The 144,179-nt window shown below is 40.3% G+C and overlaps 1 protein-coding gene across 4 annotated transcripts; it reads right to left on the reverse strand.

The window, feature by feature from the left end:
* Window positions 1-17,819: 17,819 nt before the first annotated feature.
* epha3 (eph receptor A3) lies at window positions 17,820-96,588 on the reverse strand. 4 transcript variants are annotated; one of them, XM_088314254.1, is made up of 18 exons: window positions 96,405-96,588; window positions 89,993-90,057; window positions 81,922-82,582; window positions 55,665-55,820; window positions 53,493-53,852; window positions 46,889-47,013; window positions 41,820-41,982; window positions 41,574-41,679; window positions 40,765-40,829; window positions 38,990-39,115; window positions 36,909-37,094; window positions 34,541-34,602; window positions 31,123-31,332; window positions 29,482-29,631; window positions 29,196-29,389; window positions 25,476-25,631; window positions 22,485-22,606; window positions 17,820-20,966 (listed from the first exon to the last, which is right to left on the reverse strand). In XM_088314254.1, the coding sequence occupies exons 1-17, from the start codon at window positions 96,496-96,498 to the stop codon at window positions 22,525-22,527; spliced, it is 2,961 nt and encodes a 986-aa protein (XP_088170380.1). In that variant the 5' UTR covers window positions 96,499-96,588; the 3' UTR covers window positions 17,820-20,966; window positions 22,485-22,524. The 4 variants fall into 4 exon arrangements, with proteins under 4 accessions (XP_088170380.1, XP_088170379.1, XP_088170377.1 ...); XM_088314253.1 differs by lacking the exon at window positions 22,485-22,606 and having other exon boundaries at window positions 41,574-41,676; XM_088314251.1 differs by lacking the exon at window positions 22,485-22,606.
* Between the last annotated feature and the right edge of the window lie 47,591 nt (window positions 96,589-144,179).

Genomic DNA, 144,179 nt, shown 5'->3' on the forward strand with positions numbered 1-144,179 from the left:
TCATTACGGTTCATTTAAAAAAATATTTGTTCATCTTTACGCCAAGCGTGGATGTACCCGAGCTCTTGGCCAACAAGTCAGCTTGGCTAGACTCCACTTACTTATGACTTTATATTAAAAAAAATAATAACAAAAAAAAAACTTTGTGTCTTTCCTGACTGTTATAGCATCTCTTGTTTCAACAATGATCACTGTCAATATGCAGATCAAGAACAAAATTAATTTCTGAAATACTAAGAATAATCCGTTGACATGCATGTAAATGGCAATTGAGATCAATTGGAATATCCGCTTCTAAGCGGTGAGGAACGGACAACGTTATGACGTAAATAGACCATTTACACATCATGCCAAACAAATATTTGCAATCCATATTCCCACAGCCATTTGACCCAATCAGAGGCAAGAGGTAATTTCTAGATAAGGAACAATCTGTCAGAGATGCCTGTTTGCATGACAGAGTCTTTGGAGGACTCATGCGCAGCGAAGCAGGGTGGAAAGGCAGAAGAGCAGAAGCACTCAAAGGATTTATTGCAAAAAAAAAAAAAAAAACTAAACCAAAAGCACAACATCCGAAATAAAGAAGAAAATCATCAAATAAAATAAATGGGTAAAAAATTTTTAAATAAATAAATGCATGCAAACTGACAAGACAACGAGGCACACCTGACACGAGTAGCTGTCGGGAGCTAGGACAGCATCATGTCATGAAAATGATACAAGCCACCCCCCCCCCCAAAAAAAAAAATAATTCTAACCAATTTCAATTTGTTGACCTACAACCCAGTTTACATGAGAACAATTGACCAAAAGACATCTGTGTTGGTGTAGACATGGCCTGTGGGTTGTAAAATGATGAAAACCTAAATCCCCTTCCATTTTCCCGTGTGTTGACATCCCAAACCCACAGTCGGATGTCTTTTTTTTTTTTTTTCACAAGTTCATTCATGTGTCTCGCACTCATCTTCGTCCTTGGCTCATGTGTCAGTCGTCATATCGCTTTCTTGTATTCGTCTCCCTCTCTCTCTCTGTCTCTGGCAGTCTCCCTCCCTCAGCGGGATTCTGGACCCTAAACTACTTTCCCTGTGGCCTGCACAACCTCTTAGGTCACATCCTCCCGTTCCTGACCTTCAGAGTCACGGCAGCCTTGGGAAAGCGTTGGCGGACTGATTTACAGATACGCGGGACAGTGGAGCTCCAAGGAGGTCAGCAGAGGCTCACGTTGCTTCGGTATCCCACCAACGAGCCCTGTACTTTGGATTAGTCATGATTTAGTGATGGTGTGTTCAGGATCTGAGGAGCAACGTTAGAGGACATTGTGGGAGGCATGTGAGCGGGGGGGGGGGAAGTGTTTCCGTGCACCTATGTCACTGACATCATCAAAGATCATGTTCTTTATGTGTCTTTTAAATTTGAGATTCACAGTGTTGGGATTATATCTGTCTTTTTTTTTTACTAAACAACCACTATTAAGGCCAAGGGTCAGCACCACTGGAGGTGGAAGATGTGGGCAAGTTTGACATTTTGTTGCACAAAATCTTAGTATTTTCTGGACTATAAGGTGCACCTGCTCATAAGCAAAAATAAATAATTAAATAAAAATAAAATAAATAAAAATAAATAAATTATATACAAGCCACACCAGGCTACAAGCAGCAGTTTTCTATTTTGAAAAAATGAGTTTACTGCATTACAGAACAATTTTGTGCTGTGAATGCACATAAAGGTATATAAACAGATTGTTAAAACAGTGCCTTTTAACACGGCAACGACTTTGCGAATTAAAACAGAACAAAACCAAGAGTAAAAAAACATTTAAAAAAAACAACAACATTTTAAAAAAAAAAATCAAGATTAATTTGGCGTATTTTTTTAACTATAGAGCGCCCCCTACCGGTGAAAGAAAAATCCACAGAAAAGTATTAGCCGCATGGTTCAAAATCAAGGAAAAAATTCGGTAAGTGGTTTGTTTACAAAAATAAAATTAAATAAAACCGGCCAAATACATTTAACAACTCTGTGTTTTCCCATTTATCATGCTCTTATCCTTAAGACTTAAGGGTACGTTAATAGAATACCTATTTAGAAATACTTTAAGGCTTAAGGCATTTACGTGCAAATGATTTATGTATGACAGGATAGGTCAGTACATGTCACGTTTATGTGAAGGAAGAAAGTTTTGTCGAAAAAAGTGGAGGCGAGGGTGATATGAGCCAGCAACGACAATGAAAACTTGGCTTGAGCCTGAAGAAGCCTCATGGACATTAATACAAAATTGAACAGACAGCAGCGTTGTTGGATTTACAGTCCGACCTAAAAGGATTATTTTGACATTCAGCATACCTATTGTACGTTATCAAACAGCAGTTGTTTGATTGAAGGTTTATCGTGTTTATCTGACCAACAGGATTAAACGGTGATTTGTGTTGCACTGTTCTGGGTTTGCTTTCTTCTTTTGTTTCTGCTTTGGATTTTGCGACATGCATTCCTTGTGCTGCACGCTGGTTGTCTGTTTTACCTGCCGTTGTTTGATGGGCTGCATTCATCGGCCAATCAGCTCCTTTTCAGCTGTCTTTTGTCTGGTGATTAGTTTTTCTATTTTGGTTCCTTTTCTTTCTCTACCATTTGAGGTTTGTTAAGCTTCATGCTAGATTGGTTCCCACTCAGTGTAGCCACTGAATAAGGCAGAGGTGGAAAGAGGACCAAAAAAATCATGACTCAAGTACTGTAGTTGTTGAAATAGATCCTAACTAATACGTATATGGATTACAACGAAAATCAATAGAAAAATGGCAATGGATGGTACGTAGAGATGGCGGCGCTTGCATTGGTAATATGGGATGAGAGAAGGTTGGGTGTCTTTAAATCTCTAAAGAAACAATAAAATCTTAAAATGAGTTCTGAAATGTACAAGAAACCAGTGACGAGAGGATTGAATTGCAGTTATGTGCTCCATCCTCTAGATAGCAGGTGAGCAGCAGTATTTTGGAGCGACTGGAAATGCTTGATGGAGTGCTGGCTGACTCCAAAATAAAGTGCATTGCTGTAATCCATCCATGGTGTAACAAAGACAATTTCTAAATGGACAGGCTTTACTTTACCTACCAAATACCTACCTTTTCCGGATAAAGTGGTTGATTGGTAAACGGGCAACGTATACATTATGTAGCTGAAATGTGGGCTTATGGCATTTTAATGTAATGCAACAAAGTGCTTGCAAAATTAATAACCAGGAGATTGTTAAGGTATCCTGCCTTAACAATGTCACAATGTATAAAGCAACTTGCACAAACTCCCTTCAAAAAAATCTTTATGTGCTAATATATCTTTCTATAATATATATTTACAATTAACAAAAATAATAATTGGAAGTACTTTGTTTTTATTACAATAAAACTATAAAAAAATACTCAAATATAGCCACTAGCAATTGTAATTTGTTAGTTTTTTAATTGAACATCGGGACCTTGTCTCTAGTTTCTATCCTGGTGGTCCTTCCTTTATTACCCCAATTAATCATACGGCAGTCATTTATTGAGCCAAAGTTTTGTCCCATAACAAACACGAGCCATTTCAGACATATTTGCAAACAATGTCACGTCACCTAATGGCAGTTTGCTAAACATACAGCTCAGTGGATGGAATGTTTTCAATTGTGTTCATGTTCTGGGCTTTGCCGAAGCAAACATCATTAATATCATTCGACTAATGCACTCGAGAATAGTTTCATGAATGCATACTTGAAAAGGTCTGGGTAATTGCTATTAAAAATCTCAAGTTTGAAAATAAATATCCTCTGTGTGTATTCATTCTTCAAATCAAAGTGTCACAAATCCACAACGTCGCATACTTTAACATCAAACACATATCAAGCAATCCTCTAAATGCCCATAGCAGGCCGGCTCTTCACGCTTGAGACATCACGCTAGCCGCCTCAGACACCACAGCGTGGAAAAGTCGTCTAGCCTTACATCTATAAGTACAGTACGACACCCGTTCAAGCGCCACGCCTTCTGAAGCACAACAGTTGCTTTGGCCCATCTGTAATAAGCATAGTCAGCCCTGTGGCATGCATTAAACATTAACACCGACTCTATAGAGCCCTTTAATCCAACGCGCCATCCCTTCATGTGAGCCATGGGGACAATTCATCCAGCTTTAACGCAGTCCTTAACAATACAAAAGTTGAGTTTCTTCCTAATAAAAACGCATCTTATACAGTTTCCCTGACGAGGCCATCTGTTCGCTTGCGACGCTCGCTATAGACAATATTTTGTGTTGTTGTTAAAAAGCAAGTGGCATCCTTACGCTCGGCTTTCGGAGGGGTTTTGTTGGTTTGATTTTCCAACTTTGACAGCACAGTTTTGATGTTCATGCAAGAGACTTACTTTGAATCTCACGCAAGGTACTTGCTAACAGCACTCCACAAGGAATACTATTTAACTATTATTATTTTTGAAATGACGTATTTTCTCATGTCATGTGTTTTTCTATATATCATTAATTTCGGAGTTAGTAAAATAGGATTGAGGAGGCAAACCAATTGTTTCAGCGTTGTTAGCGAGGAAAGCTTTTATGCTAGCACTCTACTAGCGCATATGTCCTCCAATTTTCTTTACAATATCAATGATCACAGGATAGATTACACACCGTCAAAGTACTGCGGAAGAAATACAATCTTTGTCTGGATAAAGATGAAGCCTCTCTGAATATTTTCTGCTTCTCCACAAATCGTTTCCTGCAACTAGCAACTGCTCAAATGTGTGAAATCACATTAAAATAACAGAGCTGGGCACTTGATTCTTTTCACCCTTCCGGCCTCGCCCCTCAGGTCTTATTCATAAAAATTGTTGTCAAATTTGCCTCCCGGAAGAGTGGGTTCAGTTTTCCTCAGTGGTAGTGTGTATGTGAATGTTTGACTGTCGCAATATGTATGCTGTCTCTTGCTTCCTATGACTCAGAGCAGCTAAGCAAAATGGATGACATTTTATGCATTTAAAAAAAATCCACATAATCAAGTAATTCCCTGTTTTTCCTTTTTTTTTTTTTTTTTATAGGCAATAATTCCAGGAGTTTAGTGCTGATAATTTCCTTGTAACGTAATACATTTTATACTGTTCGAATGGAAGTGCACATGCACATCGCAGGCCCGGACTGGTTCGAACGAGGAATTACAGTGCGGTGTTTAGTGGTTTGTAGTTCAACTCTGGTATTAATAAAAAGCTGGTTAATCTTCTTTTATCGGGAGCAGATGACAGAGTTCATGTGTTTTAAGTTTTAAAAGCTTCCAAGAAGTTTTTTTTTTTGTATGGTGGTAAAAGGCAGATGAAGATGTCCAAATTTACAATTTTTTTTTTCGTGGACAGCTTGACCATTACACCCCACATACGGAATGTAATTATTGTTTTCTTCGACGTCCGACTTTTGTCTTGCCAGTCTGACTACAAACTCAGTTAGATATGCTCTATGTATATTTAGTAAATTAAGTCCATCTGTCAGTCAGCCAAATCGGGTGGACATTTTGGAAGCAACATTTGGAGCTGCCCGGAAATTCAAAGTTAAATAAGAGACATGAAAGAGATTCAAATTGAACACTTAGCAATATAAATAAAGTCCACTCGGCGCTTTCATTTATCTTCCGCAAAATGTGCCGATACACACTCAAGTGACACATGCTTGCATTTGCCCACGCACAGCACAAACATTGGTGCAGGTGCAGCTCTGTTTGACTGATGAGTCTGTTTCCAAAGTACAAGCTGCTCCATGACAGCTGTCTCTACACTGACTCTCAAACACCAAACTCAACATCCACACTCTCTCTCCACTTTCTTCTTTCCCTCCCTCTCCTCTGAATCCACTTGCTTGGATTCTCCTCTCTTTTTCTCTCCGTACAAGGCATGCCGAAGTCAATTTTTCATCTCGACGAGAGAACTGCCAACTCTCGAGGTACGGTAACAAGAATAAAATTCTATGTCATCTAAAAGAACTTAACTCTCCTCTATATTCCACTCCGGGGCTGAGTGAAAAGCAATCTGTAGTGGTTTGGGGGTGGCGGGAGGGGTGGGTGGGTGGGTGGGGAGGTAGGGAGGGGTGGGTGGGTGGGTGGGGAGGTAGGGGGGGGGGGGGTTTCGTCACACCGGAGAAGGGGAAGCAGCTGCAGCCACGGTAGTGCCAGGATTGCATCTCCACATATTGACCAGAAAGTTCAACAATTACCCGTTAGCCCAGCTTCGCAATATGATTAGCATGGACTCTGATGATAATGGATTTTACATGCAATTACGCCTAGAGGGGAATTAACTGCGTTTTGGGAATAATGCAGTAAGGGAATGAGACAACTGCCTGCTTAATGTCTGCTGTATTTGGCTTACACGCTGGAAATCAGACTTTATATTCAGACAGGCTCTGGTAAATCTTGATTATTCATAGAAAGGCAATAATTCCATTTGCCATATGGAGTCTTGTGATTTTTGGGGGGAGGAATAGTTTGACTGCCTGGCATGTGTCATAATGATTCTACTTATAGTCGGGAATGTATTTAAAAAAAAAAAAAAAAAAAAAAGAATGATATGCAAGCCGCACCAGGCTATAAGTTGCAGTTTTCAATGTTGAATAAAAATGTTGTTTACTGCATGTACAGAATGATATTGTACCGTGAATGCACATTAAGGTACATAAAAAAAAAAAAAATTTTTTTTTTTTAGATTTATTTTGCGTATTTTCTGAACTAAAGAGCGCCCCTACTGGCGAAATAAAAATCCACAGAAAAGCCGTACCCTTGTATTAGCCGCAAGGTTAAAAATCTGGGAAAGAAATAGCGACTTATAGTCCTTAAAATATTTGTTGCTTCTGCTTATATACTAATACGGATCACTGTTGATACTTCAAAACTCCAAATCACGTTATCAGAAGATTTCATCTGCAGTTAAGTTGTCATGAACAAAAAACATGTGGAAAAGTAGTAATTGTTATTGGAAACAGAGAACAAGAATACCGTCGACGACATTCTTTTTGGGGAATACCCGCACGGAACATCTTTCTTTATAACGTTCACTCCATTTGCAGAATATCCCACAGCACCGATGGTTGCGACCCAACGAAAAAGAGAACAATAATTCTTTCGATGTGACACACTGAGCTAAGCAACACATGCAAAGCCATTCGTGCTTATATGCCACTCTTCACACACATCAACACTACAATTGATTACTTTACTGATTAAATCGCAATTAATTCATCGCATCGTGACACCTCCGACAGTTTCCAAAACAGTGATTTCAGATCTGACTACGATAGGACTCCTTCTGACCGGTTGCCGGTGTTGGGTGACCCTGACTCGGAGCAACGCGGCCCGCCTCGGTGTAAACAGATGGTCTTGGCTCTAATGAGAACTTGCTGATCTCAACCAGATTGCGATTTTGACTGTCAGTTGAGATTTTCATACACGACAGAAATGAAATGACCGAAACGGTTTGAAATATGAGATGCTTTAATTTAAGCCCAAATCAGACATCCTGCGAGGAGTTGTATTTAGATGTCGGCATCTGAACAGTGTTAATGCACTTGTGTGCAATTCTTTCCGAGTCAAATATGTTATTTTTGTGCCAGTACCTTTACAATATAGATTATAGAACCAGAAACAAACATGAACACAAAAAACATTATATATTTTTGTTTTAAGAAAAAAAAAGATTTTTTTTTTTAATTAAATAAAATGACTAACTTAGAATGTTGATATACAATATAAACAATTTTTTTTTAGCAATAATTAAATTGCAACATGATCAAAAGTATCTGAAATTGGGCTTTTTCGTTTTAAGTATTATTGGCGATAGTTTCGGAAAATTATTTGCTTTGACGTAAGACCGTGACGCATGACTATAACTAATTCCCATGATCAGAAGGTCTGATTATAGACATACTATACGGCAGAGGAAAAAAAAAAATCTTCCCCAACTTGCAATTTCTCCATGTTTCCACAGACTTGTGTCCAGATGTATACGCCGCATTCACGCACACAAATCGAAAATTGTGCGTACACGTCTCGATTTTCCCTCCCATGATAGTCAACAATGGATTAGTGGGAATGAAACGGGGGAGACTAGAACAGCGTCTCACCATCGGCAAATGACACCTGAAGGTCATTTTTAAAATAATAAATTCAATAAAAGTAATTTAACAAAAAAAAACATGCTTGATTGACACTGAAATTAAAACAGACGTCTTTATTTATTTATTTTATTTTTTTGAACAAGATTCATATTTTTCTTTTTTTTTTTGTCCGACCGCAATGCAGGATTAACAACCAGCAGCTCCATTGACCTTCACACCACCTACTATCCATTCCTCATACGCTGACAACTTTTGCTCCAATTTATGATGTCAGTTGGAAGAGGTTACGCATTCTCTCAACACGTGACAAAGACTTTCCGAGTAGGATGAAATGCTCGTCTCGTTTGGTATTCACTTCCTATAACTTATACGTTTGAAAATAACCAAGGGATCCAAATGAAGCTGTTAAGCCTAAAAAAAAAAAAAAAAAAAGGAAAAAAAATCCTCCTGATCTTTCCACCTTCTGCGGACGGAAGGGGAAAGAGGAGGATTTGGAGTATTTTGGAGGATTGCGTTTGATCACACTGAACCTTTCCTCTGATCTCTCCTCACATTTTCCATCCATCGACGCTGAAGCGCAAGCAGACCATCACATCATTATCAGGCCTTTGATAGCTATACCTCTCTAGTCCGAGAAAGTGGGCGACGCGCCATGTGAGTGTGCCAAGATTTGCTCCGAGCTGGAATGTAACGTCAACATTTAACGTATGGCCCCTCTGTTCCCTCTTCCCCCCTGAACACTTGTCTTTTGTTCAGTCGACCGTAAGATGCAAAGCCTTTTATCCCGGAGGCTTTATGGGTTGTAATTTTGTAAATTCAAAATTGATTTACATACGTGACGTGTTTAGGCTTTGCACTGTTGCACTTTTATTTGATACTTAAAATGCGATGCTTAATTATTGGAAAATTATCCATCCGTCCTTTTTTTTTCCTATCGGCCTAGCGTTTATCCCCTCTCGAGTAAGCAAGAGCCGATCCAAGCTGACTTTGGGCGAGAGGCGGCGTACAGAAATGTGAGGCGGCTGTGCAACCACACATCGGAAGATTCAGCATTCTTAAATCTTTACTTCTGGTGGGTTTTTTTTTTTTTCTTCGTCTCTTGCATTGACCTTGATTACATGACTGATTTTTAATAAAGTGATATATACCAACAACAGAAATTTGGGAGATTTAAAAAAATCAAGAAGACAGCAATGAACTGGATTAGAGCAAAGCAGTACTTAGAAGTGAGGCTTAAATCAAACGGATATGAATAATCAGCTTCAATTTTTAATGTTAATAATATTTTTGATGATGCACCTCAATACAGTAGTAAATTTGTACTAATTGTGGCATTGGTTCTCCTGGGAATGCCTTTCATACAAAAGTAAAATTGGCATGGCGTGAAATCCTTGACTGAATTGAAAAAAAAAAAAAATCAGTTAATCGAAAATCAAATTGTATCTATGATCAAACGTTTAGGATAGAATTTTTATTTTTTTTAAATTAAAGGACGAAATGTGATGTTTTGGCATGGTGAAGGATTTAGACGGAGTACCCAAATGCAGGGAAGCAAGACAACAGTAACTTAAAGGGTATTTAATTGAAGGAAACTAAAAGGCAAACCCGGAACTCAGAAAAACTAAAACAGCAAAGCATAAAAGAAATAAACTACGACTACAAAAACTGAAACAATCTGAGGCGCAACAACAGACACGTGACAGGAGACATTGCCAACAACACTGAACAAACAAGAGGGAAAGAAACCAGGGAGTTAAATGCATACAAATTGACGAGGCAACAAGGAACACCTGGACAAGACACCAAGGGTTGGAGGGAGCTGATTGGTCAACACTCGGGCGTGAGCAACAAGCACGGGTGGATAGAATAAGCTTTAACGAGAGACACACCAAAGCAACACGAGGATGAATTCATACATCAGCTTTGATGCTTTTATTAAAGTTTAGTTTCACATCAAACTCTCCCTTAAAAATCAGTGAAACAAACATTTATATTGACAGCATTTGATTCCATTTACATTCATCCTCCTATCCTCTATATACGCAATCGGGAAGGCAAAAATGCACTTCATACTCATAAATGTTAGCTTTCATCATACAAGGTCCCGCGAGAATTCACAATTAACAACATAAGGCCTCCATTAGGAACTGGTGTCATCTTACAGAATCGATAGCGACGTCTCTGACAGTCCTCATGACTTTATCTGTCTGTCTATAGAGTGTGTCCCCTGCATACTCTTCATGCCATTAGTGAATTTCAGCAGCCGCCGCTTCCCTGAACCGTTTGGCTGGCTGTAATTGGAGAGCATGCGGGATTCCGAATGCATAAAAAGCCAGATGATATTGCTTGGCTTGTTAATGTCATTTTCCCCCTTTATGATAATATCTGAGGGGGAATAACTCAACCGTTTGTGTCTGTAGCAAAGCATGACCCATCCTGTTCCTGCAAGGCCCACCCGGCCCGTGAATTGCGGAAAACGGTAAACGCAGACATATTGTTTTTGAATATTGGTGCCGGACCTCATGTGAGGGAGTGACAAAGAACCGATTGGTCATTTAAGAGACAGAAATTACAGCCGTGTTTATTGGTTCAATGGCGGTACGCACATCATTTGAAGGAAGAGTGCATTGAAAGAACATTTACGTATAAAAAGTGAGCTTGACGTTTTCATCAGGGGAAAGTCATAAATGTGATTTTTAGGTTCAAATGACAGACACTCTCAGGTTTTGACTCATAAATCAATTTAGACCAACAAATGTAGGGGAGGTTGTTTGGTCACATCACTCTGAGCCAAAAGTTTGAACGTTTATGTTGTCGTAACTCTGACCGGTGTCACAATGTTCTCTAACCTTATCAAATTGACGACTTTATGATCTTCTCATGCTCGTCATAACCCGATTTTTACATTGCTTTTTTTCAAGCCTTAACCCTAAAGTCAACTTTCATCCAAAAACAACCATTATTTAAGTTATGTTGACACAAGTATCCTATTTCAATTGCCATATTCATGTTCGAGCCATTTCGTAATGCCGCATCCCAACATACATCATTATGTTCACTCCAGAATGTTGTCATGTTTTCTCTTAAAACATGGAGCGGAACGAGAAATTCGCCATCCGCTGCTTTTTTGTGGTCATCTCGTTTTTGGTAACTGACAAACACACAACAGAACTTCCCACATTTCTTGAGCTCATTAGAACCATGTGGGCGGGCGTGATGGGGTCGTCGTTAGCATCTCAGCCGCGCAGTCGAGAGATTCAGGTTCCAAATCTCAGCTCAGGACCGCCTGTGTTGAGTATACGGCATGTTAGCTTAATTGACACCTCCGGTCGATAAGTTTGAATGTAACTTTGAATGATTGTATGTACCATGCTATTTAAAACTAAAGTACGCGGAGTAAGCTAGCTCCCCAATTAATGCCGTGCTAAGTAAGTAAGAAACTGGTACAGAAAATAGATAAATGATAGAACTCTGTGCCTTCTCCCAACTAATTAGCAAATTAAATTCTTCATTTAAATGAATCACAAGATCATTACTGCTACACAATGATTCTTTGTTACAACTAATAAACTCACATCACTCAAATGTTAATGGAGATGTTCCTTCTAAACACACACGCTCACACGCACGTACACACGCATGTGCACAAAAATAACCAAACAATATGGTTCCCATGAAAAGGAAAGCTGAGGCTTAAAAAAAGACTTAACCAAATTTGACAGTCAACAGGACCGTAAAAGCTGGCCTTGCTGTAACCAAACACAGTGGTAATTGTACATGTCAGGCAGAATTAGCATGAAAGTAAATAGCTTTATTTTTCCTTGTGTACATATACAGCGCACTAGAGGTAAGCCAACAAACACACACACACACACACACACATATATATATATATATATATATATATATATATATATACATATATATATATATATATATACACCGAAAAATATATAAAAGGGCTGTCAAATGTATCTTTTACAAGCTTCACAAAAAATATTAGTTGAAAAATTTGATTAATCGCAAGTAATTACCGTATTTTTTTTTTTGCCATTAATTAGTTTAAAAACGTGATCACTTGACAGCACTGATATATATACATACAACAATCTTGACTAGTTAGCTATCTATCAGTTTTGTATTGAAGGTAAGACGACACGTAAAAAGTAATTCATTCATTTGCAATGGAGGTGAATTCTGCGCACATACATCTTGAATCTTAAGGATAAATTTGCTCAAACAAACAAACTCTGCTCCTGACATACTTGTATGTCCTCCCCCGATTCATCGGCATTCTCCGTCCAAGCGGGATTGCCTTGCAAATGAAAGGAGTGAGGTTCTTACTGGGGGCTGGACTCATCCTCTGCATTCCTGTAGGACTCGTGCGGTACAGCTGATTGACTGATTGGCTGGCTGACAGAGGGACTGTGGTAAATGAACTGGCTCACTTTGGGGAAAGGCCGGAAAGCGCTTGTCATGTCTCCTTTGCAGACATGAAAACACATGAGGGAGGAGAGATGAAGGGTTGGGGTGTGTGGAAGGAAAAGAAGAGATCGAAATCTTGCTTCATGCACTATGTGCAGGCATTCATGCATGCGGACCTTGAAGCCTCAGCCGCACGCGAGATTGTGTCATTTGTTGTTTTCCCCGTCGTTTTAGTTGCCCGGTGCTCTGATCCGGTTTTGTGTTTATTGTTGGGGTTGGATCATGGTTCCTGGCCTGAGTTCTGTTAACATGGGATGTGGATTAGTTCATGGTTCTTCTGAGAAAAGCAACTTACACAACAGTTCCGTGACTAGTATTTGGAAAGATAGCGTGTTTAAACTCACAATGCTTTTGTCTTCAAAATAAAGGGCACTTTCAAAATAAAATTGAAAACCACACACTAGGACCAAAATTGAGACTGGAATCTGACGGCGAGGAAATACACCGGCCGTTCAGGAAAATCCCAAAATTCCCAATGGCCGCCCTACTGCCAGATTTTCCACTGCCTGTAATCTACTTTCCAAGTATTACAGAGAGTACAATACTTTTCGCGGTTGGTGTTTTCTTTGATGCCTATTCCAAACACAATCCAGACTATTCCTTGAGCATCTGGCCAGCTTTTTACAGGACAATGTACAACTCAGCCGTTTCAGTCAAATTAACAAGTGGCCTTGCAATTCTCAGAGGTCAAGCTGACGGAGGCGACAAAAAGGTGCTTGAGCCACCGGTGGCCACCGACAAGCCTTGTCACAAGTGAGTCCGCATCCCTGGCACTTGACCCTAATCAAAAAAAGCGAGAGACACCGAGGAAACCCAGCAGTAAATCAGCCTGTCACAGGTTCTCACATGTGGGGTTTGATCCTGGTGATGTACGACTTTAATATGTGCGTGAAAGAATGGAGAGACTGAGGAATGAGAAAGAAATATGGAGTGAGAGGAATGGAGGCAAGTGATGGAAAACGAGAAGAAGACGTCGCATGTAGCATGCAATTAAAACCTAATTGACTGTGAATGAAGGACTGCATTTATGCTCAACTCAGCCATTCAACATGAACGGATGCAACGTGTGCTGATATTTAAGATCATCACCTTGGAATTAATCATCATGCTAATGCAAAAGAGGACAGAGATAAGACGAGCAACGCAACCGATAGACAGCAAAAATGAGTTGGATGTTTTAGCCGTCAATTAAGGATGGACCGTCAGGAAGAGGCGAGGTGAGGTAAGATGGGAAGGAAAGAAATGCGAAAACATCAGGGGTGGCAAAGTGCTGACGTCAAAGCGACGCATCATTCAGCTTTCACTGAAAATCGATTCTCTCTGAAAAGCACACCGATGTTAACAGCTGTGTGCCCGGATCTCAATTTTTCTCCCATCGCCATTAACATTAGCAGACAGAGCGGTAATATCGGGCGCAAAGACAGATATTCACCTTGAGCTTCAACTCATGAATCAAAGGTCACGGATGTTGCACCAGAGGCCCAGGCCCACGTTCAGTTTTCTATTTCATCCCTTTAAACTGGTCCAGCAAAGTTGGAAAAATACAAATGCCCAACATGTATTTTATTAATCAATAAATGAATAATAAATTAATCAAGACATTTCGGGCTCTAAAGCAAATCTGTCATGAAATGGGCAGGGGCGGGCTGCACCAAATTTTGATGTTTTTGTAGACTCACACAGCTCGTCGGTTTGCGCCGTAGTGGGCGTGACTCGATTTGCAGCAGCTCTTCTAATTAAAATCAGCGCACGACACATGCACAATCCTTGACATGATGGAAGCAGAAACTAATTTGCAGGAGTCCATGCAGGAGGTTGAAGTGTGCAAAGTATGTTAAAACTCATTCAATCCCAGCCGTTTTCGCGAGAAGAAACAGCTAAATCACAGCGTTTTTTTCAGAATTTTGACTGATTTTGCAAAGCCTACAGCATATTGTGTTCTAAAGATAAAAACCTGGAGCTATGATGCAAAAAAAAACGCTAAGACGTGTAAATACGTCTTTGGGAGGCAGGGACTACAATTTTGAAAATGTATATATATACACGTCTTATGGATTGAATGAGTTAAGGAACTGCAAGCAGACGTCTGGACAATGTAAAATTGGCCCGGGCGATCACAGATCACTGCTTTGAAGTGGACACCTGGAGACCGCCTTCCACACCGATGGTTCTGTCATCCTTCACCTCGATCAAATTCACCAAAATCGGATTACTATTAAAGTTTAGCTCAGTTTAGTTGGTTGGCTGTCTTGGAATATAGAACCCCCTCGTGTCGATCACCGTTAAGTTGATGACCTTCCGCTTTACATTTCAAGAACAAACATATCTCCCCTCCTTGTACCTCCAAGGATTCAGAGGAATTCGTTGTGATTATATTTCCACTTATTTTTGCGCTAGCATCATTTGTTACGTTGACAGAAGGTGGCGTGAGCACGGCAGTCCTGGGACCTCTGTAAGCGTGTGAGCTGTAAGGGCAGCACTTCATGTTACTTTAGTGATAAAATGATCGAGGAGCCAGCGTGTGCTTAGGTTCCTTTGAGAGCACCGACAGTACAAAGCTAACATTCATCTTTGTGTGTGTTTGTGTGTGCTTGACACAGACGTTTGACAGCATCGGGGACCGCTGCACCGCGGGGAGCATCCGTACAGCATGCTCGACATGAGAACATGGAAGATTCTCCTCGTGTGAGTATTCACGTTCTGTCCGGCAATGCCAATAAACAAGTTGTGTCAATAAGATCATTAAAATATGACGTCGCTGTTGTGCACTTTAAAAACCCCTCGGAGTGGACTTCCAAAGTTTGAGCCACACGGCGGCCTGGCAGGGAGCTCGGTGGATTGTTATGAGTTTTTAACGTGATGTCAGGCAGCTGCACGCAGCTGGAGACTCAAAGTTCAATAGGAACTGAAAGGAAGACCGCAGGGATCCAGCTCGAGCCCACATAAAGTCTTTTGTGACCTCACGTAAAAACCAACTTCATTCACTTCAGAACTCTATCAAATCCACCAAGTTGGCTAAAGGTGGGGCATTTCTTTAGAGAGCAGTTTGTAGTTTTAAAAGTGCTACCAAGGTGCGAACGTAATCGTACTTAACTAAATGCCCTCAAGTCTCCGATCAGAGCCTCACAAAATGTGCTCTGGGTTATTTGAGGGTCAGAGATTTAGGAGTGCTGAGTTCCCGGCCAGGCAAGGGAAATGTCACTGTTTTGTACATTTTAACACAAATGTACCCATCTCTCTCTCTCTCTCTCTGTGTCCTAAAAGGAGTTTTAAAGCGTTTAGGTAGCACCTTGGCTTTAAATGAAAACAAGCACATGACACTACAGCGAGCGTCTCTCATTCCATTTCAAACACAGACCACCTGAATCATTTCCTAAACAACTTAAACAGAAATTTACAATCAAATGTAGCAAAAAAGGAACGGTATGGCTTACCTATTTTTTGACGCAAAACAGGAGGTGCTGTAATTCTTTCCGGGACTGCAAGCTCAAGGGAGGAAGTGGAAATGTAGAGGAAACTACGGTGGCTGAGATACACCAAAATTAAAAATCTAAAGTACCGATTTGAAAGTTATTAAAATGGTTTTATCCAGAAAATTCGGTTACGGTTCAAAATCGCTTCATCGAGCAGCCCGACTACACTAACCGTTATTTTTTGCTCCTGTTAGCCACTTGCATGCTTAATAGCTAGGAGCGATGAGCATTTTTTGAGGGATATTCTGCTGTAGTTTCATTTAAAGTCCCGTGTTGAATCTGGAAAAGGCCTTCTAACAGACCTGACATATTACCTCTATTCAGTTAATGATGATGAATTCTCCTCTTTATGATGTTTTTGTTGTCGTTAGCATGTAGCTTATGTGCGGCCGCGGAGGTTAGATAATTGTGGTGCGATGCTGCAATATTGTTCAAAACGTTTCACTTCCACCATTCCTCTGTTTTTTTTCCCATCACCCTGATGGTTTAAGCGCCAGTGAGGCTTTCTAGATAAAAAAAAAAGGATGACATTGGTTCAATGTTTCTTGACATAGAGAGCGCAGGATCCTGTTTTCTCTCCTAGCGCATCTGCCGAGAGACATCTGGACAGAGTCAAACTTACAACGCTGAGCAGAGCAGCCATTACTCTTTCTCCGCCCGTCCTTTAAGCAGTCATAAAAAAAGAAGAAGCACAAATCATGTTTATTAACATATTTCACCACCGAGGAACCTGGATGATAGGAGACCGAATGCTTCGTTCTTCGTGATTGGGTTATCGCACATGGCAGCGGGGTTGTTGGGATTAGCGAGAGGTGCTCAATTGGGAGCTCTAGAACAAAAAAGGAAATTTCTGCGGACTATTGTCGGCTCTCCGGTGCACGGCAGACACATGACTAATGATTCTGCAATCTAATCGGGTGGAATGCTTTAATCAAAATTCTGATGTTGGACCCGGGAGAAGGCCTGGTTCACAATCTTTGAGCTGGCTCATCACAAAGGTGTTTGATGATCATGCTTTTGTAGAGCTTACCTGGGTCACTGGGAAAATGTCTTTGGCCTCCCATAGAGTGGAATTTTTGGCATGCGTAGGACAAATACTGTAAGTGTTCACAGTAGGTGGTGAGGTGCAGTACAAATATTTTCCGGACTATAAGGCGCATCTGTATATATGCCTCACCAAGTTTTTTTTTAAATTAATTTAATTAAAACAGAACAGACCCAAGAGGAATTTTTTTTTATTAATTTAGCGTATTTTCTGAACTATAGAGCGCACCCTACTGGTGAAAGAAAAATCCATAGAAAAGCCGCAACTTTGTATTGTATCAAAATCTAGGAAAAAAGTAGCGGCTTATAGTCCGGAAAATACGGTAATCGTGTGTGACTTATATATATTAATAATATTGTGTCTTTACTTGAGTATGACACAGTATTTTACCTCTGAATATGTGTTGTTTAGGCTTATATTTTTTGAGGTTTCCTTGTAATTTTTTTAATGCCTCTTTAGTTAGTAAATAGGAGTTAAATTCATATTTAAAGATTTTAATAAAATATTAAATATTTTTAGCAAACATAAATGCAATTCAATATAATTTCCACATATAGCGCAAAATACAGCTTTCAAATTTGTATTTTCACACTGAATACTTAACTCACTAAAGCCTCTGGCACACTAATTTGAGATAGCAGTTATTGACCACAAACAAAATCCCCCAAAAAACAAATGTTCAAAATAAAACACAGAACCAGGTCTATCAGCATTACTTTTTTGGAAAATATTTTGAGAATATTTATTATAAAAATATAAATGTTTCCACTACAAATCCTTTTACATTAGTTGACAAGGCCATCTACGTTTGAACACGTAAACTCTCACACAAACACACGGGTCAGTCTTGAGACAGGAAAAAAAAAAGAAATTCTGGATTTGGGGTGCATAACAGTATTGCTCTCTCAGATGTCCCAGGTTTGATAAAATAAGTCCAAATACAAAACACAGGAAACACTGCCACATAATTTACTGAGAAAAAAAAAACATGTGCTGTGTAAATGTTAACAAATAAATATCACAATTGCGTTTTTATTGTAGAAAATAAAAACAGGCTGACAAATAGAATTCAAAACAAGATAAAGTATAATACAGATGCTTTTTGTCTTTTTTTTTTTTTCATTAAAACTGTTGCACAATTTGTAATCTTTTTATACATAGAAAAAAAAATTTGTACAAAGAAGGATGGCATGTACATATTGCAGGATCTGTCGGGCTCGTTGCTATATCGTTATGACGGTTTACATTATGTACATGCTAATCAGATCACATAGCAGCGACGGCAGCATCCACAGGTAGAACACTGGCTATACCGATACCACGAACAGAGCTGGGCGCTCCCAAAAGCACCGTCGTCTCCGTCCATTGGTTACATTTAATCTCCAGCCAAGCCGATAAAATTCCCACGTAAAGGAAAGTGCTCACACATTGTGTACTAAGTGCATTTCGAGTGCACCCTCGTAGTTGAATGTTTCTCATCCAAAAGTATCGAGCGGTAGCAGTCCGTAATCCCGGTCGCCATTCACTGACCCAGAATCCATGCAGATGTAGCTCTAATACTGTGGAAGAGCATCCAAATGTAAAGGTGCATTCAGGGAATCCCTTTCTGGACATATGTATTTGGATCTCATCTTAGCAGTTTGAAGGAAAACGTCCGACTTTGTGTGTTTGCAAGGCCATCCCAACATGATCGCACCCAACCACGAGGCACTCGACATTTTGCGTGATCCCCGTCGACAGCTCATTCAAGAAATGAGAGGACCTGTATTGCCTTGGCTTCTGTTAAACATCTCAGACGAACGAGAGGTGAGGATTATTCTTATAAAATGGATATATTCCGTTGGATTTATCGTTGGCGCTGAGTTTTGGAAAAATGAGCACATTGCCGGTGACTGAAAGGCCTCAACTTGTGTATTTGGGGGGTTTTGTTGTTCCGCTTAAGTCCTGTAGGTGTCAGTAGAGTGCATATTAAAGTGTTGCAGTCTGTCAAAACAAACCAAGAGAAAGTGTTGTCTTTCCGTCACCGTAAATATGAAGGTTAAAAAGAAAGCTAACAATATTGTCATTTGTATTTTGAAGACATGGTTTGGAGATACTGGACATCTTTTTTTTTTTTTTTCAGAAATCTAATTGGAATAGTTTAGGGTAGAAAAACTGTTAGGACAGGCGTGGGTAAACTACGGCCCGCGGGCCACATGCGGCCCGTTAAACGTTTTAATCCGGCCCGCCGAACTAGAAAAAAATTAAATGAATAAACCTTGTTTATGTTTTATTTTTTAGATACTGTGGTGTTTCAAAAACATATATTTTGTTCAAATGCTTTTGTTCACTTTCATTTAAAATTAAATGTATTTTTTTTTCCTCAGCTGAGGTGAGGTTACCAAAAAGCTCCATCTATCTGCTCCTGGTCCGGCCCCTCGATCAAATTTTAGAACCCATTGTGGCCCACCAATCAAAAAGTTTGCCCAATCCTGTGTTAGGACATTGCAAATTTCGGAAAACTCAAAATTCATCCGTACCAGAGCTGAAATTGCGTCATAATAGTAAGAACGTTGCCTGACTCAGAATCGGGTTAAAAAAAAAAAAATGCCTGTTTTCAGTGTTTGTCCAGCTTCCGTCACTAAAGAATATGAGCTTCTGAATGAAACTTTTCTTTCCAAGGAAAATAAACTCAAGAACAATTACAACTGGAGTTCAAAACCACTGTTGCGCAATAATCTTATCTGAAGGAGAGGTTTTGAAAAACACAACTTCATCTTTTACGTATCGTTCCCAACTTAACAATTTCTCACTCTGGTCTCTCTTACCCGTGCACTCTCAATTCCATGCTCCGGTTCGCTCTTTTCACTTCACCTCTTTCCGCTTGTTAGAGAAAATATAGATCAAATAACGTGTGCATCCTGAGAATTCACACAAAAGGTTGCCGGGCCGCGGGAACGGCGCTATAACGTTGCGATATCTGCTTGGATCACATTTAACTTCCATTTGTCATCTCGAGTGTGACGAGTGTTATTGCTCCTGTACCTTGAAAGCTTACCGTTCTGTCGAGCGTTGCATGGTCATGGCTTTCGAACCACGCAAGCTCAAATCTGATTATCTTCATTATTGCTCTTACGTGACGGGTCTACAAAAAGCTAAAGATCAGAACAGATTGAGCTGCAAAAGAATCTCAAGACTTCACCAGTCCAGGAAGGGTCCACACTGGATCAGCTGCTGCTGCTGTCTTCCATGAAGCACTTCAGCCACGCCGCCGTCGTGCTCTGCACAGATCGTCGGCCAGGTCTCGTGGGAGGAGCCACCAAGCGCCCCCCAATCTGGCAGTATATGGATGGCAAACGTGGTCCATCCAGACCGGTAGCGAGAGCCACACTTTGTCTTTTGTTCGCCGTCGCATCCCAGTCCAGCCAACTCGTCTGACCAGTTCTTGTTTGGCTCTGTTAGTTCTCATAAGCATCTTTAAAACCCAACCCTGCGCCACTCCTTATGTGTCTGTAAGGCATCTCAACTTGAGCATGGAACAACGGAGTGTTTCGATAGTCAGCCAGTGAACTGGTTCGCTATTCCGGGCTCTCCCCGTTTCCCCGTCAAGGCTTTACGTGTCGACCCAAAGCCCGTACTTCTTGAATTCCCTATCAGTCATCTGCCATCGTCACTATGTACACACAGTGTGTAACAGCAAGCAATTAGCGCCAACCATCTTGCTGACGCGCCAACGTGGTGGTTTTCCTCTGTTGGGCCTCATCTTTTAAACAGGTACTGGACCGTTCTTGGTGTGAGATTCTAGGGCTTTGAGGCTGCTCACGATCTTCTTCTGAGGTCCTGCAATTGTCACTCCAACCTTTTTCAAATCCCTAGTGAGAAGGAAACGCAGTACAAAGAAAGAGAGACAAACGAAGGATGGAAGGGGGGTGGAGGGGAGGTCATTTACCAGACACGGACATGACAGAGGGAAAGATTGGGAGGAAAAAGAGATAGAAAGTGTGCATTAGTGATGAAGGATGTGACATCCTGGTGACATTTAATGACATGCTCCCAGCACGGCTCCCTTCACTTTCCCATGCAGCTGCCATTCACACCGGACTGCATTTCCCAGAAGGCCAGTGAGCCGCCACTGATCCGAATGAGGACACGTCGCTACTCTCCATCGCTAATAATCAACAATACAGGCCTGTGGCCATACACTGACAGTCGCAGTTATGACCTGTCAGTGGGAGAAACAATTACATGCAATGGTCTGGTTCCCTCGACTGAATTGAATTGGATTTGAGCTAACAGGCAGGTCGGGATATGGGGGGGAGCACAACTGGTACATGAATTGTAATTAATCATGCAATTAAACAAAATATTCATTTCGGAAGAATTGCTCATTAAGAGCGAGCGCTTCACTTCAACCGTCGGTATGGATCAGCAACTGAAACACAGTCCGTGTATATGAGTACATTTATATATTAGTAGAAGCAGATAAGTCGCAGTCCAAGTGATGGCATTACGAGAACCTTTTTTTTTTTAATTTTTTTTTTAAATTAGTTAAGTGTAATGAGATATATTTTGTTACAGAAGCAGGACATTGGTTTTGCAAAGCAGCAGACTCTAAGAAAGACATTGTTTCAATTCGTGCTTGAACACAAAAGGACAGGTTGTAACGGGGATGTACCAGGTTGGCAGTAAAAACAAACAAACAAACAATACAAATAAAAGGAGTTGCAGGAACAAGCAGCATTAGTTTGCAAAAAAAAATAAAAAAGAGGAGATGATAGCTTGGTTTCCATCCACACTTATAGAAATGCAATTTCTTTTTCTATGGCGAGTTTTACGATTAATATTCATTCAGTTGCTCTCCAACGGTTTTGCGTGGAGTGCTCACTTTTTGAGATCTTAATTGAGTCTGACCAACAAAAACATGCATGTCCACACACCCTTACTTCAATGATGGTTACTACACAGTTATTATCACTGGTATGTGTCAGTAATCGTTTAAAATCGAGTTGAAATTTGGACTAACGATATAACGGGCATTAACGAATTAACTGATTTGTGACCAAAATCTGCGCATCAGTCGGACAATTCAGAAAAACAAAAATACCCGCACCTGGCGTGTTCAGACTAATAGAAAACGTATCAGGTGCTCAGGTGGTATATATATATATTTTATAAAGCGGACATGCATGCTGTTTTTTTTTTAAATGTATTTAATTTTTAATTATTTTTTTTTTATGGAATTATAATCTGCATGTATTTGTGGGATGGAAACATCGCCATCACGTAATCACTAACTATCCCCTTCAAAACCCAGACGTGAAGGCCAATCAGACGTTGAACAGATCACGTTCTGCTCCCGAGGACGACCTCGGCTGCGCTGCACCACCCACCATCCGGAGTCCGAGGAATCGAAAGGAGAGGAACTGCGTGTTAGAGAGTGGTGATCCCCATGGACGGCTCCCATTCTGGGCAAGTTGCTGGTGTGACGTGGACCTCTGTCAGAATCACTCTACTGAGACACAGCCATGCCCAGCAATGTTAACAAACGGAATCCCAAAACTATTTGTCATGTCCTGCTTGGCGTTTTTCTTCTGAAGAGTAATCTATCACATTTAGAATAAGTCACATTTGCATGTTAACTCATTGACTGCCATTGATGGCTAAAGACGTCAATTTTTTTTTTTTTTTTTTTACTTGGCTGGTAGTGAATGAGTTAAGTACAAAACAGACACATTCACGCAAGTAATACAAAGAAAATATTCAGAATAACACAAAAAACAGTAAAGCTCATCTGTTGCCTTGCGAGTTCATGTTTGTGTTGTCATTTATTTTTCCTTTAAATTCGAATGATCTCATGAGCCTCGTGTTACCCCCCACCCCACCCTTCACCATCACCTCATCTTAATTAACCCGGCCTGTTTGTTATTTTCTCATCAGTACGGCCAAATGGAATGAGCTCCAAAAAAACAGGCAGCCATGCCAAAACAATACGATGATTTTCTATAGTTTATGTATAAACCTGAGGGGTTGGATTACACCACAGCCTGAGATAGGTATCTCTAAAAAAAAATAGCTGTCAAATGTTCCATTCGGCCGTGTTTACGCAGACATTCCCATGACCCCGGTATAATACCTCTGTAGGGTATTTATATTTAGAATAATTAAATGTGACAAGAGCGCAATGTGTACTCTATGGACTGCTGTCTATTAGCCTCGATTGCACCTTCCAGATATGAAAGCTAAAGACGACACGAGAGGGCCGGATTTTTTAACACAAGCGGAAAGAAGACCGTCCCGGAGCAGATTTCAGGATGTGATCTAAAGTGGATGTTGGGTAAGAACGATGATCACTTGCAATGTCCTTGGAGGGTTTGAAGGCTTTTCCAGATTTGTGAAAGAGCACAAAGCATGTGTGGCAGGAAACTTTGAGATAAGACGACGTCCACATGTACGCATGATATTTTTTTCCCACTCTGTTATCCAAAAAGATGTCCGTCCACATGCATGGGATTGAAGAAATGAGAAATGTGATCCATTCTCGGGCTGTCAACAATTTCCAGGACAGTTCTAAGAATTTGGACAACGCGGTAAAAACAGCGATGAAGGCCAAAAAAAAATCTATCTATTTTCCAAAATATCTATTTTGATGTGAAAGCGGCGGTAAGATAAAATTTCTTTCCCTGTTCACTTTCCACCACAGACAAAAAAAAAAAGGGAATATTGATGGAGAAGTGCCCTTGAGGAAGGCACCAAACTAAGTAAAATATCTGCATGATCTGCTCGCGCACCAATTTTCCCACAGGTGATAGCCGTGCTTTTAAAAATAAACTCTTCTTAATTTTTCAAGATTTATTATGAATTATGCGTCCAAAATAATCCAACCACCAATCCCCCAAACTGGATTTAAATGACTCAAACTGATGAGTCAGCACGTTGCAAGCAAGTACGATTCCCGTTGGTCGGAGGTCAGAGCACTGCCAACACTTGTGCTGACTATCAAGGACTAGATTAAGTCGGTACGAATCAATCGAGTAATCTATAAAAAGCGACGCATCGTCCCAGTCAAGGCTGCTAGTCTGCGGCGGCGCCGGTGGTGTTGGCCTTGGTCGCTATAGCCTCATCTTTCAGACGATTAATACAGAAATGATCCAATTTAGCATCTAGCCACGGGATGGAAGGCAATGGGATTTCTTTCATACGAGATTAGTCTTGTGTGGTGTGTTTTGTCATCCGCTGGATTGCAGAGTCAGCTGTTTTGCGGGTTGTTGACTGGAGATAACTTTTCATTGATTAAACTTAGCGATTGAGAGAAAAGGCATGATACGTATCAGGGTGGTACAGGAACAGAATACCGTATTTTCCGGACTATAAACTGCTACTTTTTAAAAAGAAATTTTAACCATGTGGCTAATACAATGGTGCGGCTTTTTTGCAGATTTTTCTTTCACCACTAGGGGCGCTCTATAGTTCAGAAAATACACTAAATAAATCTCGATTTTTTATTTCTTTTGGGTCGGTTCTGTTTTAATTAGCAAAGTTGTTGCCGTGTTAAAAGGCACAGTATTATTTATTTATTTAGCGTATTTTCTGAACTATTGAGTGCCCCTAGTGGTGAAAGAAAAATCCACATAAAATCCGCACCGTTGTAATAACCGCATGGTTCATAATCCGGGAAAGTTTTTTTTTGTTTTTTGTTTTTTGTGTGTGTGTGTGTGTGTGGAATCTATCAGATAATAACGGAAATGAGGATTGCCTTTCAACCAAACCTTTCAGTTTATTTACTTGTCGGACAGTATTTGACCATAGAACAGAAACTGTGAATTCCACAAAACCTCTGGACAATATTGCTTCATGTTTAACTCGCATTATTCGCATAATCCACATTATCGAGAATGCGGCAGCCTCGCATGCTGATCTGACAACCATGTCTGCATTTTCTCTCGCAAAACGCCTCCCTCGCTGCTCTTTTCACGTCAAATGTAGCCTCTCATTCCACCCATGAATATGTTCTCTTTTTTTTTTTTTTTTTCAAAATCCCCCTGCTGAAGCTCACAGTTCCCTTCGACTGTATCTCCGTCCATCTGGATTTGTGTTTCTCTATTTATCTCCTCTTTTCACACCCTCACCTTCTACCTTCATCGTCATACTCGAGACATCGAGAGCATAGCGAAACGCCTGTCGGGATGAGTTACCATGAGACCTTTAGTAATGGCTCCATAGCTGTTTTTTTTTTTAATCTTCTGATGAACAAGAAAGAAGGATTGTGAGTCCTTTTATCAAAGGGCTCTCTAAATTCCCAGTAACGCTTGCCTGGCAATTTGGGCCCTTGTAAAGGCTTTTGACATGAATAGGCAGAGTAGCCCAGTGTGTTTGTGTCTTACTCGGTGGAAGTCTTGGCCAGGGTATCGCAGGAGCTGTAGCTGACCCCAGAGAAGGCCTCATTGCAGGGCAAGGTCCTCATTCCGTCCATCCAGTCACCCATCGTCCCCACAGAGGGAACCTCGGAACTACTTCGATCCAGCAACAAGTTGGCCGGCCTATGAGGGAGAGCCGAAGAAAAATGTACTTGAGGGACTTGATATGCACAAATAAATAGATACAACAGATGTGCATTTTTTTTTTTTTTTTTTTTAATTCCAGGTTATGCCATGCATCTTGACGGAGTTCAGAGAGAAGGACGGGGAGGTTATTTCCACTTTCACCGACCATCACCGATCAAATTGGCAGATCTCCAAGCACATATTGGTGCTCTTACTATTAATCATGATCATAAATAAATGGCACAAGCAAAAATCTTTACTTGGATCAGAATCAACGTTTTCATGGCCATTAAGGCCAATCTCATGGAAAAGGTTGATTTTTTTTTTTTTTTTAATTTATTTATTTTTTTAATGCAATATTACTGAGGGATGCTATCTGTTGTATATTGGCACATTTTGTCAGATAAGATATTCATTTTTGGGTTCAGTACCAAACTGATTCCAGCTATGTAGCGTCGCCCCGTAAAAATATATTAACGTATTTTCAGCCTGGTTTGCACCCTGTTTTTGTTTTATTTATTTATATATATATATATACACAAAAGGCCGATAAACTTAGAGGACGAAGAAAATGACATCTGAAAGGGCGAAAGGAAAAGAGGAAGATGTGTTTAAGTCTGCGGGTGGGTGGCACATTGACAGAATCGTTCCGTACCAGATCTGAGGCATGCGAAAATAGCGAGCGGCCCACAGGAGCAACTAAGCAAGACTGATTTGTGAAAAACAAGCAACTCGGGCCGTGCAGAAACACATAGGGTCATCTTTAAACCAGATCCTACTTAAAAGAAACGTCAAACAATTAAAACCTCTGCCCCGACATGTTGGTTTTAAAAGCGTCTTGATCATCTCTGTGTATTTGCTCCGTTTCATTCGTTCTCCTCTGATCTCGTCTCCCCTTTTTTCATCTGCTTTCTCCTTGACTTTCCTCTGAGGTGTAAACTGCAAACGACCTTGTTTTCCTCGCCTTATCATTCTCTTTGTTTGCGCCGTTCTTGCATTTTCAGCTGCATCGCCCAGAAACCCAAGGCGGGATCACTAGTAAAGAAGCAAGGAGATCTGAGCAAGACGGCAAAGGGAATTTGAAAAACCCCTCGCCGATCTTAACACCGTCAGAGTAAAGAAAACACAAGAGAGAACGTAAAAGTACCGTTGTCAAACAATAAACATTATACCCCCCCCCGTTCACTTTTTATTCCCCTCCCTTCCACACGATTTGTCATTCTTTTGACCTCCGGATAACCGCAGCTGCGTAACTCTTGTTTTTAGTGATCTTAAGGGAGGAGAGGAGGCAAGGAGAAGAACTTGAGCAGGACAGCGGGAGAGCAATTCATCTCTGGCTGTGCGACCGGGACAATTCCCATGGAGTCCCTCAGAGAGGAGAGGCTGATACAAAGAGCCAGCGTCGGCCCTTTAAATTGAATTTCTGATCCGCCTCTGTTGGATATGATGGATGCGCTGTAGCGTTAATCAGGAGCACTCAGGTGGTCTGAGGGAAGCTATTAACCTGAAATACTTCAGGTGTGACGTTATGATTTTATCTCACCCGTCCGTGCATGCAAGATTGCAACTCGGGATATTTGATGAATATGATGTGCCGTAATTGAAACGGATGTATGGAATATTTTTACTTAAGAATATTGATTTATTTAATGACGGGCTGATGAGTCGCACTCTAAATGGTATTTATCGCTCATGTAATGGTTGTGCAGATGACAGCCTTATTTGGAATGCATGTGCAAATCTGATCATAACAAGAGATAAATTCACATTGCCACGTGATCACTTTTTTTTTTTGGCGTGGCGTCAATTAGTGAGCAAAATTTAGCATATAGTGATTTTCAATCAATTTCTATTTATTTAATTATTTGGAATTTTCTGTGCTTAGGCATCGATCAGTGTTTGGGATATTACAAGCCTTCCTATTTAGTTTGAATATTTTTAATCTTTACATCCACCAGCCGAGTCAAAAAGAATGAATCTTTGACGTCTTTATCCGTCAATGGTAGTAAACAAGTATAAAATAAAAACAATGAAACAAACTCAACCGGATTTTTCATTCACAATTTGGCTTGAATTCCAAATACATGTGTAACCGTACAAAGTCTTGACAAAGTCGTTTTGTTTGACAAATTAACATAATTTGTAGAGCACACACATGCATTATTCAGTGATGCCATTCTGGAATTTCTGCTTTGCGACCACTGTACAGCCGGCATGATAGACAGTGCCCTCCAGCCCTGTTTGGACTGTTGTTGGCCTATAATTAGTCTCTGACAGCCAACCTTGACCCACTGACCCCAGAACCTTCCCATGCAGAGACAGTAAACTCTGACTGGGTCCCACCCCTGAACCCTGCAGATGCTATACTCTGGTCCCAGAATCTTGTCTGGGTGTGGGGAAGAGGGGGTGCTCCATTAGCCGGCTAGGACAGCTCTGTGACAAACGAGGTGTGCAGAGTTGAGCGCAGCTGCTCCCACTGCGCAACTGCCGCCACGCACGCACACACACACACACACACACACCCCCACACCCCCACACGCACGCACACACACACATGCAAACTTCCCATAAATCAGCATGCGAGACTGTGTCGGCCAGCCGGTGCTCACCCAGTGTTAAAAGCCAATCAGGAAAATTACATGCAAACTCCAAGGGACCTATTTTCACTTTCTTAAGAAATCATTAGTCAATGTTATGAGCTTTGACGTCTCCATAATACCACATGCGGCCGCTGCAGAGCCTTTTGCCTGTCCTTTGCTTGCTTCCTGCCTAAACTGACAATTGTGCAAGTACTGCCCTCTGTTTCTCCAGGACAGAATGGCGGACTCAGGAAAGGAGCAATACAGAAATACAGTAACCGACATTTTTGATGGCGATAAGTAATGTACGGCAAAATATCAAGTAAAGGTCGGACAGTGGGCGAATGGTTAGCACGTCCGCCTCACAGTTCTCAGGTGCAGGCTTCGATTCCTGCTCAGGCCTGTGTGGAGTTTGCATGTTCTCCCCGTGCCTGTGTGGGTTTTTTACAGGATTCCTCTTACATTCCCAAAAAACTATGCTAGCTTTATTGGGACACTAAATTGGAATTGCTCATCATAAACTACATTAGTCATTTCCTAGGGGAGTGAAATAATTAACGAGCAAAAATCACGAGACGTCGCATTCATTTCTAGACTTTTTTTTTTTTTTTAAGAATGTGGTTTCTAAAATAAATTAAAGGTTGTAAAATTATAATACCGTACTTTTCGGACCATAAGGCGCAGTCGCAATGACCAAGTTTTTTTCTCTCCAATTTCCATATCTAGGACGCACCAGGTTATAAGGTGCATTACAGCACATTAAGCGAAACAAAATCATACAAAAAAAGTACAAAATGGTTTTGTACATGCAGTAAGCAGCTCTTTTTTTTCCAACATGGAAAAATGCTGCTTATAGAATGGTGTGGCTTGTATATCTTTTTTTTTTTCTCAAAATAAGTTGTGGCTTATATGTCCTTATAGTCCAAAAAATACGGTAAATTAAAAACATGTGACGTTGTCAACATCCCAAGACTATCCATACCTTGATGTGGTGTTTGCTGTAATCTTCAGACTCCCCGGGTTGCGTATAAGTTTATCCAGGATGCTGACTATCTGTTCAAACTTGGGCCGGTTGTTCCTTTCTTTCTGCCAGCAGTCTAGCATCAACTGATAAAGTGTAGCCGGGCAGTCCATGGGTGGTGGAAGGCGGTATCCCTCATCTACAGCTTTTATTACCTTGGATCGGGAAAGGAAAATAAAAGCATGGATTAAAGCTTGACATTACTATTGCGGATGTTTGCCTTCCAATAGGCCATTTGTGTACTCACGTCTTGATTGGACATCTCCCAGTAAGGCCGTTCCCCATACGACATGACTTCCCAGAGCACGATGCCGTAACTCCAAGCGTCGCTTGATGATGTAAACTTCCTGTACGCAATCGCTTCCGGAGCTGTCCACCGGATTGGGATCTTACCTCCCTGTGAGACGAGCAGTCAGGGAAAAATAAACGAGACGGACGGAGGTTTAAGCCAAAATGTGTGAAATATCAAAGTCAACTCAACTTAAAATGGGACGATATTACAATGAAGCTGTAAAATGATGTTATAGTTGAATTGCGTCCAAAAAGTTGGCACGTCCAAAATGGGATTCTGTATGGGGCAGTCAAGCGGTTCCGCGAACTCACCGAGGTGTCCAAATGTCTTGATAAAATGATTAATACATTTTGTTGAACCGAACGAGTCCCGAGCCAACGCTGATTGTCTTGTTAAGTGACGTGTCAAACCAATTCACACCATGGTCCTTATAGACGTCCCGTATCGGTCCGACCGCTGCGGGACCCCCAAGAAGCCGCTGAGTCACACGTGTTCAACTTTAAAAGGCCATTATAGATTGATTGGGTTTCCCACACTGGCATGTATTCATTCCAAACATTCATGAAATATGTTCCCTAAAAAATAACACATCTTTCAAAGCTAATCCAAAATTTCCTGCAACATTTCTTCCCGTAGCGGCTGCTTCATTTGTCATTTTAGCCGAGCGACGGGACAAAATGAGGGACACGGAGCGGAGGGAGGGAGGGAGGCGGACGGCAGCCAAAACTAACAAAAGTCATTGGCCAAGAGTATTCTGTTCATGCATGGTGGTGTGCAGTCATATGCGCTCCTCTACAACAACACACATGCTCGCCGCTCAGAGGAAACACAGTGAGATGTATATGACAGAGAGAGAGAAAAAAAAAAAAAAAACTAAATTGCACACACGTGTGGATTATAATATTTGATGTATGACTGGGGTGAAGACAGAATTGCAACACAAACAGACTTGGAACACACACATCATAACTACTCATATGTGACAATCCGCTTCCCTGGTCAAAATACTTGATGAATTATATCAAAACAACCAAATATGGACTGCTCTTTATTTTATCGAATTTATCGAGTAAGATAAAATTCCCACGTGAAGCTTGGTCAGTTACTGTAACATTATTATTATTATTATTATCGTGTTATATCATTCCATTTCACGTCGTATTTCGAGGAAGGCAAATGGCACCCGGGCTGTTTATTTGACCAGCAATCATTGGTCGGCAAATTGCCGCATGCTCGAAGGGGCTGCGTGTATAGTCTAGACCATATTACCCCTGTGATGAAAATGACCACACACATGCTGCAAAATAACACAGCTGTAAGTCGGGCGCATGCCAGGCCTGCTGGTACTGTAAGTGGGATGCCAGTCAAATGTTGGCAGAGAATTTGTTTCGGGTTCCAGTATAAATATTAGCAAACCACTGCCAATCTCAGAGTATGGTCATATTAAAGAGGAGAACAACAACGACGTGGCTCTCTAATATAGTTAATTTCTCATTGTATATTATTAAAAGCGAAAAACACACTCTTAATTCAGTTGCTACCCCCCCAGAAAGTCTTAGTTGATTTCTGCCGAGTCGGGTTTGTGTTTGAGCTCACCCTCGTGGTGTAAGCAGCCTCGGGGTCATCCTCCAGGACTCTTGACAAGCCGAAGTCTGACACTTTACAAACCAGGTTGCTGTTGACTAAGATGTTTCGTGCAGCGAGGTCTCTGTGAACGTAGCCCATGTCGGACAGATACTTCATGCCGGAGGCGATGCCACGCAACATGCCAACCAATTGAATTCCAGTGAACTGGGCGTCGTGTTTCTGGAAGAAAAGAAAAATGCAAGGTGAGCACAAGTTAATGTCACTCTTGAAATTTGTTCTGACAGGGATCACAGGTTTGACCTTGGAGGTTATTTGCAGGAAACATAACAAAACATAACCAATGATTTGTAATCAGAGATGGACATTTCAGCCCAGGCGGATGCCCATTTTGGAGATGGAAGATAAGAAGTTTTTAAAAAATAGGACAGGAAAGGACGGATGTGGGTTTTTTTTGTCCATCTCTCCAGAGAGAGAGAGAGAGAGAGACCAAAGTCGGCAAAACACGGAAGTTATAGTGCGGCTATGTGAAGAAGCACCTGAGAGCCAAAATATAAAATATAAATATAAATATTTATTCTGAGCAACGGGATGAAGTGTAATAAATACAGCCATCTTTATAGTGCAACCCTGGTCCAAGCTCATCGGTGCCTCGTGTGACAACAAGAGTTTGAGAAATGTTCCAGTAAGCTTTGTAATGATAGCTACGTTCGGCATTGTTCGGGAGGAAAAGAAATTGTGGCTTTTAATCAGGTGTGTTTAACAGTCTGGAAATTACGGTAAGTGGATGTGAATAGGAAATTAGCCTGCTAATAAACTTTAAATGTTTATGAATTATGACCCTTAGCTTCTCATTTTTTTAAATTTTTTGGCTTTGTTTTTTGGCAGGCGGGACGGACTGATGAAGTGGAAGGATGAGGACGAACATGTACAATGGTCGATCATTTTTCGAATACGGACGGAGGCACGATGACGGAAGGGTGCCCAGGCCAGGAGGACGGACGGGCAAAAACAGGGTAAAGTACCCATCTCTGTTTGTAATTAAACTTTGAAGAATCACCTTTGATATTTTGTCTGACATTTAAAGCCAGAGCTGACATCCATAGTATCATATTTACTGATATCAATTTGAAAAATCCCTTAATGTAGTTCGTCCATGTGACTCCTCTTTGTGTATAAAATTTTTAAAAAATTCAATTAATTTGCTAGGCACACCAAAATATTAATACCATTTTCTATAATAAGTCAAATATAAGAATGATTGCATTTTTCAGGTCAGCGGTCACTCACGCTGGCTTGGCTCTGTTTGAGTTCACCCCAAGTGCATTTGAAGGGATTCATCCCATTCTTCACAAGATGAATTGATGGAGTGCGCCAATGCATTTATTAGGCTGCACGTTTGCAAGAGAGAGTAGCACAAATAAATAGACACAATAAATACACTTTCAGCCATTTATCATGGCAGTCGGGAAGTGTGCAAAATGTTTTACGAGCTGCTTTAAACTTCTTTGTCATTTGCTACTGATAGATGAATACAAAAGCCTATGAGTCAATTCTACCGCGAGTGACTCAAGAGAGATAATGTCCGCGGAAATGCGGTGTCTTCACATCACATCATTTTCACGACAAGAATAAAATGAGTCTTTTTTTTTTCTTTTTTGTTTGTTTATGAACCCGACTTGACCATCTCATTTGGACAGCAGCAGACCACCTGGAATTGTCACTTCAAAGGCTTCCCCCAAATCCGACATATGCTATAATGCATAAGCTATGAGTTTGTGTGCGTGTTTGTGTGTGCGTGCGCATATGACACATCTACAGAGATGAAGTGCAGGCCTCGGGCAACACGCCAGCAAACAGCGACTCCTCCAGGATGAACTATGATGCAGTGCAGACGTGGTAAAGGGCTAAAACATGAGTCGGCAAAGCTTTGATGTCAGTGTTATGACTTGGCGCTCATGCTTTGACTAATTTCAGTGAGGCGGGTCACTCCTTTTTAAGAAGCAGAGACATGGTTAAAAATAAAAATAAAATAAATAAAAAAAAAGTCCCTCCCTGAATGACGAATGTGCGAATGAAATGGAGAACTGAAGAAACTCATCGACAATTATGCTGATTACACTTTACTTTTATGAATGAGGACGCTGACTAGTTGGAGCTCGACGGCAACGGAAAGACATTCAAAATAATATTTGTTAGCTCTCTTTACGTGACTGTGGGAACCCAAGCTGGGAAAAGTCTAAAAAGAGCGTTCGATATTTTTGTCTTGTTTTTAGCAACAAGGTCACAAAGGGTATTTTCCAGTTTTTTTTTTTTTCTGGAAAAGGCATAATAATGTCAGCCTCGCCGTTGGTGCGTGCTTACTGAATTCGAAAAGGTAGCTGGCTAATGAGCCGTGCCGTAAGCAAAGTCACCGCTGTCTGGAGAGGCTGTGATTGCCATGCGGTTATTGTCGTTATGCTTTGCTATGACGCCATGACTGCAATTCTTCTTCATCCCACACGGACCATTTCACGTTGACTAAAAAAAGATATCGCGTCGTCTGACTCACAGTTGGAATTAACAGATGTGAAGTATGATCGCATAACCTTGTTTAATTTGTTTTCTCTTTTTGTCCCAGGGCCTCTTGCGAGGGATAATTTTAGTTGTAAATGCTACGCTAAATGCAAATAAATGGACGCAATAAACAAACACTTGTTAAAAAATAAGTTTTGAGGTTAAAGAAGCCAATGAAAGTCAGTTATGTGCTTACGTTTTTGGATTTGTCACTTACTTATGATGCCACATAACTGCATTAAAGTTGAGCTAATTTAATGCTTAAGTTGTTAAGTAGTAATAGACTGATTATCAGCCGGGCTAATTATCGGAGCGTATGTTTGGCATTTTGCCATTTCTCGGCATTGACACTTTTCTATTTTTTAATTTTAAAACAAAGATGCGTGAAATAAAAACATTTCAGTTAAAGTGGCTTTTTAGAAAATTATTTACCGGAGTAAATTTAAAGGAGATGTTTGTTCATGGGAGTTCCCTGCAATTTTTGTTAGCCTTTAAAAAATAAATAAATAAATACAAATAAAAAAAACAAAAAATCAGATTTTACAAGATCTTAAAAAAAAAAAAAAAAAAAAAAAGCTGAGTTTTTCAATGTAAAAATTTGGACACAATTATACAGCTTTTTTCTACAAATGAATATCGACTTCATTTATCGGTTATCGGCCTCCATGACTACTAAAAATCAGCATCGTTATCGGCTATCACATATATTGTTAAGTGGCACAATATTTCCCTTTTTTTGGGGGGAAGAATTAGGATATTAACCTTTGGTATGAAGTAGGGTGTAATATTCCCATCATTGCTCAAAAATATTTGACTATTGGCGACAAATAATTTTGTGATTTTTTTTTTTGCATATTGTCATGAGAGTACTCACCCTTAAAAAGCTGTCCAGCGAACCGTTCTCCATGTACTCGGTGACAATCATGACAGGTTTACCTGCAAAGAGGATGACGTCAATGACTTATTCGATGTTATCGGTGCAGCTACAATATGAATCCAATTGCAATCAATTGAAGAAGTTTTCACATCTCAGAATTTATATTAGTGGCTCGAGAAGGTCAGCAATCAAGAGTGACATCTTTGTATCAAAACGACCATCCAGCATGCGGTTTAGAAAAGGGAGGAAGAAAAAAAAAAATCGCTTTATGCATTTTCTAAACCAGCCATTGTTAAATCAACAGGCCCGGCGTCAAGACTTGTTGTGTCCCAGATGGCTTTGTTGTCACTGCTTCACTCTCGACTTGCCACTAGCCATATGCTCCATCTCCATTTTATCCTGATGAATTTGCCCCTCGTCTCCTTTCCGCATCATGTGTGAACTGTCTTCACATCTGGATCAGATGTGCCACAAGTGATGGAACTGCGTGTTAAATGGAACAAATCTATCACCCTCGATGAAAGAAATAACATTGCCATCCCCGGTCGTGATTGATCACTTTAATTAAATAAAAGCAGGCTGTGACCGAATAGATCATATCAATTACGTTTTGATCGGGCAAAAATAAAAAAAACAATGATGAGCTTATTTTTGTCTATACTATTCTATTCCATCAGACATTGAAAAAAAACTGCTAAGAGGGGAAGTCAACAACAAATGTTTCATTTCATTTCGATTGATTCATTTGACGTTGAACTCAAAATAATCCAATGTAACATAATTTGTCTCAATAAACTCACAAAGCTTACTTTTACAATCATAGTTTATAAACCCGTGCTTAAACTCCTGCCTGCATTTATTTGAGGATGATTTCATAATAATTGACTGGAACACACACACATGGGTTCCTCCCTCATGTCATCAAGCCGCTTCACTTGCATCCCTTTTTCTCCCTTCGCAATACAAGTAAAGATGAAGGCCTTGCAGCCCCTTTGTTGTGTTCATTTGGATTACTGAGGGTGTGCATGTGTGTGTGCGTGAGCATCAAACATTCCCGTGTGTGTGTCTCTGAAAAAACGTAGCCTTTGGATCACCCAAAAGCAGCAAGGTAAATGGGGTGTGAAAGTCCCAGGATTAAGAATTAACAGGAGCATCTTAATAAATCACCCATGTGTGTGTGCGTGTGTGTGGGGGTGCGTGCGTGGGGGTGTGTTGTATGAGTGCAGGGCAAATGAACCTAAAATCATGCCCTGCTTTTGGGCTGCTCCAACTCATGCACATATGTTCAGGGTACCCCCTCCAAATGTTCACTCACTTTCTCAAACACCAATACACACATGAGCGTGCATATACACGCGCACACAACAATATGCAGAAGAAAGGACCAATTAATTCTTTTGCAGCAAACAATTGGGGTTTTATAGTGCTGTGTTGGACATGTTAATCTAATCAAATAAATAAATAATTTCTGAATGTGTGTGTGTGGGTTTTTTTTTTTAGCAAAAAAAAAAATGGATCTTTAAGCCGTCAATGGTATTAAATGAGTTAATCTAATCAAATAAATAAAGAATTTCTGAGTGTATTTTTTTTTTAGGTTTGAGCCTGGCATTGACTTTTTTGGAAGGGAAAAAAAAAAAACTGTGCTGGTACTTTCTGCAAAGTCTAACCATCCAGCTGAACTGAATTAAAAAAAGGGGGCATGGAGCAATTTAGACAGTGAGATCACACAAGAGAATAAGAGAATTAGACTGAGGGAGATTAAACAAGGGAAAGCAAAAAAATTGAGGACAATTAAGTGAGCAGAGGCTCTTGGTGTTTTAGTCGCAGTGCTTCGTAACAAGGCTGGTGCCTCGGGGAAAGATAGAGGCCAAGCATGTTTCTCAGCGACAAAGTTCAGACTCATTATTTTGTTTTTTTCCCCCACTCATTCCCTTTTAAAGACTCCTTCTGTGCGCTGATGATAGTCCTATAAAGAGACCCGGAGGGGAGCGAGCGAGAGATATGGATTTATACCCACTAAGGACACAGCTTTGATCAGGCTACATTGATCTGCAGAGATTTACACCACGGCAACTCGATAAAACGCCGGCCATTTTTCCCTAAAGTGTCGGCCACTTTAGGGCCATTCGTCAAAGACGTTTTCAGATCAGAATCGGTTAAAAAGACTTCGGAGAGTATGGATGTGTCACGGGATGTGGATACAAAACATATATCGAAGCGGTCCTCGTGTGTTCAATGAAATTCTGAACATTTCAACAAAGAGTTAAACATGACTTTGGAAAGGAAATCAATTCGCACACACACACACACACACACACGTTACATTTCTACACTAGTTTCTTTGTGAAGAATTCCTTTTACTTACTTCGTGTGACGACACCCTCCAGCCTGATGATGTTGGGGTGATCAAACTGTCCCATGATTGACGCTTCAGCAAGGAAGTCCCGCCTCTGCTTGTCCGTGTAGCCTCCTTTTAGAGTCTTGATGGCCACACAGATCTCCTTCTTGCTGGGCAGCTTCAGACGACCGCTGCACACCTCACCAAACTCACCTAAATATCGAACAATTTAGGAAAAGAGTTGCCAAGATGGAAATTGTGACTTTCCGTCTCAAAGTCTCAACTTACGTGATAAGTGCATTTCTTGATTAAAATAAATAAAAAATGCCTAATGGGTAAAATTCCGCTGGTGTTGACTCAGCCTTATTGTGTGTTAGCACAACTGGACGCAAGGTGACTCAATACGCTCTGATTAGAATTCCTCGCTGGTGAGAGGATGTGTGCGTGTTTACTTCATCCCGTGCCAGTGTGTGTGTTTTGCACAATGTACAGTAAGTGGTGCAGGGAGACCGCATGCTTCAAATGCAAGCATCAATGCGGCAGCTGGCGACGGGGATTTTGGCCCAGCTTTAGACAAGTGGATCAAGAATGCGGACTTGACAACGTATATGCATATGGAGCGCGAGGTGATGTCAGAGCTAAGACATTTGGAGATCTCGCGCTTCCTCTGGCCTACACTATAATTTCCCGGAGCAACTCTGGAACAGAGAGCACGGGTCAAAATCTGGACGTGAGGCAACGGGGTCTGGAAGAATTTAAGCCAGAATAATTACAACCTGTCTAAATACCAACATCATGCCTGTTCTTTCCTGCTCTGCTGCGTCCAGCGGTGAGCAGACGAGACAGGGTAAAGGAGCTTTTTTTTTTTTTTTTTTTGTGGTCACCCCCAGAGAGTAGAGATCTCATTTTAATAAGGCTTGATTAGGGACACTCATTCACTTCCTGTTCTAAGTGGAGCCGGGTATCTCACTTTGATGGGAGAGTCCGATTTAAAAAAAAAAAAAATGTGTTCCGCCATCACCAATTTGCAAAAAAGATCAAAGTCTGGTTAAGCTAAATGAGACAGATGCGAACTTAAAAGGCCACACTGCATAAAAATTAATGGATTGCACATAGTGTACAATAAGGTTATCTGTTTAAATGGCATATGAATTGCAAACTAAATTGTTTTAAATGACCTACAGCAGTTGAATATAAAATAAAATATCATTAAAGAGGTACTGGCATTAATGGAAACAAGGCAAAGTGACTGTTTTATTATTTGGAGTGCGCTATTAATTCATAAAGTAATGTAATAATGTAATGGTTCATCAAGACTTAACAAATTATTAACAAGCTAAAAGGTTGACCGTATTTTCTGGACTATAAGGTGCACATGCGTATGAGCCGCAGCTACTCTAAAGAATAAAAAAATAAATAAAATAAAAAAATAAATAATAAAAAAAAAAGATATGCAAGCCGCACCAGGCTATAAGCCGCAGTTTTCTATGTTGAAAAAAAAACGAGTTGTTTACTGCATGTACAGAACCATTTTGTACCGTGAATCCACATAAAGGTACATAAACAGATTGTTAAAACAGTGCCTTTTAACACGGCAACAACTTTGCCAATTAAAAAAACATTTCAGACTCATTTAGCGTATTTCATGAACTATAGAGCGCCCCTAGTGGTGAAAGAAAAATCCACAGTAAAGCCGCATACACATTTTAATTCTCCATATGCAGAGTAAGACATGATGCTTGAAGGGAAAATTAAGTAAAAGGAAAACAAAACAAAAACAAACTTACTTCCCTTTATCATTCGTGTTCCTCCATCTAAGTGTTGTAAAGTCGCCCGGGCATTCAAATTAATTTTCATTCCCCGCAGTACACTTAACATAACCTGCCACTGCACTTAAACCCAGGAGCCTTGCATGTGCTCCATTTTCTTTTTTTCTTTGCACTTTGTGCGACTGATTTGAATAAAGCTAGAGTGAAAAAAAAGTGAATGTCAGGAAGGATTTTGGGTTGACCTGTTTTTTTTGTTTTTTTTATATATATATGCACTTGGATGTCAATGTATTTTTTCTTTTTCTTTTTTTGGACATTCTCAGTATAATTAATTCTTACCTGCTCCCACCACTTTATCAATGGCTATGCAGGAGGCATCCAGCTCCTTTGCAAACTCATGCACAGCCTGGCTTGGATCCTCATACGTGTGCGGGTCAACGTAGGTCTTAATACCTGGCAGACGCACTGGAGCAGGAAAGAGGAGATCACATGGTCATTCGACAACTGTCACTTCTTAAACAAATTCTCAAAACGTTTCAACATGAAATCCTTGGAGTGCCGTGATTTAATCAAATCAAAACAAAGCAAAAGATTTGTTGCTTCCAAATTTTAAAATGATGTAATCTCCTTTGTCTCGCTGAGTTTTTAACATGTCAGCATACACGAGGATACTCTGCAGACGCCAGTTAATATCGCTCGAACACATGTTACAACAGCTTTACAGATGTTCCTAAATGATGATAAGAGTGGAATATAGCCAAGTAAAAAAAAAAAAATAAAAAATGAAGTTGATCAATTTAGGGGAAAAAAATCCAGCCCAATCATGACCAGATGTAAATTATACTTTGCTGCTGTTCATTTGTGTTACATTGTGTCATCTTGCCATCAGTGAGGAGAAAGAGGAAAGAGATGACAGGAAATTGCATGGTTTTCACATTGCAAAAATCTTCTTATTAGATTCAGTGTTACCTCAGCGTGCAGTTATTCCCAGTCAGATGAGAATTCATATTCACTCAAGTTTAGAAGGGTTAGGGCTAGTCATTGACTGAAAAAAAAAAAAAAACACTTTTTTTTTTTAAATGGTCACAATCTTGACCCGTCTAAATTTTTCATGAGCAGGATTGTGCTTCTGTCTTGAGGGGGTTTGTGGTTTATACTTAACATCTATAGTAAATAAAGAAAAAAGTTACAAAAGACGCGCTGTATCAAAGGGGCGCAGCACAAGTTGAGGGTGCTATTTCTGTATTTAATACTGAATAATACGCACCACACTACGAGGCGCATGCTAGCTGGCGCATGCTAGCTGGCGCATGCTAGCTGGCGCATGCTAGCTGGCGCATGCTAGCTGGCGCATGCTAGCTCACGCATGCCAGCACTCATGTGGAGAGAAAACATTCAAATCAAAATATTCTGCAATAATTAAACATTCCTAATTCTGAATGAATATCATCGTGGTCCTGTGAAAAACACGTGTTTTTAATTTTCACGTTAATCTGAACGCAGGAACCACATTCACGTAAAAATAAAAAACGTTAAAAAAAATTGCGTTTTTCACAGGACAACAACAATATGTCTTATACATACCCGTCCTTTCTGTTCGGACGTACGTATTTTATTTTCATCTACTTTAGCTATTAAAATCTTTACTCTCTTTGTTTGCCTTGAACAAGTAATCCCTAAATCCATCCACTGAATTAACTTGAAGTACTTCTTATTACCGACGCAGCCACTGTACTACGGCATATTATTCTGTTGTAAAAGTAAGAAATTATCCAATTTCAATGAGTTGGTCTGAAAATATTTATTTTTACATTTATTTACCATAAATAATGTACATTTATGATGACGGGCCTCCACTTATTTCACCATACGTATCTATATAAAATAAACTCCTTGGTTCAGTAATAGTCAAGAATACAACATTGTCAAGCTTTGGGAACGTTTCCCATCAAACCGTTGTTTGTTTAGAAGTGTGAAAAAAAAAACGGTGAGAAAGAAACAGCGACGAGAATGAAACATTCAAGCAATTTATAATGCAAGCAGCTAATTGGAGTTCAGTGAACTGTAAAGTGGAGACAGGAAAGATTGAAGAAGAAAAACAGTCCAGTACTTACGGTGGCCGTTGCCAAAGTGCAGTCTTTTCTCATCAGGATGTTTGGATTTGCTGTGGCAACAAAACCTGCCAATCCAAATAGAGGAGGTCAGAAGCTGCGCCACATCGAATAAGGCTTCACCCATTGGTCCAGTTTAGTAAGTGTGTGTGTAGGTTGTGTTAAGAGTACAAAATCGTAACTCTTACGGACCGCGGGAGAATCTGTAATCTTTTTACCAGAGTGCCAAAACCATACTAATAACGTCTTCCAATAAACACACAGACAAATTGTTCATGCAGTTATTGTTGGGATCGCATCATACGTCATTAAATACGTTGATTATATTTAAGTTGATCTAAAGTTTGTTTTCTGTTTGGAACCATTATGAACCAAAATAGAGAAATAACACAATGTTAAAATTCTACATGCAAAAAAATATTGCGATCATTAGAATAACAATACTGGAAGCTGCAGCAAATCACCCCTTGAGGCGTGCTCAACGAGCTTTCATGGGACACAGTTTTGTTTTATCGTTTTTTTATAAGGCAGTTATTGTAAACTTGATGAGAGAATGCTGAGTTGGATTGTAATTTAATTTCAAAGTGGAATCCTGATCATTTGAATCAAGTGTGTTGCAGCAGCGGAAAACCAGCAGGACCCCGGCCCACGAGGAACAGGATTGAAGACCCCATCTTTGGAAAATCTATTAAGCATTCTTTCAATTAAGTGAATTATTCGCGATATTTCTTGTGATGCCCATGCCTAATCCATGCAATGTAATTGAGAGCGAGAGCATTGTGCCGAATAACGGCGCGGTGCCGTGGACAGACCTCCCAATCAAGACGTAGAGCAGCACGGTGAGCAGGATGATGGCCACGGCTGAGGAAATGGCGATGAGAACAACCTGACTACTCTCACTGGAGATGGAGAAGGCTGCTGAAACACACAGAGCAACATCGTCGTGAGCTGCCGGCGATACGTGCAATTATTACATCCAAAAAACGGACACGACGTCTGCTGGAATACTTTGCTTCGAAACCGCACTTGATATTTTGTGCATGGTAGCCACCACTTACAGTCAGGACTGGTCTCAAATTGGAAACTGGGGCTGCTGGCTCCGTATCCAGCTGCTGTGCGGGCTCGGATCTGCAGCAGGTAGGCAGTGTTGGGCTTAAGACCATTCAGAGTCACGTTACAACCCCGGGCCCGAAGGATTGTGTAGCTGGTCTCCTGCTCCTCCTAGCAGACGAGGCAGAAATACAGACAGAGAAATTAAATACATAGCCTCGGGCTGGAAATATTAATGAATCCAACATGCGCGGCGTGTCATCTGAGAGTGTGTCGCGTCCTAAGCGCACACACCCAAACAATGCCGACAGTTTGACAGCTTTCCCTTTATCTGATGAATTATGGCCTCCCTATTTTACGAATTCTCTCCTGCTGATCTGTGCTGATAAAGCAAAGCAAGAGCGAGCGGGTCTTCACCTTGCAACCAGATGTGGAATCTTGTACGAGAGATGAAAATCGCACTTTAGTTTCAGGTCTGTTGCGTGACATTTTCAGATGAGAGGATTGATTGACGGCGAATCAGTTTGCTAAGTTGAAGGGAGAGGCTTTCTATGTTGGGAATTTTGGCGTGGACCATTAAAAGGGGGGGGGGGTTGTTATTTTTTAACTGAAATAATTAATCAAAAATATTGTTACTCAAGTTACTTTATGATGTTGCTCTACAAGCCCAAAAGTAGCTTGGGAGTGTGGCTCTCAAACTTTTTACAGTAAATGCCACTTACACAAATGTTAGCTCGTCAAGAACCAATTTTAAGATACAGTAGCATGCAACAGTTTATTAAAAATGAGACAGATTATTATGAGCCACTGTGAACACTAATATTTAAATATGGGGTGATACAAAAAAACTTAAAAATTAACAGAACATTAAAGTTAAATGTACATACTGGAATTTTTAAAGGCAAATAGTTCTTAAAGGCAAATGTATTTCATTTAAAATGTTAAATATAACTGAACTCTACTTAGTGATTTTTTTTTTGCTTATCACGAGAGTATACTCACTACCCTCTGCACATATACAGTTATATCATGATTAGGACAGCCAGTAAAAATATTTGAGATTTGCAGTTGGAATGCAAACATCCTATCCAGTTTGTCCCTGCACCCAACTATCAGGAATGGGCAAACTTTTTGATTGGTGGGCCACAATGGGTTTTAAAATTGGACAGAGGGGCCGGACCAGGTGCAGATGGATGGAGTGTTTTGGTAACCTCACCTCATCGGAGAAAAAGAATACATTTAATTTTAAATGAAAATGAACAAAAGCATTACAAAAAAATATGTCTTTGACACGCCGCAGTGTTTAGAAAATAAAACATTCACAAGGTTTATCCATTTAATTTTTTTCAAGTTTGGCGGGCCGGATTAAAACGTTTCACGGGCCACATGTGGCCCCCGGGCCGTAGTTTGCCCACACCTGATTTAGAGTAATGACCACTAAGCCATTACACTAATCCCATATAAAATTTCTCCAATCTTCCCTTCCGCCACTGTCTCATCTTGAAACTGTCTTACGAGCCGTATTCCACCGATTCACAACAACAAAATAAATTGTTGAACAGTTAGCGGGACATAAAAAAAAAAAAAAAAAAAAAAGGTTCAACAACCTGAACTTGATTCATTGAACAATCCCGTGTTTCTCAACGACGGCAAGTATATAAAAGTCTAAACCAGGTCAAGACTGTTGAATCCTCATTCTCTGATTTATTTACAGTCCCTTATTGTAAAAGGCAACACACGCAACCCACAGGGCAATATGAAAGGACTTCACGCCCGGTAATGGGGGGATTAGAGTTTTATAGTGCACAAAGCTTTTTAAACTGGTATGTGTGTGAGGAGGTAACTGATACAGCAGGCCTGCATCAGGATAACTCTTCATCGCGACTATAAATCCACTCGCGGCTTGTCACCATTCAATGGTCAGGACAGCATGGGATCCCCTTTTAAAATCACACACAGGTGCGGTAAGACGACCAGTGTGAGCGAGGGAAGCAAAGCGTAGCGATGGCGCTCGGTGATTATGGGCTGCCCATGTGTGTCTCAGCACAGCGCTGTAGATCCGCCGTAATGCCGCTTTGGCAATCTAAACAAAGCTGAAGAAAATTATTGCTTGTATAAACATACACACAAAAATGCTCAACAGGATTCCTTCCATGTAAGACCAAATAAACACCAAACTTCGGCATGTGAAGGTCTCGGCGCTCCTGAGATTTGCGTTGGTAAACATGCGCGCGAACCAAAGTGGTTGTTCGCAACCGCAAATCATTTGGAGATTTTTCACGCCCGTTCGAGGCCGTCTTTGGTTAAAACGATAATTAAATCACGTGGAATATATCATTATGTATTTTATATTTAAAGCCACTTGGATCAAACCACAAAGAGAAAGTAAGGCAAATAAAGACAAAGTCATCATATTCCGCTTTGGGACAGCTGGCGTTAAGCGACACCAATTTAGTTCGATTTATGTTTTTAATTCTTCGAATGTTGTTTCGACAGACCAGTAGCTAAAAAAATCTGAAAATCAAACAATGATTTGGCCAGATATGAATGCCTGTCCCACATGATAAATGTTCTGTTTCAAGGCTCTTGCACGTCATACAAGTTACATCTTTTGGGATTATTCCAAATCGACAAAAAGCTTTATCTCCGATAAAGCGCATCTGCTTAAACGATAACGATGAAACCATTTCGAGAGCGATCCGCCAAAAGTGGTCGAAACGATCATTAAATGTGCTGATGTGTAATGAGTCCTCATTCCACGCGGCCTTTGAACATCATGGACAATCGTGTCCTCCAGGCGAAGAGGAAAAGGACATCCAGATTTTGACCAGCTTGAAGCGGAAAATCTTTGATGATGCAGTGAGTGTCTTAGTGCTTGTGGCATCTTGGGAAACTCGCACATCTGCGAAAGTACCATTAATGCTGAAAAGCACTTCCAGGTTTCCCAGCAACACGTGCTGCCACCCAGAAAACGCCTTTTTATGGCTACCCCTGCTGATGCTAGCAGGACGACACGCATTCTGCTGCCGTTTAGTTTACGATGGAATTTGGAGTAAAAAAAAAATGCTTGAAAAAAACGACGTGTAATGTAGCTCGCTTTTTCTCGGACAGGAAATTGTATTTATGAATTAAAATTTGATGTCCATATAGAGTGGCTTACAAAAGTATTCAACCCCTGCCACATTTGACACTTCAAACAAAGATATAAAATCTGATTTTTTTTTTTTTTGTGAAATGATAATGGAAATAAAAACCTGAAAAGTGGTACATTTGATATTATTTGGCAACTCACTCCAGAAGTTTCCTGAGGATTTGCAATGGATCCAATGTTGACCTAAAGCTCCTATCCAACGTCAAACAATTCTGAGAAAAAATGTCAGAACACCCAAAACCCCAAAAGAGGAACCAATGTTTTCCACGGCAAAGCCTTTTCATCAAAAGAAATCTGCACACGTGTCCATCTGTGTCACAATCCTCTTCTCAATATATGCCTTTGTGCTTGTTTCTTTCAACACCTTGTGTGTTCCAACATGGCCTTTACCTCAACCAGCCATCCAGAATACGCCGTTTTTAAGACTATCTCCCACCGGTGTCCTTGTTCACCCATCTGCATGGAAGAACCCTTTGTCTGACGTTTAAAATCACTAGCCGCTGTGGAGAACCCGCTGGAAAGTGTGTTAGAGTTTGTGTGCATGTCCTTATGTGTCCCTGGATGTGACTAACAAGAATTTATGCAAAAGGACCCGGTGCTTTACGCCACTTTAAAAACCCACCTTCTCATTTCTTCATCGTTTTGTAATGAATTAGCATCTTGCGGTTCGGTGCTATGTGTGTGTGTGTGAATGAAAAAGCACGGTATCAGTCATTAACTTTTCCCCTTGCCGTGTATTAGCATCTTAGGTAAGGGTGGCTGAGCAGGGAACGGAGTTTCGAGAGGCGACTGCTTCTGTCTGCCTACTAATCAAGAGATTAGGGGCCAGGTTTGGCACTGAGGCAAACTGTGATCTGGGGACACACATGTACTTTCTTCTCGCTCTGTCTCTGCGGCTGTCACATGCACAAATGCGCACACTCGCTTTCTCACGCACACACATCGTGAATCTGCTAAACTCGCATCATCGGCTAATTTCGCCATCAAATGTCAGCTATGGGGTAGCGTTGGTGCTGAAAGCCAGTGTAATTCGGCCGGTGTTAATTTCCCTCACAGAAGGAATGAACGACCCCCGTTTTGCGTCTGCCATAAAACATAAAACTCCATTAAGGAGAGGGGAGGACAAGATGAGAGGCAGAACATGAAACATGGCGGGGGGAGGTGAGAATAAGAGAAACGGCAAAGGAAAACATGATAAAGATGACAAGGCGAGGAATGAGAAGTGGATTGGAAGGGAAAGCAGGTGGGGTCGTTGAGGAAGTTTGGGGCTGATTTTAATTGGATATCCTTGATAACATCATGCAATTTGCCGAAACACAAGAATCGTTTAAATTTGTATTCATGGTTTACATTGATATAATGGTGCTTTGCTATATTTCTATATCACATTTAACCTTCATTCTACTGTCGAGGATACATTATTAGGAATTAAAACTGTTTGTTATGGATCAGAATCCGGAGAGGGTTCTGTCAAACACAATTTCGCTTTGGAACATTTTAAATCATTCACTACCAAAACAAAAAATGGAGCTTTGACGTCTTTAGCCGTCAATGGTAGTTGATAAGTTAATAGATGAAACACTATTGTGCAGTATTGTGAGTAAAAACCAAAATTCTTAAACAACTAACCTATCTTCTCCTGTAGCTACAGATGTAAAAATAAATATATTTAAAATTTGTATCGAGTTTTATAAAGTTAGTTTTAGTTAGTTTTCTCTTTCTTAAAAGCATTTTCATTGTTATTATATTTCTTTTTTTTTTTTTATTTATTATAGTCTTAGTTTCATTATTAGCTTTTCTCAACTATAACAACCTTGCATCAGTTACACTCCTGGTCAAATTTTTTTTTCATACCCCATATTAAAATAAGTACAGCTCATATTGCTAATAAGAAAAAAAATATCATGTGATCCAGTAGGTACCAACCTTTTCATAGTATTTGATCTCATAGTCGAGAATAATGCCGTTCGGTCTCTCCGGCTCCAGCCAAGACAAGGAGACACTATTCCGTGATGTCTTCTCCTTTTTGATCACGATTACAGGAGAGGGAGCTGGGTGGGAAAAAAAAAACAAAGAGAAAAATAGAGCATGTGAGACAGTGATTTTTCTATAGAGAGGTTCAGTGGAAGTTCAGTTGCCTGTGTTGCATCCTGGCAATTGTCTATGGTTCCTGTTCGGCTAATTCAGTTTTCTGCCCAGTGGGGCCACATTAAAGGATATAGCCCTAGATTGGGGGCTGTATATGGATGATTTACACAAAGTAGCAAATGTAAACAACACACACGCAGTTCTCATGCAAAGGCAGAGATGTAGGCACTGGAGGAGAGTGTTTAGATATCGTAATTCAGTCGAACTCGTCTATATAACTAACCCCCCCCCCCTTCCTAAACAAATACATGATGTCCCTCCCAATCCCCAAAGCGTAGTTCCTGTGTGCCGGAACACACTTTAGGAGGTAGAGGAGAAAACTTTTGTGTCTTCAAAATGGCATTGGTTATTTGGAAAGTCCAAAGTATAAGACCATATTGGAAAAAAATATACTCTTTGCACTAAGGCATAGGCAAATATATTTGGTGTTGAAGGTCTTCCTGTCAAGAAATATTTGTGGCTGAGTACACATGGAAAAATGTATTGGGGGCACCTGGACATGACATCAAGAGAACCGGATAATGTCAAGCCGCTACTTATTTCGCCCCCACGCTTTGAACTGTGCGGCTTTTAATACGACGTGAATTTTTACTGACGAGCTTCAAGCTGTCAATAGATTTACGTAAATTCTCGTCACGTCAGACCTGTGAAATTACCGACCAGTGGACCAATGAAACTCATTCACTGCCAGCCTTGGTAAAATAAATGGACTTTTTGACGTCTATATCCGTCAATGGGAGTGAATGAGTTTTAATGTAAATCCTGAAAAGGTATACAGCATTCATCCAGATATAACTTAAGGCTACCACACCTGTAGTGGCAGATTATTGACGATGTGATGTCTTGGCATGAATTTTGAAAGACAATGCGTCAGCTAACTTTCTGGTTCATTGGCCCCTGAATTTATTTTGCTTTGGTCCTTATGCTCCAGTTTCCCTCGACAATCGTTCACCTCAGGATGGTCGCATAGTCCCACTATAGTCAATTTTCTGTGGCCCACATGTCCTATATGGTCTTTCTACACTCACATTCTCATTTCCCATTTTTTTTTTTAAACTGCTCTCTAATTGCCAGGCAGCTCCAGGGTTAGATCTCCATCTGAGGCAATGACTTTTAATTTTATTAGACCACAGGAAAAAACATGTTTGTCTTTGAAATGTTCGAGCTTTGGTTGATTGGTATTGCAAAGCCACAAAGTGTGCCTTTGTGGGCATGGGTGTGTTTTTTTGTCTTCCCATGCATAGACCCAAGTGTATTTCTGCTGGAGTTTTTTTTTCTTCTTTTTTTTATAACGAATCCAGATGGGAAGAATCTGTTTCCATACCGCCCACTCCTCCTTTCCCCCTTGCTTCTGATAGTGAGGTGAAGCTGTGTCTTTTATTGGCACTGTGGTTTATGGTGGTAATGATTTTGTGTGTCGAAGTCGCTTGAGGGCGACTTCAAGTTCCGTGTATTTTCGTTTTGGATCGCCTTTCTTGATCCCCCACTCGCTTTTCCGTTTGACTACTGCAAAATGCTTGATTTGTTGTCTCTTCTTTTTGTGTCTTTTTATGACTTAGGTGTCACACCAGGTCAATAATTTGTATAAAAACCGGCCTGTGGTGCCATTAATAAGTCTTTTAAGTAGCACTTGTCATACGTAAGGACCACTGGCCAGGAAGTGCCCTATAACTCATATATACTTAATGCGCTCAAAGTCATTACTAAAAGTAAATTAAAGCCTCGTAAAAAACAGAAATAATAATTAAAAAGTGCCTGCCTCTCTAATTACCCCTGTAATTATCAAACCATAATATGGAAAAGAATGTTCAATTTGATTTCCTCAAATTACACACTTCACTAGACCTTAGACTAAACTCTCCCAAAGCTCTCAAATCCAAAATTTCTCCATCTGATTTTTTGGGATTGAAAAAAAAAAAATCACAATGTGATAGGTTTTACTGTTCCAATCAAGCACCACATGTATTTCTCTCTCGCGTGGATATGAAAATACGCTAAATAATTTTTTTTTTCTTTCTCTCGGGTTTGTTCTGTTTTAATTAGCAAAATTGTTGCCGTGATAAAAGGCACTGTTGATATACCTTTATGTGCATTCACAGTACAAAATCGTTCTGTACATTTAGTAAAAAACGGATTTTTCTCTACATAGAAAACTGCAGCTTATATGCCAGTGTGGCTTGTAGATCATGTTTTATATTATTTAATTTTATTTTTCATTTTTTTTTCATTTTATTTATTTTTTATTTATTTATTTATTCATTTATTTATTGCAGCTTTTACACGTGTGCGCTTTATAGCCCGCAAAATATGGTAATCCTATGAGCCAACAAATTGGAATTGCCTCTCATCCTCACACTTTAGCACTAAATGGAAGGAATTTTCATTTAAAGACAAAACTCTTCCCCTTTTTCAGAGTGGTTTACTTCTACATATGCCTGCCTGCATTCTATGTTCAGATTAAATGGGTGAAAATGGCTAGGGGCAACTATATTTATGGCCAGGAAAGTATGTGCCAGCATTTCCCCCCCTCTATCAGACTCAGGAGCAGTTCAGAAGGTCACTATTGGCGTAAACTGCTTTAAATGTAGATCACAGACTCAGTCGGCATCACGATGACCATGAGTTGAAGGGCAAATAGATGAGAGGAGGAAATCTATCTGACAACACTGGCCGGACACACTGCTACTACCCAGGGAAACACTTAATCCATCTTTTAACTGCTTTGGCATCTCTATGTGTGAGTAGATCAGGTGGGGCTGGCGCACCGACATACTTAATCCTTGTAAACTCCCAGGGCCAACCGAGAGTGTACAGCTGCAGGCGGAGATATTCTTCAGACTGAGACATGCGCGTACAGAAAGTCAGGTGGAGTGCATCGTGTCTTTCAGCTTCAAAGCGTGTGTCTCTGCCTGCATCTTTGTGTAGTGATCAACAACGTACAACGCGCCGTCTTTTCGGACCGGCACTCAGACAAAGAGAGTTGTGAGTATTCGGCGCGCACGTTGCCCTGAGACACTTCAAGTCAAACATATACCCATAAAAAAATAATAAATAGATAAATAATAATAATAATATAATAATATAGTAATAATATAGTAATAATATAGTAATAATATAATAATAACTGTGCTCAACCACACAGTTGAAAATGTGTTGTTGCAAATTCCAGCGGCCTGCTCCTCTTCAGTCAAGTCACCCATACATAAACAAACAATGTGCCACTAATCCATGCCCTGTCATTTAAATTAGGTCTGGCTCTTCACGTCTATAATATAACCCAGCTGTGAGCATGCAATGTAATTATAGCAAACATTTATAATAAGTGCTTTGTAACTTTACGAGTTCACACGATCCGACTGCTGCCACGCCATTGAATAAACCGCAATCATCGCATGTGTTTGCCTCATGCGGGTTGCCAAAAAGGTTGACTCCTCCAACAATGTGTTGTGAGAGAGTAGACAATTAAATGATTACTCAAAAATTTTCCCGAAAAACATGCATGTTTAGTTAAGACTCTGAATTGTTTATTTGTGCCACAAACATTCCCATGGATATATTCTAAAATTGTGGGTTGAGCATTGAAAAAAAAAAGAAATTTCCTGTCAGCGAAATCAAATTGACCAAATGTCCCAATAATTTGTCCGGCTATCGCGCGTAGGAAAAATATTCAGAGCAGTCACTCTCTCGTATCGGTAAACAGCCTTTCGACGCGACGAGAATGATTCATAAATAAGACACAATAGCTTTGACAGATAAAATGAATGATAAAAAATCTTGACGGCTATCAGCAAAATAAAGTGGAAAACAAATCTCAAGCCACCACATCAAAACAAGGACTTCGGATTCTCCCGAGAGCTGCCGTAGATCTTTTCGTTTGATGTCTTTTAAAGCGCAATGGCAGTTTAAGGAGCCCATTGTTATTCTCACGCCGCCTGTAAAACGGGTGACATTTTCATTTCTGAGATGTCAGCCTCCAGTCGTTGAACATGATTACGCTGTAGCCAGGGCTTGACTTGGAAAGATCAAGTATTTATGATTAGCGTGAGTATATTTGAACATGAACATTAAATTGAAGGCTAACGCGTTTTAAAAAAAAAAAAAAAGGGGAGGGTTATACTATCTTGCGGGAGGAGTGATGATTATATGTTTAGGTGTTTTTCCTTGCGCCTCTGCCACAAGTTATTCCTTTAAATGTCATCCAGGTCATGCCGTATCCAGAAGGGTTGAGTCGAGACAGCGTTCAGTCCTCACGCTATTTAGATAGCGTGCAGTTTGTTAAGGCTCCTTTGTGTCTCGTGACTCCTTGCTGTCTCCCTCCTCTGTCCTGCTGCTTGTGACCCAGATATCTATCCTAGTGTGTCATCACAAAGTACAAGGAGGAAAAAAAAAAATTGCTGGAGGACCATGTCAAGGGATACACTTTTTGGCACCTGTGATATTTATAAAGAGGCACACCACGCAGCTGTAAATATGCAATACGGTATTTGTTTGGACAGGACATCCTTGAACCATGCTTGGTCTCGAAATTGAATCAATGAGAAAAAAATAGTAATACCAACAATATATATATAATTAAAAAAAAAAAAATCCACAGGCGTCGTTCAATATCTGCAATAACAACACAGACAACAAAAAAAAAAAAAGCAAATAATATCTTGCAAAAGAAATTAAATTGGGCCTGTCATGTCTAAACAATATCATCTCCGCAGCAGTTGCAGCCACAAATGCAAATATTAAACGCAGCAGGTCGGTTATTGCTATTCATTCTTTGCGAACATAATCTTACCAAAATAACTCCAACGCATTCTAACCAACGAGTGATGATGCCTTGAAACAAGACAGTACCAGGAGAAAGCTTCCGAACGGGCAAAAAAAAAAAAAAGTGTTCCATTCTTTAACATGGTCACTTGGATACAGATGGCCTTCACACAATTTTAAAAGACTTATACACAATAAATCGGTCCACCCGTTCATTGTTTGTCTTGTATCCTGCAAATACAGAATTGTTGGTGAAATGCGTCTGAATATTTCTAACCATTGAGCAACTGTCGTTTCAATTGAGGACTTCCCGTGTGCATCACTGGCAGGGTTGCACCCATTTCCTCCCAAAACATTCAAAAGACACGTCCTCATAAGACCGGCTGCTTTCACGTGACGGATAGACCACGCAAACGGTGCACCACCTGCAACAACGACGTTGATTGTACATGTGAGGGTCTTAGCTGAGTTAAACAGTCACATCCCTGACTGATGGTTTTGGCGAGATGTAAATGAAATACAGACGTTTGATTGTGTTAAAAAAAATGTTTATACTTCCAATGAGTTAGTCAAAACAATTGTTTTGGCGAAACGCAGCTCCTCTTGACCCAACCTTTCATTCCAGACGAGCCTTCGGGAATAATTGCCGGGGTGTGAAGCCTGTGAACACTTTGACAGATGCTGGCTTCCTCGTTGTTTGAATTTTTGGTTAAGTTTCTTTTCTGTGAGAGGATTACTCATTTCTTTGATTTATTTTCTTTAGGATTGTCATTTTGGTGTTCACGGTGGATCACGTTCTTCATTGCTTTTATTATCGAACCCTTTGATTGTTAGCATGGGTGACTTTTTGTTGTTTGAAATACAAAAGAATATAGCAGCATAGGCAAACTACGGCCCGAGGGCCACATGTGGCCCGTTAAATGTTTTAATCAGGCCCGCCGAACTTGAGAAAAATTAAATAAATAAACCTTGTTCGTTTTATTTTCTCCTGTAATTCTGATGTGTCCCCACTAGGAGGCGCATTCTAAGACCGATATTTTATGGTAATGCTTTTGTTCATTTTCATTTAAAATTAAAGCATATATTTTGTCTATATACTCTATGTATTTTTTTTTCTCCGATGATGTGAGGTTACAAAAACACTCCATCCATGTGCTGCCGGTCCGGCCCCTCTGTCAAATTTTAGAACCCATTGTGGCCCGCCGATCAAAAAGTTTGCCCACCCCTGGTATATAGGTTAATATACTAGTTAAGACAGTGGTCCCCAACCAGCGGGTCGTGGACTGGTTCTGGGGTACAATATGCTAATTGTCTCGGTCACATTATGCTAACATTAAACAACAAAGCTAGCAAAATGAGTAACGATAGCACGGACATCATATAAAAGAAATAAATTGTTTACGTTGAAACACCCTGACGTGAAGTTGGCATAAGTTACATAAGTTACTACTTTCGGGTTTCGAAAAACAATAATGTGGTTTTAAAACAAGAAGTCTTTCTAATGTGTTTGAAGACGGCAGAGAAACACAACTGGCATGCTTGTGAAATGCACCCCAGCGCACATTGCTGCTGTGGAGACAGAATATTTGCCCGGTATTATCTACCATCTGTTGTAACATCTCACCGGCTTGATTGGTGGTGATGGTGACAGCGGCATACTGCCTCATCTGGGGCGCCAGCGACGAGACTCCATTCTGTGCCTCGATCTCGAACGTGTAGTTGGTGTGAGCTAGCAGGTCGCCGACGGTCACCGTGGTGTTTTGGAGGCCCGTGGCTCTCGGAAGAAATCGGACGTTGCTCCGGCAGGGCTCACATCGCGGGTTGCCGCCATTGCTTCCATTTGCCGCGCCGGCCCGGCATCGCTTGCAGAGGACAGTAAAGGTGAGGTCCCTGCGGCCGCCCGTGTCCTCCGGCCAGCTCCAGTCGAGGATAACGGAGGTCTCGTTGATGGAGGAGATAACGTTACGAGGAGCTGAGGGTGGGCCTGGTGGTCAGAGAAGCGGAAGTGAGGTGGAGGGAAGAAGACCGGGAGGTCATTTCAGATTTATAGGATGAGAAAAGGAAGCAAAAGGAGAAGGAAAGTGCATGAAGTCATGAGATGATGAGAAAAAAAGGGGAGCAGCACAAAGAAAATGACATTTAACGGCAATTGGCAAATCCACTCACCGCCATTTTATGAGTGCGATGTAAGCCAATACATCAGCTCAGCAGTTTTGAATTCTACTTTTACAAGGCCTGGATTTTTACAGTTTGTGTTGGCAACAACAAAAAAGGTCATCATCTGTAATCGTTATTCCTGGTGTATAAGTAGACGGTGGTTTGTCGAGCCGTATTTTATACAAAACGGTTACTATGACTGATATTTTGCAATTATTGCATTTCAACTTTCCACTCTAATTATTTCATTCACGTTTAGGATCGCTAAGAACAGCAATGTGGTGTACGTGGGAGGTTTCAGGTCATAGGCAACATTTGCTTTCTCTTTTTGGTGTTGACGTTTTTAAAAGGCCAACTCCAGAGATGCTCAACCACACCTCTTGTAATAATTCATCTTTTTTAGATGCTTCTCCCAAAAAAAAAAAAAAATGAAGAAAATTTGGCCAGCTGACCAGATAGTGTTTAGGTAATAACAGCCTGTCATGACAGTTCCTCTAATTAGAATTCGGTCCATAACTGAAGGCGTCCCATTTGTACGTTCGACTGTTCTCCTGCAATTGGTGAAACATGATAAATGACTTTTCTCTCTTAGTCCTTTGGTAATAAATTAATACGTAATCAGACATCAGGGAATGGGCTGATTGATAGTTTCATGGGGAACGGCTTTTGGAAAGCTTGTAAGATGAATCTGCAATCAATTTGCATCAGAGGAGGACAAACAGAATCATGTCGGCAGGAGAAAGGCAGAACCAGACGAATAAACATTTGTAACGTGAATGATCCATGAATTGATTATCTCTGCCTTAGAAGTTTCATTGATGTGGTTTCCTGTCACCCGCTTTTAATCAGTAAACTTGGATTTTCTTTTTTTTTTTCATGAGAAGTCAATATTTTCCAAGGATGGTCTCAATAGAATTGGAGTGAATTCACACATGGACAACATAAATCAAACTAAATTCCTCATCTAATGTGAACACGATAAGTGTATTTTAGTAAAAGCAGATCAGAAGATGTGAAGCCAATCTCTATCCTGCAAATTGGGCAGCGATTTGAGGAGAACATATGTTTAGACACCGATATCTTGATACATGTAATACAATTATAATAACATTGTAATAACAGCACCATTATCTTGCTACACGTAATACAATTATAATAACATTGTAATAACAGCACCATTATCTTGATACATGTAATACAAGTATAATAACATTGTAATAACGGCACCGATATCTTGATACATGTAATACAATTATAATAACATTTTAATTACAGCCTTAACTGCTTTTCTTAAGTCAACAACTCCGGATAGTTTTCTCAAATGCTTTTGTTGTCCCAAATTAAACCACATTACATTCGTTGTACAATTTGATGTAGACAGATACTGCATTATAACTCAGAGGGAGAAACATCTGGAATCATTTAGAGCATCATGGAACACTAAAGTGCATTGACAGTCAAACTAATGGGGGATTATTAACTCCTCAAGGCACGGTGACGATGTGTTTTATTGCTAACTGAAAAATCCTCCCACCCTGATCATACTTTTTCTCCAGTGAGACATCGGGAGTCACCAGATGATAACGAGATAATCACAACCCGCGTCCCATCAGAATCATGCGCGAACAAGTCGACTCACGTGTACAGGCCATGGAGGCTGGGTCTCCCTCAGCACGGAAGTAGTTTTTCTCACATCCGCATTGCAACGACCCTTCGTGGTGAGCATAACTATGAGGCGGACACTTGGAACACTCCACGTTTCCCAGTGTGGATTTGTAAAAGCCAGCCCGGCACACTGGGGAGGAGACAAAGAGACAGAGAGATTAGTGTCATGCAGAAGGAGAACATCAGCAGCAATTTAAGAGATGTACTCGCCACGGCACCTGAAGTGGAAGAAATGGAACTTGGGTGGTCTCGAGAACACACACACATGCAAATAGGATCATGCCTATTAACGCGCAATGTAAAACATCCATGAATGTCGCAATAACCTTCGAAGAACTAATTTGCTGAATTGCTTTGATTAATTCCCGCCTTGCATTTTAGAAAACACAGCACATTATCTACTCACTCCAGGTCATCACAAATGCTGTGAAGTTCCACTGTCTGCTCTTGTCTTTGTCCAGGTGATGATATGATTAAAATACATATAAATAACAAATGGAGTTAAAAGTGAATTCAAGCTGCAAATTCGGGTGCGGCCTAATCTCAATGATATCAAATGCAAGAAGAAGAAAACAAAAATGTAAGACTGAATACTACAGCAGCCACAGGAAAGGTTGCAGAATATGTCGACTCAGCAGAACAAAAGCCGGTGACACCGCCCCGTACCACTACTACCTTATCCATCACTGACACTGGCACACCAAGGTCCCAATGCTGCAGTAAATACACCGCTACATCCAATCTGGTCTGTGTGCGTGTGTGAGTTGGTCTGCGTGTGGAATACGGGTTTAAATGACCAAATATGATCCTACTACTACAATGACGACCACAATTCTCGCTGACACACCCCGAAAACAGACCCTCCTCGTACCCTCCAGGATGATATGCAAGGAAATTAGCCTTGACAGCCAAACCCCACACCAACAATTGACACAAAAAGATTCAACAGGGTAATCGCTGGGTCAGCAATAACCTGCAAGGAATACAAAGCACAAAGGCATCACGGTGCCAAACTGACCCTTTATCTAATCCTGTTATCTATAAATTGACCTTTGACAGAGAACCTACGCAGCAAACGTTTAACCTCTTGATACCAGGAGAAGATTATTTTATTACGTTCATCGGGCAGTTGAACACTTGGCCGTGGTCCAATTGGATCAGTCGCCATTACTGGACATCCAAACGTGTAGTATAATGCTATCAGTGGGGATTAGAACTACACGGTCGTGTGCATACACTGTCCTCAACCACAAGGCACCAAAACCACGATATAAGTGTTCCTTTACTGAGCCAACAAACACAAATATTGTAATAATGATTATTTCGTGTCAATTTCTAAATCAATTGATTTACTCAGTGTGAAATCTGGGCCTGTTTAAATAAATACATACCGTATTTTGTCGGACTATAAGGAGCACTTAAAATCCTTTAATTTTCTCAAAAATTGACCGTGAGCTTTATAACCGAGTGTGCCGTATAAATGGATGTCGAATGTAGGTGGAATAAAGTTTGACTTATTTTCTGTTCTGCTTTGTTGTGCAGTAATACGCCTTATAATACAGTGCTCCTTATAGTCCGAAAAATACGGTAGTTGTTATAATCACAGGAAACCATGACTGGTTCTGTTCTAAGAATGGCAGTAGGGTGTCACAAAAGTTTATCGTACATTCCGTCGTTCAGTATATTGGTAGAATTGTAATTACCGTATTTTCCGGACAATAAGCCACTACTTTTTTCCTACATTTTGAACCATGCAGCTAATACAATGGTGCGGCTTTTCTATGTATTTTTCGTTCACCTGTAGGGGTGTTCTATAGTTCCAAAAATATGCTAAATAAATTTGGATTTTTTTCCCCCCTTGGGTCATATATATATATTTATTTATTTATTTATTTTATTTATTTTTTTTTTTCAGAAAAGAGCTGCTGTGTCTTATATACAGGTGCACTTTATAGTCCGGAAATTACGTTAATCATTCTGGACAAACGAAGCGAAACTGCACCGCTTTATATATCCCAACATAATTATAAATGACAATTCGTAATTTGTATTATAAGAGAGAAATTGTGTTCCGGACACATTAAATACAGAGAAAGTCATTATGTGACTACATATTTTGGTGAATCCTGTGAAATTGTGATTTAGTCCAAAAGAAACGTCAAACCTGCACATCCAAAATACATCCTCGAAAAAGTATACTTGAGAGAGTACCATGAGAACTATATAGCACAGTGACACTCTCGTAACATTTTTTAGTGTGAGAATTAATATTCTCGCGTACACTTATGAAGTTTTCATATGACAGTGGTGATTTGCTGACTTTTCTTAACCACGACTGGAGAAATATTTTCCTAACAGCTGGAATCGGATAATAAAAGTCCTGTTTTTTAGTGGGTCTGCCAGGAAAGAAAGTGCTGCGAGTGTGTGGGTGTGTGTTCTGCAACAGAGCGATGGCAAAATCAGATTCCTCTCAAAGGAACTTAGCCCTCATTGTGGATAGAACCAACATGTGTTCCACAGTCACCAGCAGTGTGTGCAGGCGTGTGAGCGGAGAATATGATAGCATATGTGCAGGTAGACAAGCTGACAAAAAAGCTGACCACTTGAATGGTCACAAAGCCAAAAGATTGCTGAATTAAATCTGGACCCAAATGTGGCAAACACAGAACATTTACTGTAAAAGTCTTCTTCGTACGAAATACTCCATCCAACAACAGATGAGTCATCAAATCAATACCAGCATGTTTTCACGGTGAAACCAAAAGGGGTATATATCACAGTACCTAGCCGCTCCCGACAAAATGTCGCCTGAAACACAATCCCATCATTCACGTGTGAGATGCCTCACAGACACACACAAGCAAACGCGTACGACGGCATCTGCCATGTGATATGTCGGTTGTATGAATAACTAAAGGTGCAATTTGCTCAAATCAATAGCCGAGGTCATGCGGGTCAGCCTCATCAATAATTAACAAGGCCTTTGGATGGTAGTCTGTTGTACGGTCAAGTAAAACAATCTTATTTGAAATATCAATCGTTAATTCCTATTTTCTATTATATATATATATATATATATATATATATATATATATATATATATATATATATATATAAGTTTTTTCATTTCATTTTTATTTATTTATTTATTTATTATTAATTTATTTTCAATGCCAAATAAGACAAACATTGGAGTCCTGTCAAGTGAGAACAGCAGTGGGGCAATGCGACAACTCAGCGATTTATTTGGACACCACCTTCGGCTCATTTGTCATTTTGTCTACAAAAAGAAACAAAAGTCATCCTGATTTTTTCTTTTTTTTTTTTAGTTTGCATTCATCAAGTACGTCAATTCATATTTCTCATTCATCTACCGTTATGAAAGCATGATATTTTGGTGAGCACATTTCCCAGAAAACATCATGTCACTGCATGGAAATAAGAAAAAGCACGGTCGTAGGTTGACTGTTTTTTATGCAGCTCGCGTGGGACGATTCCCGCTCCATAAAATTGGATGTGAGTGTGTATTCTGCGTCTATTTCTATATGCCCTGTGATTGACTAGCGCCTAATCCAGGGTGTAGTCTGACTGGCCCATCGTCAACTCGGGTAGGATCCAGTTTTGCTACGTGAGCATATGTAGCATAAATCGGGATGGATGAGGCATATTGGATTTTTTTCAACAGGAAAAGGAATTTTTGTCACATTGGAGTATAATTTTACCATTTAATTGTTTCACACTATGTGGTGTGTGCGTGCATGGGTGTTTTTGTGTTTGTGTTTTCAGTTGATGAAACACAATGTTATTCAATTTTACAAAAGCATGTGAAATTATGTTCATAAAAATAATATTGCATTGTGATGATTGGAACTATAGCAAAAAATACACAGAAATTAAACAACCAAAGTTGCCACAATTTGGATGCATTTTTGCAGAAACACAAATATCGGGTGGCACAAAAAGTGGATATGGCGAGCACGGTTCAAAATTTAAGCTTCAAATCTCAGCTCTAAACTTCCTCTGCGACGCTCACAGTTTCCTGCTTCGTTCCAAAAACATGTATTCTCAGGTATTAAATCTTCTTAACTGTGTGCGCTTGTGTCGAGCAACTGTTGTTTGAAGGACAATAAAGTGGGTCAAAACAGAGCGAGCAAGTCCTATAAACCACACACAGAGAGGCATGGATCAACTCCCCGCTGTATCCATCAAGGACGCAATAACCGTTTCATACGCAGTTCACACTCCGGAGATTAACCGGGTCAGTGAGGAAATCCAGGACGACCGGCACACGGGAGCAAGTCAACGCTTGTAAACCCACACGCGTTGTGTATCACAGTTGGTCCATGTGTGAATTGTGTTGGGTGACACACACCCTCTAATGCCCACACACTTGCCCGTACACCCCCACACACACACCCACATTCCACGTCGCATTCCCTGGAAACGAACATTGAAAGACATTTGAATTCATTCATTCTTTTACACAACTATTGTGCGGCTTTGAATGCCGATAATTGTCCTTGTGCACTAAACTCACACACTAGCTGACGAGTTTGCACTAAAATTCACAAGGGTCACGATACCGTCCTATAGCAACGATATCACAATTTCCGGTCAAATATGAGATTTCAACTTCCTTCTGTGAGAACTACAGAATTTACTGGCTTGTAAAAGTGGAACAAAGAAGCTTGAAAATAATCGACAAGATTGAAGTTAAAGGCTACATTACAGATATGTGATTTGATGTGGTGAGTAAAAAAAAACCAAGTAAAATAACTAAAAATAAAATTTAAAAAAAACATTTAAAAAATAATTTAAATCAAAATTAAAATGCTTTAATTTTTTTTTTTTTTACATTTATATATAAAAAAAACTAACTCTAATATAGAAAATGTTCTTCGTGTTGGTCTTCGGCAATTCATTTTTCCCCACAAACCGATCGGTTGATTCCCAAACTATAAACAACTCTGCCTGGAACTGAATTCCTCATTTGACGTCTAGGGCTACGATTTTTAGCATTAACGCCTCCCCAGTCATTATCATACTTCAGATAAAAAGCCGTCCAGCTGGCTGCTGACATTGAGTCCCAGAGAGGGAGAAGCTCCTCTGCCTACACAACTTTGGAAAATTCCAACGGGGAATACCGCATTCACTTGTGGAGCACCTGAGGGCGAGTGAAGGACACTCACACACGCACACACACACACATATGCACAAAGACACACCGACAGACGTCTACACGCACGATACACACTCCTCAGTAAGGGGCCAATGCCATATGCCGGAGATCCCCCTCGACTCGCCTTACTTCAGACAGCACGACAATTCCCCACGCTGGTACTCGGCACAAACCAGACTTAAGAACGGATGTCAGGTCCAATGAAGGAAACTAAGCTGTTAGTCACCAAAGTCATACGCTTGAGAAGTGAGTAACAGATAAAAATGTTCTCCAAGTTCGTATGTTATGTGTATAAAGATCATTATTTGTTACTTATTTTTGTATATACTTAATTAATCTTTCGAACGTCGGTTTCATGACAACTTATAACCTCTACTTTTTTAATTCCAATTGCTGCCATTTAATAGAAAACACAAAAGAAGAGAGCTTCACGATTTACTGTGCTTGATCTGTTCTTGTCTTTAATGTTGCCTGAATGGTTTTTATGTTTTTAAAAGCCACAGGACTACAGGTTTAATATTTCACCATCTGGTTTGCATCTGTTATTGGGAAATAAAAACAAACCAAAACAAAAAAGAAGCCAGTCCGTCCAGATTAATTTCATCCAGGTTTCCTTTCCCGCCATTTGATGTTGTTTGTTTCCTCAACATATGCAGTCAATGCCGTGTTGTGCGCAGGAGAGGACATATTGTGGATCTCCAGACTAAATAAATGGTTATTTATTTGATTAGCTCTAATCTGTCTTTGTGTCTTTAGTTTTGAGTGGCACATAATATAGAAAAAAAAAATAAAAAAAAAAAAATAAAAAATTATCCACAGCTCCATGTCGATTTTGTGGTCGTCCCACTTTTGTGCCTGTTGTTCCAAGTTAGAAGGAATTCCATTATGGTGCATTTCGAATGTTCAATTTTCACTCACGTTTTACCTACATGAAATAAAGCTCTTGTTTTTATAAACTTGCCAAAAAAAAAATGCATTCAACAACAATTCATTAATTGTCTGCGGTGCATTTGCAGTCACAAAATCGCTGTACACTGATAGGACTTCTAATGACACGAGAGTTATGGACACAGAGCAGCCATCCAATACGTGATGGGCTCGCACGTAATTTGTTAATGTATCCTTTTCACACTTCCAAACCGATGGCTGGGTGTCCATCAAATACATGTGCGTGTGTGTCTGTGTGTGTCCACTTGGAATGCACGGAGGCAGGTGTGTCAGCTGGTTGAGGCAGAGCAACGCTAAATCACTCGTCAACTGACGCACCTCACCACAGGGTGCACCGCCATGTGTTGGTGCGCACAGACAGCGAGAGAGAGACCCAGGGGCGGCGGTTACTGGGTCAGGGAGAGAGGGATAAACCTTTCTATAAATCAGCATCTTGTGATCCGAGTGGGTCTTACGCACGCGTGTGTGCGTCAGTGCGTGTGTGTGTGTGTGTGCGTGTGTGTGAGAGAGACAAAAACACAGACAGTGACTAACACATTGCCCTTGAATGTTTTTTTTTCTGTACATGTGGACTCAGTCTTTACAATGGCATGGCTAATGTATTTATTATCCCTTGTGACACCCGATCAATTCAAATTTATCAATGCCAAATTTATTCCTCCATTCCATCCCAATAGTTGGTAGCACATCAAATTAAAAAATATAAATGTATTATTGATGACAAAAAAAAAAGTGGCAGGTTATCTTATGCTGGTCAATACATTATAAATCTTTGATTTTTTTGTTTAGTTAAAATATGTAATTAAATATTTTTATATAAATTTTTTGTAGTGACTCATCAGGTTTTAATAATTCTTATTAATAATAATAATAATAATAATAATAATTATTATTATTATTAAATCATAATAAATAATAAATAAACAATAAATAATAGGTTATATGTTATGTTAAATTCAGAAACAGGTGGATTTTTTTTCCTGACACGTTTTTGCTATAAATTCTAACACATGGTAAAATATGTATGCACAACATATTAAAGGTCAAACTTAAAAAATATATAATAAATTAAACATCTCAAAAACCCGATGCACCACAAATATAGTAAAAACGTGTTAGATATCACCGTTAAAAATATATCCATGAAGCGATCTCTGATTCAAATCTGATTCAAAGCATGCACGGCGCTATAGGCCCTTTCAACCCCCTCAGCAATGTATTTATTTATTTGAGGTAAAAAAAAAAATTCAAAAAATATTAGAAAGTTCACAAGCAATCATTCTTGTTCCAATACAAGTCCTGTTCCCGTGTTTGCGCGACAGCTGTATAACTCCTCTGATATTAAATTGTGTTGACGGCAGTTTTCTTGCGCTCTATCACACTGCGATAGTCGGCGCAAAATATTAACGATACGATTCACTCATACCATGTACGAGTGACAGATCAGAGCAGGTGAGCGACATCTCGGCACAATCCGAGCACACATCAAAATTCTCCCCTTACCCCAGCTCCTGTGACTCCTCATCACCTGTACCTTTCGTTCCGCTTCATGCAGCATATTTCATCCAAGCAGACATCATCATCTTCGCACACGCGCACACACACCAAAGTGGGTGAAAATCAGAAAGTCTTTGTTATTTGGGTGTTTTATAGAACAGAACAAATTTGAGTTTCACGCCGACTTGGAGTTGTTTTTGCGCGTACGCCCTAAAAAATGCACACCTGCCCCCCCCCCCCCCGAGTAAATCAAAGACACGTGCACACGAGCCACAATCTCGCCCATGCTGACGGACGCAAGAATGGTCGGCATTTGCGAGGGTCTTCTCCAAACACTATCCATGGACTAAACTTGGAAGGCGCACAAACACAAATCACACTGTCAAAGAATCCTGCGGTGATTCATAAGCGCTCAGTGAAACAACTCTCCAGGGTCCAATTAAGATCCAAAGATTTTTCCACCATGATGGACACTCCCGAACAGAATATACAGATGAAAGAAAGCGAGGGATAAAATATTGCTGGTGCTTTTCGTTTGTGGCCCCCCGGTGCTGGCATGCGTTTCCTCCAGGTGCTCTTGTTTCCTCTCATAAAGCAAACAAATTAGGAGAAAACCGTTACTTCAAATTCCTTGTAGGTGTGACTTTGAGTGTGAATGGATTGTCTACGTGTACATGACAGCCATGTGATATACCGGAGAGCCGTCCGGAGGTGCCCCCGCCTCGTGTGCAATGTCATTTGAGATTGCAGCCTCCCGAAAGGGTCATTTGACCGGACGGACGGATGGAGTGCAACATTCAGGGTGCATACGCTTTGGATATCAGGTCACCATATGGCCCCGCCTTTTTTGCCGTTGCACGTTGAACTTTTCAACCGAGCTTTCAATTGACGCGATCAAAGTATCGTGATGGATGGTCCTCATTAACAGCTACTTGATAAAAAAAAAATTGGGAAGTGAGCGCTCTGCTTGGCTTAATTCGCTGCAGTTTGCTCATTTATTATTATTATTTTTTTTTAACCCTATAGTGGCAGCTGGCCGTGTCCTAAAAGCTCTCTTCTTTCTTGTCTTTTTAAACAACATCGCCCTGTGTACATAATGCTGAGTGTGGCTGCCGACAGGAGGAAAAAGTAAATTCCTTTAACCGCCACGAAAAGGCGACTGGGCAAATTTTCCGTGCAAACGTGGCCGCTCGCGCGAACGCCATCGACCTCAAAACTTTGCATCACATCCCCCGCATACTTTCACTCCAAGGCAAAACCCGTTTGTACTAACCTTAGCTCATCACATTCATGAATTACATTTGCACACTTTTATCTTTGTAAGTCCGTGTCGGACGGGGTGTGTCGCAGCGTGCGGTTTGCGGCAGCGGGATTGAGACGCTCCCGAGAAGAGCACGATCAGCAGAAAGCTTCGCCCTCGGTACAGCACCCTGCAGCGTAACCGGTAGCGTGTCGATAGAGCCCCAAAGTGAATTTGTTGGAATGCCTCAAGAGCTGCTGGAAGTATTATTTGACACTAGTAGCGCTATGATGGAAGCAGAACGTTGGCGATACACTGCTTGGTTCGAAACCATAATCATACACAACTTCGGCATGCATGGACACAAGCCCAAACCACTTCTCTGCAAAAAAAAAAAAAAAAAAAAAAACCAAGGCTGACTCATATTATGAAGCCGGTTTGGGCTTTTTAATTGAAATCAGACAGTGGCCAGTCTGTCAGACACAGTTTCGTCAGCCGAGTTAGTGAGATGTAACTCAACACAGTGTAAAACCTGCAATGAAATGCATTCATGTGTTTAAGCATCTCATGATAGTTTAAATGCTGCTTCAGAGCCGGAAGAAGGAAAGTTGTCGGTAAAATCATCAGATCGCTCAAGTGCTTTATGGAGGAAGGATTATCTGCCTATATATTTTTTTTATTTAATCAAAATGAGTTTATTGTATGTTGTATCACTTTTTAACTCATTTACAACCATTGACGGCTAAAGACGTCAAAGATCCATTTTTTTTTTTTTTTTTTTTTTACTCGGCTGGTAGTGAATGAGTTAAGTCCGTTTCATCATCATAACCTTTAATATAATTTCTTTCTTTTGTCTAAAAAAATGGAACAAATTCATTGGGTCGGAGAAATATGGTTCCTTACCTAATAAAGGACTTCTAATAAAAAGCATGGCAAGGAAAAAACGGGCAGAACGTGAACATCAATCATTTGATTTGCAAAAACGTTAGAATGTCGAATGAAAATAATTTCAACTCCTTTAACTGCCATTCACGGCTAAAGACGTCAAAGATCCATTTTTTTTTTTTACTCGGCTGGTCGTGAATGAGTTTTAAATATTATGCAGCTTTAGGTCACGTGGCTTTGCGAAAAAAATACCATTCAATTAGCGTAAAAGTGCAATTTTTAACTGCCTAGCTGGCTCAACGGTCGTTCTTTCTGTATTGAACACACACATAAACATAAACACAAAAGTTTCCTCCTGAATTCAGGGCTTGTGACAGGTTGAAAAGCGCGAGTGATGGATGGGCAGGGCTTAATCACCTTTAATCAGCTTCTTCCTCAAATGATGACGTACAGCCGCTTTTTTTTGCACGCGCGGAATGCGCAAAGAGCGAGGAAAGGAAAGAGCGTGGGTCCGAGAAAGAAAAGCTTCAATGCCTTTTGTGGAGTTCATAAGTAGAGGCAGATGCCGTCTGTCCTGCTTTCTGCTTTCATCCGTTTTGTTGGTGTAGCTGATAGACTTATACAAAGCATTGTGTTCCTTTTTTCTTTGGTTCACACAGCCGCATTCTCATGTTTCTTTATCAATGACCCAAAAGGGAAAAAGGAGTAGAGCTCTAATTAAGTTTAGTAAGCGGAAGATTTTTTTTTTTTTTGGGTTGGGGGTCTCTTGTTGTGTAACTTCACTTTCAACATGACATGGAAACCTCTCAGTCTGCAATGTGGGAAAAATGTTGAGTAAACCATGCCAAATGTGCATTAAAAGCAATTCAAACCAGCAAAATTACGTTTATTATTTTTAATGCCAAGTAAAAGGATTATAACAACAACCGACTCATCTTGGTCTGCCCTCACTGTCCCGTCACGCGTTTCGGTGACACCAAGCCGAAGGGCAGCGCTGTCAGGGTGGCCAAAGACTGACGTGTGGGGGGGGGCCTGTCAGGGCGGCTGAGCCCCAAGACAATACGGTTACAGTGGGGATGAAGACCGCATGAATGACCAGAGGAAATCATGGGGCTAGCAGGAATGTCCCCCCGCTGGGCGCACACATGGTATTTCGCTTTGCGGAAGGGTGATAACCTCCACCCAGAACAGTCTGTCATTAAAAACAAATCTGGCAAAGAGTTCTGATTGCAGACAAATGCATCATGTTGGCAAACAAAGGAGATGCTCCAGTTTATGATCTCTAGCCACAATTCCAATGTGGTCAAAACTCTCCATGGTAGGATTTTAAAGCTCCACCCGGTAAGGAGTGTGACATCAAACCATCTTGGCACAATGAAGCCCCTACGCTGAAATTAAAAACAACAGAGACGTCCAAGTATTTGTCTTCTCTTTCCAAGAGGAAGATGAGGCATATTCATAAACGCTATATCAGGTGTGGGCAAACTACGGCCCGGGGGCCACATGCGGCCCGTTAAACGTTTTAATCCGGCCCGCAAAACTTAAAAAATAAATTGATAAATAAACCTTGCTAATGTTTTATTTTCTAAGTACTCTTGTTATGCTTTTGTTCACTTTCATTGAAAATAATGTATTTTTTTTTCTCCGATGAGGTGAGCTAATTAAAACACTCCATCCATATGCTCCTGGTCCGGCCCCTCTGTCAAATTTTAGATCCCATTGTGGCCCGCCAATCCAAAAGTTTGCCCACCCCTGCCCTATATGAATTCGATGGATATTTTTAAAAATGCCCAACTCTAAAACTAGACAATGACTCTGAATATCCACGTTATTTTCACCTGCAAAAAAAAAAAAAGATCATCTCAAGCTGCTCAAACACACAGTAGCTACCCCCCCCCCAGTGCACTCGAGTACCACTCTAAACTCCTCGCCGCCTCCGTTTCGGGCCACAAAGGGAGGCAAAAGGCACGTGACAGCCTCATGAAGATTATCCAATCGTGTGAGTTACAAACGCCATCCTGGCTTCCGCGACTGTTTCATGCAGATTAAAGCACACCTTTACGGCAGAGAGGCTGATGTAATAAGAAACTCAGCGCTAGGCTAAACGTGAGATCAAAGTAAAATGCTCGTGGCTGTTGCTCACTCCGATTTTTTTTTTTTCTTTTAGTAAAGCCACAATGACACTTAGCGCCCTGAGAGTAAAAGCAACCACAATGTAATTTCCTGTCAGCGCTTCTGATTTATATCACTTTGCATTTCCCCGCTGACGAACAGATTGCGGTGATTGACGTGCGGTGCTGGATAAGGCTCAGATAGGGATGAACTACATGTCCTGCTTGTTGTTTGAAAGTTGTTTTTTGTTTAATGTAGATAATATTTAATTGGTCCTGCATCACTTTGAGATCAAATAGATATTGGTTTCAGCTCAATTGTGTCTTTCTTATCCTTTTGTGTGTCATTAATCAATATTTAGCGTAAGATATGCAATATAAAAAAAAAATAAAAAATAAAATGTATATATTTATGTAAAGCAAAAGTGGGTCAACACACCTCAAAACATTTTCAATGGATCAATACTGGTTTGAAGGACTGCAGTGGGAGACAGTTAACAATATTTCCTGTGTGAAACCACAGAATTCCACTTTTCCAAGTTGACAGTGTATTTTAGAAACCGCCACAAGAAACATTTCAAGCCAAACCGTGATTTTTTTTTTCCCCCCATCAAATTTAACCCGATCATTTTTTGGTGAAAAATAATATATTGGCAATTTGCACGACTTGTGGAATATGTCTCGTCGTCATTTCAAATTAACATAACACAAATGGCCTTAGAACAATTGCTTTTAGTGGTTGACCACATCGACCGCTTTTGCAAACTATATAAAATAATAAAATGAAAAAAATGTGGATAATTTTTGTTTATTTTCAGAAGTTCAAATCATTCCGTAATTGAGAAGACAGATTTCGTTTCCTTCATTCCTAATTACCAGTAAGCATGACTCGTCTTAATTTCCCCCATGATCTTAATTACCGAACAGACGAGCCGTGATATGTCCAGAAACATATAAAACCAGATTCCAATGTTAAGCAGATGTTAAAAATCGAGTGCAATTAATCGAAAGTGATGTGGCGGGCTGCATGCAACTTCACAGACCTCATCATTCCCATGCGCTGCAAGCGGCTGCCGTTCCTTCTTTGTTTTGTTTTTTTTTCCCCTCACTATTTTCTTAGGCTCATAAATGCTAAAGCTAAATTAACGAGGGCACAGACATGGAGAGGAATGAAGACACGGAGGCGGTGATTGATGAGATGATTATACAGTGGCACATGTCGCTTCACTGAACTTTTGGCAAAGTTTTTTTTTTAGCACAAACAAATGTTTAGGCATATAGAACAAAAAAAAAAAAAAATCGCACCAATAAATCGCATTCATGACTCGGGGAGAATGTAACAAACAAATGCATATCCTCTAAAGTGACCTACACGCAAAAAGTATTAGCTTGACTCACACTAAAGTGCGCTGAAGCCGATTCTTTCCCCCACCTGGGGACAATTTCACAGAAAAAAAAAACTAACTTAAAAGCATGTTAGTAATTAACACTGAACCCCAGGAATTTAACAGGCCAATAGCACAATCCTCTAATGTTGTATTTTCCGAGAAAAAAAATAAATAAATAAAAGTTTACAGAGTCCAAGTTCTGTTGGCCCGAGGGAACAAATTGCAAACGGCTCCTTCCGAAACGGAGTCAGAAAGGATCGGACGCACTCCAAGCTAGAGGCACACCTGATAATCAAAAAACGTGTAGACCAGTTAGTAGGTCGGCATCGTAATTAACACCTTATTCTGCCGATAATTGGATGCAGTGCAATTTACGAGGCACCGAGCGGCCGCGGATCCCTTCATCTCGCATGCGCCTCGTCTATCAACCTCGAAATCACTTGTGTGTGTGTGTGTGCGTGCACGTGTCACCACGCACGGCATTAGCATGGTAAGTACATGCAGATGGCAGTCTTAGTAACCTTCCAGGATCCATTTGCATGTAAATCAATGGATTAATTGTCCAAAGCTCGTTAGAGTTGGGATCTCATCAATAACACACATCAGTTACATCATCGACCTGGAACGCATCGCGATCATCAGCGTTTTACGAATTGCCTTTAAAATGCTTTCATCCAAAACTGAAATTGACTGGCAACCGACAAAGCTTCAACAGCACAAGTGATAAAATGCCAATTCTCAGTGTTGACTAGAAACGGAGGGGGAAAAAATTAAAAGTGTTTTTTTAACATGAGTGAGGAACATGTGTTATTTGATTTATGAATCAAAGATGGTCTTCGCACTTGGGGATCACCTCCCTGTGCCGAAATCGGACTTTTAACGGAAAAAAAGCCTAGCCGAGTGGAAGGAATGGGAAAACTGGTGGCGTGTGTCACGCTACCTTCGCCATGACAAATACCTGCTGCCATGTATCTGAACAGGCGCAGATGAGGGGAAATGAATTGGAGGTGGGAAGTCTGTGGAGGATGAGTAAAGTCATTTTGTTGGACACTGCTGTCTGCCTCGATTTTTTATTTTTTTTTGCTTTCTTCTCCAGACTTTACAAGTGTGTGTGTGTGTGTGTGTGTGTGGGGCAGAGAAAATATGTGCATGAGTGTGTGTAATTTCTATGAAAGGTCAGTGCTCATCTGCACTGTGTCCCGGAACCTTTAAAGGTTAGATCTTTTGTCCTGCTTTAAGTAACGCATTAATATCCCGACAGGAAGAGCAATTTAGAAGAATACGAAATGTTTGTAGCTCGAATCGCACATTTTTGTGAATAGCGACCTAATTGTGAAACCAAAGGGATATAAATACGAACGAAAATAAGTCCAAAATGTATAACTGTATTTCATTGTTTTCAAAGTGATTTATATTTTTTTGAAAATGTCTAAACTTTGTCTCTAGTGCAACGGTTTTTAAGTAATTGTTATTCTTGTTGTTGAGTTTGACCAAAAAAAGCTTGCGCTATTTGGATATTTCTATTTGTTGTTGTTTATAGCTGTGATATTTCTGAAAAAAAAAATCCACCTGAATTTAACCCTTAATTCATAAATATTATTAAATACATATGTAAGTAGTATTATTGTTAAGAAAACCGTACGTGCTTAAAAAAAAAAAAAACAAGGGCAGATTCGGAATTTGTGAAAAATATCAAACTATAAAACTGAACTTGTGTCTTTTATTTTATTTTTTATTTTATCTTTGATTTAAAGAAAAAAAATTGTAAAAATAACCATCTATGACCAATGTAATTAGATTACTTGTGTCATTTGAAAAACTGTGAGGAAAAGAATCCAAACCGAAAAATAAAACTAAAATTAAAAAATAAATAAATAAAAAAAATCAAGAAATTAGTGTATGTTCCATAAAACCACCAAACATCGGCAGTTTTTGCAGCACACACACACACATCTAAGTGAGCTTTGAATTATTAATGATAGCGTACACACATTCACTAATCTTGCAGTCCTTATTTTATTTGCTTGAGTAATGAGGAATTCAAACATGATCGTGGACGCTCGAGACTGCGGTGGTCAAAGGGGAGGTTAAAGGCCAAGCCAGAGATGAGGGACGACGCACACCCAAACATCCACACAGCTGCAGGCCTTTAAGGTCGTCCGTGTTCCAGCCGCCATGCTTGGCTGCACTGAGCATGCTCAGTTGTGTTTGGCATTCAGAGTGCAGGGCAGTTAAAGGCCTGGTCGCTGAGGCCTGACCGCTTTTAATCAGCGCACGCAAACTCACATGCACTTATATGCATACAGTGCACTATGTCGCTTGCACGCAAACGACCCACTACCATAGCTGTGCACGCAAACACACACACACACACTAGAGGGCACGTCATTCCATCTGACACCATTTCTATGTCAAGCGCTACGGCTGAGGGTAAATGTCACCGTTCTGCTTCTGCGTGGACAGAGAAGTGTGGACTGTGCAATAAATGAGCGTGCAGGGAGCTTTTCGTTTATCTCTATCAACTGCGCGAGCATGAAAACTGAGCATATGGATCATTTAGACACTTGTCGGCTGGAGTGGAAATTCTCTGTGTGCACAAAGAGTAACTCGGCCGCCAACACAAAGGTTAAATTCCGGACCCCTTGTTAATGAAAATCCCCAAAAAAGAAATGTCTTTTAAATACAGAGGCACGTTTTTAGAACACACTTAGAACAATCAAACAAAGGCGGGAACAAAAATTATTGTACAAATTGAATAAAAAAAAAAAAAGGAGAGCACCGGCCTCTATAGTATAGTTTGGTGCCTGCATTGGTAGCTTTGCCTTGTTTTGTTTTTTTAAATAATTTTTTTACCACCATTACAAATCAACTGTTTGAATAAATACATATTACATGAAAACATAAAAAAGGAAGGCAAAAATTGCATTTAAACACACATTGTGAGTGGGACGAGCGGGCTTCGTACATGCTAGCGTTACTCATTTCACGAGCATGTGTCTTTAATATTAGCATAATGCGGCAGGTAATTAACATCTTGACATGCGTGAACTAATTTTATTTTATTTTTTTCATTTGTGCGGCCTGTTCCAAAGTAGCCCGCGGACCAGTAGCAGGCCGCAACCTGGGGGTTGGGGACCTCAGATCTAAGAGATTTAGTTAGCATCAGGTTTCCGAATCCCCCTTTGCTCTTTTGTGACATTGCGAGCCCCCAGGATCCACTTGGGTCACTTGCGACTCAGCGATGCCAAACGAGACAGCTTAACTCCTCTCGCTGACAAAATATCTCCGATACACAGTATAACGAGAACTAATGGTGACTCATCTCCAGAGTGTCCGTTTTGAGTCTTGAAGTTTTTCTGAACAAGTTGCACAATTTCAAAAAACACATTTGAATTCTGTTTCACGCCAGTTAAAAGCGGCATGGTGTAGCTTTGTTTTCAATCAATAAGCAACAAATATCACAAATTGGAAGGGCAACGTGCGCAACACCCTGACTTGTTACAGCTCCGAATACCACACAACCACAGGATGAGTGGGTGTGTGTGTGTGTGTGTGTGTGTGTGGGCGCTGAAAATGCCTTTGTTCAATGGTCAGCACATCGTCTTCTTGTCCTCACCACCACTACTTTACTAATGACTTGTATGCAGTATATTGACAGATGTGTCTCTTCCACTTAAATTGTGCATTTATTTTCGCTCTCTCTCTCTCTCTCTCTCTCTCTTCTCTCTCTCTCTCTCTCTCTCTCTCTCTCTCTTTCCCTGGCTCGATCACACACAAAAGTGGCGGAGCATTTTGCTTCTAGCTGTATATTCCCCATTGTCTTTTCAGAAATGAAAAAAAAATAAAAACTTAACATGAAATAGAACAAATTATACTATCCAGTTTAGTCATGACAGCGCCAAAGCGCTATCTTTTTTGACGATCGTAAGCTTCAGAGAGACAATATAGCAAGCTGAGAGTTGAATTTCAGCGAGTGAGATTTCTGATATTGTGCAGGCTCATTTTTGGGTCATTCTTCAATCTTTTGAATGTTACGTCAATCTGAGGACTGATCATCAAAAAAAAAAAAAAAAAATTAAGATCAGCGTCTTGAAAGATCAAAACGATCGTTTTAGACGTTAATTGAAGACGGCGCTGTCACAAAAGAACAGCACAAGTAAGTAAGACAGAATGGTCAAAATGTCATATTGATGTTAAATTGAGCTCTGTTATGTCTTGTGAGAAGAAATTCTTCACAGACCATAAAATTAGGGACACATGCTCCATCCCTCCTGGGAGCAAATCAAAGCCGAGTGTCATCTTAATGAAAGCAAGCTTTTTCATGAACGTCTCGTATGGGACAGAATGTTCATTATAATAATTTTTGACATTTTGCATGTGTCGTAATAATGTTATACATGGCAAAATTATTTTATTGCTTTGATTCAGAACTGCTTTAATAAATCTTTTTGATCATTCATTCCGGATTATGTGATTATCCTCATTAACTACCAGCTGAGTAAAAAACAAAACAAAAAAAAAAACAAAAAAATAACTTTGACGTCTTTAGCCGTCAATGGTAGTGAATGAGTTAAGGTTGACCAACAAGCCAATTGCGGGGCACAATTAACCATACACACTCACATTCACCAATTTAGAGTATTCAACAAACTCAACATGTCAAATTTTGCAAAACAAAAAGCCAGCCAGACTAAACACTCTTCTCGTCGTCCCACCATCGGTGAATGAAAGCCTTCCACACGGGCCAGACAAGTGACGTGCTGTGACAGAGTGATAGTGAGACGAATGTGTTACAAAATGTCACATTTTATAAGAAATCTATTGAAACTGCTTGTGTGATTCGTCTAGCAGAAAATTTTTAGTCTGGAAAGATGAGTAGCGCCGTTGTCATTCCTTGTCTTTAATACGGGGGGGAAAAAAAAAAGAGAACGAGTCGGAGCTGAGCAATAGCAATTATTTCCAGTGAAAACAGATGTTGCGTCGCCGCCATTGGAGAGTTTGTGGAAATTCTTGTCACGCTTGCACGTCTGTGACAAAGCAGCGCACTGAGATTAGACGGCTGCTGCTAGACAGACATTTATGTGGCTGGAAGCTTCCTTCTCCAAATTGCAGCTGTACAGTGACATGATGCTCCTGACAACTCCTCCAAATGTTGCCATATATGCCTACACGAGCTGTTTAGAAAAGTGAGACACTTGACAGATGCGGCGCCCAGATGAGACTGAGGGACAGGCACGCTTCACACATGATGGCTTTTTAGTAATACGCCTTTTTTTTCTGTACTCTCGCCACTGCGTAGGATGGAGACACCTGCGATTGAATGAGACGTAGCGCACGAATGATATTTATGAAATAAGATATCTGGGTGTGAGTAGCAATTTTTACACGCTTGAAATAAGCAGCATAATATTGGTTTTATTTATTTGTTTTAATTATAATTTATTTATTTCCCCATTTCATTTTTAATATCGTTATATGTCGTATTTTAGTCCTTGGGGGTTTTGTTCGAACGTGTTGCCTGTATGTGTATTTTTCCGAGTACACCGGTTAATTTACTGGGCATGAGTTTCATTACATGAGTTTCCAAACATCCAGAGTGTCAGTAAACGCAGCATTTCCCCACAATATCCATCCTGCTGTCACTGTAAGGCCACCCACACGTACGAGTGTACACACACACAAGACGCGCACTTAAATCCATGTGAGGGAACGTTCCACACCCATCACTTGCGTATGTGGTTTGCATGCAAACATACATACGTCCAAAAATCTTCTCTTTCCTGGGGAACGATACAAAAACGCACGCATGGAGTCCTTATGCGCACATGCTCACACAAAGACTGACCACTGGGAAGTGGCGCTGTCAACTCGCCAGGCCTCTTCAACAAATAAACACCCTATCTCTCGCTCCTTTCAATGAATGTGTGTGTGTGAGTGTGAGTGTGTGCGTACTTGTGTCCATTTGTTTGTTTGTGTGTGTTACGTTGAATTCCTGAGCCTGTGGTTACCAACAGCTTTGAAGTCCCCAACGTTACTCGGGCCCCAGGGTGACAGGCTTACCCAGCTTGCCGTGGAAGGTCCATAAAGAAGAGCGCAACAGGGAACGATGCCATAAACGAACAACTGCCAAGCCCCCCCCCCTCATTTGCCCCCGTCAATGCTAAATACAGTTCATCAGGATGTTTGAATCACAATTTTTTTTTTTTTTAGCGGAACACATTCCCAACCCACCTGTAATAGGGGAAAATCCACACGATAGATAATTCATATATTTATTTATTTATTTTTTGATTTTATCACATCACAAATGCTTTAGCGCATGAAATCTTATCAAAACGCACGTAAACTTTTCGAGACAGTATTTCTTAGCGCCAGTTCTCATTTGAAATGCCCCATAAAACTGACACTTAAAACAAACGAGAACCAAACATAGGATCATATATCTCAAAAGACCAAACTAATCTAACCAAAGATTTTTGGGCAATTTTAATATGCAATATAATGAGAATTGCCAGCGATAGGCTAACAGAAATTAGCATAGTCGTTGTCGTCATTATGTAACTCAAACAATTGAACATACAAGAGAGATTACAAAATGACTCACAGGCACATCTTTTCTCTGTTCCATGGGAAAAGCAACTATCTGCTCGGAAAAAAAGTTTTGCTCAATTTTATTTCATTAATTGGTTGCTCGAAATAAACATTATCTGGATTTTTTCGATCGACTTAAAAACTTTTATTTTGTGCACGCACTTGATGAAATAAAAACAATTGCAAATCAACAAAACATTTTTTTTTCTTTTTTTTTCAATACTTTTTTTTGGGGTGCAAATGATGAACCGAGAAATAGCAGAAAGCTCGACAATATGAAGTATTATTTTTGTTGAATTTACAAAATTTTATTTTGTAGATTGGTTGCATGCAATAAAGTCATTTGGATCCAGATATGTTTTTAAAGTAGATGTTTATTCTACTTTAAGCTTTTTTTTTTAACTATTTTGATAGTCCACTTTAAAAAATGAATCTGGATCCAGATGATTTTTTTTGTGCAACCACTTGAAGCAATAAAACTGATTAAATTCAACACCATGTTTTTCTGTGGGTGCGTGTGTATTATTATTATTTATTTATTTTTTTACTTTCTGGCCCTCTCTCTTGCTACTACCTAAAAACACGCAGGCACACACACCCACACACACACACACACACACAGAGGGATCAGTGAATGCTCCAGCGGTCAGAATTATTGCTGAGTTGCCGTGCTTAGTCAATTCCAGTCTTTGAATTAATGGTGTCTCTAATTAACTACACGCTCATCCTCTTGCCTCTCTCTTTTCACTTTTTCCACACTGCCTACATTTTTTTTTTTTGCTCGCCCTCGCCAGTCATATTTTCCTCTAGGCTGCTGTGTAGTGGAGTGTTATGATTATTGCAGGCCCCTCACCAAGCGTTTTAATTAGCTTTGTTTATACATCAAGGATACGGAGGAGCCACAAAAAGTCAAACGATTACAGGAGGGCTTGATATATTTAAATTTAAAAAAAAAAAAAAAAACTGAATCTCTTGCATGGCAACTTTTCACTGGCCCCATGGGTTTGTTTGATTATTTATTTATTTATTTTTTATCGGTTTAGTAATAAGACCACGATACGAATCGGCTCTAACTGGAACACTCAATCCAAACCGTGTCCTTTCTTCTCGCCTCTTCTTCTTTTTTTTTTTTTTCTTTCTTAGCTCCAAAATGGCTACATTCCAGGGAGCGCCCAGCCAAAAGGCTGCAGCAGAGAAAGCCTTCACGCTAAACTAAAGTGACAAGGGAGGAGAGGACGGATGCAATGGAACACTAGCTTAGAACACAGCCATATATAGGATAACACTTCATTTACCAAAACAAAGTGTATTCATGCACCGGACGGCAGAATTCAATGATTTGATTTGTATGGCTTTGTTGAAAATAGCCGCGGATTCTGCTCGTTGTCTTTGGGTCGTATTAAATAATGCCACAGTCAACCACAAAGAGCAATGCGGCCCGAATCTGGTCAGCAAACAACAAAAGACATTATCGGGAGTAAAAGTATCATGTGTAGCTGAGCGCTGCTGGAACGGAGAACAATTGCTCCGTTTACTCTGGGAAGATAGAAATATAAAGGCTACAACCCAGAGACGTACAGTATACTATACAGATGCACGCTCATGTGTGAGCTGAGATGACACATTCTTGAGAGGCTAGTGGTTATATAACGGTCAACACAAACAAAGCCAGACTTTCGAGGAGAGAGAAGGAGAGACAATAAATGTGATGTGAACATTTCTGGCTAGGAAGAAGAAGATTTTATCTACACACACACGCACACACGCACCCCCCCACACATATAAACACACACACACACATAAATATATATATATATACATACTATTTAGATACTTTTTTTAAGTAGAAGTAAAAAAATAATATTTGATTCTAGATGATTTTGTTTCGTGCAAACACGACTTTTTTTTTAGTTTCATGCAAAATTAGTGTAATGCAAAATGAGTTGTGTAGCACGTATTTAGAAGGTTGGAAGGTAAATATGTCGGGGAGTATGCAAAGGCATAAAAGAGGTAGACTCCCCACAATAAAAAAAAATTAAAATTAAATAAATTAAATTCAAATAAATTATAATTAACTGAATTAAAATTAACTGAATTAAAATTAAAATTTAAATTTAAATTTAAATCTAAATTAAAATGAAAGAAAAGTCAACCTCCACTTTGCGGTTTTTCACTTTTGTCGGGGGATCCCGGTCCCAATTCACCGCCCAAAACGAGGGGTTACAATATACGTGTGTGGCACAGAATGAAGGTTATCTCCCCATCAGTATCACAGCGAACAGTTGACTTGGGGTCTTAAGTGTGTGAGCGGTCGTGACAGTGGTGGCCAGATTACTGTATGTTTTGAGAGTAGGCGTTCCGCAGAGAATGTGGGGCCAGATCTAATCTAGCTAAGTCAGTCTTTCATCTGTCATTAGAACAAACTGCAGCAGGTGAAGCGACTCCTGTCTACTACCATCAGTGTGAAATTCCTGCAACCTTAATTTGATCCTAAAACAGCAAACGGATGTCTGTAAGGAGAGTATGGATGTGTGTGTATAAATATGTTTGTGCGGGTGTGTGTGTGTGTGTGTGTGTCTGTATGTGCATTTTGCAAATGCAAGCAGCTGTCCGGTCGCATGTTGATGAGAGGCCAGCGTTTGCGTTCTCACTTGATGTATCAAGACACACAATACCTTAACCGGCCAGCCCTGTTGTTAATGCTTTAAACAATAAAATAGTCAAACAGTAAATTAAAAAAAAATACATATAATATACTGGGGCCCTTTAAACACTTTTGTGTCAATATAAACAGAAAACTGCGCTTATGTTCTCGCTTGGCCCCTCTTTCATCCCGCCAAAGGTGTCGCTTCATGGAAGATTCTGTATTTATGCGACGGCCGAGATGAAAAACAAAACATGAAATATTCAACAAAGAGCAGTTTGAATCACTAACACACAAAAACGCTCACTCGTCACATTTCATGACAAAATTATTAATTCAGTCATGACCTGGTTGCTGATTTTTAGATTATTTTTTGTTTGTGCGGGTATCGGTAAAAATGATATTTTTTTAGATTTTTAACCAAATACAAAACCACGGTGGATTTTAAAATTTCAGCTTTCATTTAAGATGTGCCACAAAAATTGTTTATTCAAAAAAATCTAAAATATTTACTACTCTGAAAAAAGGTTATTGTTGGAGAATTTTAAGTGGTTGCACAAAATAAAATCAGCGGGATTCTGATAGAGTTTTTAAAGGGGAAGTCCACCCTAAAAAATGATTTGCAATAAATGTTTATATACGCCATCACTAGTCGATAAATGGCGTTCTGATTAATATTGTGTTAGTGAAATACGAGTTGCTCAGTAAAAATTTTGTTCATCGCAGGTTGCAGCCATTTTGTCGCTTCAGTCGACTGAAAATGACATCACCAACGACCACCAATCATGACTGACCTGTTTTCCAAAGCTGAGTCATGATTGATCGTTTTCTGAACCCTGAACTACTGTGATGTCATTTTCCATCGACAGAAGTGACAAAATGGCCGCCGCCTGAGATAGACAAAAACGAGTGGGTTTTACTGCTTAACTCACAAACGCAATATTAATCAGAATGCCGCGTTTCGACTAGTGGAGACGTCTAAAAAATTTAATTGCAAATTACTTTTGCGGGTTGACTTCCATTAAAAGTATAGGATACATCTCCTTAAAAAAAAAAAAAAATCAGTATCCAGATTAATTTATTGGGTGCATCCACTTGATGAAATAAAATGAAGCAAAAATTTGCGTGCTTTTGCATTTTTCATACTTTTTTTTCTCCAAGGCTTACATATGCCAGTATTTATCAGTTTTAGCCGTCCACGCCATTGTACATTTGCGTTCTGCTTCCCTGCTATCGCTCTGTAAGGTGACCTAACTGCATACGCTCATCTGTCTGTTAACACAGAAGGTCTGGGCAGCGAGCTGTGCTCTGGGGCCCATGGTGGCTGCACGTGGGGGCTGCAGGGGCCTGTTGATGCAGCTGTCCCACTCCACAGTAACATAAGACCTTATTAGAGTCCATTAGAGCACTTTGAATTCAATAAGAGATTGTCCAGTACATCCAAACATTCACACAATTCACAGGGAGTAAAGGGAGTGAAGAAAGCTGATTGGCTGTTGCTGTTTTTTTCGAGCAAAATGTATTTAGTGCGTATTTCACATCATAGATTATAGCAACCGTGCTTTTGGAAGTATTGTAATGAATTTTCAGCGGTCGCAGGTCATAACCCAGGTCAGAGGCGGATGCCTTTGTCTGGTCAATGTCTGCTTCTAAGCATTATCAGAACACCAACAACTCACGATAATCTTTATTTATCAGAGCCGAACAAGTATACATTTGTTTCCTCTATCTTTTGATGTTTTGTTAGTTCAGGAGACCCGCACGATAACAAAGCAGGAGACGACGGTGAGTCTGCCAGAAGTCCACCATCCCAGAAAAGGAGTTCCCTTGGCCCCAGCAGCAGGGGTTTAACCCGCGACACACTCTTTGATCTTTAATTAACAACGAGCCGAAAGCCGAAAGCGCATCAACATGACAGTATTTGCAACCAGATATGATACAAAGAGCTGCAGGTATCGTCTCCTAAAGTGTAGAAGAAAAGCAAAACGCTCATTGAGGACAGCCAGTGCAGTCGAACACATTAATATTCCGGAGCAGAACATATAGGATGACATAAACCGCTGCTGCCAGCCACATCGAAGACAGCCCGGGGTTTTATAGCACATGCTGTGTCTGCAAGCACTTTTGGCTTAAATTTAAAAAAAAATGTAAACACATGCATAAACCAGAGGAGCGTGAATTAAACAGGAAGTTGCCAGAAACCACTCATATACGTAATCTCAGAGTTTCCAAAACAATTTTAGAAAAAGCAGACGTGGGTCATGTGACAGCCTTTAGATAAAGTGAGGGAAGAAGACGATGTTTGACTTGTGTTCAAATGCTCGCTCGGGGGAAATGACATCAATTGCTACGATGCGGTCATTTTGTTTCGGGATGTCACAATATCAGGATTCTTTGACTTTGAATAATAAGAATTGCACGCGTTGTGGTCGCTATTTTGGTTTATTATCATGCTTAACAAAATGTTTTTTAACCTGTGTATTTGAATATTTATATATTATATTTATATATCGAAGTTCAAGTTTTTTGTGCAAAAGTTTCAGAGAACTGACTACGTTATCGTCTTTGCGTCATGTCAACCCACTTGGTTACTTCGTCCCAATTGGAATATCCAAGTCACAAACCACGGACAGATACCGTATTTTCCCGACTATCAGGTGCACCTGTATTTAAGCCGTAGCAACGATTTTTAGGAAAAAAAAAAAAAAAAAAATCGAGATTTATCGACCGTATTTTCTGAACTATAGAGCGCCCCTAGTGGTGAAAGAAAAATCCACCGAAAAGCCACATGGTTCAAAATCTAGGAAAAAAAGTAGCGGCTTATAGTCTGGAAAATCCGGTAATTTCCTATTATGCATTCAAAGTAAATTGAATAGAGGTTAGCGTGTGTCCTTCATTGTAAAGAGGCCCGAATTCAATTTGAAATGTAAAATGGCGTAGAGCAACCATTAAATTACTAAAAGTCCAATAGAGAACATATGCAGTGAAATCTGTTGACAAAAACATTACTTGAGTTCAAGTAGAAGAAAACCAGCCCATCCAACTGACAACAACTCACATCAGACTTCTGCATGTCATGAATGATAATGACGTAAGCAGACCTTTGTCCAAGATTAGACAGCAGGATAGCTGCAAACCACCTCCAGGGTATCAATACACTTCCCGGGTGAAATTGAGTATCTCCAGACTTGATCCAATGCCGACTCACTCATGTCTCCTCCGACACCCGCAACCACCACCGCAGTTATTTTCTATTTTACCATCCACGCTCCAACCCTCTTTCTTTCTTCTATGTTATCACTTCCATTCTTGGATTTCTGGTTCAGAGCTCCCCAAAAGTTAATGACGTGACACAGAGTGGCTTCCTATCAAACTACCGTGCGCTGAACACGACGGCCAAGACCTGGATATCACATTAAGCATGAATGGAAAAATAAATGTGTGACTGCTGATTCATCCACCCCCAATCTGGTTTCCTTGGGTTCTTTTGAACGTTGCAACACAGAAAACACGTGCATCAACTTAAAACAAAAAATTGACATTTTACGTGATAAAGGTTCTTCAGGGTTGACAGATATGAGGTGTGAAAGTGTTCACATCAAACACGTATTTGGGAAATGTGCTTTATAAGACATTCGATATTTCAAAGACGGTGTGATTCGGTGAGGCGGGTTCAAGAATGTGGACGAGAAAATAAATTGTACACGTGAAGGTGAAAATGCATGCAAGGATAAAAGATTTGTCTTACTTTGACAGGTGTTGCTCCGTTCTTCGTAGCCGGCGTTGCACAGGCACTTTCCAATCGGCACGAGCCACTCGCCATCTGTGCTGCAGTACATTCGCGGAGCTTCCTCCTCTTTGGAGTTATTGACACATAAACCTTTCACCTCCACCAGTGACTGCGAGTCCACCGGCACCGTGTCAGGAAAGGAGGCCAGATTCTTCACTGTGTTCGGGCACTTTTTAAAGTAAACCCTCACCGAGACTAAAGCCACGCAGGCACCCACGTCCTGGAACGCCAGGTAGAAGCCCTTCTTGCTCATGGGTCCCACTTCCCGCACTTCGGTGTTGAGTTTGAGAATGCGGTCGCCAAGGTCCATTTGCGTGAAACTTTCATCCGCCGCGATGGTGTCAATCTTGGAGAACTGGTGTTCTCGGAAGTGACTGCCTTGGTCGTCATCGGTCTCCAGGTAGAGAAGGTTGAAGGTCTCCTTGCACGTGCCCAGTACTAACGGGATGGAGTTGCAGTCCCTCAGTGTGAACTTGAGTTCCACGTAGATCTTCTGGGCTGACTGACGAGGGATCCAGTTGGTGCGAAGCCAGTTGTTCTGGCTGTACTCCATGACATTGCACACCTGGAAAGTCCTGATGGGTGTGTAATGCTCATCCACACCACTGATCTCCTCCCACTGGAAGGAAAAAAAAAAAAAAAAACGAATGGAAAGGGACAAAGGACAGAAGGAGGGAAAGACGAAGAGATGCAAAAGATAGGAAAGGCGCAGAGATCGATGCAAGGAGATTTGAAGGAAAGGAAGAGAAAGGAAGGAAACCGAAACGGTAGGAGTTAAAGATCAGGAAAGCGAGGCAGTCGGGGGATTAAAGAATGAGAAGGTGTGAGAAAAGCATTTGGGGGTGAGCAGAAGAAGAAAGAAGGAAAGCAATCAGAGAATAAGGAAAAATAGGGAAGGATAATAGAGAGAAAAAAAAAACAAAGTTAATGTCATTTGGAATTTTTTACAATTTATTTAGATTCAGACACATCCATGCGGAAATCTAAACAACCAAGGGTGGAAAAATACCACTACCAGATCTCTAATCGAAAATTAAATTTGAAACAAATTGAAGGAATCTTCGAGAGAAAATATTATTAAAAATCAGTCGGATTGGTGGGATTTTCTTAGAAAAATAAAAAATCTTGTAGTGTTTTTCCCCCCCCCCTTTTACTAACAATTGCTCTACGAGTGAGAACTGCAATCTTTGTCTAGCTACGTCATAGTAACGCTACCAGAAACGTGCGGTAACTACTACGAAAATAAAGAAGCTACAAAGTATGGAGAGATTTCAGTGTATACCAGGAACGTTCATGGCTATCTTACATTTTCCCTCCACTGGAAGAAAGCGATGAGAGAGGAAAGGAGACAAGAAAGCGGGGGTCATTCCTTTGCAATTCAACACAGTTGGAAGACTCAGCGATCATGCGCTTTGGCTTCAGGAAAATCAACAGTGAATCAGAGAGATGATGAATGGCCCGACACCTGCAACACTGGCTTCATTGTGGTTACATTGACACACATTAGAATGATTGGCTCGGGAAGGGGATGCTTTGTTCTCTTCTGGAGGAATAAAGAATGGACGGAGAGAGACACACTTGAAAAGTGGATCAGAAATTATCGGCACTTTTGGATAAGTGTGAATTCAACGTAACTCATTTACTGCCATTGACGGCTTAAGACGTCAAAAATGTTTTTTTTTCCTACTTGGCTGGTAGTGAATGAGTGAAAACATTCTGGACACGTGCATTCACGTATAGTTCATGTGATGTGGCATGTTTCGAACGCGGCTGCCGTCTTTGACTAATTTTGTGTTTGCCAATCGGCTCTTTTGAGTGTTGAAGGACCTCTCACTTGCTTTTCATCTCTCGGTAAAAAGACCTCGAGTGAAAGTCTGGAGAGCTGGTGAGGGGACGCTAGCTCAAGTAGACCAAAGAGGAGAGCGATGGAAGGAGAGAGGTACGAAGAAAAAAAATGGGCCCTTGAAATTCCTTTGGTGTTTATCCTCCACTGTCATAGTTTCACAGCATCAGCTCATTCATCAGTGGAGTCGAAGCTCTCTATAGGGCTAACAAAAACAGGCAAAAGTAGACATGCTTGAGTGCTCTGGCTAAATAAAGCGGACATTTCACGGTTGGCTTTTTTTTTTTTAACTTCAAGTGAAAGTTTAAATGAGTATTAGTCCTGGTATAAAATAAACGGTTGATAGTAGTGGAAATTAGGGTGAGATTGTCAGACACTAACATGGGACAGAGTTCAGCTCACCTCTAACCCACAACATGGTGAGTTCGTTCACGTGTATTTATTCTTTTTTTTTTTTATTTCAATTATTTGACTTTTTAATTTTTCATTTGACCCTAAAGAAGATAAGTGAGATAGAAATTTTCAAGGGGAAGTCAACCCCCCCCCCCAAAAAAGACGTGCCTTTAATCAACATTGTACATTTAAAACAATTTAAACCACTAAATGGCTTGTTTTTTCTACCTTCATTAAAAGAAAATGTGGAAGTTTCCCAGGATATAAGACGCACCTGCATATAAGCAGCAGAAGCAGCAACTCGTTTTAGGGAAAAATTGACATACAAGCCGGACCATACTATAAGCCGCAGTTTTGAAAAAATGTTGAAAAAATAATAATTGTTTACTGCATGTACAGAACGATTTTGTACTGTGAATGCACAACAACTTTGCTAATTAACACAGAACAGACCCAAGAGAACAAAATAAAATAAAAAAATCAAGATTTATTTAGCGTATTTTCTGAACTATAGAGCGCCCCTAGTGGTGAAAGAAAAACCCACAGGAAAGCGGCACCGTTGTATTAGCCGCATAGTGCAAAATCTAGGAAAAAGGTAGCGGCTTATAGTCCGGAAAATACGGCACTAGTAGCGCCCTGTCGATCAACAACAGATTTTGCAAAAATGAAGCTTTTCGAAGGCCAACCCAAACATCCGACGACGCTTCCAACTGTAGCTTCCCAAACATGTCTCAATAATTAAAAGCAACAAGCGGACAAGTCTTTTGTTTGTCACCACGTGTGTGAAACTCCCCGTCCTTTTGGTTCCTAATTGACATATAAAAACACTCGGACCATCCACCGGTCCTTGTGACCTCTGCCCCCTGCCCCCCCATGGTCACAGCTGGGCCACTGTTTGGTGTGATCTTGTCCCAAGTTTCTCTGATCTTTGCTGTAGGTGAAGCAACTTAAGGGACAGTAAAATGAGAGTGCCGTAACATGAGCCGTTCAAGAAATGACAACTATGGCAACAGGCACGTCTCAGCAGTTCACCAGTTCACCCGCTTCAAAGAAAGGTCAATAAGAGTTAACGGGCCAGTATAAGGCCAGTGTTGGGTCACGATGCTTTTAGAGCAAAACTTTAGGAATCAAGACGGAAGGTAAGCGTCCTGAATGAATTCAACAAAAATCATTGACGGAATTTTGCAGTGACTGCAAACTTTGTAATGCTTGTTAGCATATTCCAACGTATCGTCTATACCAGGTGTGGGCAAACTACGGCCCGGGGGCCACATGCGGCCCGTTAAACGTTTTAATTCGGCCCGCCAAAGTTGATAAAAATTAAATGAATAAACCGTGTGAATTTTTTATTTTCTAAATACTGTGGTGTGTCAAACACAGATATTTTGTGGTAATGCTGTTGTTCATTTTCATTTCAAATTAAATGTATTTTTTTTCTCCGATGAGGTGAGGTTACCAAAACACTCCCTCCATCTGCTCATGGTCCGGCCCCTCTGTCAAATTTTAGAACCCATTGTGACCTGCCAATCAAAAAGTTTGCCCACCCCTGGTCTTTACTTTAAACTTCCCCATATGAATTAAAAAAAAAAAAAAAAACATTAGGCTAATGGTGATACCTGAGTAGTTAATCGTTTGAAAAACTAAATGTTTTTTTCCTCCACAGTTGGACGGCGGGACTGTCCCCAACAAATGTGGAGCCATCTTAGACTCTGGCCTCCGCAGGGGTCACGGGGGGTCGCAGACACGACAACTGCCGCATATCAGTCAAAGGGCATTTCTTGAACCTTTGTTATCCAAAAGGAGCACGCATTGCATGCTTCCTCTGTTTCACTTTGCTGCCAATCTGATTCGGGGTGAATTTTAAACAAGGAAAGATGTGAATGTGTTTAATGTTCTCAACACAGATGAGCTGGTGTAAATAAAGCCACGGCAGCGCCGATTCAGGAACGATTGTGTACAAGTTGTAATTATTACCGTGTGCAATTTCTATGATGTGATGGGAAAAGGCACTTTTTGGCGGTGTTGTGGAGCTACAGAAACAATTACAAGGATGTCTTTTTATTTAGCAGTCGCATTGACTCAGCGCTGCTTTATACTGATGCCAACATACCAAATGGTTTGCAGAGGGGAGAAAATATCGAGGAATACTTTGATGAGAACGTTTAGAATTCTGCGTTTCCTGCACTACACTGTAAAAAACGAGGAGTGATTTTTACTTGGAAAAAAAGTTTTTTCACTCAGACATTGTAAGTAAATTTTACAAGAAAAGTTGTTGAGTATATTTTACTAGTTTATTGAATTTAAAAAAAAGCCACGCAAAGGAAGTAAGCTTTCATTATTATTTTTTTTCCCGCATATCCCATTCCATACACAAGGCTACTCAATGTGATTGAGGATCAAAGCCATAACCTCCAGATTTGGAGACAGCCACTCTACTACTCAATAACTCATCTTGCAAAATTTACTCAGAATTGCTTAGTTAAAAAAACAAAACAAAAAAAAAACACTTGGATTTTTTTTCCAGTAAATATCACTCCTCATTTTTTACAGTGTAGGTGAAAATCCACAGTATTGTGAATCCATTGGGGATAAAAAAAAAATTGTTCAGGGTTTTACCCAGCCAACACACTTTGAAATAACTTTAAAATTTTAAAAACATATCTGAACATAGAATTAAAAAAAAAAAAAAAAAAAAAAAGAGGTGACGCATCAACTGAGTCAATGTGAGTGTCCGGGCATGAGCTGTGTGGCATGAAAGTGTTCATTGTCCATTTGACAGAAAAGTGAGTCAGGGACTGGTTCTCCACATTACAGTTAGTAAGTATGCTGTAAATAAAATCATTTTGGGGAAAGGAAAAAAAAAAAGAAAAATCGCAGGGTGGAAATGATGAAATATTAAAATTGGGAGTTATGTATTGTTTATCTTATAATCTTTTGTCCGCTGGCCAATTGCACATTAAGTCCAACACAATTCAAATTCACTCAGTCACTCTGTGGGAATCAATCTCCCACTGGCTGCACAAAAGTCAGCAATGTGTACCAATTACGTTGTCAGCCACCTAAAATATTCACTCTTCGAACTTTCAACTTCATTCATGAACTTCAACTTTTTCCTCAAGTTAATGATCACGCCACATGCAAAGTTGACGGCCAATGCCGCAAAGTAGTCGAATTCTCCACTGGTTTCCACGAAAAATAAGACTTCACATTGTGTGTAGCCATTAATTCTATTTGCATGTCCAGAGAGTGTCTGGGGTGTTGGTTTGTTGCTGAAGAATGCTTTCAGAGCACTCAAGAATGTAATCTGGAACTCTCTTTAGTCTTGTGGACGGCTAAGCTCCCAGGACACTGCTCAGCCATCAGCCTGCCTCCCGAACAGATAAGAGTATATCTGGATCACACACATTGGCATATACTAACACACAGACACTCATCATTTCAGCCTGTCTACGCTGCGAACATCCTGGGAGGCTGAACTGTTTAATTTGCTCTGACCGGAGCGTGTTGTGCCCCAGTGGACCAATAGCCACGGCCTCCCCCGTCAATGTGAAGGCGTGTGCGTGTGTGCCAGGGCTTGGTGCCACATTATGAGAAATCATTTGTGCGCAGCAGTGTCCCAGGGCAGGCTGCTTATCGGAGCAAGTCACTAGATGACGTGAGTAATTACAGATGATTCACCTTGAGGACTTCATCATCAGCATTCTTTCGCTCCCAGTCTGTCTCTCATCCTGCCTGTTCTCGTTTTTTTTTTATGCCTCCGATCGATCAATCCCTGTATTTTCTAGCTCGCGTTCACTATATGTGTCACTGCCAATTTTGTATTGTTACAGAATACATATGTGTCATTAATGTAATTATTGTATTTTCCGGACTATAAGATGCTACTTTTTTCCTAGATTTTGAACCAAGCAGCTAATACAACAGTGCGGCTTTTCTGTGGATTTTTCTTTCACCACTAGGGGCGCTCTATAGTTCATGAAATACGCTAAATGAGTCTTAAATATTTTGCATTCACAATACAAAATCGTTCTGTACATGCAGTGAATAACCAATTTTTTTTCAACATAAAAAACGGCGGCTTACAACCTGGTGCGGTTTGTACATATTTTTTTGCCTATTTTTTTTCCTCAAAAAAAGAGTTGCTGCGGCTTGTATGCGGGTGCGGTTTATAGTCCCGAAAATACGGTAAGTGGAATTTTGACATATACTAGAGGCACAGGTCTCAAGAATTGTTGATTCGCATGCCACAATTAGAACCCCAAATTTTGGGGTTATTTACCATTATTTTCAAAATTTACGATTTGCCAATTTGAATCCCATTCTGTGATGTGAGTGTTTTATCTTTGTGGAATGTACCATCACTCTGTTTAAACTTTGATTTTTTTTCCCCACCGATGCACATACTTTTCTTAGCGGCATTTAAACTACGCTGCTGCGGTGTTCGTACTTTGCTTACATCAAGCACAGTTTACATGACCTCATTTGGTCCCTAACGTTGCAATTCTTTTCACAATTTGTCAAGGACATTGCAACTGATTTCACACTTTATACGTTTTTTTTTTTCAGATAAACTTCATAAATAACCAAGTTAGAAGCTTTTATATGGTGCCAGTTCCATATGCGATTGAGGAAAAACGTCTGGCAGCTCCTCTGAGCAAATGAGAATTATTTTAAGTCACAGCCAAAAAGTAACACTTAATCAAGAAAAAATAAGAAAATGCGCTCGTGTGTGGGTGTGTGTGTGCATATACGAGTGTGCAGGCCAGCCCCGAGGCACAGTAGTCTAACCAGTAAGACAAATAAACTGAGCGAGAACCCACTGCAGAGACTTTGTAGTGGGGAAAGGCTGACAGATGAGCCTGCAGATTTTTTTTTTCTTTCAGCCCAAAACTAGTGGTGTGACTTCATTTTAAAAAGCACACTCAAGTGTGAAATTTGCATAATGCAATACTAACATTTTTGTTGTGGTTTAAAAAAAAAAGTTTTCTGTGGATGCATTATTGTTTAGTATTGCAACAAGTTACAATAAATCACAGTTTTGTTCCTCACAATCACATTTATGCCAACAATTTATATATTTTTCTTTCTACAGAAGAAATCCTGTCAAACAGGGTTATTTTATTTTCAACAGGTAAATTAATTAAAATAAATTCAGAAAAAAAAAAAATCGCAATATTTCATCATATTTTATTATGACGATAAATGTACCTGAATATAAAAAAAACATTTTAAACCCGCTGGAACAAAAATAATTGTGCCAAAATTAATTGTGTAATATCCTCAAATGTTCAAAATCGGCTTATGAAGTGAAACAGTAACAACTCAATGTTTTGAGTGTTTTCAATCAAAATAAAGGCGATCAAATACCAGGTCAATTTTGAACACGTATCGTGCCCGAAAGAGATTAAACATGTTAAAAATTCCAGCAAAGATGCTTTTGTCCAAACAACCCAAAATCCCTTACTACCATAATCTGTCTTTCAACAGACACACACAAATACAGTAAACACCAATACAAACATTTTCTCTTAAGCATCCCGACCATATGGCGAGTGTTGAATGTTTAACCTTTAACCTGTGAGATGGAGAATGCACCAAAATCTCGAAAGAAAAGTGGGTTAATCTACACTTGACTTATTTGTCTGCCGTGACAAAACCAGGGAGAGCCTGTGGATATTGGGAAAACAATCCTAACCCGCATCTTTGAAAGATCGGTATAGGTGGAAATAACAGTAGCTCGTCAATGTCAGGAGGATCACATGTCCAAGTAAACTGGAGATAGAAGATACTCACCCCATGTGACGGGTAGGAAATCCATCCTAACTCTCCTTGGCTTGCTTTAGAATCTAACAGGTTCACTGTCAGAAGGGGGGAAGAGAGAAAACAAAGAACATATGAGTGTCTAGTCCTAGTTAGCCCCAATTAGCCCTTATCTAATCCCACAGGAGAGATCCCCGACCTCAAGCACTCTTGCGCTGATCATGCCACTGTTTACTCAGCTGCCACACAATACACATATTCTTTGCTTGGCAACAGTGAAGGCGGAGTGTCACGCAAGCACACAAGTAGAAGTTGCTAGGCACGGATATCGGAAAGGAAAGCATGCGCCGATGAGGAAAAAAATAAATAAATAAAGGTCATTTTTGCTGATGTGGGCCCATTGTGCCCGTTGTCAGTCTGACATCATGTTTGATATTTTGGCGGGAAGTGACGCAATTTGTAGTTATTGCTCAAAGATAAATAAAATCTAAGTAAAATTCAGATATATTGCAAGTAAATTATTCTTTTAGAGATGGCACATAAAGAGACATAGTCCGTCTAATTCATGTTGACGTAAAATCAAGATCTTCAAGAACCACAAGACTGTAAATCAAATTTAAAAAACAATTGAGGAAAATAATGCATAGGAACATGAATGAATTCAGTCTGAAAAGCACAATTTTGGCATAAAAGCGGCTATAAAAAAAGTGAAAATGACTTTTGCCTCAAAAACAAATATGAAACAGTTTATGATTCTAAACACATTTTCCCAAAAGAACAAGTTCAGCATTCTTTTCCCAAAACGGACACTCTCCTTGACAAAACATATGTGAGAAAACTAGTGTGAGTGAGTTACAGTTCCAGGATTTTGGTTCTGATTATTCCTCCCAGGTTGACGGTGAGATGTGACGAGCAGTTTCTTGGCTGGAAAACACTCAGCCCTGTCAGCACTATTGGCAAAGTGGTTGGGATCAAACTTGAATGCAGAGCAATTTTCATTTGCAGTGATTATGTAGCAAGCGTTTTATTTCTAATTTGTATTTACACAAATGGAAATATGTTCCAAGTGAGCCAAGGGAAGAAATTAGCATTGACTCCGTGTCAGTGTTTTCTCAAGTTTCTCAAGACCTGACTTGAATAAAGGAGACAATTTGATGTAAATGCCGTTTTTTGTGCATGTGAAAATGGCGTTGGCGGGAGGCATTTCGACGAACCTGACACACGTTCTATACACAAGCTGTCAACGTAGCATGCCATGTAATTTCCATCGGAGTATTGCTGAGGTGCAGGAAAACGCAAGAATAGCCACGCACTGGGCATGAGATCTTAGCGACAGCCACAAATCGCTATTTAGTTGTACCTGAATCTTGTAAAAATTATTGATTTATTATTATCCAGTTAGTTTCATTTCTCTGACTATTGTGCATTGTTGCAGAATTCACATTGGACTCCTCCCTTAGTTTTTGTCATTAAAATAAAATAATCAATAATGAGGTGAAGGAAATAATGTACGAGCAAGTAAAATGAAGTCAGTCCAAACACAAAAATGAAGCGAAAATGTCCCTGGTTACATTTTAATACAGGTGTGGGCAAACTATGGCCTGAGGGCCACATGCGGCCCGTTAAACGTTTTAATCCAGCCCGCCAAACTTGAAAAAAATTAAATGAATAAACCAAGTTATGTTTTATTTTCTAAATACTGTGGTTTTTTAAACACATATAAATTGTTGTAAAGCTTTTGTTCACTTTCATTTAGAATTAAATGTATATTTTTTTTTTTCCGATGAGGTGAGGTTACCAAAACACTCCCTCCATCTGCTCCTGGTCCAGCCCCTCTGTCAAATTTTAGAACCCATTGTGGCCCGCCAATCAAAAAGTTTGCCCACCCCTGTTTTAATACATGCTGAACCTTTTCTTATGAATATATTCGAACCAAAATTCCCCAAACTGCAGCCCTTCTAAAAATATGGCAACGTGTTGTTTTTTTTTGCTCCAAGATATGTTTTCAGGTGAAGTGTGCCGCTGCCAAACGTGTAGATTTTGTGGAGGTGTCTTGTGGGTTTTCGTCCAAATTCATTGGCGCTCACATTTGCGCGCGAACAAGTGACTCGAGTTACACAAAAAATTTGAACGTAACGCCGCATTCGTTTGCATACAGTTAGTTCGTTTGTATGGACAAGCGACGCCAGAGCGGCACAAAACTCGTGTATGAAATGAAGCTGAGGACAGTTTTGACACATTCCGCTAGTCTAGTCTCCCCAAACAAGATTTACCCTGCACAAGCAGCACTATCAAAGACAACTCTCCGCTCTCTAAGAGTCCATCTTGTGGTTTCACACGAGAAGAAAGCTCCCCGTATCTCGTCGGATACAAAACTGAATTTGGATCCACCTGAACTGTAGCCTCGGCTGGGCCAATCAGACAGTTGAGTGGCAGCGGCCACATTCCTATTAGAGTCTAATGAAGCTATCTGTTCATGTCAGATAATAGCAGCTCAGCATCCAGGGCCATTGCTTCCAATTTACATTTCTCAATGAGGCGAGCCCACCACTCAAATTGACCCAAGCGGGGGAGAATTTGAGAGCAGAAAATTAAACAGCTCTTATATCGCATGCGGGGAAAAAAAAAAAAAAAAAACTCCATCTAGCTGAACTCGGCCAAGAATTCAGCGCAGCTCCTCACACACTTATAACACAGTTGCAGAAAAATACATTCACACGAAAAGTCCTCATCAAAGCACACACACTTGAAGACCATTAGATGCGTTTAGTCCACTTACAAAACATACCAAACAACTAGTAAAAAGACACAAAGGACGAACTCGATGTGTACACGAGCAGACAGAGCCAGGCCCCTCGTCCATGCACACACAATTAGCATGCTAGCATCACGTAGCTAGCCTCAAACCGCGAGAGGGAAACGTTTCATGTATTTTTTTTTAGAAAACTGAGTCCTACTGTATGTGAAATGTGCCAGGGGTCGAAACAGGTAAATCAATATATAACAGATACCTTGCCTGTGATCATAAAATGACCCTGAATGGTGGTCAAATTGCTATTGGAAATGAAAACGACTGTGTGTGCGTGTGTGCGGGGGGGGGGGGGGCTGGATTTATTTATTCATTTTACAGTAAATCAGTAAAAAAAATAATCATGGTCACCACTTGTTGAAGAGAAATATTTGTAATTTTAGCACTTATGTGTGTGTTCATTAGTTAATGATCTTAGCATTAACGTGCTATAGTCGTAGGAATTTCCCCTTACGACATGGCACATAACAAAATAATAACAGCAACTGTTGGTGGACCAAGATCAAAACACATGAGTAGGAGAATAGAATAGAATAGAATGGACAGATGCTCCAGCGTATGCAGTGTATGGGCTAAGTCAAAGGGCTTTGTCGTGCTATGGCTGTGCATGTGCAGGTTGGCAGGCTGCAGTGCAGGCAAAGCAAGGCGACGTGTGTCTGTGTTAAAGGATGAAGTGTTCACCTCCCATTATGAATAATTCAAGCGCAGAGTCGCTCTGTCTGATGTTGCTGCTGCGTGCCCAACCCCTCTGGCCCCATTCTTCTTTCTTTCTTTTTCTTTTATAGTCACACGCCTTATGCATTTCATACACCTCTGTATACGTTAATAATAATAATTGAGAAAAAAATATATACTGCATATGCACTACTTAACTGTGGTAGCCCACAAAAGAGCCCATTTGTAATCCAAGTCCAGTGTCCACTGTTTCTTGTCAGCGTCACTCGAGCTCAGTGATTGATTGTCACACGTGAGGTTGCGCGTTTGACGTGAAAGGATTTTTTTTTTTTTTTTTTTTGCAGGTGAATGTTTTAGGCTGTTTCAGCACCCCAACCCATCCCTCCAAAAAATAAATAAATAAAAACTATAATCGGCACCATCGCTCATTAATGTTGAACTTGGTCTGCAGGGCGCCCCCACGGGGCTCACGGGGCCAAAGCTCCCCATCCGCCCCCTAAAAATAGCCGATCCCAGGCCTGCGACACCCAGCAGCATGGGCCAAATTCACAACAGCCCATAACTCTAGTCAACAATACAACTCAATGTTCAAGGGACGGGGAAAAAAATCGTGTCTGCTTTGTGTTAAGGCAAAACGCAGTGATATCTACTAAATTGTAATCAATTCATAAGACATTATATTTAGGAATAAAACAAGCGCTATATATTTTTTTTAATTATAACATGATAAAATTATAGAAAATAAATACATATTTTAGAACATAATTAGATATTATAATTGTACTTTAGATATCTGAGATTTGGCTACGGCTTGAATTATTATCTGACCTCTAATTCACAAAGTAATTTAATATTTGTTCACATTCAAATTAAAAGTCCCACACGTGACACGCGGGACATTTGCAACTGCACTTTGTCTTTAATTCATCCTAAAATTATACTAACATTTTATTAACTTTGGGCGAGAAAACGAAGACATAAGTGAACTGCAATTCTTAAAAGTTACGACAAACTTTTTTTTCAAAACTTGATAGCCACACACGTACACACAAACACGAAGCAGTTTTTTAAGTGAAGTGCTAAACAAAAAAATAAAAAAGAGAAAATGTGATTCTATTTTTCTATTCGTCCATTGATTATTTTCAATTCGTTTGAAAACATGAGCGCACGTGTGCGCCCGCGCTCCCACACACACTTCCATCCACGCACACACACACGCCCTGAATATATGCAAGTTATTCAAGAACGTACTTTAATATATAAACGTCTTGTTCTAGTAACTTGCCAGATCTTGTGGTAAAAATAAAAACATAAATAACTCAAACATACTTTTGGAGCATTCACCAGATTTTCAGATGTAATTATTTATTTATTACAACTTTTTGTTTTACTTTGGAAGATCACGCTATATGTGAGAACTGTTATTCTAAAACTAAACAAATCCCATTCAGACCTAAATAACACAATTCAAAAAGTTAAAGTTAGTGGCGCCATCAGAAATGTTAAAATAGTTCTTGTGTAAAGATCATTCTCTTAATTGTTTATTCAGGCACTAAAATTAAAGTTCGGAGTGATAGGGCTAGTCCAAACTATCGCACAACGTCTGGGGCACTTTTTTTCTTCTTCTGAAAGTTGTTGTCCCACGTGAAAAGGGGACAACATTCATTTTTGTCTGACTTTTTAAACTCCTAATAAATCACTTTAGCCCTATAATCGAAAGGCTCAATATACATTTTTTAAAGACATGTTTTGCGGTGTTAGAATCCACATTTAATTACATTGACGGCCTCACAGCTGTCAGTACAACCCACAACCGAATGGTATCAAATATATATAGATTTTTTTTTTTTAAAGTGAGTAAACAGACAAAAAGTGAAATTATTAGGGGAGCTCAAACTAAATATATTTAATATGATCTCTAATCACGGAACAAAAGACAATATGACACGATTGCGCCTTAATTTATGCACGCACGTCAACAACCGCAGACTCATCCAAGCAGGCGCGCGCTCCCCTGCTTGTTGTTTAGATCTTTCCGCAAAAGACAACACCAAATAATCTCCATCGTCAACTATGTATCCAAACAACTTTTTTGAAGTTGGTGGACAAAGAAGATCATGTGCGACTTTCACTTGTTTGCGGGGCAATATCAAGTGTTTAAACAGGTGACCCTCCGACATGTGGACCACGCTTCTCCTTCCGTCGCCTTTACCAAGACCCCCCCCCCCCACACACACACACAACCCCTCCAAATACCGTAGAATAGTGACAAAGATTGGGCAAAAATAGGACTGACTCATTTCTCATAATGTACCGTTATTTGCGTTCGTGTGTTGAGTCACAACGCAACCGGGCTATACTAACTAAAAACGCGCTTTGCAAAACTCACCAACCATCTAAATGAATTGTTTTGTCGATGCACGTCAAAACATATACAACAGAGGTTTGCGCATATTTACGCACGTGTGGCTCGCACAACGTCCACTGCTTAAAATATAAGAGCGACTGGAATCCAGATTTACTTACGTGGCTCATTGAACAGAACAGATCCGCGAGTCTTGTTTCTTTGGAGCTTCTTTTTTTTTCAACCCGGTATGAATCTGCAATGTCTTGGCGACATGTCTGGTTGGCAATCCGTACACCCCCCCCACCCCCCCATTCAAGTACTTAATCCTCATTGGGGCGATAATCCGAAATTACGGAACTCTGTCTGGCGTGTTTGAGTCTATTGTCATGTTTCGGGGTGCGCGACGTTCAGCGAGAGGCACAGATGTATTACTACAAACACCCCAGACTGTATATTTTCAATTGTGGTGTTTTTGTTGGAATTACAACCACTTGGGACAAATCGGACAGCAGCGCAAAGCACCAGCCAAAGAAGCGAAGCACGCACTCACTAAAGAGCACATGGATACACACACACACACACACACATAGAAAAAACAGATCGACTTTGCTTACCTTCATTTGGAGGGTAGACGATGCTGAAAGCTGGAAGCACGAGAGAAAGTAAAAGAGGTAACAGGAAAAGATGCGATCGCGAATTGCAATCCATGGCGGCGCATCAGAGGTGCATAACTCCATGAAGCCACTGACTGGTCTGAGAGCTTCTACTATGCGCGCAGCTCTCTCCCACTCCACCAGATCGTGCAGGCGCTTTTCCGCTGGGTCCTACAAAGTCGGCAATAAAAGGGAGTCAGAGAGAGAGAGAGAGAGAGAGAGAGGGAGGGAGACCAAATACTGCTCAATTTCACAGTTCCGGTCAGTCTTGATCAGGGGGACTGCAACCTTCACAGGTGTTGAGTAAATGAAAAATTGTGCAATTCTGCTTGACCCACAAATGAAAATATACAGGTTGGATTCATGGAACAACATATAAAAAAAATCTTGTTTTTTTTTTATTCCAAAGGACAAATATGGCAGTTTCTGAAGATAAGAAAAATATTGACAGTAGATTTTGAGAAATTATTTTTAAAAAAGAGAGTAATGATGAAGTGAAAGCCAAGGAAAATTTGACGTGACAGTATTGATGCTACTTCTTTTTTGCCCTAGATTTTCTAGAATACTCAATGCATGCGCCACAATTTTCGAGGTGTTGTTTTATTCTGTTTCTAATTCACGCTGCACAATCAAATTGTATTTGATGTAAAGTCAACAACTGCAAGGTTACGAGACATGCTGCTGTTCGAGTTGTAGTGCTATTTCACAAGTCCTACAGACGGCAGTAATGCACGTTTCAAAATTTCTTTCAACAGCAAAAAAAAAAAGTTTCTGCCACTTGTGTATGCACGGAAAAGTAATACAGTGTCACCTCAGTTCACGATTTTAATCCGTTATTTGATTCTTTTGTAATGTCTCCCATTAAATAAAAGGAAATGCAATTAATTCAACTCATCCCCAGAACAAAGTTATCTTTGTAAAGTAAAAATGGATAAAAGGCCTTTCAGAAAGGTTACAAAAGTTCACATTTCTTTATTTAAAACGTCATAATTCATGCGTATTCTTCCACGCTAAACGGTCATCGTGTTTAAAATCATTTCTATCCAGTCATCATTTATTTACCTATATTTGCCATTTGCCAAATGTTTTGAAATAGCGACAAGAAAAACAGTTTGGGATAAGTAAAAACTGGGGCTGCTTTGCTACATCTGATACGGGGCATCTCAAATCTGTGCAGGGTACAATAAAATGTCAAACGCAATCTTTGAAGAACAAAATATCAAGTTAAGGAAAATTTTCTTCCTGTCTGGTTTCATTAGTTGATTTTTTTGAACAATTCTATCAGACCAAATCAAAGTTGTTTGTTATTTTTCAGTCTTCATAAATATTTGTAATCAAATTTGTCAGTTTCAAGTTAGTTCAGCGACCAGCGTCCGTATGTGCATGTAATAACACCAGTTATAACGAAACACCCGTGACTTTGATCCAATTGGGAGCTAAAAAAAAACAAAAAGAAACTGTCATCTCAATTAAAGGTGCAAATAACAACAATAATTACTTAGTAAATACTTGGTAATTACTCAATAGAAAGGTTAAACAAAAATAACAAACAACGATCCAAAAATGAAATTGGCTTAACAATGCACATATGAAGCTAAAAGAAAAAGTCCCAATCAGTGCATGAAAATTCCTGTATTTGACAGTTTTCATTTTGTCGTTCAAATGTTAAAAATTAAGCTTGATTGGGTCGAAAATGGGAAACACAAGCGTCGGTCTGCATTTGATTGATTTGGACTTGAAGCCATAAACAAAACACACAAAAGATTAAGGAAACGCCACACAAGTTTTTGATGTTGCGGTTTTGTGCAATTTGTCTAACTCTTAATTCTTCCTTGGACCTCACAAAGTGTTCTAAAAAACTTTCTAGCAAGACCTTTGGGACTGACAGACTCAGTTATTTCATAAAAAGTGACAGAAAATGATCTTTAAACGTTTCTATGGTTATAATCTATCGTAAATCAAATATGGAGGTTGAAGAGGATACATTCAATTTGCGAGCGAAGGCCAAATCTTTGGGCATTGAAGGAAATTATATCCTACTGTGTGCATGTTTCTGCGAGGGCCATTAGGGGCCCCTGACACGGCTAGACTTGATCCGCGGCAAAAGCCCGCACTGACAGTCTAACGTCAAGGTCCGTGCTGAGACGCCAGCTGTTGTGGTGGGGGGTTGACGGCTGCAAAGGCATTTGACGTATGGGCAAAGTTAGAGGAGACAGCAACTAACAACGCGGCTACTCGCTCGGATTCTCGGAAACGCCGTCTGAATTTAAATTGACTTTATGTGTTGATCGGGAACGCACGCAGAGTCACTACAAACGTGTTCCGTATTGTATCACGCGAGAGCTATTTGAAGTTATGCTGATGTCATGTGTATGTTAAGAAAATTCTGGAAATTTCTGGAATGGGCTGATATAACGGGAGTTGAAATGCGCTTTTATATAAATGCAGATTTTTTATTATTATTTTTTTTTTTCTAACTGTCTTTTGTATGTAGCGAACATGCATCTGCTATTTGGGGCTCCTCACATTTCATTTCTTTTTCAGGGAGGGCCTTGTTTGCCTCTCCTGATGGTGTGACTCTGCTAACAGTGGGCTTTGCCGCATTTACAGTTCACTCCCCGTTTTCAACAGCACGTCAAGACTGATTTTGACTCACATTAATATGATAGATGGGATACCAGTTTGGAATCGCGAGTCGTGAGTGAAACGTTCGACAAATGCACGGTTTTCCAGTGTAAACCTCTGACTTCTATTTTTTGGGCTTTTTTTTCCGCTGTAAATCATAACATTGTTGGTTTATCTCCGGCTCTCAACAGTAGGCTCCGCCCACCCTCATGTAAGTATATGACCTATTTAGTAATAGTGGTGTAGTAAACTGGTTTCTGTAAAACAGTGGTCCCGAACCTTTTTTCTGCCGTGGATCGGTTCATACAAGTCCATAACATTTGTGAACCGGACGCCGGTGTAGAGGGGGGAGCGAGCACTTGTTGTTAATGCTAACAGCTAGCTGCTAGCCAGCAGTAGTCACTAATGTAATGGCAATTAATACTGCGAAAAAGCAAGCCGAAAAGTCGAAAATGGAAGTCAAGGTGGTCGTCACGCAAGGGCCAATTTCAAAATAAAAGTCTCCTAAGCCTATCAATGAATCAATGTATTATTTGTTAAGCTTTATTTTGAAATTAGCCAATGCGGAGGCCGCATGTTTGTTGAATATGTTCGCACCGTCCTTGAATTATCCGTTTGAAATGACGGTGTCTGGACGAGAGACAGGAAAAAAAAAATCCTTTCTTTTTCTTTCCTTATTATTTAGAATCTATTTATTGATTATAATTTTATTTGAAGACTCGTTTCACCTCAAGTTGTCAAAATGCTCCGATACATGCGACTTAGGGTCAAAATAAGATACATTTTAGCCTCAAATAATAAATAAACCAGAAGTACGGCAATTTTTTTTTTTTTGCTTTCATCTCGGCAACCTGGTCCAAAGTGGCCCGCAACCCCGTGGTTGCGGATCTCTGTCGTAAAGGTATTCATGAGTTCTAGCGTGTCGATTGACATAATAAGGAGCCATGTGACCACATTATCATTTTATTTTATGGATTTACAGCAAATCTGAATCTATGCCCTCAGATTCCATCCAATTCAAATGAAGTGGCTCTTGGTTTTTGGATTAAAATTTACTGACATGGGATCATGTCACGGGGCAGGGCCATGCCCGTTGAGCGTGTGCTAAGCTAAGGCATGTGCTAAGCTAAATCATGTGCTAGGCCTAGGAAATGCTCACTGGTATTTGTCGATTGTCTTTGCTCATGAGTGAAACACCAACCAACTGTTTAGTACAAACTATGTATCAACCAAAAATGCGGTTTTATGATTCTGGCAATTGACCAGTTCGGGGTGTATCGTACCTTGCCTCTCGCTCCCAAAATCATCTTGGATAAGCTGCAGCGCACTCTTGGCCTAGTAAAAATAAGCAGTCAGAAAATGCTTGTATGGATGGATGAACACAAGATAAACTGAGCACCAGGGAAGACTATTAATCCAAATCCTCCTCCTACCGCCGTTGGGCCAAATCTAATGCAGGTACACAGTGAATTAGATTAGAAATTTACTCAAATCTCAAAGCTGGAACACAGAATGGAAGTATGCCTTTCAAATGACTTTTTTTTTTTTTTTATCCTTTAAGGGTATTCCAAGGAGAACAAAAAATGCTTTTATTTTCTGGCAACTCGAAGGAGAATGGCAGGAGGCACGATAATAATATAGACCTAAATGTTGACAGCAGAATTGTTCAAATGGATTATTTACTATTTTTATCGGTTGTTATTGTCAAGTGTGGTAGTTGTTGTCATGAGTTATTTGACAACAACTTTTTTTCATTTTCATCTTATAAATGTATATAATGTATACAATTGTAAGTAGCTTATATTTGTAAATTTACTCCAAAGGCATGCTGATAAAAAAAAAAAAGATTGATAATGTGGGATTAAATCAATCAAGCCGGACCGCGGGACTGATGGCAAGGCTCCATATTCATCTTCAAAAGCAACAACGGTGTGCTGTGAAGAATCACAACGCTCACTATCATATATTGTGCAGAAATATTTGACCCAAAATGTGATTGGTAGCGCAGTTCGATGCAAGAGTATCCTCGAATACAATACAAGAACATGTGAAATGTTTTCATTGTTTCTGTCAGTCAATACACGTCCTTACGTGAAACTAGTCCGTTGTGCAAAAAGAAAAAAAATCGGTTGGGGACTTCTGTACTATGCTGAAAAAGTATCAATGACATCATCGATTAATTAATTAGACTTTCATCACATTAGAGTTGACTACAAAAAATGTTTAGTCTTTCAACCCCTACTTGCGATAAACTACGGTACGACCCAGATGAGGATATAAGGCAGAAGAAGGAAGATGAATGATTAAATGAATTCTGACTTCCTTGGACGGCAAACAATATGTGCTCATGTTCACTTTCACCGGAGAGATGACTAACACCGGTCTGAAGTAAAATGGCAACCACACAGATTTGCCATTTCATTGGCTCCCATGATCTCCATTTTCCCCCACAAATACGGACCATTCTTGAACCTCTGCCAGTGGAACAATCCAGTACGAAATGGAAACAAATATTGATTCCGAGCCGCGATGTAAATCCCGATGTATCTCGCCGCGGCTATAAAGCGCTTCTAAACGGCTTTGAAGCTGCCAAGACGTGACAGTGTTACACAGTAACGCACCAACAAACAAAGACTGGCTGGCTGGGTTTCCTGCTTGCTGTCAGTACCTTCTTCCTCCCTGTGGTTCTTGGACAGCACATTCCTTCATACTCCCGGCATACTGAGGGAGGCGAGCCTAGCGTGCTGCTGGCACGGAACGCAATCCCACTATACCCAACATCTCACGAGTGGCGCTTTTCATGGCTTTTTTTTTTACCAGTGCCAAAAGTCTGTCCTTTCATTTTCTTGCAGAAGTCCACTGAAAGTCTCGATTGCAATTTCCGATGACCTCAACAGCCATTGCAGCATCTTTTAAAAATGCCAGTTACGACTCTCGGGTGTGTTGATTCCGCATAGCGCCGCCCCCTCACGACTGAGTATCCAATCATTAGCCGCGTTCATCACCTTCAACGTAAGGCCAGCGAGAAGACCTTACTGTCATCAACTCGTGATCTGATTGGCTATCGCAATTGTCTATAACCTGTAAACACTCCTCACACACACACGCACAATTGTATCGGAAGGCATCGGACGTGCCATTGGTATTATGAAATCTGCCTGGCAACACGAGCTAGCTGAATTCTGATTGGACAAAAACTCTAACCAGATCAACTGGTGATCTGATTGGTTATCGTAATTGTCTATCAGCTGTAAACACCCCTCACACACACACGCACAATTGTATCGGAAGGCATCGGACGTGCCATTGGTATTATGAAATCTGCCTGGCAACACGAGCTAGCTGAATTCTGATAGGACAAAAACTCTAACCAGATCAACTGGTGATCTGATTGGTTATCGTAATTGTCTATCAGCTGTAAACACCCCTCACACACACACGCACAATTGTATCGGAAGGCATCGGACGTGCCATTGGTATTATGAAATCTGCCTGGCAACACGAGCTAGCTGGATTCTGATTGGATAAAAACTCCAACCTAAAAATTCAACACAAAGATATAATATGACATCAATGTGAAGAATCGTGAGATTTTTGAATGTGACAATATTTGTGTAATCCACTCCTCACAAAAAGCACAGAAAGCTATGTTGGACTTTTCATGGAAGCAGGACGAAAGAAATACAATCAAGTACATTTGGAAGCTGCCATGTGCATTACAGACAATAGAACTTATTTCCCATGAGAGGTTCCACAATATAATGAAGTGTCACGGCATTGAAAGTCGCTGCCTCTTATTGAAGTAGCTACTTCCCGGCAGAGCTGATACCGCGGGGCATCGGAATTTCAGTGTCATTTGTGGTACGTTTTCTTATCTTGGAAGACGGTGTTTCATTAACTGTCATTTGCACAAATGAAGCAGAAGCCCCTCTGGTTGGAGAACTGATTAATTGGTTTACGCTTGATGGGGCATATTCTGCTTAAGGACTAACTTGCCACGAAACACAGCGCAAGGCTTTGGTCCCATGACAAACAATCGACTGCCTTCCTACATTTAGTTAGCGTCACGTCAATCAAACGGAGCGGTGGGAAGTGGCTGAGGTGCTGGGAAGGGATTCGTTGTTTGAGGGTTTTTCTTTTTTTTTTTTTAAATGGGGAAAATTAACATTGTTCTTCATGTGTAAGAGTAATAGTATGAGTTTGAGTTCACAGTTTAATTTTACAGGCCCTCAGGGACAAGCAAAGTTTTTATTTAATCACCATTTGTTAGTTTAGAGTTGTTTTTTTAGGTCATAGGATTACAAAACTGTTTTTTAGGAAATAGTGAAAAGGAGTGACATATCTTTTTTGTTTACCTGTTGTCGTCAGCACCCTCCTTTGTGTCTTCGAATGAGCTCCGTCACCCACGTGTGTGTCGTCCAGGTGTTTCTCGTTGTCCTGTCAGGTGGCTTCTATTTAGTTAAATGCGTTAAAAGTGTTTGGAATGTTTTCTTGCTTTGGACTTTGTCTAATTTGGATTTGATCACCCCAAAGTGCCTTCTTCTTTTTTTGTTTTATATTTTAGGGTTAAATACATTTTGGTTGCGGACCTCCCTCACCTCCAAATTTTCCGACAAATCACAAGTTACAAAATTGAGTTTGAGAACTTTAATATTGTTTAGATTGATAATTGTCACGTTAATAAGCATAACAAAAATATTCCCTTTATGCTTTTTTTTTTTCGCTTCTGCTAATACTTTGTGGGGTTCTAAAAGGCATCAATTTGAGAACAATCCCAAACATAACAGTCGTAAGAGCGCTTATTTTGTGGAGAGTGACTAAACAAAAAAGTAAACCACAAGAATGTTTAATTGGAGAGAAGGAAAAAAAAAAAAAAACACACGGTCTTTTTGATGGCTTGCTTTTGTCTTGAGGAGCTACACACGAAAGGCAAACAAGCCATCGCAAATACTCCCTCCTCTCCTTTCCGGCCGCTTAATTCAATATGACTTCAAAGCGACGCACAACCCGTCAAAGTCAAATGAAATATTATTGGATGATTACATATGGACACATTTGATAGCAAACCAGGGTGATAAGATCGGTTTGCATGCCGAGATGTGTTTAAATGGCTTTCACTCATTGCGGTTCTGTCGGCTCCGTTGCCGAGACGGTGACGTAAAATATTCAGGAGAAAAGCACCTTTAATTATCCAGATGATGGCGAGTAGACCCAACAGTAGTGTGACAAAGCTTCCGAAATGACTCTCATCGGGAACACCATCGTTGTCCACACTGCTGCTTTGCGTTTTCACCATCAGATGCAGATGTGGATTATATCGAAACACGTTCACATTCACGGCGCCGATTAACATCTGCTCTCAAACTAAGCGTGGCACTTTTGCGTTAAGCTCTGGGATAAACAGGACGGCACTTGAGTTAGGAAACGCTCCGTACACACACTTGTTGCCTGCTCTCTGCCAAAGCTATTAATGAGAAGTCTCTCATTCATTAATCATGGCTGTTACCTGAGCAACATACGGTCAAGCAGTCATGCAAAGAAAACGCAGCTGAAGCATCAAGTGACGCCAAACTCTGGAGCAAATACCCAACGACTTATATTAATTGGATTATTTCAACACCTACCCTTGAAACCGCCGCAAAGTTCTCAGTCGAGGTACTGAGTTGATTTATTTGTGAATGAGAAATGAGTATGAAGCAAACACTGAGCTAAGATTAATGTGTTCTGCCGATGGATGATGTTAAACAAGTGTTAAAACAAACACAAAAAAAAGGAACACTGAGGATTGTTTAAGAAACGGAATCAGGACCAGAACAGGAACTAAAATAAACATTTTAATGGGAATATAGTTTTTGTTCGGTTAACACGTTTCGCTCTGGTCTCGCCCTGGTTGGGCATGTCTGTTAAAAGCCAAGGCGATTGTTGTGCCGCGCCTATTTTGGATTTGGTCTGGTGGGAAACACTTTTTGGAGAATATGTGTGATATGTAATGTGTGAAGTCATGATAATTAATAAGAACTTGAAAATGTCCAATAAATAGTATCAAATACGATACAATCCTTCTGGTGTGCGTAGACAGTATTTAATAAGGGGAAGCATAAAATGTAAAGAGAACAAGGCAGACTATAAAAGCATAAAAGCACAGGTCACAAAAAGTACTGTAATTAGAGGTAAGTCATTATATAAAAAAAAAAAAAAAAAATAGACCTCAGTTTTGCAAACTTACTCCACATGGACCTTAATGACTAATTAATTAATATGCAGCTTTTTCAAAACATCACGAGAGAAGTGAACACCATGCTTGTATAACTCATACGATATGTCCTGTAAAGAACCAGCCCCAAAAACCGTTGTCAAGCAAAATACAAGATTAAAGGGGAAGTGACCCCAAAGAATTTTTTTTTTTTCTTTACAAAATATATGTCCAATTCAGGCCCAAAAGAGAACACAAAGAATGCTCTTTTTTGCAGCAGTGGATTACATTTAATTTGATTAGTCCATTAAGTTAAAACATCTTTTGGGATCTTCTTCAGTATTCAGGATTTACAACAAAGTTATATTATACAATGGAAAGTTAATTTATTTTAGCTGTGAGTGTCCCTTGTCACTTGTTTATTTAAAATATTTAGTGGCAGGTCTCTCCAAAGTGCTTGCCTTGAACCGTTTTCGCCCCCCCGCCCCATTTTTTGAAACACAAAGGAAAAACGAAGAACGTGTTTGCGTCGCATTCAAGTGAAACTGAGCACTCAGACGCCTTTTCAGTCATCAGATCATTCACGTCAGGAATGTCTGGCTCATGCTCTTCCTGTCTAGTTTCAGAGTTATTAAATGCACAGGGATTAGCCGACAGCACGGGGAGGTAGCATCCCGAGCTGTGATCTTTTGTGTTGCCGTATGGCCTTTGTGTTTTCAATTGGTGGGTGGTTATGAGGCGTGCTTGAAAAATAAATCCACAAATAGACCCCGTAACGGTCTTTAATCAACATTTCCAGTACATTCTCTCTATCGTTGCTGCTGGAATTATCCCGTGCACGGGGAGATAACCTCCATTAGTCTTCATTAGCATATTAGCTAACAGTCGTGTGGCTTGAGCCAGCGTGGGAAAATGCTGTAATTCCAAGATATCTTCTAACGAAATCACCAAAGGAATCTATAGAGCGATGCATGTGTGTGGTTCAGTCATACACGGATTCCAGAGGTGAACTTCACCTTGACTCTTACGCTGCTTACCGTTATCTCTAGTGTGCACGCTGTATGTGAAAACACAGAGGAAACAACTCTCATCAAAGAGGCCAGTTGCTTCTATAATAATTCTGAAATTGAGGCATTGCAATATGAGCAGTTTCACTCCATTTTAGACTGAATGCAGCCCATGAGAGGGATTTTAGATTACTCGCTATATTCTAAAAGAAGGGGAAGGGGGATCCATTTATACAGCCTGTGAGTGAAATTATGAAGTGTGCACTCATGAAACAGCGTAACTGGCAGCTGAAATGTGGCTAATTGCTAGGCACAAACAAACACAATATTCCAGCAACTGTGCCCAATTAGGGGATATTTTTGCATCACTTTGTTGCGGTTCTGCGGTTGATAAGCCGCCTGCGTCGGCATCCGGCAGCAGAAGAGTTCAGAGAGTTCAGGTCAGAATGAGGCATTGGAATTTTCCAGTTGTAAGTTGTCAATATACATATGTACAGTTGGAGTGCTGCCTCGAAAAAAAATCAATCATTCATTGTACAGGTCCTGCTGTGCACTTGTTACAGGGTGGGTTACTAATACATATCATGTGACCTATTGCATCATTATTTAAAATCATGTTTGGGGATAAAATGAAAATGGCCGATGGCATTCGGTGTTTGTAGTAGTTAACTTAGTTGTGCGTTTGACAGTGTAAAAGTTTGTCATTGTTGACTTAGAAAATGATTACAGAGAATGAAATCTGTTCAGTTGGTCTTATGGTGCAGGGTTTGCGTGTAGATCCAAGCAACATACACACGCATGCTTGTTAGACTGTCTAAACTGTAAAGCGTTGTGACACAGGCCCGGTGGCACAATTTCACTGACACACATGTTTAGCGTCATGCCATCCCTTACCTCTAACTGACCGTGGTTTTTTTATTTATTTATTTATTTGTTTTATTAATTTCCTCCTCGGCATTAGTGCTACCATAGACATTGTTACCCGGCAGCTCAAATTTTTACCAGTCAGGGAAGAAATGTTATCATGTCTTGAAGAGACTTTAATATTTCACAAGTTTGTGTTAGTCAAAGATTGTGAATAAATTCATATTTCCTCATAAATAAGTTTATTCTTCTCGATTGCTGTGAGAGTAAGAACTCTTCTTTTTTGTGAATTGTTTTCAAATTCGTTGACGTTAGCGCATCTGTTTTAATAGTGGATCTTTGACGTATTTCACCTCCGAAGAAAAAGAGAGAAGATATCGTCGTATTTGCATAAGAGTAGTTCATAAGCACTTGAGCCTTTTAAGACTTTTGTCTTTGTGAGAGTTTCTAATTTCATAAACATGTATTTTGGGTCAAGTGTGTACTTTATTTTGAACGCAGATGTGTGCTAACTGCTCATATACAGACCTGCACTATATTAATTACTCTATATTTATTTCACAGTCGGGCAAAGAGTAAAGTTGCTCTTTTATAATACTGTTCAAATTTTCATTAAATGTATTTTAAAAGTGAGTGATAGTGAGGTAATCCACTGGTGATGTGGACAAGCGCTGAGTGGTAAATATCAACAGTTGGGATAAATGACGGAAAGTACGAGAAGACGGGTGCTGCTCGGTGGTTAGCGTGACTTAGACCTGAACTGAATGTGATTTAAAGGTGCCACAATGTCTTCGAGAATACTCCATGATTTTTTTTTCTTCTGATGTGTACATAGTCTTCCCCACACAGGTGAATCAGGAAAAAAATATCACCATGACTGAAGCACATGAACGGAAAAACATTCACTTGTCCATTTGAATAAAAATGTTAAGCCCCTCCTTTTTTTTTTTTTTCCTCCAGACGTGACCTCGTTCTCTCTCCCCTCTCCTTTTCAACATCCATCCCTCACTTCTGGCTACTTTAGGATCCTTTCTAGGCCTGCCAGGTCAAAGAACTCACTTGCATGTCAGACATCTCACTCTGACACACTTTCCCTCGCTTTCTTCTTCTTCTCTGCCAACTTTATACTCCCCATTCTCTCACGCGAGGTTGCCCTCTTTTGTCATGGCAGACACTGCATCCTAATAGTCCATGTCGTAAAAGGGAGGGAATTAATAGCACAGCTGATCATACAGTACAGGATGATACTGTTTGTAGTAACTGTCAGCGGGCGCTTTGATTGCGGAGAGGCTATTTAAAAACATCGTTTTATCTTTTACTGGCCTTGCACAGGTAAACACGTAAAAAGCAGCATTTAAAAAAAACTTTTTTTTATGGCCGGCCGTTATCCAAAGACTATTTGAATTAATTCCATATTTTTCATCATGAGAAGCATGAAATATTTTTTTTTAAATCATGATACAATAATGCAATCCATGCAACTACTGCAAAATATCCATCTGGAATCTGGTCTGATTCATTTCGGATTACGCTTGCTCAAGTCATCAATTGCATATGTCGAGACTAACAAATGAGTTGTTTTTCATTAGCGTGGTGCATTTAGCATGATATATTGGCGCTCTGATGGCGGAGTCTGCAAAACACATAAAGGCACTGCCAGGAATCCACACTGACATTGCACAAGGCCCGCCCACATTTTATTTCTGTTTGATTTTCTGCGATCATGTTGATCTACAGCAAAACACCGGTCACCGTGAAACAAAACAAAACAAAAAAAAAATATCTCACACACACACACATTAAAATTCTCCATTTAGAGAACGTTCTGACTGATGTCTAAACTGAGAAACAAATGAATTCATTCACAACTAACAATCATTGGCAGGTCAATACAACAGAGGCTGGTCACATGACCACGGGTTGAGAGCGATGCATCCTCTGATTATGACACGACTGTATACATGGTGCCTATTTGAGTCTGTCATGTAAATGTTTACCGTGAGAAGCGGATGATGAACAATGACTTTCATTGGGAACAGATGAACGCCGTTTTACAGACGCTGAAAACATGTGCGTGGTGTTCTGACTGCAGGGGCTAAATTGATCTTCTCGATCTGCATGAAATTAAATGAAATTATTATTTGGAATGTTGTTTTGGATATCAGTGTGATATCGACTGTATGCATGTTCGATTATGTCCCAAATTTTTGTATTTGTTTTATCTGGATGGTGTTAACAACCATTGATTGAGACGAATTATTCACGGCCTTCTGGTAAATTCCGTCAGGCTTTGCTCTCAAGTTTTAGTTGCCATTGAGGTTTTAACTTCACAAATCCACAGCTACTTGCAGTCCCGAATTGAAGGTGCTACCTTGATCTGACAATAAACTGAAATAACGCTTCATGTTTTCCTTTGTCACACACAGAATATATTTTTGATCCATTTGAACGAGTACAATCACCCTTCCTTTTTGTTCTCACCGTAATGTAATCCTCTCAGGGAGCTGAAAGAATTCATCAGTCAGACAGCAGACTACTTTTTTGAGGGAACCCGACTTGACCCCACGAGGCCTCATTTACTTGGCATTGGGTAGTTGGGGGGCACAAAAGGTTTCCAATATGGAGTTTCTCACGATTAATTGGGGTTAAGCAAGGCAACATGCTGACTGCAAAGTCTTTCAAAAGCACAGTGATGGTAAAACGATGCCACTTGTTTTTGTCCTTGCAGGGAATATAGCACGAATACTGACATTTGTTGTCTGATCCTCCATAGTTTGGGAAAGCAGTTGGAAATCACCTTGGGGTAATTTAATAAGATCCCAGGCAATAAATTGTGTCTTTACTCTAATAGTTTGCTGTTGGTGGGCGTGATCTAATAAGATTGCGATCTTTTATTAAGATCCCAAATTTGGGGCGCAAAATTGCTTTGGTCATTTTGAGTGCGCTATTGGCAACTTTTTTGAATATTATAGAGAGCGCTGTATTTCAAAAGGGTTTCATGCTTGCGGTAACTTTGTGGTTTTCGCCAAATTCAAATATTGAAGTGATGGAATCGGAAGTGTTGGTGGAAGATAAACCAGATAAACCTACCAATAATCGACCCTAATGCACAGAAATGCAGAAATAAACGGAGCTTTGATGGTCAAACTTTGTGATTGGTGGGCCAAAATGGGTTCTAAGATTTGACAGAGGGGCCGGACCAGGAGCAGATGGATGGAGTGTTTTAGTAACCTCACCTCATCGGAGAAAAAAGAAAATGCATTTAATTTTAAATGAAAATGAACTAAAAGCATTACAACAAAATATTTAGAAAATAAAACATTAACAAGGTTTATTCATTTAATTTTTTTCAAGTTCGGAGGGCCGGATTAAAACGTTTGATGGGCCGCATGTGGCCCCCGGGCCGTAGTTTGACCATGCCTGCCTTAGATCATTCAAAAGCTCCGGAATGACATTGCTGACTTCAACTCGTCTCCCCTCATTTTTGCCTGTGCGACTCTGGAAACAGCGCGTGATGGTTTGTGCATGCCTTTCAGATATTCAAAGACACAAAATCCCCCCATCGCAATTTGCTCCAAGGTTGATAAATCACATTGAGCGTACTGAATTAATCTATTTGCAGATACTGTATTCCTCCCAGAACGTGCGGTTGGCAGAAGCAATCCTGGGTGCGTCCAGTTAGTAAATCAGAGTCCGCGTCTGTTTTGTGTGAGCAATCAAGTGTGAGCGCATTTTTGCACGAGTAAATCAGGACGTTGGTGTCACATCCGTGCGGAGTCCATCTATGAAGAGAGTTCAATTCAGGTGGCAGATGGGCGGTGGCCCTTGCCCACCTTTCCACATGAACCTGATGGAATTGCTCAAAGTTTGGAAGGTGATTCAGCGATTCAGGCAATTGCTGCAAATTCAGCACAGCTTTTACAGTACTGCCAGCAAAGAATGTGCTTGCTGCAGATTTCAATCCTCGCCTGAAAGCTGCTACACACACACACACTCACTATCATTGGAATAGTGTAAATTTGGGTGCAATGTCAAGAAAAAAAATGTTCATCTGAGTACTCGTGTGAGTTTTCCCCAGACACAAAGTTGACGTACTCCCTTTTGGTTTTTCGGAGGAGTTGCAATTTTACATTGGCCCGGGCCATTAATACATTCCATTCCAGAAGTTATTTTGTCTCTTAAAATGGGTGTGGAAGCGCTGCTCTTAGACACATTGGTATTTGGCTCGAAAAAAAAAAAAAAAGTTAATCTACTGGTATTACCTCCCACTCCAACTTTAGCGTCCTTGTCGAGCTGCCTCAACCAAACCTACAAGTTCATGCATGTTTTGGATCTGGACATGTCGACGACAGCTGTCTTCTGTCTAAGCCGGTCCCTGGCATTGCAAATTACTGGGTACTGACACAGTCATGATAACAACCACCAACCATCTTGGTTGCGGTGAATGATCACAACACACACACACAAAGAAACGCACTACGATGGCCAAGTTACTTAGTCTTCATAAAGCAGTCATGTTTGCTTAAGAAGCCACAGCTTGAAGTAAAAATATACAAAGAACATACGCAAAAATGTCGAAAATCCCAAGGGTATAAACTTTTTGAAAAGTGTCCCGTGTGTCTGCTATTAACATTCTTGGCATACATTCTTAATTAATGGTTTCAGTAAGCATTTGTATAATTTAATCTACAATCAGCAAATTGTGACTTTTTATTTAGATTTGAGTCTGCGTGTATGGCGAGTTTATTCGGATACGGTTCTGGAAACTAACTGTGGTTGGTATGATAAACAAAGACTTCTCAATTGCAGAGGTGTTTAGGAGCTTGCAAAAGTCATTGTTCTGAACATTTTCTGTCATTTTATTTTTACCTTGTAATAAAATATACATATGTGGAGTGTAAGAACTGGTTCTGAAGTATGAAATAATATCACAGAACCTGAATTCTAAAGGGTGATCTGTGGCCATAGAGGTGGAATGGAACCTGGACTTGTCTGATCAATTTTGTCTGCACGCTGATCAAAATTTGATTATTTTCCTGACAGGAATTTCTTCCACTGAAGTTTGTAAGCCATTCCAATGTATGAGGACAATGATGTCTTCCCGGAGGTGGTTCAGAGCCAAATTGGAAATGAAGTGAGGGGTTCTGTGTCCTGTGTCGAGTGCAGGGCCCTGAAGAACCCTGCGGTCTCCGGTCCCCTCATTAGCAAACCGGCCTACATGTTTTCATTTTCAAGCAGACTGCAGGAGGTCAATTGCTGTTAAATTACCAGCACTGGCTGGGAAAACAGCATGCAGATAATTAGTTCACTCTGCCTGTCCACACAATTAGGTTTTCTGAAAAACAGTCCAGGAGTACCACAGTTGCAATTAGACCAACATTAGTCCAGCATTTGTGTCAATATGCAGCTCTGTATCCATGAGGCAACACAAAGAAGTTCACTTTTATCGGAAAAAAATGGGTTTGACAATTACTGTTTGAGATTTTAGGGCAGGTGTGGGCAAACTACGGCCCGGGGGCCACGTGTGGCCCATTAAACGTTGTAATCCGGCCCGCAAAACTTGAAAAGATTTTCATGAATAATGCTTGTTAATGTTTTATTTTCTAAATACTGTGGTGTGTCAAACACAGATATTTTGTTGTAATGCTTTTGTTCATTTTCATTTAAAATTAAATATATTTTTTTTCTCCGCTGAGTTGAGTGTACCAAAACATTCCATCCGTCTGCTTCTGGTCCGGCCGGCCACTCTGTCAAATTTTAGAACCCATTGTGGCCCACCAATGAAAAAGTTTGCCCACCCCTGTTTCAGGGTCTATCTGTCTATCCGTTTTTTTTCTACGATTCTTCCACACCAAACTCATCCAATCATGCCTATATGAGCTTGCTTCATACACGGGGACAGAAGAAATCGTGACGACAAATACACGTTCTCCATATACATTTTTGAGCTATTCTGTTTATTATACTGATATCTTCCAAATTTTAAGAAAAAAATGTTTTTTTTAAATAAATATTTAACTGATCTTTTTGATGGGGTGGGGAAAGTTTATCTATAATGATGTGGAAGATGGAGAGCAGGTGTAAACAACACGATAGGTTCGCTAAGCTCCTTTGTTATCTCCAAGTACCAGTTTTAATCTATAGGGAAAATACAAAGTAATATTTGGGCTGTGGACTCTAAAATGCAAACACATTTATCTGCGGCTCGTGCATGTGGCCAGCGGCAAACTGCTGAGGATTTAATGCAGCGCTGACCATACAAACAAGCTAACAGACAGGAGACCTCATGTGCACTTAGTGCTTGAATATATGTGCAAATGTAATTTCAAGCACAACATATATTATTCCATCCTGTTATCTTCACTCCTTTCAGCTATCTCCATCATACAGGCCTCCAGTGACCCTATGGGTCAAAAAAAAAAAAGAAAAAAAAGCAGGTATCCTCCCCCACACAGTGACCTTTAAGGCTTACATTGGAGTACCCCAAGGATCTTTACTTGGAACAGAATCATTTATATTAAAAAAAAAAAATGCAAGTATCCCCTGTGGTAAAAGTGTAAATTGGTTAGGTTGTAGAGTACGTATTTTAAAAATGTAGCGCTCTTACTTTTACGTATAAGAAACCCTGAAGGTTTAAATTATATTGCTTGAACGTCATAATCCCAAATCTGCTTCGCAATTGCTTGATGCTTTTGTGTATTGCTCCGACATTCAATTATTGCTTTATTTTTCTCGATGTTGTCCGAAATGGCCATTTCCCCCCCAGTTTTTTTTGTCTTGGGGTTAAGTCTAACTTCTAATTGAGGTCTCAATAACTTTTTTTATAACCTTCGGTGGGATATGAGGCCTAAAAGAAAAGTGATAAACCTTCTATAAACAAAGTTTATAGCGCCCATATCCTTGGCAGCAATTCAACTAAATGAATGAAACGAATCCAAAACAGTTGGTGATAACATTTCCACCTTCAGACGTACCAACTTGGAACAGATTGTTCCTCGACAGGAAGGCAGACGGACTAACAGACTTCAGGTGTAGGCCTTCTTTTCGGAGAGCCTGCAAAGAAAACCGAGGAGTCAGTCAGCATGGTTTCCTCTGCCATCAAAGGTCCAGTGTAAAGTGGAGGAAACTAGCAGGAAGAGGTCTGTCAGATCGAAAACCACAACATAATCGCAGGACGACTTTCTGACAGTCGACCCAAAGGCTGACAACTTCAAGCAGCTTAAGAATCAGTTGAGACTCTGAAGAAAAGTGAATGTTTGCCAAGGAGAGTGGCAGCGGGAAAGGTATTGATGAAATGCCTCTCGAGAAAAATAAACGAGTCGGGGTCACAAAACTTAAAGCAAAGATGAACATCATTGAGGGTCTCCATTTAACTTTTGAGTGGCGACAAAACATATGGTCACAGCACTTTCTAGTGAGCATGTCAATGCATTTTTGATGACAATGATCCATTAAATCTGAGTCCTCATCTGGATTTGCAACAATAAGAAAACAAACATGCTCACGAACACAACCATCTCCCTTTGCTTTGGGAACTAAATAAATAAATAAATAAATAAACAAAGTTCATGGTTTATTGCTCCAGAAAACCTTTGCATTATCTATATGTATACATATATTAGGGGTGTCAAAAATTAGGAGAGTAATCTTTCGATTTTTAACGTAGTTCTATATTTTAATTCCGTTAACTCAGTTTTATTGACCTAAAAAAAAAATATTGGCATACTTTGCAAAGCCAAATTCAAATACAGAACCATATTGCATGCTGTGTATCTTTAGAACATCATCTGAGAACAAAACACCCTGCTCAAGTTACCACTCGGCCTTGCAAACCAACACTGCTTGAGTGTGGAGCTTGTGGGCAGAAATAAACGTACGGTATAAGTTTTGAGAATTGTTTCGAAGAAAAAGCCTGTAGAGATTACACCGCTTAGATTGTATTCAAGGATAAAAGAAAGCTATTTGAACAGTGTTTTAATTATATGACTTCATATTTGGTGATTTTACATTTATTCCACAGTATTAATCAAGTAAAAAGCATCACAAAAAATAGTAGTGGAAATATTTGATTAATTAAATTAAAATTAATTAAAATAAATTAATTAAAATATTTAACCACTTGACAGCACTAATATATATATATATATATATATATTTTTATTTTATTTTTTTTTACAACAGCTGTATGCACATTGAAATAAAACTTTCAGGTGCATTGGACACAATTACTTGTATCCCTAATGTGAAATTTGTAGGGCATCATTGGTCAAACCTCCTCGCTAACTAGGATTGGCATCCGGTTAATCCATCCATTGTTATTCATTAGCTCTGTCTGTTATCGCAGCTTCATCCATGACCTCTGACTCTTGTGTCGAGATGAATTAGCTCATTGACTCAGATTCAGACATCATCTGCCCCACCTCTAAGGGTCAAGGTCATTAAGTAGCATCCTGATTCTAATTACAAATTGGATGCCATTTGCAGGTGAGTTCACGTTTAAAAAAATAAATAAATAATAGGCACGCACGCCACACACGTAGGTACAAAGCTTTTCCCCTAATGTATTTTTGAAAAAGATCACATCTGGGTGATTCAATTCCCTTCCTAACCCCCCCAGAGATAATTTGCCGAAATGAATGTCATTGTGAAACATTTCGCAGCACCAATCCGTAAAATAATTTCATCCTTTCATTTCCGAGTTTCACCATGTTTCTCTCAACTAGTTCCAATTCGCCTTCCTTTATCTGGTGACCGTGGGTGTGAATGGCGGCGATAACTCACAGAGATGGGGTGAAAGCGGGGGAGAGAAAAAAAAAAAGAAAGGGCCCCCAGCCTGTGCATGAATTGTAAAGTGAAATACACACCTGATGTTCAGAGAACCATTTGGTTTTCGAATTAAGCTGATAGAAATGGAATATATAATGAGGTTATATTTAGAGCTTAATAACATGACTGGCCGGGGTAATGAAAAAGTAAAAGTGGATATTCATTACCAGCTGTATTATGATTTATTCAAAGTGCTCAAAATTAAATAGTTTTTCTCTTAGACAATGGATTTTTTTTCTCATCAGGTATTTTCCAGTTGACTGTTCTCTTGTCACAAAGAAACTCGGATACGGAAGGTGCGGCACAGAATGAGGAAACGGGTTGAAGGAGACGTTGGCTGATGTATTATTATATTAAAATAAAAAACTGGTTTGATCTGGGTCACATTTACTGATTGGTTGTTTTTCTTGTGAATAAAACAAATCTGCAAATGACTAGCAGATTGTGTTGTATAACATTTCACAGTTTATATTCTACCATTTTTTTTATTTCATATTTTAAATGAATCTACAAACAGGGCGGAACAGTGGACGTCTGGTTAGCACGGCTGACTCACACTTTAGAGGTGCAAGGTTCGGTTCCAGCTCCGGTCTTCCTGTGTGGAGTTTGCATGCTCTTCCCGTACCCATGTGTTTTTTTTGCGGGTCTCCCACATTCTAAAAACATGCATGGTAGGTTAACGGGACACTTTAAGTTGGCCCTAGGTGTGATTGTGAGCGCGAGTGGTTGTTCGTCTGTCAACTAGATCGGCCGAAGACGGCTGGGATATGGCCCTCGTGAGGAAAAGCGGGTCGGATAATGGATGGATGGATGGACGAATCTCCAAACATTTACTTTCGCAAAAGTTCCGTGGATGACATCTGGTGACGGAGAGATGGCATTCATCGTAAGCATCTTACTTGCAAATGCAATACGCGTACTGACTGTACTTGTAAATAACCCACAATGCACCACACACTTAACGATCTCGGTGATGGACGAGTGTCTAAACCCAAATCAGAAATCACGTTATTCTCTTTCTATTTGTTGACATTATACCCCAAAAAAAAGAAAAAAACTCAACACGGTTGTACTCCTTTTATTAAATCTGACATCGTGACCTTTAAGAAACTTTCTGCTTGGATTTTCGATTCGTCTCAATCACATTACTTCATATTTTGAATTTTGTTGTACACTATTCTGACTCAAACTTAAATTTGAGAGCATCATAGTTTGCATCGGTGTGTTAATATATGCCAAGTACTCTGCGAAATATGTTTCTTAATGGCAATGACCCTGATATGCTTGCTGCCACAGCAATACTTCATTTAAGATGAGCACTTTGCTAGGTAAACAGAGTTTTTAAGGGATCGTAAATGAGGTAATCCCACCGAGGCCCCCTCTTGCTCCAGGCTGGGTTTTGAATACGAAAACTGTTACACACCCTCTTTTATGTTAATCTGCTCCACCGGCTTGGAAATAAGAACCACATGTCGGCAAGAAAGTGCTTCAGAGCGCATGGACAGACTGGTCTTTCATTGAGTGGATGCTGCGTGTCCTGGCAGGGATCGCACCACATTCAAAGGGAGCAGTAGTAACTGGAATTAGGTTAAGCAGACTCGTTACTGCTCCAGAAGGAAATTCTGGAATGACGACAAGGATTCAAAGTAGATTTCGGTCGAGTTGGTATCGCATTTTCTTTTAAAATATCATAAACGTTGTAAAGGATCCTGCTCACTTCGGTGACGTAAGCGTCTCATTGTTTGGTGCATGGAAAGAGAACAAAACCGAGGGGAAAGGTGCCAGCAGACAGACGAGCTTGATTATCAAATATTATTCTCTACACAGATTGTTTCCAACACTGCCCATTGAAGCATTTCCTGATTCGACTCAAAAAGCGTCACAAACTCGACTGTAGGTCAAATTTGCGGCAATGTGAAGACTACAGAAACGATCATGAGACGTATAACCCACTTTTCGAGTAACCCACTCAATGGAAGGCACATGTGCAATATAAGCAAAGTAAACATGTCAGGGACTATTCCAGCCGAGTATTTGAAAAACACGTTACTTCCTGGTTGGAGTGAGCCGGCCAAATGTGAATATTCGGGAAGCCGTCAAACGGATCTAAAGTCGTTGAGGTCATCTGTTGGTGCAGCCAATTGGTGTTGTTTTCATGCTTTTTAAATGTAATTTAATTGGGCAGTTCTCAAAAGTGGCCGTGCGACTGCCAGTCCGACATAACCACCAACATGTGACAAAATAATGTCCGCCTATAGACTAGTAAGGCTTTGTTTGCAGGCTCTCAGTTTAAATCCAATTTTCCAACAATAGCTTGCGCTTCTAAACTGACTCGATGTGATCTTTTTCCAAACAGTATTTTTTTAATCATTAAAGTGCGACATCAATGCTCGTCGACGAATTTCTTTTGAACACCTTCTAATGTTGAGAGGCAAACTTTTACTTTGGTAGGAAATGAACACTGCTCATTTGGCAGAGATTTATCAGCAAGGAGCAGCTTCGTTTTTTCCTTTATCTTGGCTGTTATGAGTACCGGTGATAAGAAAGGGAATTTTGTCTACCTCCCCAGTCAGAGACGGGCAATTATAAAACAAACAGCTGAATTGAGGACAAACATAACCGCCAGTTCATCTTCGTATTACACAACTATTCCAAACTGCACCGCCGTATTATTTTTTTTTCCATTGCGTTGCAGATGTAGCTCCCATTTTATGGGGTTTAGAGCTAACCGAGCTTGATTAGAAAAATGTTAAGCGTTTCAGAGGGACATTTGGTTTGGGTTAATTTAGTACCGCCGGTTCATCCTTGAGGACTTTGTAGTTTTCAACCATCAATTTACTACTCGCTTATCTTGTTTAGCGTCTGGAGCCTGTCCCAGTCGACTTTTTGGTGAAAGGTTCACATCAAATCCTGGTTATCAGTATTATTATCACATTAGAGCGATTATATGAAAACACACAAATATATATCCATATATATATTTATATATATATTTTTTTTAATTAATTAGTTTAATAATTTATTTTTAATACAAAAAAAGAGGATTAAGTCAAATGATTTAAGATGTTTAATCGTTCACCCTCATTTTCTCCTATCGCCCTTTGTCTAAGCATCTCTGGAATATATAGTCTTTTTTTTCCCCTTTAGTTAATAAACTCCTCCCTCTTCCTGGTCATTTCATCTCAATCACCCTTCGCCTCGCCAAGGTTCATCCGTCACAAAACGGCTCTTCCTTCCGCTCAACTTATCGATTTGCCGTCGATTTGCCGTCGAGCTGACGTATCCCTGTTCAACAATCTCTAAGATCCTAGATGTGTTATTGTGATTAAATCCATAGTGTTGTTTACTATGCTGACAGCCCATTCTCTAAGTTATTCATCTTGAGCTGGAAAACAAAGAGAAACTCACTTGGGATAATTGAAAGATCTTCTGGAAGGGCTCCGGGGGTTCTTACGTCTCTATTTGCAACTACGGGCCATTAGACTATTTCCTTTGCACATTTATTATGTACAATAAAAAAAAATCATTTATGTGAATTCCATGGCAGCAAACATATTTCAAAAGCTAAACAATAGGTCATAACAGTCTGTAATGCTGTCTTGTAATGTTGAATCCCGCGACCCCGGTGCAAGCGTGCCCATATTATTTGGGAGTGCTTGCGTAGTTGCCTCACAGGAAGTAGGCTTTTGGCGCTGCTCGGTCGATCGGTGTCAGCACTTTGAAATCATACGTCTCAAAGGCAGGTGAGAATCAGTGGAAAAAAAGCAATGTTGGTGAAGCAGGCGAATTATTGCGACACATTCTCTGTTCAGTAATGCAATTGTGGAGCTCCTGAATGATCTAAAGCAAGCGCGGGCAAACTGCGGCCCGGGGGCCACATGCGGCCCGTTAAACGTTTAAGTCCAGCCCCCAAACTTGAAAAAAAAATTAAATGAATAAATATTGTTAATGTTATTATTATTATTTTTTTTCTATCCAATTAGATTAGGTTACAAAAACATTCCATCCATCTGTTTCTGGTCCGGCCCCTCTGTCCAATTTTAGAACCCAATGTGGCCCGCCAACCAAAAAGTTTGTCAATCCCTGATCTAAAGGGATGACTTGAAACCAGTCACAAAAATGAAGTGTGACATTTCACTGATGAAAACCCCTTCAGGGTGAGTTAAGTCAAAACAAAACATGGCTTTTGTGCAATTGGTGGCTTCCCCAAAAAGAGGTAGAGATATCAATGCATTTGTTATAAATCAGTAATGTTTGTTTTCTCTTCCACTAACACTTCCAATTCCATCACCTCAAACAAAATTTTGCACGGTGCTCTCCCACATTCTCCATGGGAAAAATGATCAGAGCTACAAAACTGTTGCAACAGTTCGCACAATCTGTCAGACTCCATGAACACGTTATTTAGTGTCCACTACCTGGAATTTTTAGTAAAACATCACAATCTTGGAAAATTTATGCACACCCACCAACAGTGCCTTCAACTGCGAGAGCGAACACTCAATTTAGCGCCCGCTTTTTAGGACCTTAGTAAATCAGGTACCTAAGCGGGCAGTGTACATGTGTAAACTATTTCACAGAAGCAATACCTTGGGAAATATCTACCGTTCCAAACCACATTACGGTCCAGTTTCCAGCAAATTCATTCAAGGAGAAATGAAAACACAACTGCTACCATTGCTAATTGGCTCATATTTCATCTCACACACAAGGGTGACCTTATGATATTGAAACGCATGCAAGACTGTAATGTTTTTACTGTAACCTAGCCCTCGAAGCACCGAGAGGAGCGATTTAGTTAAATGTGCACCAAAACAACTTCAGTTAGCACAAATCATACGTCTTCTTAAATCTGCGCAATAGCCGGTTGCATTTGAGTGGAGAGTCCTTATTCTCTCAACTCTGCTTCCGTCCATCATTTATATCTGTTTATATATTCAACGCAGAGTGTGTGTTTTAAAGTTTGAGAGCTTGGGCGGTGGATCAACAAAAGAGGGTGTCACTGAATGGCTTCCTGTTAGTTTTCCTTCCTAATGCCCGCATTTACCATTTTGCGCCTATAATTTCCACACACACACGCACAGAAAGCCACTTGCATGAGAATGGTAGCGAGCAAAGTCAGTTTTATTGGTCTAAGGTCTGACAAGGTAATTTGCAATACTTTGAATGAGCCATTAAGTCTAGGCAGAAAGACGAACAATTCAAAGTGACAACTAACGTTGAAAATATATAACGCACTAAGAGACACATGCGCTAGAAGCGTGTTTCAAGTGGCTCAACCGAAATAAGACCAAAAGCAGAATAATGCGGATGTCCAACATGAAGCTCTCCGACTGCCTCGGTGGCATTTCTCAAGGTTTTTTGTTTGTTCGTTTTGAACAAACAGTGTCGGTAAACACGAGCTTCAGCAAGCAAGGTAGGCTTTTGTAAAACCCAAGCAGAACGCCTTTTGCATCGACAAGAGCCCAAATTCCCATTAACCATGCAAATCCACTGTGAGTGTTGGTTGTCTAAATGAAAGAATGAAAGACGCTGGAAGTCCTAACGAGCATCCCCCCGCCCCCCTTTTCACCCTCACTCTGTTTCTGTTTATCTTCTGTCCTCATCTCCATAAGCCTGCTCATCTCCGACATTGTTGATGTATTTGAGCAACATTTGCCCTCACTGCCGCCATGACTAACTGCTCACATTTTATTTGTGAGTTTCCTCCACAATGCCCCCATAAAATACTGTACTTCTGTGTTAACACGACTCAACTGCAGATGCTGTTATACTACCGCACGATGAGAGAAAGGAATTTGGTGAATATGCACTTAACAATGTCACACATACACACACACAATGAATGCACACTCACGCTGCCGACCAAATCGTTGGATTTGCATCTCATTTTACTGTGTGTGTGTGTGTGCACTACTTTTAGTGTGTGTGTGATTTCTTTTTTTTTTTTTTTTTTTTTACATACTTCTGTGAATACCTTGATGTCACACAATGGGGTCTCTTGCTCTCTCTAAACGCTCGTACCATTGCAACACGGAGCAGATTTAGATGCGCGGTGACAGCTTAATAAACTGGATGTCTTTGGATGCCTCCATCTACAAGGGGAGGTGTGTGGGTGAGATGCTCGAGATTTCATCAATAGGAGGAGGATTTTTCTCCGGTGGGGCTACTGGCTGCACAATGCCCACAGTGGCTGACCTACAAAATGGTGGTCAAGATAGGGCCTTGTGTTTTAGGGCTGAAAGGGAGGAGAGGTCTGATTAGTGGGTTAGGAAGAGTTCAGTGGCTCTGTAAGGCTCTGTTCGAACTACTCACTGCAGATTTGAATGGACCCGCTGGTTTGGTAAACAAGCTGAATAGCGACCCAAAGCGAGGCGAGAGAGGCGATAGCTCAAGGTGGGAGGGGTAACACTTGTTCGGGTTCAGGGAACCCTCACAGGCGTGATGTCAGGGGCCATGGGTCCTGATTCTGAGGGTGTTGCTTGGGTATCCGTGCAAAGATTGGAAACTCATCCTGATTCACGTTAGTGTTCAAAGTAGTAGGATTGTTGAAATTTGGCAGGAATTCAAATGAATGTGTTTAGTCATTCTTTTGCATCATGACAGCAACAAAACTCTTTTAAAGTTCTTTCTAGTTAGCACGTTTAATGCATGGCAAGAAACAAAGATGGGCATTCCATCGCAGGAACGGTCCATGAATTCCGGGACAGAGGACGGCAATTTTTTTTTTACTAAGGATGCACTAAGCAAGGGCGGAAGTAGATTTTAGTCTGTCTCTGTAATCTTCCCTAACCGGGTCAGGTACGCCCATTTCACGAACAGAAACCAGAAACACACAACTTCGCCAGTCAGTCTGCTGACCGACGGTGTTTGTGACGGCAGATGAATGCCATCTGAAAACAAGATACAAGACACTCCCAGCAGCTTAAGAATGCTGGCTGTGTCACGTCAGTCATCATTTCAAAAATCGTACTTCTCTGATCATTTAGTTCGGTGGTGTACCGTGAGATTTGGTTCAGTAGGTTTCGTAAACTCTGACAAATACCATTGATTTGTAAATGCCATGTAGTACGACCTTTCCTCTGCTCATTCCTCACCTTGCCCCCTGTACCTCTGCGAATTACATCTTGTTCTGGCTTTGTAACTGACCACCTGAAAATGAGACTTTCTCACCTCCCACCCTCTGTTTTCTTTTTCTGACTCTTGATAAAAGTACAAGAAAAAAAATTGTTTCCAGCACAGACCGAAAATGACTATTGGGCTTGTATGCGCCAACACACGACAGAAGTGGCTGCCCCATTAGATTTTTGTTTTATCTCACCGAGGACTGCTGTGCTTTCTGTTGGAAAAAAAAAACTTTTCTTTTTTCCCACTTAATCACAAGCAGTCACATGATTGCTTTCTCTGCAGCTGCCCTGTTCTCTTCTTTTCCTGCACTACCTCCCCCCTTTTAGCGAAGAATCTAAGTGATCATTCACTGCAGTCTAAACAGTGTTGCTTCATTCGTGCTGTTTTATATCCCCACTCGAACCATTTTACCAGATTCTCTTTTGCCATCTAAGAGCCATTCTTCGAGTTCAGTGCTAGTCCTCAGAGCTCAATCACTGCGCTGTGCTCCGGTGTCCAGCAATTATGCTAATGCTCAGCGGCGTCCCTGTATGTTTAGCCACAGGCTAGAGGTAACGGACCATTCCCCATTCATCCGCTTAACCCCAATCTAATGCCCCATTAGTGCCACAATGCTATAGTTTGAATGCTAAGGGGGGGCTTCTTTTCCCCAAGTCAGCTCGTAATGCTCTCTGTCTCTGAGTAAATTATTATAGCTAGCAATGAAACTATCTTATCATTCTGTTGCGCGTTCCCCAAGGATGGCCATTTTGATGTCCATTGTGGATAAACAGAGGACCACGGAAGTACGTCCAGCATTGTTTGTCTTCAAATGTCCGTTGCTTAAGGGGTTTTAACTACTGCAACGTTGATGCTACTTTGGTTAGAAAGTCTTTGCCGCTTCGCATTATGCGCTAGCATTAAAAGGGGCTGACGTTTGTGAGTTATGTGGTATGATTAAATACAAGACTTGTAATTAATTCTCTTTATTTTGTTTAAACTTAAGCTAGGAATGTCAATAAACAGTGTGAAGCAAGCCGCTGGCCTCTCTTTTGAATAATCGTTCACCATCTGCTGCCTGTTAAGAAGTTCATTGTTAGCATGTAGCGCTCTGTAACTCAAATTCTTGCTCAAAAATCATTTGATCGACAGTTTGAAGAAGTTGGAATTTGGATCACTCGTAAGTTGAAGTACCACTCAGCATATATCTCATAGTACGAGTAGTACAATGCAGTATACTGTACATACCCTCATATACTTTACAGCTGCTACATTCTTGGAACATTTGACAACTAATTTGAGAGAATGACTTCAGTCTTTTGGGAGTCCGACGTGGCCATCTTTTAATTAGACTGTCAGGGTCTGTTTTTGCTTCATATCCTTGAATGCTACCTAACACTGTGACAACAGTCTTGCGAAGCCTTGGGATTTTTTTTTTCCCCAAGGTTCGTCATTATTAGGATCCTAGAGATACTCCCATTCTGTGAAAGACTTGGCTCATTAAATGAAAATGATGACGATCTTTGTTTGCTACAACAACAAAATAGCCGGGTAATTGCCTTCCTGATATGAGAAGTACTCAATTCCAAAATAAATCAGATCAAATTTTTATTAACCATATGGTCTGTGCATATAATGTGACTTAGCAATCAGCTACAGGGAATATAAAATTAACACCATTTAATTAGAATTTAAAATATTACATTAAAAAAGGTTCCAATATGTACAGCATAATTACAACCGTCATCACCCAGAAAGGTAAACAAATCTACCGTGAAAGAGCAGTTGACTTTTGTATTTGGTATTGGGAATGTGCCATAAACACTTCACCTACTCTGACAGATATTCTGTAGAAAAAAAATTTTATTATACGCAATATATTCTCTCAAGGGAAATTCAACTTGCACTTTACTCTACATTTTTGAGTCAGACAGAGAACCAGAACACACACACATACTAGTTTTTGCCAATTGTGGGGTCCACTTCATTTTTGTACACACACGCACATATATCAGTAGATATTCAGAATGAAAGCGACACGCAAATGCTTCTGCACTACTTAAGTAGGAGGGGTGATGTGGGTGATTTATGCCCTTCTCAAGGGCATTTTGACAGTAGCCAGAAAGATGTCGAGTATCTCTCCAGCAACCAGCTGCCATTTTTCTTTTAATTTTTGTCCACTACTGTCCCAATCCAAAGCATAATTCCTGACAGATGAGCTACTGCCACCCCAATTGATTTAAGAAAGAGCTCAAAACAACAACTTGGTCATTGACCTGGGCCAACAAGAGTAAACGACAAAGCACCAGATTAACAAGCTCTTGGTGAAGGCAGTCAGGAGAAGGCTGAAAATATCCTCTTCATCATGAAACTGCTTCTACTGACGCCTTCACTTTTGTCCTTAGGAGCCGCAGTTCTCGCTCCCTAAATATACTTATACCTGTAACTTCCATCTCCTGAAATTATGCATTTTATTCGCCATAACCTCTTTGAGGTTAGGTATCATCTTGACGTTTTGCAAGATAAGTCAGATGAAGGAATTATCTGTATTTTTTCTTTCCAAATCTAGCTATCTTGCCCGGTTATGCAACCCTGCATGGCCTTGCATCTCCGAGTTCATTGGGGTAAAGCTGAACTCACTCAAATGAGCGTAGGTGTGCATACTTGAAACACAATTTTGTTTTTAGCATGCCATACAGGGTGGGTGGCAATCTGGATGTAAGCACTTGGAAAGAGAAATCCACAATACTGAGTAAACATTCTCACTTTGTACTCAAAAACAAAATTTGTGGGGGGAAAAAACACAGCAACGGAGAGATTGGAGACAATCCTTTTTTTTGCTTTATGTTTGGCAATAGATTCCCAGACCCACACACAGGGACGAAGCCAAGGCACACTTTAGTCATTGAAACATTGCATGACTGTCTAGACACACATATGCAATACAGATATACGGCAAGCACACTACAGGAAAACACGCCTGCCGTCCAATAAAAATGTGACTGTGTGACGTTAGAAAGATTTTACCGTATGTATTCCAGTCCATGACATTGATCATGTCCAAATGAGTTTTAATTTCAAAAGATGGATTTTTAGTTAACTGAAATAATTAGTTCCAGCATATCACCACCATGGGAGTATTATTAACTTCGCATGGTTATACTTAGATCGGTGTATAAGGGAACATTCAACTCAACATAAATTTGTTGAATTGTTCATCTTTGTTAGCCTAAATATGTGAACCATTATCCAGCAAAACTTCGACTAGTCATACCGCATTATTTTGTGAAATAAAACCCATCGCTATTAGAACCAGCGTTTCAATGTGTAATACAATCTTTGCTTTCTGTTATGTGTTATGTTCGCTCAGGGGATTTCCTACTGCGTGAGATCCTCACAGATAAGACATGCTGTGTGCCGTTTTGCAATATTTCAAAAGTCCACTCAAGAATCACTTGGCAGCTGTGTGGAAACATTCTGTCTCTTTGCAGCCTTCTGTTCTGCCTGCCAAAATATATGCTGTGTTTATAAGAGCAGCTTAAACACACAGTCATCAATTAGCCACTTCAGACTCCCATATCCCCCTAGCTGTCTCCTTCAGCAAGGTATCGTGCGCACGCACACACTAATGCACTCTTCGTCATACGCATGCACGCATACATATACAAATTCAGAGAGTTTCGACTAACGGAAGCATGAATGCATCACCTCACAAGGACAAAGAAGTTGTTTTTGACCGTTCTCTGTCCTAGTCAGCAAGGAAAAATGAATGTGCTATCTTGTCAAAACACCCTTAAGGAAGCTGCGATGTGGGGGTATTTCAGCGTTAAAATATTTGACCTAGTGAGGTCCACTCAGAATATTCACATTTGTGCAACTCTTTTGGATGGGAATTACAACATGTGTCACAATATTTTGCCACTGATAACAACTGTTTCACAATCGTGCAATAAGCAAATACATTTAATATTATGGACACTATGTTTGGAGATGGCACAGCTGTGCTTGAGCATAGAAACGGGCACATATTGATTTTTGCGCCGGTATAACCCTCGTTTTGCCTTTTTGTGAATTTGGCAGATCAACTACGTGTCATGGTGGGCAATTTGGTGTACGGAGGTGTTCTCTGACATGACAATTTGGTGACTCCGCATAGACTTACTTTTCATGCATTGCTTATCTTCATGGATTCAAACAAATCAGTTTCCTCTTGCTTCATATCAAGTATTGTCCCTCACACGTGCTGATTTAAAGGAGAGACTGGCAGCAAATCAAGTTGATTGTGCTCACGCCCACAACGGCGCAAAAACGCCCACTTTTAACTGTGCCAAGCTGAACGTCTGCCAAAATACCAAGACCCAGTTAAGCCCGCCCCTGCAGACATTGGGCTAGACTTGCGCTGGGTACGAACAGAAAAATTTAAATTTTGACCAAACTCGTTTGGTTCTTGTCAATATTCTGCATCTTCTATCTAAGATTACTTGTGTACTGCAATGAAAAAAACCAATCCATTCATTCTCTTTTTTGCTTACCCTGTTCAGGGTCGCGAGAAGCTGGAGTTTATGACAATTTACTCCAGGCAAAAGGCAGCCTACACCCGAGACTGGTCACCAGTCGATGACAGGGCATGTATTTTTTAGAAATACACAACCTCACATTTACACTGTCCCTTAGATGAACCAACACTGCCTGCACAGAAATCAGGCGAGCAGCCCCTATATAAGGAACTGCAGTATGCTTTGCATTGATTCGTCACTGCGGATTGACTTTGAAACTGGCGAAATATCAATGTTTTTTTTGATACTGGAATCTCTTCAGTGAAAAAGCACATGAAAGTGTTGAGCTAAATGGAGGCCTGTGTGTATTGCTGAAACACCGTGGCATCTAAAGCAATTCGTGGAGGCCGAGAGTAAGATTTACGCTGAAAACACACAACGGTTGGTAGCAATTTGCATCTGTAGAACACAATTCAAAGTGAATCATGCCTACGGAGTCCCATCATACCACCCCCATCGCCAATATAAAGGGCACAACACAGAGAACCAAAGACATTTGTCTTTCTCTGTTTCTCGACTTCCATTTGTCCCTCCCCGCCTTCATTCTTGAAAGGGACTCCTACAAGTGTCGTGGTGACAGGTGGGAACTATCCATCACTCCCGATAGTCGGGAGTGAAGCCACCCAGTTTACAACGCTGCTAAAATGCGGGTGGGCTAAACGATCAGTACAATTAGTCTTGTACTGGTGAAAGGATCACAAATGTGTCCAAACAGAAGCGAGGCAGCAATTCATGCGCCTCTCTTAATACTACAAACTGGGTTCATTTTCTTTTAAAACCCATTAAACATAATTTAGTGAGTAACGGATCACATAAGTCAGGGTTTGAATTGCATCACGGATCAGCAAAATAAAAAAGATGCATATAACTTTGTCTTCATTTATTTTATAAAATGCCTTTGCCCAATAAAAAAAATTATATCAACTCATAATGTCTAATATGGCCGTTTATGGTTTTAATACACCATTTAACACAATGCAAGGCACGATTCCGTTTTATTTGTGGTACACCGTATAAAATAAGGTATCCTGCCAGACATTTTGAGCTTAATGTTTTCATTAAACAACATAACAAGCAAACGTCTTTTATAAAACAAATGAAGGCGTTTTATTTAACTTTTCAGAATGAACAAGCCCTCAAACTGCAATTTAAGCCACTTTCCCATCCTTTAAACATGGAGAGTGCATTAAAAAGAAATCTTGGTCCACAATATTGAAAAAGAAGTTACAAAAAAAAAAATAGTAACCCAAGGAACTACTGTTGAACTACCAACCGGCTACTTGTTGATAATGCTAACAGCTAGCTGCTAGCCGCTATTGCCGGACACTTGTGCTGTATCATATAAAGACAGCAAATTTAACTGAACGTTGCTAATGCTAACAGCTAGCTGCTAGCCGCTCACGCCGGAGACTTGTGCCGTGTCATATAATGACGGCATATTTAACTGAACATTGCTAGTGCTAACAGCTAGCTACTAGCCGCTAACGCATATTTAAGGGCATATTTAACTAGCGGTGCGTTGATGTTGGTGGTCACTATGTGATGTCAATTAAACCTGCGATAACGATACCCAGCAGGAGGCCTGTGTAGTTAAAATCCTGTACAATCTAATTTCACCATAACTCTTAGCATTGTATAAATGACTCTCAAGGTGACATGCAAGTTTGTGGACTGACCAATTTTGCTAACGACTACATTCTTTAAATGTGACGCAAAAGAAAGTGGAGCATGCGGTGTGATTATAACCCAGTAATGAGTAAAGTCCCACTGAACAACGTGACAGTGTGAGTGGATATCAAAAGGAAAAGATGATCAACTAACTGAGCGCTAATGAAATTCTCCAGTCGCAGCGGTTGGGGGGGGGGAATGTTGCGGTCAGCAGGAAATAAAAATGATTATGTATGAGCTGTCAAAAATTGCTCACATTTACATAAGTACACAGTTTCCACGATATCGGCTTGCCTGCCTTCATTTACCTTGTTTATAAAGTGTGGCGTTTTGGCCACCTCATCTTTCTTGGGATTGTGTGTACTTAGCAGAGTCAAGAAATGAAATAATCTTCTGGGTACAACTAGAACAACAAAGAAGTCCAATTTGCTTGTATTTCAAATAGATTTTCCCGTAGGAAGTATTTGACATACAAATAATCTGTGTCACCATCATTAAAAAAAAAATAATTAAAAAAATCATTTTGACACATGACGTACTAAATGTGTGTTAAAAAAAAAAAAAAAGTTAACTACCGTCAATAGCTAAGATAAACAAAATTAAACATTCTGCCTACGTTGACAAGTTGCTTGCTGAACTGAGCACCTGCGAGGTAATTGCACAACGGTGGTTTCAAATTCAAACACTTAACTTGAGTCACTTTCATTTGCTCACTGAGAAATAAAAGCATTCTTGCGGACTTCTGTAAAGTAAAGTATGCCGTGCGTTGTTTTAAGTGGGCAGTGCGTGCATTCCCATGGAAACATTAAAAATACTTCAAATGGTTTTTCATGTTCTTTTTTTTGTATAAGAGTATGCCTGCTACTAATTGTGCTTTTTCTGGTAACACTCAAATTAAAGAGGAAAAATAGTCAAAGATGTATTTTGATGGCTCGAAATGAGGTCATCAGAAATATCTAAATGTGACATCTCCCAAGTCCCAATGGGGGTCTTGTGGATGTGCGTCACGTATTTGGACTAAAGTATTGACATAAGATGTATGGAAAAAAAAACATTTGTATATGATAGTGACGTTTTTACCTTAAGGATTTCCCTGACTCAACACACGACAAATGGAGCAGTCTTGTGTCTCAGCAAAGGTAGAGTCGTGCTAATAACAGAGAGAGAAGGACATTAAATTCAATTTTCAGCTCTTTGGTCGGACAAAAATCTTAATTTCTAGTCGTTTTTTTGTGTAATTTAGGTCTGCTCTATGACTTCATTTCCATAATAAGTTTGCCATGCATATACAAAATATAAAAAATCACATTTACATTTTGATTACCGTATTTTCTGGACTATAAGGCACACCTGTTTATAAGGCCTTAATATTATATAAACCTGAAATAACCCCATAAAATATTATAAATAAGGAAGTTCTTTTTTTGACCAAAAAATTAATAAAAAAAAAAAAAAAAGATTTTGCGTATTTTCTGAACTATAGAATGCCCCTGCCAGTGAAAGAAAAATCCACAGAAAAGCCACACTGTAGTATTAGCCGCATGGTTCAAAATCTAGGAAAAAAGTAGCGGCTTATAGTCCGGAAAATACGGTAGTTTAGCATGCAAGATTTTAATTGTAATTTTTTTTTTTCAAAAGGGGGCATAGCCAGATTCTTCTTTTTGCCATTGTGTCATCAATGACTTGATATATTCTTCGTTATCAAGTTTACTGTCAAATCTTGTTCATCACATTCAGGCACAGTTGTCAACAGGCTTCACCTTCGATCCTTAATTCCGCAGTCCGTCGTGTTCTCAGCTGGCAAAGAAGGGAACAATTCAGATTCTTACTTCCAGGGAGGTGAGCCAGTACAAAGAAACAAGAGTCGCAAAGCTTCTCTCTGGAGATTATGACAAAAGAATGGAAGGCAAGGCATTAATTCAGCATTTTCCAAATCAGCTGTTATGCTGGCCTGCATGCACGTGCACACAAATTACAGTCCTAATAGGCTTTCGGATAAAAACACAGCCCACTGGTCAATTACTGCTGTCCTTTGCCCGTGAATGATCAGATAGATTTATATGAGGTGCATTCATGAAACATGAACACAAAAAAAATAATAAATCATGATTGTAGCAGGTGTTACATCAAATGACGGATGGAAACACGGGGACTTGCACCTTATCAGCACTTGGATTATAATGCTTGTCTGCACATAAGCCTTATTAGGTGTATGACCTCAGTACGGTCACCGGTGACGACACAGCTGCCCATATGCTTGCCATAGTTCTTCACAGATTCGACAGAAATTAGGAACCCGTCATTTCCAGTTCTTCTCTACTTGTTAAGGATCCGAACATTAGGCTTCATTTCATCTGCCATACACAGATAGGTGTGTGTTTGTGTTTGTGTGTTTGCCTGGGTCTTAGTCAGAACAGACAGTGAGGCCCCAAAGTCATCGATTCAGTCCAGGCAGACCTGACCTTCTTATATCTTCCAAGCCAACCCAATCTGCAGGGTGGCTCCACTGATCTTATACACACAATCTCTTTCGCTCTCTCACTCACACACAATCCATCGATCAGCGCTCTCAAAATGACAGATACATTGACAGTTATCAGCACTGAAGTGAAGATAGACCTTCTGAGAAGCAAACCCATTTATTACTGGCGATGTCTGCGGGATAGACGGAGTCATGATGCATGATGGCATGTGAAAACATGAAAAGCGGTTCTTGAAAAGAAAATCAAAGGACTCAAATTGAAACATGGCGGGTAAGCCAACATAGTGGGGAGAAGAGAGGGGGGGAGATGATGCATGTTGGAGGTCAGACAGGGTTTTCTACTATTGGTAGATTCTGACTGTGGTTTTGGGTTACACATAATCACATGCAAACACACACGCAGATTGTATGCATGTATATATATATATATATATATATATATATATATATATATTAGGGCTGTCAAAATGATCGTGTTAACTACTGGAAATTTTTTTTTTTTTTTTTAACGCAGTCAAATATTTTTTCAAATTAAAAAAACTGAGTAAACTGAGTTAAAATATTTAATTGCGTTAAAAAAAAAATTCTAAATAAATCTCGAGTTAACGCTTTAATTTTGATAGCTCCAATATAGCCTTTAGAAAGTCTCATGGGTAATGTTAATAAAATTACTAGTTTCATGAAAAGCAAAAATACCAGTGTTATTATTGCCTGCTCTCCATCCCAAACTTCAGACATTCCTCAAGGATAAGGGACTGAGATGTGGAAACCAGGCAACAGGAGGTCTCTATTTGAACATTTCAAGGTGACTTAAGCCTTCGATGTGGTCACTTTCCCATGAAGGGGCTTTCATTGGCTGCCAATTTGTCTGGAATGTTAGAAATAACTAAATCACTCTGATTGTGTATTTTTTTTTTTTACTCACGAAAGTGTGAGTTATCGATGTCCACAATTTTGTTTTCATCTCCCTTTTTCCCCTTTTTTTTAATCAACTCGTATATAATAGGTCCATGTCAGCCAACTCAACAGTCTGTGTCCTTGTCATTTATTTTAGCCCGGAGCTGTCTTCTTAACCTTTGCGAGTTAACCTTGACGTCGTATCATACTTCAGCCACCACCAAGCAAAAACAGACAAATGCAATTCATCACAGTTTAATAATCGTCACGATCCTTTTTAATCTCTTTAATGTACCTCCGTCAAACGTCTTATTGGCATGGCAAGAGAACGGTACAAAAAAAAAAAAATGCAGTCAACAGAATGAATAGCGAGGAATTGGACATGCATTCCTGTGTTGAGACCGCAGCAGATCTCCGCAAACATGCTCCATGTGGTAGGAATGATCAACTTATGAGAGGTCACTGTTTGCCTACGATCACCCTGTTTGGACAGGATTCTAACAATCACATTGATCTCAGCCTCACCACGACAGTTAAATAAGCGCACCGCCTGATTGAGCTGCAACTCACATTTGTTCGCTATTACCTCTTCCATGCAGAGATTCCCCAGTCCATGCTGTCCAAATATTTAGGAGAGCTTTAAGATAACGGCTGATCTCAAACAACATGCTGGTCTGAGTTGAAGAGTGTGTATTTTATTTAGTAGTGGCTGCATTGAGCAGAGATCGCGAAAAGGCTAATGCGGACATCGTGAACGAGTCAAATGAAGTGTTTCCGCCATGTAATGAGGACATGTTGGACTACATTCTGCGTACTTGTGGCCTTTATTCAATTTTTTAACAACAGGGTTGGATCACACCATTCAGTTCGTTGTCTCTCTCTCTCTCTCTCTCTCTCTCTCTCTCTCTATGCATTCATAAAAATCGGAAACAACACAACTCAGCAAATCACAAATGTCAACAAGAACAGACAACACAATTCGTTACAATACTTTTATTAACGATAAATCGTATTCTTTTGACATTTGTGACGAAAAAAATAAATCAGAACAGCAGGAGGAAATCCCAAAGTGACACAATTTGTGATTCGTGAAAGGCTACATCAGTGTTGATGATCTCATATTAACGACATTCATTGCAACGGTAATAACATAAACCTTGCTTTTTATCACCAGTATGGTTGGAGTAGATGTGTCCAATCACCACATTTTGCCTGGACGAGACAGCGCAGTCATATAAACACCAATCTGACATCTTTGCTGCGCGGAGGGAATAACACACTTTAGACAAAGTGCTTATGGAGCATTTGGGATTTTGACAGCTTCAAAAATTCTTCCAGCACACGCTCTCTCTCCAGACCAGACAAAGTTACGTGATTTATTCGGTTCTTGATTTTCAGACCTGATTTGTGCGATTGCATGAGATGTGTGCGGTGGGTTTGTCTGTCTGCTGTCTGCCAATATTTGTCCTCCGTTACTGCCAAGGCACTAACATGATGTCAGCCAAGGTATTGGAAGCAAAATCTCATAAATCTATTTCAGTGTTTTAATCCAGAGAGGGGGGGAGTGAGGTTGCACGGGTACGTGGAAATCTTAGTGTGTCCCTTAATCAACTCTAGCCTTGTCAACCTCAGCCTTGAGAACGATCATCGTCATTTTGCAAATGAGCATACTATTAACAATAACTGATGACATGACTTCTTAAATGTAGATGGAAACCACACCACAGAAAACGTCGTAAAAAGGTGGAACGGCGCCATTTTGGATTCTGAGCCTCGTTAATTAGAATGTGTTGTGAGATCCTCATTTCCCTTCGAGCTATCGGGCCTTTTCATGTTTGTAAAATACATATGCATGGGCTGGCGCAATCGTAGCCAGATACCCGATTGCACTTACTGTAATGTTGCTTAAAAAGTTCACGTATACCCCAAAAGGCTTCGGGATATGCATTGGCTTGTTCGCGCCTGTTGTGTCCTCTGGATGATGAGCAAACACGGTGGCACTGGTGTGAAAGCATGTCATCTCTGGGCCTCCAGCCTGCAAGTGTTGACGTCTGCCAGCATCATCAGAATCAGAGCAGATCCCTGAAGACGATCTGGCAGCAATCGGAGTGAATAACCGCCCTCCCCTCCCTTTATAAACCCACTCTCTTTCCTCATCTGAACCAGCAATAATATGATGCCGGATTAATTTTTTTGTTCCACTCTGTAAGCTATGAAGGAGAAGGGGGGGGAAAAAAATGCTTAGTGTCCAAAAATAATGAAACGTTCCATGACACGTCCTTATCGGCCAAAATGAAGAAGAAGAAAAAAAAAAAAAATCACATTATCTTCAAAAGGGGTTTAAATGCCTGCCCGCTGGTTTGCTCCCCACCTCAAGCTGCATAGGGAATATCAACTGAGAGACAGTAATTCGCTGAAGCGCTTAATATTCCGTTTTTCAGCGATGTAATATGCAAATTTACGGGGGTCATTCGGAAGTCATACGGAAAAAAAAGACTTAAACTTAATTTAAGAGGCAGTTTGAGATTTTTCCAAGAAAATCGGTCGGTTATGGATCGGGTTTATTAGAAGTCAGAATGACCGACTCCTTCCGAGGGCACACGGGTCCCTGCTGTCCTGACTCAAGAAGACTTCTGCACATTTTGTAGGCCTGAGCCACGTTTATACCGGCTCCCTGTATCTTGTTTCTCATTCATTTAATACAGCTCACCTTTCAAAATTGCCGGTGGGCCGAGGCACTGAACAAATATCAAAATCTGAACCTGCTTCTATTCGTTTTTAGCTGTGTTCAAGTGTGGAAACAACAGAAAACCTGTGGATAAACGATCAGTCACAGCATTTTGATCGATGTCAACAAACAGCAAATCCGTGCAACTGAACATGTTTCATGCCTGTTATATAAAATCCCATCTCACTACCAAGCTGTCAGCAACAGAAATGCAATTATATGCCGTCTTTGTATGTGTGATCTGTGGCCTATTAAAAAGGATAGGCCTGTTAGAGACCCAAGAGCCGCTGAGAATGGGATATTGATCGATCTCCATTGGCTCCAGATGTGTCATTGTGTTGTGGCTGCACGCTTAAGAAAATCTATTCCGATATCACATGTCCGGTAACAACCTGGGATTGTTGTCCCGACAAAGACTCGACTTTTGCTGAAAAAGCAGCAATGGAGGCGGCGCTATGAGTTCTGCTAATCACCACCAAAGTGGAGGACTTAACCATTTGAAGATGGACAGGACTGATAGAGTGATCATGAAGCTATTAACCTCCAAACAAGCTGCTGAGAGGCCAGCAGATGGCAGGGCTGATGGCGAGCATGCTGCCAGACTGTGTTTGCGGGCAGAGCGGAGTGCCAGCACAGTTAGGGCAGGTTGAGTTAGCACAGTGTGTGTGCAAAAATGGCAAATAAAGCATGTAAACGTGCAATTGTCATGCTTTTGTATTTTCTCCGTAGGACTGAATAAACTTTTGGAAGTCCGGGGTTATTAAATACCCCTCATAATACCGTCATTTATGACACCACGGCTGGAGAAATAATATACAGACACACACTTATGCACTACGGGGTGTTGGAGCACCTCGGCTCATAAGAGCTAGCGTCTCTCGAAAGGTCCGTTGCGAGAATTGCCTTGCAATCAAATCAAAACTTGTCCCTCCTTCGGCCATTGTGGTTTAAAAAAGAAAGAATATACTTTAGATTTTCTAACGGTCGCCGGGTAAAACTGTCTGGTGTGGATTTGTTGATTCAGCATCGTGCTGCCCTGTCACAGAGGTCCAGCAGAGAAGGCCTTGACCGACAAACACAGGTGTTTACTATTACCGTAATATGACCGAGACAATTAGCATCTTGACATGCATCCGCAGCCCGGACCAAATCCTCATTTCATTATCTGTACCGCTTCTCCACACCAGCCGTCTTCGGGCAGTAGGCGGGGGATACCCTGAACTGATTGCCAGCCAATCACAGGGCACACCGAGACGAACAACCATCCGTGCTCACACTCACACCGAGGGGCAATTTAGAGTGTCCAATTAACCTGCATTGCACATTTTTGGAATGTGAGAGGAAACTGGAATACCCAGAGAAAACCCACACAGGCACGGGGAGAACATGCAAACTCCAGACAGGATGACCGAACCCACAACCTCTGCACTGTGAAGCCATCGTGCTAACCAGTCGTCCACTGTGACGCCCTATCCTCATTTCATTCTAAATATATTGCATTGGGTGATTTTAAATCATGTGCATATCTCAGTGTTTTCGTAAAGGTTGGTCCAAAGGTTAATGTTTCAATAATTTATAGACCTGGTAGATAAAATTTATGGTAAGTATATGAAGGACTTTGAAGAACTGCTGTCATTCAAATTCATTGAAATCAACTACCAACAGAAACAGCTGACGAACAGCTGCATAAGGTTAAATCCACCTGAAATTTGTCATTTATCCCGGATGCTGTTGCTCCTGCTTAAACCAAGACATCCTTGAGTCGACATAAAAACCACTTGGGGGTACACAAGTTTGAAAATGGTCTTGTAATCAAATGGTAGGAAAACAGTGGTTGAGTGGGGAAAAACTAAACACTAAATTCACTTTGACCTTTATAGACGATGACTGTACTTTAATCCACATCTTGGCAGAGGTCTAAACAAGCTGATTAAAATTTAAATAAATGTTGCCACCCCGTGAGTCAACGGGTCTTTGTGAGTTATTATTTGGTGAACAGGAAGTGAATACTGTAGTTTGTAAAGCCGTATTTCTCAGGGCCAAACAGTGCGACGCATTTCTTACCAAATTGCCTAATGATGTTTGCCTGGAAGTGATGTGAAAAACAAAGACAAGAAAAGGAAAAACTGTGACAAAGTTACATTTGTAAATTGTCAACGAGTGTCCAGGGTCAGTTCCACTTTGGAGGAACCACTGGTTTTCACCCTTTGTGAGCTGGTGAGATGCATCCATGACCTCACACATTGTCGTTAAACTTGGATTGGGTGTCTTCTTATTCAGTTTTTTATCTCCAGTATTCCGATTTTCTAATGCATTCAAGATTTGAGAAAAAAATACACAAGTGGAAAATGTTGTGATTTGAAAAAACAGCGTCAAATCACGTTTAATTTCCAAGGGTTATTTTTCCAGATTTATTTGACTCAAGCCCTTTGCTCTTCTTGCGCGCTGTTGACAAATGTCGTCCGTTTGACTCAGCCTGCTCGTGGACATTTCTGCCTCAATATTTCTTTTCCAGCTCTTCCTGGAGCAATGGCTTTTCCTTTTCCCATTGTGGACTTTTTGTGTGATTTGTAGCAGGTTTTCTGAGGGTGTGACCAATCACAGTATACATTCTCTTTGAAACGAGATCCTGACTTGTTCTTTGTCACGGGTGCACATTGTTCACTTTGACTTTCCACCAGATAGTTTTAGACATTATGAGGCAAGTTTTGATGAATGCTTGCAGAATTACTGCGTGTTTTGCTTCTCCATTTTTTGGGATCCATACAACCTAAACCAAACAAATAGGGTTCAAAACATCCGTAATATTAGATCAACCAGCATTATGTGACGTATTTTAATGAGAGTGTATGTTCGAAATTTAGGATATAAATTTAACAAATCCTTCCTATGTGATGATTAGACAATGCATTTTAATCTAAAAAAACTAGTGACACAAAATTAGTGACCTACTGACTGGAGCAGTGAGCAGTTTTCGGGGCAGGGAGTGGAATTTGCGTACGTACGCTTATTTAGCCTTTATTCGATGCTCTTAGGCGTATAGCATCTCATTCATTGGAGGGAGTACATTCTCTTATGAGTGAGTCATCACACATGTATGTAAAACGGTCACATTTTTGTTCTGTGATACTTGTGAGATCATTCATCAGCTAACGCCTCACTACTTGGGTGGTCATGTTTTAAAGTGTGACTAATTCTAATCTGTGAAAAACACATTTTTACAAAGTACAATGTGACAATTGTGTTACCAGACAAGCCTCGTAATCTTTTCTTTCCTGTGGTCTGTATCATGGAATCTGCTAATTGCACTTCAGCGCTGATTGCTCTGCATGTCTGCAGCTGATTTTGCTATTCTTCTTGTACTTCTGCTTACTCTGCCTTTTTATTTCAAACCAGGAAATTAGATCCTGAGTCAATTGTGAAGTCTGCACTGAAATGTAGACAATGGGAGGGAATTGAGTATGTTCAAAATTTAATTTCTTTTGCCCGTCTATTGCATGCCACACATTCCTGTGGTGGAAAATCCTTAAGGCCAGTCTAGTAGGTGAGCCCCCTGCGGTGTCAGGTTGGAGTACACAGAACTGTTTTAGACTGAAAACAGATCAGAGTCGTGGGCAATGGTTTACAAAACAGCATGTTGAAGCCTGCAAATGTAAACATTTTAAAACGAATCTAAACGTTCTTGAAAATTGTATTGTTATTGTTTCGCCCATTTTGGGGATGGAGGATGGGGAATTAATTTTTATTTTTTTATTTATTTATTTAAAAAAGGGCAGACTAAGCAAGGACGGAAGTGGGTATTTGTAATTTCTATGGCTAAATTTAGCTATTCTGGCTTTAAATCAGGTATATTTTGCAATCAGGAAATTACGGTAAGTGGATGTGAATAGGAAATTAGTCAGCTAATGACCTTTAAATAATGTTTATGAATTAGTATTATGCTATATATATATGTATTTTATTTTATTTATTTATTTTTTTTCTGGCAGGGGGACAGATTGGTTAATTACAAAGACAGAAGCGCTTTAAAAGGACGAGAACAGACAGGGATGCGGAACGATTATTTTATGGTCAAGGACGGAGGAACAATGACTGAAGGGTGCCCAGCTCGCAGACGCAGGACGGGCCGGTAAATTAGGGTATAGTGCTCTGACAGTAGCATCAACAATGACTGACTACGGCACTGCTTCTACTGCAAAGTCCCACAGTTGTCCTCTGTGTTTGCTACTTAATGCCATCAATAGATTCATTGTCTTCCAATCCCAACCATCAACCAGTCATCATTCTCTATTTCCTGTCCTCTTTGTAACTGTGAAACGAAACGATGTAAACATCCAGATAGGTTCAGACTTGCTACTCTAACTTCTTTATTTCTTATGTGGCATTTCTATATACGGCCTCAAATATTTAATTACATCCTCAGTATTTGTCTGACAGTAGCACTCCCATTCGGCACCCCCTTAATGCTGTCTTCTTCAAACACAGACATTTGTGTCTCTGCGCTCGTGCACAGAAAACACACACAAATGCAGTGTGCAAAAGTAATAAGAGGTAATGAGTTTGGGGTCCAGCATGCTGAGGGTCATTGTCGAGGGATTGTAGCAAGCAAATATGATATTGACTTGCGCAAGGAGATTAAGACTGAGGAAGAGGAGTGGGTGTGAGAGATAAAGCAAGCTGGCGGCAGCAGATGAGTTTGCTTGAACTTGGAGGTTAATCTTAAAAGGCAGATACAAAGCACCGGAGGGTGATTAGGAAAAAAAAAAAAAACATGTAGGAAGGAGATGGGTGCCTGATTGTTGTTATGGTACGACCACACAATAGGTGTTACTTTTTTAATCAAAAGTTGACAGCCTATTTTTGTCAAGTTCGCTTTAAAATTAAATGTGTCTGGTTAGGTCAGGATTGTTTACTTTTGGCTTTCACCGTTCGCAGGATTTTGGTCATGTTCTTGCTTAAGTGACAGAATCTGTCAAGCTAACACTCAACATCATGTTATTATGAGGACTTATTTTGCAAGGATAAACAGTGAGTGAGACAAATTTCTAGACAGGTTAATTCTGATCAAATATGACAGAGAAATTGACTATTAAACATTAGAGAGTTACGAAATAAAAACATACTTCATGGCCATTAGCATTCATGTTTTCGTGCTGCGACATTGCTAATTTGCTTGGTCGACGAAATCAGCAAACCAAATGAGGGGATTAGCAAAACATGACTATCGGAGTTATTCGAGATATACAGCAGGATATATTTGTAAACTTGAAAAGAAGGTGATAAAGTATTGAAGCGCGTTGTAGTTCCCAGCCTGAGACTGCTGTGCAGCGCGATGTGTTTGATTGCCACTTCTCTGTGTGCTTGTTATATAACACTGGCATGAATTAATTCCTCAGCATTATTGGCGGGAAAGGAGCGACTCGATGCCGTTCCATCACATTTATATAAGTTGGATGTCCGTAGTTTGAAAGCAAGACACATAAATGAGTTGGACATGTTACAGTGAAGATGGGTATGTCCAAGCAAAGGAAAAAAACTAAACAAACTTGAAATCTTTAATTATCTGATGCTAACTACAAATGCCTTTGAGTTTGGTATACATTTGGGCATATAGGTAGTCTCGAGCAAAAATAATGTGGTAGGTGACGTTACCTCTTACACAATGAAGCGCTTCTGTTTCTTGAAAAATTACTCTAAATGTTTTCACGACAAAATAACTACATGAGCCCGAAAACACATTCCACTGAGAAAATGAATAAGTAATGATTGTGTCTCATGAGACAAAAACATTGCTTTTTCAAAAATAACTCCCTTTTCTCTCACACGTTACAAATATCACTCAGTTTCACAATGTCCCCATAATGTAGGTGAAAGAGTTTACACGGTTGTCACTGGGGTGATGGCCTGCATACACAAACACAGACAATCACAACCACATAAGTGTACTATTTCCAAATATTTTGTTATAATGAGGGAAAAAGAGTCAGTAATTTTTTTTTTAACTAAAACCAAACCAAGATTTGTACAAATACCTTTCACCATTTATTTGTCTTGATTACGTTCTTTGTATTTTCCATCACTGCCTTCATAGTTTGGCCCTCCTCTATTTCATCTTTGTTCTCCTCTTCCTCCTTGTTTGCCTGCAGTCAAATGTTGGGGTGTATCTCAAAGATAGACCAGCATAGTGCTCCAACAGTCAGCACAATTCCCTTACGGCAACAAGGTCCCGTGTTTGATTCTGGCCCGGGGCCAGGTGGAAGACAATCATGTCTGCTGTTTCCTTTACAAGGTAAAAGACTAAAAATACACCTTCAACCATTTCACACGATGTACATGCATATTTAACTTCTCACCGTTCTTCAGTTCGTAATCTTGTGAATGTTTGGGAACCCAGAAGGAAAATGTGTGAAGTCAGAAGCCGCTGATGTTGGACGATAGGGAATGGCTGATGATCTCTGTTCTAATTCGCGCCACGGGTGTTTGATGGGGTTAGGGCCAGGGATCAGTCAAGTTTTTCATCAACAGACCCCGTCCAACTGCAGCTTTATGGCCATTAATTTCCTTTTATTCCCTTTTATCTTGTAAGTGTAGTTCTGATTAGTTCAAATTCCATACCACCATGATTGTATCATGAATAGATGCTACTTTCTAAGAAAAAAACTAATATTTCATACTTAAAAGGTCAGACTGAGTTCAGAATCAACTATGAAAATGTAAATCACTTTATAGAACGACGACTGCTTCGTCTATTCAAAATAGCGTCACATCGACATACCATTAGATTGCACCTCAAATACCGTCACGATGACATGACGGTGAACTGTGCCACATCTTCTCGCAGCTCATAATTGCTCCCCACTTGCCTTTAATTAAAATACATAATCCCATTAACAAGCAGAAATAGGATTAATACCGCCTGTGACTCCAGCTGCTGCTCTGTGATGAGTGTGCATGCGGGAGTGCGTGAGAGGTCTATTGAGAACTCAAACATGTCTGCTCCCCTGACTCCGAGATATCAGGAGCACCAGAGGCTTGATGTGGGTGAGCGGGAGAGAGCATTGGAGATAGTAAAGGACACAGAGAGAACAAATGACTTGTAGAAAAAGGGCAGGTAATTAGATCAATAATGAAGCACTGTTTCGAGTGTCTGAGCATGGTTCTCCATCAGAGTACACTTCAGTACTCATTCAATGAAAGCGTCTATGAATTCACAAAGTATTGCACAACACTCAAGTAAGCCCAAGTGTTCCAAAAGCTGATGAATGGACACGATATCAGAGCTACTACATTGAACCAAATCTAAAACTTGGATCTGACCCAGCCACATTCCTTTGTGCTTATAATAGTCTGTAGTGTCCAAGTGCAGAGATGGGCATTCCAGGATGGAACGGTTCATCCGTTTGTCCTGGATGGATACCCATTTTGGGGACGGAGGACTCGAAGTTTTATAAAAAGGACGGACAAAACTTGGACGATAGTGGATTTTTGTCCGTCCCTGCAATCGGCCCTAACCGGGTCAAGTACAAATGAATGCCCATTTCCTGACAGTGGGCAGTCGATCTTGCGTGTGTAAGCCGCCGATGCATTACTGCGGACCGAATGCGAACTGTCACAACGTACCACTTGTCTCCGTCAGGTGCTAAATGCTATCTTAGTCATCACTTGAACAGTTGTAAACAATTCAATCCACTCACATAATTCTCCCAGCCGGTTAAGATAGCTGGATGTGTGCCTCCGAGCAGGACCAGCAGGAATGAGGAAACCTGTGCTGGAAGGGTTGGTGGACTGGTGAATACTAAGGACAGAAGCGCTTTTAAAGGACAAGGATGGTTGTGGATGGAGGACAATAATTTTTAGGTATAAGGACGGAGTGACGATGACGGAAAGAGGTCCGGGTAGCAGAACCAGGACGGGCCGGCAAAATAGGCTAACATGCCCATCTGTCAGTGTTTTTTCACTATGGCCTCACATCAAAAACAGTTTCTCACATCTCGCTTTGGGGCCTTATGTGAGTTGGTATTTGGCTGGCTTCCAACCTCTACCTTTGACTAAAGCATTGATTCGCATTGTGGGTTCGGGTGCTCTGCTGCAATTTAGTAAACTGATTTTCAAGGATGGTTCAATGCAGTCAGCAAATGTGCACGCGTATAAAAGTTTATATACTCTATCATACAGGAATACTATCGGACTGTAGATAATTTAATCGTGACATACCGGAGTACCGCAGCTTTCCAGCACTGAAGGGAGTTTGGTGTCTTGCTCAAGGGCACATTACCCACGGGTCTTTGTCTACGTTGGTGGGAGGGAACTAACCTTGAACATTTGGTCATGTTTTTAAATAATTAGCTACAAAAAGGCCCCTTTATAAATTCTGTGCACCTTAAGAAGTTGGGCCTTCCTACCTTGCTCAAGGACACTTTTGCGATCCGGAATGAACCTGGCCCAATTTCCAACTCGCTATCCTCACATCCCCAGGCCATTAAGGCCTGAAATACTGCTACCCTCACTGAGCAATATAATGAGAGACATGAGCAAAAAAAGGGAGTGATTAAAAAAAAATACAGTACCGTTTCTTTTCCCCTGAGACATCTTCCCTCACTGCCAAGCTAAAGGTGAGAAACAATGACCGTGAAAGGATGACATGCCAGCACAACACCTCTATTGTAGCGAGCACAAAAGCTGCCGCTGAGCCGCAAGGATAAGAGGACACGGCAACCGGGGAGCGTTCAATGTTCCAGAGTCGATTATGTTGTTGTTGCCTCACAGTGGAGACTCCCAACATC

The sequence above is a fragment of the Idiotropiscis lumnitzeri genome, chromosome 14 (assembly GCF_059441095.1).
Source record: "Idiotropiscis lumnitzeri isolate Australia: NSW breed Sydney's pygmy pipehorse chromosome 14, RoL_Ilum_1.0, whole genome shotgun sequence".
NCBI lineage: Eukaryota > Metazoa > Chordata > Actinopteri > Syngnathiformes > Syngnathidae > Idiotropiscis > Idiotropiscis lumnitzeri.

Coding starts and splice junctions, on each gene's coding strand:
- epha3 (XM_088314251.1), bottom strand. CDS start 96,498: ATGGATTGCAATTCGCGATCGCATCTTTTCCTGTTACCTCTTTTACTT. Junction 82,583..89,992: donor TTTCCTACCCGTCACATGGG/GTGAGTATCTTC, acceptor TTTTCCTTCCAG/TGGGAGGAGATCAGTGGTGT. Junction 47,014..53,492: donor CATCACCACCAATCAAGCCG/GTGAGATGTTAC, acceptor TTTCCCACCCAG/CTCCCTCTCCTGTAATCGTG.